This window comes from Lytechinus variegatus, chromosome 13 (assembly GCF_018143015.1).
Source record: "Lytechinus variegatus isolate NC3 chromosome 13, Lvar_3.0, whole genome shotgun sequence".
NCBI classification, from domain to species: Eukaryota; Metazoa; Echinodermata; class Echinoidea; order Temnopleuroida; family Toxopneustidae; genus Lytechinus; species Lytechinus variegatus.
Genome location: NC_054752.1, coordinates 16,261,427 through 16,405,605, shown reverse-complemented (window position 1 = coordinate 16,405,605; position 144,179 = coordinate 16,261,427). Strand labels below are relative to the sequence as shown.

General features: G+C 36.7%; 4 protein-coding genes across 8 annotated transcripts; 1 reads left to right on the top strand and 3 right to left on the bottom strand.

The window, feature by feature from the left end:
- Positions 1-5,390: 5,390 nt before the first annotated feature.
- On the bottom strand, positions 5,391-10,200 carry LOC121426744 (protein FAM98A-like). The gene is made up of 3 exons (XM_041623127.1): positions 9,982-10,200; positions 7,778-8,084; positions 5,391-7,244 (listed from the first exon to the last, which is right to left on the bottom strand). Exons 1-3 carry the CDS (start codon positions 10,101-10,103, stop codon positions 7,113-7,115), a joined length of 561 nt encoding a protein of 186 aa, XP_041479061.1. The 5' UTR covers positions 10,104-10,200; the 3' UTR covers positions 5,391-7,112.
- A 2,627-nt stretch (positions 10,201-12,827) lies between these two features.
- LOC121426673 lies at positions 12,828-15,968 on the top strand. Its single transcript, XM_041623046.1, has 5 exons — positions 12,828-12,848; positions 13,836-13,938; positions 14,320-14,496; positions 14,924-15,345; positions 15,665-15,968. Exons 1-5 carry the CDS (start codon positions 12,828-12,830, stop codon positions 15,857-15,859), a joined length of 918 nt encoding a protein of 305 aa, XP_041478980.1. The 3' UTR covers positions 15,860-15,968.
- A 3,239-nt stretch (positions 15,969-19,207) lies between these two features.
- LOC121426903 lies at positions 19,208-21,758 on the bottom strand. The gene is made up of 4 exons (XM_041623310.1): positions 21,647-21,758; positions 20,567-20,764; positions 19,780-19,842; positions 19,208-19,286 (listed from the first exon to the last, which is right to left on the bottom strand). Exons 2-4 carry the CDS (start codon positions 20,739-20,741, stop codon positions 19,261-19,263), a joined length of 264 nt encoding a protein of 87 aa, XP_041479244.1. The 5' UTR covers positions 20,742-20,764; positions 21,647-21,758; the 3' UTR covers positions 19,208-19,260.
- A 6,198-nt stretch (positions 21,759-27,956) lies between these two features.
- LOC121426454 (histone deacetylase 4-like) lies at positions 27,957-92,668 on the bottom strand. Of its 5 annotated transcripts, none has more exons than XM_041622762.1 (26): positions 91,884-92,668; positions 77,858-77,926; positions 76,528-76,730; positions 72,532-72,679; positions 64,905-65,022; positions 62,677-62,795; positions 55,511-55,648; positions 51,841-51,950; positions 50,389-50,523; positions 47,159-47,237; positions 46,324-46,453; positions 45,401-45,566; positions 44,359-44,592; positions 43,119-43,161; positions 41,658-41,777; positions 38,010-38,143; positions 37,171-37,220; positions 36,786-36,853; positions 35,838-35,941; positions 34,992-35,189; positions 34,046-34,165; positions 33,428-33,525; positions 32,760-32,878; positions 32,031-32,249; positions 30,720-30,855; positions 27,957-30,271 (listed from the first exon to the last, which is right to left on the bottom strand). In XM_041622762.1, exons 1-26 carry the CDS (start codon positions 92,035-92,037, stop codon positions 30,211-30,213), a joined length of 3,273 nt encoding a protein of 1,090 aa, XP_041478696.1. In that variant the 5' UTR covers positions 92,038-92,668; the 3' UTR covers positions 27,957-30,210. The 5 variants fall into 5 exon arrangements, with proteins under 5 accessions (XP_041478696.1, XP_041478697.1, XP_041478694.1 ...); XM_041622763.1 differs by having other exon boundaries at positions 51,841-51,953; positions 72,541-72,679; XM_041622760.1 differs by having other exon boundaries at positions 51,841-51,953; positions 91,884-92,667.
- Positions 92,669-144,179: the final 51,511 nt, after the last annotated feature.

Sequence of the window (144,179 nt, the reverse complement as noted above, 5' to 3'; positions counted from 1 at the left end):
GTGACTGTCTATGTGCAAGTCAAATCTTTTGATACCACTGAAATCTGTTTGACTTACAGGGCAAATTTGACCTTGAAGATGTAAATGAGACATGTTTTGTCAGTTTTTCCCCAGGTCAGTTTTAGATTTCTGAGGAAACAAAAGATTTTACTCAATGTATTTCTTTTCATTACTTTTTATGTGTTACCATACATTTGCACATTGAAGATTTTGAGTGTGTGGTTGGTTTTATACATGATGTGTATGACACCGGGGGGGGGGGGGGGGGTACTTACATTGACGAGTGGATACCATGCGCGACCCCAAAAACATGTAAAAAGTATGTCTTTTTCAAGATAGGGCATGTTACGTACGTAACGTGATAAGGGTGTCAAAAACACAAAAATATTGAAAAAAAGGGTATCTATTCATTCGGAAAATTATGTGTTAAGGGTCAAATATGCGGGGATGATAAAACAAAAAGTGTTTTATAAAGGATGTCCTTTTTGCCCCAACAATACGTGTTTAGAGTCCAGTTTGCACGAGGTGTGGAAGGTGTCTGAAGGTAAAACCGACAGACGCGTGACAATAAAATACCTCTGTAATTGTTTAGGGGTTCATTTCACGGAATACTTAATTGCTAAGAGTATCCTTTTTTTCCCAATACTTGTTAAGGAGTGCATTTCCAGAATATGGAAAAATACATCGCTGTACTTGTTTAGGGGCTCACTTCTGGAAATACTTGCCAATAGTATTTGTTTCCAATACTTGTTAAGGGTAGGGTTTCACACCCCAATACTTGTTAAGGGGTGCATTTTCAGAATATGGAAAATACGTGTTTAGGGTGCTTTTCAAGACCCCGTGGTCGCGCATGGTATTCACTCGTCAATGGAAGTGGCCTCCCCCCCCCCTGAGTATGACAAAGATAAGTACTTCGAGAAGAAGAGGGGGGGCAACTGAATGGCAATTTGTCATATATCTGTGTGTGAGAGTGTTATGTGTACAGATTCACTGTAAATAATGGAGTTGAACTTAAGTTGGTGAGCCTGGGATTGTTTCATGAAAGTTATCAGCACCGACAAGGGACTAGTCATCGTTACGCGACAGTTTCCCTAGTAACAGTCAGACAGCTGTGTTCCTCAGCCAATCGATATCACGAAACTTGTCAGATCTGGGACTGATGAAAGGCCTCATCACCAACGCAGTAATCCAAGTGGCAGCTTTAAACTTGACCAGTCTTACGATGCTCTCTCTGAAGAAAGGCAGTATCCGTTGTCTACTTATACATCTGCAGGCGGGGCCAAGTTTCATGAAACCATCACAAGTCTTAAGTTTGTGAACATCCCATTGCAATAGATATTAATTTTCTTATACCCCTCTCTATGAGTGTATGGGTTGTCCAAAAAGTTATGACTTATGATGGTTCCATGAATCGGACCTCATAGTGACTCGAGGAATGAATTGTGATCATCCTATGTGGCAGCTCACTCGGAAGCAGAAGAGAGGACCCCAAAAGGTTAGTGATGAAAATTTGTTTTGATGATAGTTGATTTGTATGATTGAAATATTTTCTAAACGCCTATTGACAAAGATAATGAGGCAAATGTATAGATGACTAAATATATTTGAAGAGATATGGCAAAATGGGGGAAAAAATAAAAGTGGAAATTCATCCTGATATCAAATTGGTTTTATAAAAGGAGATAAATATGACCCACAAATTCATGACAATTGAGCAAAAAAATTAAAACAAAACTAAAGTTTATATTTTGTGACATTGAAAGCCTTTTCACCATAGGACATGATATACATGTATTTCAGTAAAATGCTAATTTCTCAGAAATGTGATATGAGCCTGTGCATTCAGTGTATCGGGTAGATAATTTCATACGCACTTCTGTATTTTCAAGAAATTTGTAGAATTTGTATTACATGCTGTATGGGGCCACTGCTCGTGCATGATGTCACAACATCCAAACTCCACTTAAGTGTTTTAATAGTATAAGAAAGTAGTTGCAGCAAGCAATTATTTCATGAGAAAGTTTAAAATCAAGGTTAAATGCTACCATATTATACAGTGCGTATCAAAAAAAAGTTTACACTTTGAAAAAATCGTGTAAAATCATACATTTGTAATATTCTGAAGATTTTTCCACATTTTAACATTAGTACAGATCCATTAAAGCAAATGACGATATAACTGTCGAAAACTATTTCTGCTTGAGTGAGCACCACTTACTTTTGAAAAGTTAGTGAAAAATGATTTGCGCAGAACTTTGAAATAGTTATGCGCATAAAAGTAGAACTTAAACATGAAGAAAAAGTGGAATTTAGCTAGTAAAATTGATTTAAAGACATCTTTTAACCTTTTTGACTTGTTTCCTTGCCCACAAACACTTCAAAGTGTGCGTTGCGCCCCATCCAACTCCCCCACACACCGAGGCCATCGTGACGATATTTGCTTTACACTGAGCTGTGATTTACATGGAATGGCTTAGGCTTTATTTTCATTTTGTTAATCAGTATCGAGCTTGGAAAATGTGTGGAGAAATAAGTATTAAATAAAAAAATAAAACGTAAACCCACTTTCAATGATAAAAACTTCGTAAAAAATGCCGGAGATGTCTGATATAAACGTTTGTTCAGATTCAGTTATGTTCTCAGATCCAGCTGGCACTAAAATGGTAAAGGTTGTGCTTACTAAGTGTCGAAATTTCAATTTGTGTGGCAAAATTGTTACAGAATGCTGAATGTGTCCGTTTTATTTCACTTGACTAAAATTGCAAGGGTAATGTATGAGATATGTTTCGCAGGGCAAGTTTTATTTCGCCCTTCCCCCTTGACACAGCGTGAAAATGAGCATTTCTGCGCAAACAGATTTCTGCGAGCTTTACAAAAATGGACAGCGCTCACTCAAGTGTAACATTCTGACAAAACTTTTACTTTCACTGGATAGATGAGACCCAAACCCAAAATTATATGTGAAAAATTTACCCACATGTATATTTTTTCATTCCCAGGGCTTTTTAAAAGTGTAAACTTTTTTTTGATACGCACTGTAGAGCTATTTCTGGTACATTGAAAAAATTTCTCTTTGTGAAATCTCAGCTGAAAACCAGTAACTCTGATGATCAATAACACAAAAAAGCATTAGTGGGACAGTATTAATATTGTCCGGAAAAATAATCGACATTTTATGCCAACTCTGCTTATTTTGGTCATTTCTTGACAATTACAAATTTTCTTCCAGAACCATTTGGCACATATTTCTTAATACTAACACTTGGGTGGTCATTTCATTGGATTCTGTTCAAACTCATTTTGAGAACATTGCAACATAATTTTTAATCTATTTTCCTCCTATAACCAAGTTGACCCCTTTAACTACGGAATACTACATATTATTTTGGTTAAGAATTGAAAAGGGAAATTATGCTTTAATACAAGTCTATGAACAAAATCGGAAAGGGATACTTCTGACTTCTTTTCTTACTTTTGCTAACAAATTCATTACATTTTTATACACAAGATCTGATAAATGTATGCTTATAATGAAACCTGCTTATTTAAAACTGAAAATATGCTGGTGACAAACGATGGGAACTGTGTAATGAGAATGTTTGTGTCCTTGTGTAGTAATCCGAATAATATTGAGGAGGGGGTGTGAAATTTCAATTGATATCGTTGGTTGGATGCGACTGGCTTTTATCGAGTGCTGTAGTGAAATTGACCTACAGTACGCAAAATATTTCTATGTGAATTGCTCATTCTTTTTTCATATTTTTTTTGCTGGCTTTCCATACTGTAGTAAAAATTTTTTTGAGTGTGCACAGAATACACATCAAATAAAAATGAATAAGTAGTCGGTGAAAGTCTGTGTCCCTGTTAAATAAAAAAAATATTTATTCTAAATCAGCATTACATATCTTGACCTTTACACTTCATTGGAAATTCAAACCAATCAGCACTCTTATATGAACACTATTCAGTGCTCCTGGTGGGTGTTTCATAAATCTTTTTGCAAGGTAAGAGGGACTTAAGAACGACTGATGATCCTTTCTTGTGGTACTGTAAATGTTATACACCAAAACGTTCAGTGGCGATGGTTTAGCACCTAAGATAGGATCACCAGTCAAAGTAGTCACTCTATACTTATGGACAGCTTTATGAAATAGCCCCCAGGAATAGGGTACGAACTATGAATTTGCATTGGGTGGCAATGGTTTCATAACATGCTGCTAGGGTGAGAGAAAAAAATTATCAAGGGGGGGGGCTGTTTCTCAAAGAATTGAGCCTGACTAAAGGTCCATACTTTATGCCGTGTAGAGCATTCTCGGAGTGTCGATTGTATGATCTGACTCGATTCTTTGTAAACATCCCTACCAAGAGGGGGGGGGGGGGGGGTGGGGGAGAATCCTCTGGCATTGATCATGCTTCAAATAATTCCACTCCTGAAATTGGCATTTGATAACTACTTTGCTTTTATGTAAATTTAATATGAAGTAAAAGTTGCAATGTAGCAGCGTGCATTCCGGATCAGAAGCCATGTCACAAATTAAAACATGCCCTTGTGGGTTCAAGTATGGAGTATGGGAAAGTGAGAAATAAATAGAGTGTATAAAAGAAAGAAGAGATCTACATGTAAATCCCGGGAAGGGGGGGGTGCAGATTGGAGAAGGAACAATGTGAGAAGAGTAACAATCAAGAGGGCAAGTGCAGCCATTTAGACAGGGAAAGGGGAAATGTGGACAGTGCAGTAGTGGGTAGAGGTGTGGGAGAACAAATGAAGGGGAATGCACATGGGCCAAAAATACTTCAGAAAGCAGTTATTGTATTTGCTCTAGGTGAGGAATTTAAGAATTTATCAGCAAGATGAAAACCTCTACATGTGTCTAAATGTCAAGTAAACTCAAGTGTGATGGGGCTATTTCACAAGTCATGACAGCAATGCCCCTTACATTACCATAACTTTCAAGTCAAACAAAATGTGACCTGAATCCCAAATGAACTTTTGACTATATAATTACTCTTCATGGAATCCTCTTTATCATTTCCTCAAATGTATTAAAAATTCATGACATGTTGCAGAACAAGCTCCTTTTTTTTAAAGCGACCTTTCATTGACAAATCATGGGGAAATCAAGGCTTATCTCAGAACAGAGAAGGGATTCTACTCGGCTGCATGCCTGGGGGTGTTATGTAATAGACGCCAGCATGTCTGGGAGGTCTTGAGAGCAATAGACTAACCAACCAGATGTAAACTGCGTGTTTTCACTTTGAAACATGTAACTTCATAGGTTATTTATTTTGGTTTAGAAATCATAGGACCCGCCATGAGTCTAGGAATTGGGAATTGTTGGAAACTGGAACTACGATGATCCGAAGTATATATATGCAAGTCAATGGGCCTTTTGCAAATTTTGTATATCCCCATGATTTGTCAGTTGCTTGGCCCTTTAAACAGATCACTACCCAATTTTAGTATTTCTTGATTTAGACTTTATGTAGACTGCTATGCCTTGAATCTCAAAGCACTTCAGGCGAAACAGCTTTGCCAATCACTTAGAACAGATCATGATCTGTTTTATTTGAAATGCATTGCTGTGAGTGGTTCAAGTCCACTGGTGTTTTCCCATCTGGCATGCAGTTTTACATCAAGTTCATCTCATAAAACTGTCCAATAATAACCCAAGCTTCATGAACACTGGCAAAGCTAAATAACATGTACAAGGATTTTGTGCCTGCACATTTTCAAGTAGAAAATTGGGTGTTAATCAGGAAGAACTTTGCATTGTAATTTGGTAACTGATCTCAAAAACTTGGATGGGTGTACTATCTTCTCTCAATGCAAAATATGGCATAATTTATGGCATAATTATGCTGCATATACGGCAGAGTGCTTAGAGACTTCTGACAAAGTACCTGTTAGTATTAAGCTCTATATAAGGAAGTATAATTACTATTACTATCATATTAAAAATTATGACTATTTATTCAGAAATGAAACTTGAAAAAATAAATTGTTGCAAAACTTTCCAATAAACACAGTACACTAATGAGTAAATTTCATATCTTTTAATTGAATTAAATTAAAATTGTTGTTTTGCCATAATTGAGTCGAGTGGATGTACATGGGCTATCTTAATAATTTAATAATCACACTTTTTTTGTTTGTGTATGATTACCTAGCACTGGTCAAATTTGATGGAATCGCTTTGGTATATCTCTTGAATAGAAATCTGTAACACTTACTGACACCCCCCCCCAGAAATCAATGCCCGTCTTTGTTGATGAATCATAAACTCTCACTATAATCCACCAGACGGTCATTGACTATTATCCATTTTCCACTGGTCTTTATGAAACAGGGTTCCAAGATTTTAAAGCATGATCAAAGAGATTTAGCAGCCCTGAAATCAAAGCATTCTTCTCCCATTGTTTCAAACTTGAATGTAAAATCTAAATTATATAGGACTTTTTGTGATAATTGCACAATGCAGTTCTAGTATTCTAAGCGAAAACAGTGACAACTCTTCAAACACTTCCCTTTCAGCAAGGTTCAATTGTCAAAAATTGGTGTTGTCCACAAGTCACCCTCCCGACTTTACAGGACACTTCGCAAGTTCATGTTACCATTTTTATACCAATGCAGGGGATTTCTTCTTTCAACATGTGGATGTCTTCTCACAGACCATGCACAATACCCTAACCTGGTATATACCATCAATGACTTACAAACATGATACTTCGTAAGTATGCGATGTCGCAGAGCGTCTGGTGGGGCTATCGATGCTCGTCTTGTTGATGACATAGTGGATCATAAACTCTCGCTATAATCCGCCAGACGGTCATTGATCATTTTCCATTTTCCACTGGTCTGGTTGCCAATGGTCACTATGCAACATCACTGATTGGCTTATGGTTTTGGGCAGCCCTTCTCAATCGGTCAATGACGGCCACTAACCTCATGCACCATACTCACTGAGGATCAGGTTAATAATGGTCAACACAAAAATTATAGTGAAATCATCGACTCGCTTCAAATGGTGACGGTGGTAGCCCGACAGTCAATGGTGACCCCTGACCTCATGTATCACTGAAATTGTACGGTCTACAGTGCCCTCATAGTCCAGCTATGATGATGATACAGATGCCTTCTTGGCCACAAGGTTCTTCCACGGATCTTCTAACATGGATTGCTTGAAGTAACGCTCTATGACTGATGAGTTGCCACCATGCTGACCTCTCTGGTATGGACTTCCACCCTATAAATGGAAGAAGAAGCAAGAGATGCATTACTACATATTTTTTTTAAATGGGTAAAATTGGACTCTGGATATGTGAAATATTTCTTCACTTCTTACAAGTCTTTTGTTACAACAGTACATGATATGTAGACCTACGGTACTCATGAATGAATAATAATACATGCCTTGATAACTTGATGCATTGCAGATGCCAATCAATGCGGACAAGAAAATGATGAAACAACACATACTAAAAGTAAACATTGCATTCTGAACAGTAAACCTCCCATGAGAGTAAACTTTCTTTGTTAATTTCTCAGTATTGAAACACCAGGCTGTTTACTATAGCTATTATAGGGAGCATTTTTTTTTGTTGTCATTCTGTTTTTAATTTGTAACTTGCAATGAATCATGGCATCGGTGGACTTCCTTTAATTTAACACTGAATTGAATTTCATCGCAATTTTCAAGTGAGGCTCTGATGATGTTGAAGCTATTTCCAATGCATTTCTATACTACAGTTATGAAAGATAAGTGAATTCAAAACTTACCGAGAATCTTTTCCTGTTGTGAAACTGCTGATGACCCGATGGCGTAAACTGGACACCGCCCCCTCGTCCGCCGCCGCCTCCTCGCCCCCTTCCCCACCCCCTGGAGTCCCTCCTCTGGTAGCCCCCTCTCCCTCCTCCCCTGTTGGGCGATTCGTGGGGAGAAGATCCCGCGTTCGGCTGATAGGGCGACTGCTGGAATGATGGGGTAGAGAATGGGGAGTTGTTGTGCGAGGGGTACCGCTGACCTGGAATGATGCCTCCACCAATCATGGGAGCCTCACCTTGTTGAGGAGTGAAGTAGCCATGCCTAAGTATTGAACAGAGGTTGATAGAGAGGGGGAGACGTAGGGAGAAAGAGATATTAGGGAAATGTCAAATTTTGATAAGAAATTGTCAAGGAAAACTCTGCAAATTGTTGGGCCAGCCGACTGCCAGCCAGAAAATTGAAATCATGCAGTGTTTTACTTGTCTGCCCACTACGACGATGTTGCACAACATCTTTAAATTACAAAATCCGAGATCATCGCGGTATACCATAAACATTGGCAAAAAGTTCCTCCAGTTTTTAACAAAACTTAAGCATTACATGAAAAAAATCAAAAAAATTTTAATCGTACTAACAGAAAATGCAGAATTATCACTGCACTTGATGTTTATTCTGTACAAGGAATCTTGGCTTGCAGAGTATCCTTGCAACTCCTGGCTAAAGGAACACTCAGCCACAGTGCATTTGTATACCCCCCCCCCTCATCAAAAAATATAGGCAGCGAACAGGATGAAACTTTACTGTAAAATTAAATTTTAAACTAAGATGAATGCAAATCAGAGACCTAAACATTTTAATGAACAATAACATTTACTCTCTCATTCTTGAAGTGATTTTAAGTTTTTAACCTTCCTTGGCATTCTGTATGATTGTAATCTCTCCCCGATTTCACTTTCTTAAAGGGATGGTCCGGGCTGAAAATATTTATATCTTAATACATAGAGTAGAAATTTTTCTAGTTCTTGAATCTTGGAGGAAAAAAATTGAAAAAACCCATTTTAATATAATAAAATACAAAAGAACAAGTGGAGATGCGACATCATCAGCCCACCTTATCAGTAGAGGGGCACTGCCAATATTGGAGACTGTCTCCAATGTGGGAAATTATCTCCAATATCAGAGACTTTTGTAAAGAATTTGGGTATCCAATTTCAGAGACAGTCTCCAGTTTTGGAGACTAATTTCCTTTGTTTACATTTGCGGCAAGAGGATTACCTTGGCGGCAAATAAAAATGTGATAAGCAGATTCCTCATGAAAAATTACCCCTTTCCACCGTCTACTTTAAAAATTCACCGTCTACTTTTGTTTTGATAAGGATTTTTGTTGTCAATCACACACAAAACAAATGGGCTTCTGACCGCAGTGAGACATAATTTTGGGTGGAAAAAATCATGCTTTTGTTGGTGTTGTTTCTTTTGTCCTTTTGCAAAGGAAGTCTCCAATATGGGAGATTGTCTCCCCTATTGGAGAGAGTCCCCAATATTGGCTGTGCGCCTCTACTGCTTATGAATATTCATGACTGTTTTCACAAAATATTGCTAAACTTTAAAATTCAATAACTTTGTTTGTTATATCCCATTTTGATGAAATTTTCAGCATTTTGCTCAGTGAATTCTACTCTATTTATTAAGCTATAAATACTTTCAGCCCGGACGTTTAAGTTATTAAGAAGTTCTAGCGTAAATTGAGATGATCAGCAGGGCACACCGCAGAGGCATGACCCGGTTCAGCGGCTTTTTCACGCTCTCAACACCAAACTGTCTCGACGTTGATTGTTGACAAATTGACGCAGCCGCAAGCATATGTCGCAGCTTAATAGCCAGGAGTCACTCAGCGGTTCAGGTTTGACTTTGACTTTTTGAGTTTGAGTCTCCGCTTGCCTTGGCTTGAGGGAGTTGAGCCATGATAATGAAATTATTTATTTTTTCAATGTACTCTGAAAAAATACAAGTCCAGGATTTGTAGTGTGAATCAAAGCCTCCAATACACTACACAGAATTAGCCCATAAAAAGTTAGCCGTCAAAAAATAAGCGAGCGGCTACATGCACTGACCCTCGGCCTGACTGTGACAGATTTGTCCGCGGGAGATCAGGGCAGACAACACGCCAAGCGTCCGATATCTTTCTCGCTCAAAAAAAACCCAAATACATTCTCACCTGTGTCCTCCAGGAGGGCCCATCGAACCTCTATTTTGATCTTGGTAAGGAGAGAATCCTGAATTTCTTGACGGTGTACCTCCGGAATATGGATTCATGTGGTAGTTGGGTGTCCTTGACATGTTGAAGTGATTTTTGGCTTTATTTTTGTTACAAGAGTCAACACACGGCTTTCCGGATGAACGATCCGCGCATGTGCAGTGATGAAGTTGTCGATTAATAATAGCTGGATTTGCCGATCGCATTTTGTTTGGTGGCTTGGTTCAGGAATGTTGGGCAAAATCCCCGGGGGGGGGGGCCACTTACATTGACGAGTGGATACCATGCGCGACCCCAAAACACGTAAAAAGGATGTCTTTTTCAAGATAGGGCACGTTACGTACGTAACGTGATAAGGGTGTCAAAAACACGAAAAATATGAAGAAAAAAAAGGGTATCTATTTCGCTAGGAAGATTACGTGTTTAGGGTCGAGTTTGCGGGGATGATAAAACAAAATTAAAATGTTTTATAAAGGATGTCCTTTTTGCCCCAACACTTCGTGTTTAGAGTCCGATTTGCGCGAGGTGTAGAAGGTCATAGAGATGTATACATCTCTATGTAGAAGGTGGGGTCGTACTAAACCAAATAAGGTAAAGCCGACGACCGAAGGACCCGTAACAATAAAACATTCCTTTACTTGTTTAGAGGTTCATTTCAGGAATATTTGCTAAGAGTATCGATTTGTTTCCTATACTTGTTAAGGGTAGGGTTTCACACGCCAATACTTGTTAAGGGGTGCATTTTCAGAATATGGAAATAACGTGTTTAGGGTGCTTTTCGAGACCCCATGGTCGCGCATGGTATCCACTCGTGAATGGAAGTGCCCCCCCCCCCGGGGGCAAAATCAAATCAAATAGAAGTAAAAAACATCAATGTTTCCCTTTTCTTTGAGGAGCTAGTCAGTCACTGAGAAAGGCTTTAGGATTAGGACTGTACCTGTATTTCCAAGGCCTTAAATCCCGGGGAATAGGAGATACTCCCCGACACATACGTTTTGGAGGGGGGGGGGCGCCGCGGGCAGGATGTATCATCCCCGCCCCCACCACTTTCAAGACGGAATATAATGCTTTATTTTTTCTGATCATCAAAATGATTGATACTACTGTGAATGTGCATGTGGATTCATCTTTAAATGCAGCAAATGTAAACTGGTATAATTTTGCATTCCGAAAACGCAAAATTTAATTTATCAATTCTCACAAGAATTTGTCGCGAGTCTGTAATCCCTTTAATATCTGCAATATCGTGAAAGTATGGTTAGAAGTCAAAATTATTGTATGATAGAATTTTAAGTATGACTATGACTTTGATGACCAATTATTAAAAAAAAAACACCGTTAAATAGGCCTAAACACTGGCGTGAATGGGGGGGGTATTATTAATTTATACAAAAATATAGGCCTATATACGATGAGCCATTGATGACATTGACCAAAATGCTGTTTATGAAACACTGAGGCACGTTAATTAGGCTATGTATTAACGGTTTTTTATATGATACTTTAAATCACATTAGTTATAACACAATCGAACAAATATTTAAAATGAGAATTTTGCCTTAAAAAACTGAAATGTCGCATCATCTTCCAATATAATCTTTAATATTATTATTAAAAGAATCTTTCCTTTCTGCAATTTTTCCTTTTCATTTACATTATTGTGCTATTTTTACGTTTTTGGAAGCCTGTGGTGGCCTATACATTTCATAATGAACCCCAATTCTTGATAATCATGATCCCATTTGGTTTCATTCTCATCTCACCTTTAACCAATGGTCGAGCAAATGCGTTTCGCTTAAACAAATCTTGGATGCTCTATCCTCATTTGCTTTTTATTTTCCCCTTTCTTCATAAGGTTTGCGTTATAGATGATTAATCCTTTATTACCTCTGTTACTGTAATATGCATACAATTACCTCAAACGATCGAATAAACTTTGTTTCAAGACTCGCTCACTACGCTCACTCGCCGCAATTCTCGTATAATTACACACTCCTTTAAAGACGACTTATATCATCATTCTGTAAGTCGCTCAACTATTAACAAATTGCTCGCTCGCATTTAGAATGATTGATAGATTATTACCATAACCTTTATTGGACCTTTATTGAAAAAATGTGATAGGCCTTAAATCGTCACCATGAATTCATAGATGAAAAAACTTATGTACATTATGTATCCCGGTATTCATAGCATGTGAAGTGAAAATTATATACACAGCACCACTTGAAAGACGTTTTTGGACACCATTTTCTCTTTCAACTACTGAAAATTTGCTCGCTCGATAACTGTAATTCAGTAGTTTAATGTCAAAACAAATCCATTACAAAATAGCCATCGAAAAAAAAATCAAGATATGCCTTCAACTATAGGTCAATATATTGTTATCGCCCCCCCACTAGCGTACCTATGGGGGGCAGGGGGGCAGACTGCCCCCCCCCGGACGAGTTACAACTGATCCCTAACGAGCCACCAGTGGCCTAATTCCTTTAAAGTTTAAGACCGCTACTGCCCCCCCCCCCTTCCCCACTGCTCCGACCGGATTCACGCCATATTGGTATTTTTTATACCTGAAAATTTTCAGAACCTCTATAAATTCTAAAAGCACTCCTTCACACGCATCACGGAGCGCATCAAATTGTGACATCACAACAAATCAAACTCATGCAGTGCGCATCTTGAATCACCCTGGGAACGCCTACTTATTGTCACAATGATTATTGTAATGATTTTCTCCGAGTGAACTTGCATTCAGCAGTTTCTCTGATATTTCTTACAAATCTTCGGAATTTTGTAAATTCTTCATCATGGGATGTACAAATTCTAAAGTATGTCCTCTACCAATGGGTTTGGTGGTAGATACTTCACAGACTCGGCGCCAAAAGTGCAATGGGAGATCATTGTTGAAGGCTTTAACAAAGGTGTTCCGCAGGAAGAATAAAGTAAGAAAACTTTTCTATTGCTGTTTTCTGGAAAATAATTACAGTTGTCATGATAGGCTATTTATGTTCATTGTTTTATGTTCTAAACAAAGTCTTATTTCTGCACTTATGAACATCATTAAGCCGAACTTTTTAACACACTGGTTTTTCTAAAGTGGGAGAAGATTAGTGTCAAATGAAAATGATAAAAACCAAGCAAATATTATCATTATCATGGACTCTGTTACTTTGAAAAAAAATTACTGTGTAATGAAAAGAGAGTTGGATCGAGATTAGTAAGTTTGTGTATTTACATCTATGGTTACAGTAGGGGCTGAACATGCCCAAAAAATAGATCTAAATAAATTGATAAAAACACAAACAATTAATAGCACGAAATTTGTTGGTCATTTTCATATCTTTTTTTTGCACGTTTGTTAAAACTGAGCAAAGGTGAGTGTGTGTGTGTGTGGGGAGGGGGTCTGTGGTCAATGTAAACAGTGATAGAGCATTACCATTTGAAGCTCATGAGTGGTAATAGGAAGTCGACGTACAGATACAAAAATGGATCATTGGCGCATCGAAATGGGGGCAATCTATGAAGATATAGTTATGCCTCTGTATGATAGAAAGAGAGAGCGAAAGAGAAAAGAGAATTTAAGACAGATAGCTATAGAGAGAAAGTAAGGAGGAAGTGATGAGATAATAATAATAATAATTATTATCATTATGATTATTATTATTATTATCATGATAATGATAATAATTGCCATTTATTTACCGCTTATCAATCAATAATGGGGTGGGGGTTGCTAACTCGTGCTAAAGCTATTGGTTTGCACCAGCATTATATGCAAATTAATTTCTATACTTCAACATTTTAATTATAAATAGGTGGTACCCATCAATTTCTCTCCAAATGGTGACGTCATCGACCAGCCTTCAACATCCTATCAGAGAGACGAGACGATCAACGCACATGACTTCCTGGCCTATCGTAAGTCGGCATGTTGAAACTTATCAAATGAATTGAAGCTGTAGGCCTGTTACAGTATTGCTTCTAATAAACATAAAAGCTTTTTGGAAAAGGTAATTCGTATACAGTTTGTAGTACCTCATACATGTCATAATGGAGAATGATTATATTTTTTGTCATCTATTCATGAAAAAAAGGATAAGGCGATGTGACACAACCAATAGTTTAAAAGAGTCTCACTGATCAAATGAAGAAAATGAAATATGCGAATGTGATACAATATATTTTTACAATCAGATAACCGTGAACTAGCAGTAGACAGACTAAAATGCAGATTTATGACTATATGAATTATTGTAGCAGAAAACTTTGCCATGTTTCTCTAGACTTTCCACTGAATAGGCCTTTTCTTTGACATTTATTTTAATCCGGTTGAAAAAGAACGATTCTTGGCAAGTACTGTTCTCGAAGATGACGAGCCCGTCTTTGACGACGATGATGACACGGTAAAGCAAAATCAACCATCTATGTCATACCCACCAGGAAAAGTCAAGAAGAGCTATGACATCCTCGTCATTGGTAGGTCTTTTATTTCTCTCCCACACTGTAAAAACTGTGGTGTTAAAACTGACACCAATTGATGTTAATAGAGGACCACACCTGAGGTGTTAAAATTAGAGGTTGAACATAACACCAAAGAGTGTAAATGTAACAACCAAAGCTGTTGTAATAACACCTATAGGTGTAAAACTAATACCACCAATTTAACACCGGTGTAAGTAACTGTGTGGTTATCTATGTACACCGGTTAACACCACAGTTTTTGCTGTGCAGAAGCGACAATACAATTAGAAGGTATTATTGTTAGATGAAGGTGGCCATGATTTACGGGGCAGTAAAAAAAACTCGAAAGTTTAACAAAACAAAATAGAGTCTACATATGAAAAGGCTAGTTTGGATGTAGGCCTATTTACGAGTTGACCCTTTTTTTTCTTTTTTTTTGCAGATCATCCTTCAGATGAGAATCCTTCTGCTCACATTACTCCAATCAAGGCACGGCCTGGGGGTGTGGCTTTTGAGGTTGCAAATAACTTTGATCCAATCACAGATGTGGCAGACGTCAAAGTCAGCCGAGGGGGCGTGGCTTTTGAGATCACAACGGATAAATCTCCGGTTCCGTCTGCAGAGAGTACCGAACCATCAGAGATGTCTCTGCCTAGCCCACCAATCACAACCATGAGCTGCACACGGCACACCAAGGAAGGTGTGGCTTTTGAGATTGACTTCGGCGATAACGAAGAGCAGAAGCGACAACTGCAGTCTCTCAGCAAAGTGACATCACGAATTGCCAAGGAGGGATGGAGCGAGCGTGACGTCATCAAAGAAACTGATGACGTTTGGGTGGCCAACAAAGTTCTTGCAATGAACGTAAGTGTAAGTATAATAATTTCCTGACTGAAAATTACCAGTTAGAAGTTTTCATTTTTTTTTATTTGGGAGGGGGGGGTGTAACACATGAAATTTATCATGATCTGTAAATTTGAAGTTTGTGTATGAATATTAGACCTCAGTCAAAATCCATTTTAAGATGTGTTATTATTTCTGAGAAAAAAAAGAGATTCAAAGCCATGTTAATTCTGGATATTTTTTGAAAGTATATATGCTTTTTACCACAATATAATGTATTAAACGATGTCCTGAAAGTATAAGAATTGAAGTATCTTTTTTCCCCTTTGTTTGTTTTCAGGACAATGCAAAGAGGAACGAGAAACGGTTGGCTTCTCTAAGGAAGGCTGAGGAAGAGTTCGACCTGATGACAGCTACTATGACAGAGAGAGCCCTTGACAGCTTTCACTACATCCTGGTGAAAGAGACCTGCACAGAACACAGCCTTCTAAGGAGGGCCCAGTTCAAGGCTTGGCAGAAGAAGATGATGCAGTAGATAGAACAAAGAAGAACGAGAAACGCTTGGCTTCACCGAGGAAGGCTGATGAAGAGTTCGACCTGATGATAGCCACTATGACAGAGAACCCTTGACAGCTTCCACTACACCCTGGTGAAGGACACCTGTATATTGAGCATAGTCTTAGGAAGGCTCAATTTCAAGGTCTGGCACCTGAGCAAAGGGGAACGAGAAACGCTTGGCTTCTCTCAGAAAGGCTGATCATGAAGAGTTCGACAAGTTGAAAGGCTCTATGGCAGAGCTAGTACCCTTGGATAGCTTCCACTACACCCTGGTAAAGGAGACCTGCACTGAGCACAGTATTCTTAGGTATAGGCTCAGTTCTGTCAAGGCCTGGCAGAAGAAGATAATGCAGTATACTGAGCAAAGATGAACGAGAATCGCTTAGCTTCTCTGAGAAAGGCTGATCATGAAGACTTCGACAAGGCTCTATGACAGAGAGTACCCTTGACAGCTTCCACTACATTCTGGCATAGAAAGGAAATCGGCAAAGAACAAAGTCTTCTTATGGGAGCTCAGTTTAAGCCTGTCAGAAGAAGATGCAGGAGAGAGGAGGATCTTCTTGGATCGATGACAGGTACGACAGTGAGAACTCTTGACTCCTGGTGAAGGAGACCTGCAACTGAATAGCATTCATATTATGAGGACTTATTTCAAGGCACGGCATAGGAAGATGATGCGGTAGACCGGACGAGATCGACAGATCGTCTTTGACTGATAGTTTCTTCTGAGGAGAAGACTCTGATAACAGATACGATTCCTTTATACATTCTGGTGAAAGGGATCAAGCACCTAACTTAATCTCTATACGAAGGCCCAGTTCAGGGCTTGGTAGAAGATGCATCATACAAATAGACTGGGCAAGGAAAAAAATCTTGCAGTCCTAGGTGAGATGGAGAATACAGCAAACATGCTCAATAATTCTGGTGAAGGATAATTTTGCACAAAAAACGGTCTTATAGGCAGCTTAAGGCGTGACAGAACAATAATCTGAACAGGTTGTCTAGAAGGAACAATATAAAGCAACGATTCTTCTATTTGCCTATTTGCTAATGAAGGAGATCGGTCCAAAACACAGTACCCAAAGCCAGTTTCCGTCTCGAGCCGTGTAGAAGATGATGCAATATTAGCAGAGTACTAACTTCTCCCACTGAGGATCGAAGGCTTCAGATCAATTGGATACCAATTTGGATACAACGGCCCTTCTACAGTCGTGTAAAGACATCTTCCATCATGGCCAAGAATTCAAACTCCAAAGGAAAGCTGTGCCTCAGTGCAGACGAAGGAATTGACCATTCCTATGCTATAAACTCCAATGACCGGCAAACATCCTGGATTCTGGTAGGAGCCTTCAGGAGTGAAGGAGATGAGCTGCTTAAGTTCAGGGCCAAAGAGGACGCTGGATTTGAGTTAAAACCTTCAGTTTATTTGATTGAATTTCTTCCAAAAAAATTGACATGATAATCATGTAAAGAAATACATTTCCTTAACTACTAAAGAGTATTGTTATTGTTCAAATTCGTGTAATTAGGGATCCATAGGTCCATAATATTAAGATGCAATTCAATATTCGACTGGGTTAGTTAGACAAGGAATCATAGTCCTGGGAAGGGGGTGGGGGCTGGGTGCTGCGTGTATTATTCACCATAGGCACACCCCTGCATGGAAAGTTGGTGTAGATATGCTAAATAATATAAATTTAACCAAAATCACCTTAACAATTTATTCCTGAACCAAAATCCTGTACATTTTGTATCGAAACCCTTTTTTTAAATTCTTTCTTTTTGCTTGTCAAATTTGAACCAGCACCCCCTGCTAATAAATCGTTCCCAGGACCCTTGCAAAGAACATAACAAAGCTAGGATTATATTTATTCACCGACGAGAATTTAAATCCTTTAAATGGAATGCAGCGAGAGAGAGAGAGATGCAGACAGGTAAAAAAAGATAGTATCATTTTATATTTCATTTGCTTGTCAAAGGATTTTGAGTGTTCTGCAAAAGCGAAAGGAATTGACACCAAATGGTATGATAATACTACTACTTATAATAATATAGGTATATTTACCCAGGGAAGCCATTTCAGTTCCGAAAACTTACTGTTCTCCCAGTTTTCTGACACTTTTGTTGCTTCAACTATATAATATCAGTAACGTACACAGAGGGGTTACAGGGGTTCAACCCCCTTTAATTTCAGTGAAAGGCAACTCCCCATTTAATAAATAAATCAAAACCCCTCCTTAATAAAATAATATTGAAGACTTTTTTTTTGCTTTTCAACTTCTCAGTCAGATTGCCCGATCCCCCCCCCCCTTCAAAAATCCTGCGTACGCTACTGTGTAATATAATATTTTTGGATTCGGGAGAATCCTTATGAGTCATGTGAGATGAGTTCTGTTTATAATATTCTATCGCTTTATGAATTGGCTGTTTCATAATTATAAAATGAGTTCTCTGAACGTCACTGTTTCTGCCCTACTTGGTTTTATGTTTCCCCTCTAAATATTCTGTGACCCCTTCTCCCCTCTCTGGCTCTCTCTATCACGCTCTCACTCCACCCCCCCCCCCCTCTCTCTCTCCCTCCTCCCCCCTCTCTCCTACTCTTTCTTCATCTCTTTCAATATTTCTTCAGTAGAAGGGAGAAATAAATTATACAGTACTTGCGATTTTCACACATCATCTTCCCTCATCCCAGTGACATCTTTTATGCGCTCTATTTTTACTATGAATCATTCTGCACGATACATTCTGTTTTCCAGTTCCCTCCACCCCCTTTCATTGTTTAATCTCCCCCGTTTTTTTTTGCTTTTTCCCCCGTTTTTTCTTTTTTTCTTTCTTTCTTTCTTAATTCCTTCCTTTCTTTCTTTCTTTCTTAATTCCTTCCTACTTCCTTCCTCATTCCTTTCTTTCTTTCCTTCTTTATTTCTTTTCCTTTCTCTTTCTCGTCTGTCTTAATATTTTGTATACCCCATCTCCCCTTGTTTATTCAAACTCCAAATAAAAAACACAATCAAACACAGTAATAGTTTTCGTCTATCCAGCATTGTTAAAATTGTGTAATATTATTCTAAATACACTCTCAGTATTAGTTAAGTATACAGGCATATTTTGATTATTACATCCTGAATTACAAAGAATAATTTTTCTCTACTGGCATATAATAATAAACTGAATACAATGTCTACGGGCCTGCTGGAATTAAGTTCTGTCAAATATTTCGTAGCCTTTACGGAAACTTGGAAGGGCCTATTTATTAGGCCCAATGTATTAAGCGATATATAAATGCGGAATATTATTATTATTTGAAATATAAGTTTTATAAACGAGCCATCAGCGTTGGTCTTGTATTCATTCTGGTGTTCAAAGTGTCAAGTGTAGTGTTTAGATGGCGCCTCCGTCACCAGCACCTGCATACAAACGGAATAATGATATACATTACACAACACTGCAAAAATACAACCGGTGCTGCATAGATTACAATAATAGGCTAGCATTATTATGATTACAATATTAAGAGGCCGCCATATTTAATGTTACGAATGGGGGGGGGGGAGCTTAACACGCGTCGAAATCAACAAAGTATGTACATTAAATGTCTTGTTGTTTTCATATATAGACGTGATCGTGTACGCGTCTTGAAAATTGTCCACCTAAATAGCTGAATTAGGCCTGAATTAAAACACAATAATTATTTCCATCACATTTATCTTCCGGAGCGTTTGATAGACAAATGAAAACAACTCTATACTAGCTATATTGTTTATAATTTTTTGAAGCGTAAGTCAAATTGACCCCCAAACATATACAAAATGTATTTAAAAATCACTTTAAGCTTTAAATCGAGGGGTTCGATGCCCCATATTTTTTTATGGAAAATAGCAATGATAATAATTAATTTACCGGCACAATAGACAACCCTGTTTTTCCTCCTCGTACACCAGCAGCCAGGGGCGTTCGCACAGGCTAGAGAACAGAGAAAACATTGAAATACAGATAGATGAAACACAGATGGGTAAAAAAGGGCCAGGGGCCAGTCCAAATTGGGAGAGATGGGGAGGGGGTCGATGGATGGTGGGAGTGTGAGTGACAGTCAGACTCTGTCGAGGTTTGTGTTTTTCTTTTAAGGCTTTGCTCCATTTCACAATATTATGACCAGCCATTTCATATTATAGGTGCTAATTGAATTTGCGTGATATTATTAAAAGGCAAAGATGAGAAATTCCAAAATCGCGGACTATTTTTTCTGTAAGTTATTTGTCAGATTTTGAGAGCATGAGTATTTCATTGCTGTTTATGTCACTGGAATAATCAAATAAAGCAATATTTCAAAACACCCCCCCCCCCCCAAAAAAAAAAGAATAATAATAATGAATAAATAAATAAATCAATCAATCAATAAATAATAAATAAAAATTATAATATTAATAATAATGATATTTGCAGATATTAATTATTCTTACTGAAACGGGATTAAATTAAATTCAATTCAATTCGGTTTATTAGATATAAAACAGAATACAATGCTGTAGTCCGAAGACTAATTGTACAAAATTCACATTGAATATTATTTACATTTGAAGATTGTATATATATATATTTAAAAAAAATTCAAATGTCGGAGTGCCCAGCAGTAAACCTCGACCATTTACATTTATATTCTTGCATTTTGATCACATTCACCACGTACCTTTGTATTTCTTCATATTCCTCCCCCTTTTCTCCGCCAACAGAAGGTCCTGTGTGAATGGGTCTCTCTTCATAAACTCGACATCAGCGGCGAGATCGTCTTCGGCATCGTCGAAATCGAAGGCCATGGCAACGGCGATCAATGCAGCAAAGATAATGAGTGCCTTGGTAGACATGATGTCAGGGTCGTTGACCTTTTCTATGTTGATTGTTTTGATTCAGAGATAAAATTCAAAGGAAAAGTGTAAGCGCCCAAAATATTCATCATTTTCTTTAGAAAATGTGTCACCTTTAATAATATAAGTTATGTACTCATGTTTGATGAAGAGATGCCTTGTCAGAGGGCTACTGTATGAAATGGAAATATTTGCGTGGTAAAATTTATAACAAGCTGTCATTTTTTTTTTAATAGAAATTATAATAATTTCAAATAAAATATAGGCATTTTGAATTGATATGCCCCACATACAATGCTGTAGGTATTTCATTCGAGAGTACAACCTGTTCTGTAGGAGTGAAATACATCTAATACAAACAAAAATATTTGGTAAAAATAATTAATGACCCATGTTGGACTATTACAGGTAGGCCTGTACCAGAGTGACGTAGGCCGCCACCTATATATAATGTTAATCATAAACACTGATAAAACACTAACAAATTTATATCTGGCCAAAAGAATGTAGGCCTACATAGTTACTGTGGATGACGGTTCCATGGCACTTTCTCCGGCGACAACATTTTTTTGTTCCGTTTTAATTTCAACATACTAATGGAATGACCAACTTTAACCCTGGACAATATATACCCTCTCCTAACCCTAACCCTAAACTTAACATAAAACCTATTACAACGCTAACCCTATATCTTAAATTTTCCCGGAGTAATGTCGTGTCATCCTCGGATCAGATGAAACCAAATCATATGTATATAACAAAAAAAGCTATCAAATCCAAAAAATCTTTATGCACAGATGAAATATGTCTAAATGATGAGAAAAGTGGAACTATTCTCATCATCAAACGAACCAGTAATATCATACAACAGCACTGGCATTTGCGATCACAAATCACATTCTTACCAAAGTAACTTCTCAGAAAGCAAAGACGGAATCTTCGAAAGCCCTCCCTGGACGATGAATAAAATCTACTAGGAATCTCAAAAGATTGAGCAGTTCTGCAGAAACATCTAAGATACTCGATTTATATAGTTTTTGGGGGACGTAAATCGAATGTTAATATTTATTTATCCTTCACGGTAATTGGGCTGGAGCGAAGCGCGTTGGACAAAGAATCACAAAGTAGAATTTCGTGTTAATTAAGCGCCATTAAGTTAATTAGGATCTGTCATTGTACTTTAATGACAATGCTCACCACCGAAGAATGATTTGCGTCGGTTTTATTGCCAGACTGTCATTCTCAATGAAAATTTGACCTATTTCTAAAACATACGAAATAAGATGAATTGCAGATCAAGGTCACTCTCCAAGAAAGTATCATATTTACTCATTTACCGTGTCTCAAAGAAATTCTGTTTTTGAAGCATTTTGCCCTGTGCAGAGAGTATCTATTTTTTCTTGCCCATTTGCCCCCCCCCCCTCTCCCTCTGTCCACCTTTCTTCCTTTTCTATTCCCCTCTCTCCCTCCCTCCCTTTATCCATCTTTAATCCTTTTCTATTCCCCCTCTCCCTCCCTCCTCCCTTTATCCATCTTTAATCCTTTTCTATTCCCCTTTCTCCCTCCCACCCTCTGTCCATCTTTAATCCTTTTCTATTCCCCCTCTCTCCCTCCCTCCCTTTATCCATCTTTAATCCTTTTCTATTCCCCCTTTCTCCATCCTACCCTTTGTCCATCATTCTTCCTTTTCTATTCCCCCTCCATCCCTCCGGGATCCCTCCCTCTATCCATCTTTAATCCTTTTCTATTCCCCCCTCTCTCCCTCCCTCTATCCATCTTTAATCCTTTTCTATTCCCCCTTTCTCCCTCTCTCCCTCTTTCTTCCTTGTCACTTTCCCTCTCTCTCTACCAACCTCTGTCCATATTTCTTTCTGTTCCCTCACCCGGGTCCCTCACCCCTTCTCCCACCCTGTCAATCTTTAATCCTTTTCTATTCCCCCTCTCTCCCTCCCTCTATCCATCTTTCTTCCTTTTCTCTTCCCCCCTCTCACTCTGTCCATCTTCCTTCCTTTTCCCTCACCCCCTCTTTTCTCTTAAATTTCTCTGTCCATCTTTCATCCTTTTCTATTCCCCTCTCTCCCTCCCTCCCTTTATCCATCTTTAATCCTTTTCTATTCCCCCTTTCTCCCTCCTACCCTCTGTCCATCTATCTTCCTTTTCTATTCCCCCTCCATCCCTCCGGGATCCCTCCCTCTATCCATCTTAAATCCTTTTCTATTCCCCCCTCTCTCCCTCCCTCTATCCATCTTTAATCCTTTTCTATTCCCCCTTTCTCCCTCCCTTACTCTGTCCATCTTTAATCCTTTTCTATTCCCCCCCCCCTCCCTCCCTCTATCCATCTTTAATCCTTTTCTATTCCCCTCCCTCCCATCCTCTGTCCATCTATCTTCCTTTTCTATTCCCCCTTTCTCCTCCCTTACTCTGTCCATCTTTAATCCATTTCTCTTCCCCCCTCTCTCCCTCCCTCTATCCATCTTTAATCCTTTTCTATTCCCCCTTTCTCCCTCTTTCTTCCTTGTCACTTTCCCTCTCTCTCTACCACTCACCAACCTCTGTCCATCTTTCTCTCTGTTCCCTCACCCCTTCTCACACCCTGTCAATCTTTAATCCTTTTCTATTCCCCTCTCTCCCTCCCTCTCTATCCATCTTTCTTCCTTTTCTCCCCCCCCCCTCTCACTCTGTCCATCTTCCTTCCTTTTCCCTCACCCCTCTTTTCTCTTAAATCTCTCTGTCCATCTTTCTTCCTTTTCTATTCTCTCTCCCTCCCTCTGTCCATCTTTCTTCCTTTTCTATTCCCCTTCTCTCCCTCACTCTGTCAATCTTTAATCATTTTCTATTCCCCCTCTCTCCCTCCCTCTATCCATCTTTCTTCTTCCTTTTCTTTTCCCCCCTCCCTTACTCTGTCCATCCTTCATTCATTTCCCTCACCCCCTCTTTCTCTTAAATCTCTCTGTCCATCTTTCTTCCTTTTCTATTCTCCCTCCCTCACTCTGTCCATCTTTCATCCTTTTCTATCCCCCCCTCTCTCCCTCACTCTGTCAATCTTTCTTCCTTTTCTATTCCCCCTCTCTCCCTCCCTCTGTCAATCTTTAATCCTTTTCTATTCCCCCCTCTCTCCCTCACTCTATCCATCTTTAATCCTTTTCTCCCCCCCTCTCCCTCCCTCTATCCATCTTTAATCCTTTTCTATTCTCCCCCTCTCTCCCTTCACTCTCTTTCTTTCACTCTCCTTCCACCAACTTACTACACCAAACAGACTGAATCAAACAGGTATTATGCGTTTCAATGTTTCACTTTATTATACATTTCAGCCACATATAGTGAAGGGGCACTCAATAAGGAGAAACACAGGAACATGTGTACTCCTTCATCTCACCTCACACACCCACACACACACGCAATCACATACACCCACTTGCAAACATACCAAGGAGAATAAACAAAACAAAAACAACAACACACAAATGCCTGTAAGACCTACACATGAGGCAAAACCGACACGGAACGGGGGAGCAAGTTGTGACGAGAGATATTTTTTTTTTTGTACACAAAGCAGATCCGTACTCTGTAGCATAACAGTACTCAATAATTAATGTGAGGTGATGTCCCAAAAGCACAAAAGTCTGCAGGGTGTATAAACTGTGCAGCCCTTCACAATCCAAACAAGAGTGTAATATGCTTCACAAAAATGCTCGACAAGAAGCCGTCTAACATACAAAAAAGAAATCTACCAATAGAATCTACTTTTTATCAACAATATATCACCATAACAACATAGAAAATTGTCATTTTAATCTTCAAGGCCATCCCTTATAAATCTCTTTTTAAAAATTCAGTCTCTCACTCCCTCTCTCTATAGTCATAAAATTTCATTTCACTACATAAAATGCTGTCTTACTTCATCGTGATTCAATACAATATAGCTACACATGGTGCTGCTGAAATTAGCAGCTTATTATCACATAGATTTTTTTTGTCGAAAATCCAGTACTATCACACTGACCAAAACATTTTCATGTGTTGTCACATATAAAATTTCTTTACCATAGTGAAATAATTACTTCTTAACTTCTGTACAAATATACATATATTCTAAATACACTAACATCACACAGTAGACAACACCAACTGTAAGTGTCTTTAATGAAATAGGGCCGGAACTCACAAGATATCGCTTTATAGGACAGTTTCACGCCTACATGAAGACTTAAATTAAGGGGGAGATTTCCAACAAGATATTCTCTCCAATAAAACTCATCTCTTTTTCTTTTTAATATTATTTCTGCATCCATTTAGCAAAAGGATCATAGAATTTTAATATGTACATATAAAGAGTTGTTATTTTCTTGCTGTATTTGTGTGGCTATATTCCTATTTCCTCTTTTTATTTACTCCTCACCTTTTCATTGCATGTATCTAAAAGAATAAAGTTTGGCTCTAACCTACAAGAATAAAATCCTCGCAAAAAAAAGGCTGTGGTGTTGAAAGCACACCAATTGTGACAAGATTTGTGTCACGTTTCCTACTAAAAAAGAATCTAAAGAAAAATATTTTCAACATAAAGCATAATTCACCTGGCGATTTGGATTGTTCTTGCAATGTCAATGGAAATACTACACTGGTATCAATGTTAACTGCCTGCCCCTTCCTTCCTTGAATTTATATTTATACATGGTAGTTTACAAGACTGTTCTTTTGAAATTATGTACTCGGTTGTATTTGTTATGATTTCTTTTTTTTTTTATATTTGTTGTTTGTATATCCAAAGGAACTGTTGCTGGGCTAGTGTGATCTCTGGACGGTGTGTGCGCTCATAAGATATCACAATTGTTACTATTATTATTATTTCATGCTCTAGCAAAGAAGGTATTGCCTGCACATCAAGGCATGTTATCTTGCCTTTACAGGGCTCAAATTAAACCAAAGGCCATCCACTAAGGCCATGACCCCCCCCCCCCCCCCCCGTCGGAATGACCTTGATGCCCTTCCAAAATATATTTAGACTTACAGGTCAAGTCCATCCCAGAAAAATGTTGATTTGAATGAATAGAGGAAATCAAACTAGCATAACGCTGAAAATTTCATGAAAATCGTATGTAAAATAAGAAAGTTATGACATTTTAAAGTTTTGCTTAATGTCACAAAACAGTGATGTGCACATCTCATTGACATGCAAATGAGACAGTCGATTATGTCCCTCACTCACTATTTCTTTTGTTTTTTATTGTTTGAATCACACATATATTTTTTTTACATATCTGAAAATAAGGGCCAACTTGACTAAAACATTAAATATCAAACAATGCTAATTCCACATGTTTAAGGATGAATTAATTGTTGTTTCACTTGACAATGACAAGAATATTAGAACATTTCATATAATAAATACAAAAGAAAGAGTGAGTTGGTGACGTCATCAGTCTCCGCGTTTGCATACCGACCAGGATGTGCATATAACCGTTTTGTGAAATTAAGCGAAACTTTAAAATGTCATTAACTTTCTTATTTTACATCCAATTCTGATGAAATTTTCAGTGTTATGCTTGTTTGATTTTTCTTTTTTGTTAGGGTGGACTTGTGGACAAAGTTCAAAGTAAGTTCCCTTTTGCATGTGGCCTTGATGCCCTGAGGTAAGTAAGGGTGAAAAGTACATATTACTATTGATGCCCCTTTCAATGGCCTTGGATGGCTTCTAAAGTGAGCAATCATTCAATTGCCCTACTTAAAAATGGCCTTGCCGCTTTGAATTCTTAATTTGAGTCCTGCTTTATTTCATTATTTTGTTAGAATGATAAATTGAGAATGATAAATTGTTTTTCTTTCCCGCTGACCTGACAAATCTATTTTCATGTTGTATAATTGGCTATCTCTAAAGCTTTCCCTTTGAGGAGAACATACTGCATCAAGAGCCCCCCTTGGGCTTCAGGGGGAAGGAGGGGAGGGGGTTGACATCTTTGAGGATTGGATAACAATAACGACATATGATACCAAACAACTAGTTTGACATATAACCTTTGAGCCACATAACAATCCAATCAAATATACAATCTCATAAGAACTCTTTTGTTTTTTATAACTTTTCTAGAGCAATAAACATCATAGAGCATACATTTCAATCAATGTAAAAAGGCGCTTCATAGTTATCAATACAAATAGGAATATCTTCAATCTACATCATAATAATAATAACAATCCCGTCAACGGGATGTCTTCATTTCAACAAATCAAAATAAAAAGAATGCCAACGTGAATGATTTCAGCATCTTCACTTCAGAAAATAAAAATACACAAGTTTTTTTTTACAATTCTGATGAAAACACCAACTCTATACATCGACTGTTCATGTATGCTAGTTTCTGTCCTAAAACCAATGCATATTTCAAAAGCTTTTTGCACTATAAAGAATACTCTTATGAAATCGTACGATGAATCCACTGAATTATCATACCTTGACATTGTTGCTTACATTCTTTTTTGGAAAAAAGGAAAAGACTGGCAATACTTTATCACACAAGACAAATATAAACATTTTCAATACTGTCCACAGCTCACGAAAATATACGCCTGTACACCAGTAAAATTCATTCTTTAGACATTACTAGCACATATCTTTGCAAAAAGTAATACAAAATAATACCTATATAAGTACGGAAACAAGCCTTGTCTGAACTGTTAGTTTGAAGTGCATGATCATCAAATTTGAGGGAAAAAAATGTACATCACCGACCTTAAAAGGACTCCATTTTGTTTAAGGCATAATCATGCCTTAATGTACATCCGAAATTTAGGGTAGAACTCCTGTCCGAGTGCAATGTCGATTCTTTGCGTAACTCGAAAAATACACTTTCAAGTGAGTGTCATTGTTGTATTTTGTTCTGCAAAATGGGAGAATACTAAAGCGATGCAAATGCAAAAGATAAGCAAGAGAATCATTGTTTCAAATTTTACTAGTGTGATTTATACCATGATTTTTTCAGGAAATGATAATATTCAACGACATAGGGCAAAACGACAGCTTTTCAGCAAACCTTGATATCTCTGTTGCCTCAAACAGACTGTGCATTGAATTGCACTTGCGTAGCCCTTAAACAGGTCCTCTGACCATACCAACTCAAGTTAGGATACTCAAAGGTCCGGCTCTTTTTGTAACAAAAGTGACGTTGCAACAGCCTTATACCAATGAAACAAACCACATGTAATCTACTGATGGGGGGAAAAACAGCCCCCCTAAAATTTCCTATTCTAGTTCTGCCCCGGTTGCATCAAACTTAAACTTGTAGTGACTTTGCAAAATTCAAATCTCATGTTGATTGGCTATGCTATTATGCAATTATTATCATGATGATAGCTATGACTGATGGAGGAGTTCACGTCGATTGTGAGTATCGTGCAATGCAACCCACAGGCCCATTAACACAGAGCTTAGTAACTGATTACACAGTTCACTTGTATGACTGACTGCACAAAATGATAAATGCAATCAATCATACGAAGAGCACTGCAATCAAGCACTAGGTTCTGTGTTACAGAACCCAGGTAATGTAAGTTTGTACAATGTATACATCAAACACAGAATGGAAAAGGTTCTCATTTTCAGGATGGTTTTAGAAGTCTGAATGAATCTTGTTCAAATCAGATTAAGAATGATGATAGAGGAAGGATTTGATTGGCATTGAGAAACAGTGAAATATTTCCAAGCCTTCACAAAACACCAACACTCTCTGTTTCGCCAGCTTAATTTCAGAATATTAACCACAAAAAATCGGTCTATTTCGGTCAGGATATGCTCGTCTGAGACTTTTGTCTGGCTTCGCGGCAACCCCTCCACCATATATAGCACCAAACACCTAATGGTTCTTCATAGGAAGTTTCTAAGCGCTATAAAAGAATGCAGCATAATTGTCCAGGCTTTGGCAGAGCAGCTGTTTACGCAAACGCATCAAAGAATAAATTTCCACCAGGGTCCGTAAAACAAGGTTTAGCGATTAATCGTATGCTTGACTTTCACGATTGATTGTACACAGCAGTCGATACAATCAATCATATAAAAATGTTCTTCGATCATTGCAAACGCTTTGTGTAATGGGCCCCTGGTCCTCATTTACCTCACCTGGGTCGAGTGCAGCACAATATGAATGAATTTCTTGCTGAAAGAAATCAGTGCCCAAGGAGTGGGATTCAAACCCCAGACCCTCTGATTGAAAGACAAGAATCAGAACCATTACCAGATGCTTCCTCAAAATAATTTCATAATTCCCCAGGGCATGGAAGATGTGTTCATATCAGAGGCAGATTAAAACAGAATCCATTACTGGAGTAATATATGTAAATTCTTTAGAGATACCATAGCAATGTATTGGCACTACTAGTATACAAAAAGACCAATGTCACTATCATTATGATGTATATCAACAACAATTTTGCAAATCAGCAAGCAACTTGAGGGCCAACTCTATAGAGAAAGATAGACAAGTCATTGTTTGTTTGGTTTTATTGGGGGGGGGGTAGATGAAAAGATATTTAGAAACCTTGACTTGCAAAGCATGAGCAGAAAGTTAGTGAATGAAGGGCAGATAAGATCCTAAAGAGCAAGCGTTTAGAGTACCTGCTTTTGATCTATTCATTATCTTGTTGAAGGGATGGGGACTTTTTAATTTTTTTTTTTTTTGGGGGGGTTCCTATTTAACCGATAAATTTTTATAATTTTTGTTCTTTTTGTACAAAAAAGAGAAAATCAAACTATGTGTACAAATATGATTGAATATCACTTGGTGGAATGCCATTTCAAACTCTGTACATTGAAGCAATTACATCTAGCCTTCTATAGAGTCTCCATGTGAGGAAAGAAAACTATGCACAGGCAATATTGTACAGATAAAATACCTACAACACATGTGTACTACGACCACAACTCGTGATGAATATGTTTAAAAAGAAAACGGTTCAATATCAGTGAACATACAGATTCCATTTGCAAACTTGTCAAACATGTGTTTTTCGAGATAATAGTACAGTTTCGTTTCAATAGCGACATGCACTCCAACTGCGAACTGGATTGTGCCTCTCGAGGCCACAATAACTAACACGTGCGCGATGTGAACGGATCTGATCGGGTCAAAATGACAGAATCTGGGAAACATGAATCCACCTTTTCTAGAGGTCAAACCAAGGAGATGCGATCCGTTTCCCGAAACAGCTGTAGTTCAATCCGTACCTGCGGGTTCCAAACCAAAGGCTAGGGTAGGTTGAAAAGTGGACGGTCGTTTCCATGCAGGCCAAGTCCTCATCCCCGTGATGCGAAATAACGTTCGTTGAAGGGTATCGTCGTCAACAACACGAGACATTACAAAACCGATACCGTTCTTCAATGAATTAGCTTGGCAGGATGAATTGGACTTCCGTGTCAAGACTGCTCTGAGGTGATGGTAGAGCCCCTAACCCTAGATGCTCTGACTCTGATCTTTCGTCTTTATGATGGGGCAGCTTCTTCCGCATCCATTGCACTCTCCTCCGTAATCTCCGATGGACTTCTGCAAGACAACAGGGAACAACAGAAAGAGTCGATGATGTCAGCCGTCATGTATTCACAAGGAGTAACATGAATAAAACTTTATAGTGAGTTTTCATAAGTCCACAAATTTGATATTTACCTCAAATAATGAGCTAACAAATAAAGTACTTATAAGGGTCTATTTATTCTTAGCTCTGTTTTAGCTTTCATTATCATCTAACCATGGGGTTTAGTTATTATTGGTATAGCCAAAGATGGCAAACTTTTCAGTACAATGTGTTGTTTATAAGATGTTTAGCAACAGTCAGATGTTGAGAGCTGAACACATTTTTATGAAACCACAGCATCTTAATGGTGATTTTTCCAAGCAAGACCAACGGTAATTCTGGTTTGGAAGCCTTATAAATGTTCTCTTGCATGTTTCTTTTTTAAAACTCTTTCATTGACCTCCGTTATTTGATCAATACCTTGGCGTTTCTTGTTGTACTGATAGTGATGCCATCTCGCTGACAGGCACTTCTGAGTCTCCTTTCCTCTTCAGTGATTCTCGCAAACATAGATCTACGCCGCTAGATTGATTTCGGACCGATGTCCAGTACTCCGCTGGAAAACACAAACAAAAGGAGACAGTAAGAGATATCGCTCTGGAGGACAAGTCCACTCAAAATATACATCGAGTTGAATCAATAAAGTACAATCAAACCAGCAAAATAGTAAAAATTTCAAAAACTTTCAATGAAAACTAAGGATATATTAGGGGACTGATTTTAAAGTGATAGTCGGGGCTATACAACACTAGAGGCTTGCAATGCATTTGCTAAACAGAAATAACTAGAACTATCACTGAAGGTGATTAATACCCCAGCCATATGCGGTTACCATGGCAACACTTTCCAACACATGGAAAAAATATGTCTTGCCTCGTATTACCCCAAGACCAATGTGTGAGCCAAATTTCATGAGAAGTGGTTGAAAACTGAGGAAGTAGTACGAATCGCAAGATTTTTTTTCTAATTTGGGGCATATAATGTTGTTACCATGGCAGCTCGATTTCCGACACACACAAAATATGTGTTTCGGACATCTTTCAGGTTTCCCAGCTTTATAAGAAAACAACTCCCTAATTTTTCCCTGATGAAGTTTAAAAATTCCTGGATTATTATTTAAACCCATTCCCAGTTTTTCATGTTTTCTAACTTGTTGCAGTGAATTCCATGGATTTTCCATATAAAAACAATAATGTGAAATTAATTATTACCACCATAACCAGTTATTCAATGGATGTTGTTTGGATATGCAACAAAATATAACAGAGTCTGACTGACTACCGTGCTTTCAAATTTTGGGCTGATCAAAATTCCCTGATTTTTCCTCAATTGAGGCATATTTCCCTGAGGTTTTGAGGTATTCTTATCAAATTCCCTGATTTTCCTGACTGGAAAGTAAAATAACTTTCCATGATGAGCTGGGAACCCTCTTTTAACCTCAAATCAATGAGTGAGCAAAATTTCACGAGCATTGCTTGAAAATTGATACGTATTTCAAGCTGCAAGATTTTCACCCAATTTTCACCATATAATATGTTGTTAGCATGGCAACATGATTTCTGACACACAATTTTGATGAAATTTTCAGCATTATGCTACTTTGAAATTTCTCCGTTTATTCAAATCAACATTTTTCTGGGGTGGACTTGACCTTTAAGTGCCATTTTTACTCACCCTTATAAAATTGCGAAACAACCCCAGGTTTGGAATACACAAAGATGGTTTACTTACATTGTATTTCAATAGTTCTCCGTATGCACTCAACAGCATTGGCATTTGGTGCTGCATCGAGTGTCTCTTGTGAGAGCGGCGCTGGATCATCACCCAAGAGTGTCTGAGCGCATACTTCGGAGGCATCGCAGATTGCCGTTAGATCATAGCCGCCTTCTAGAGCTAATACTACTCGTCCGTTGGCCAGTCCCATCAGCTTACGTGTCATGTATGAGAAACCTGCAAAGGAATAGAGGGTGATGGTATGTTATATGTACGTTCTCTTACACTGGCGAGGGCAGTGCATTGTGGGATGGACCGAAAGGTCATTAAGTGCATTGGAATCCACCAGGCATCATCATACCGGTTAACATAGTCATCATTACTTGCATCACCAATGTAAACATCATCATCGTCATTATCATAACCATTAGTGTTTTGTTACTATAATCATTTACGTCATCGTGATCATCATCGACATAATTGTCCTTATCATCATCATCACCGTCGCCATCATCATCATCATTGTTGCTGTAATTGTCATCATTATCACATTATCATCACCATAATCCTCATCCTTAACCTCAGCATCATCATCCATATCATAATCATCATCATCATCCATATCATAATCATCATCATTATCACCACTTCAATGATCATCACCATCGTTGTCATCACTGGCATCATCATCACCATCATCACCACCACCACTTCCATCACCAAGTGATGTACAGGCTGAATACTTACATGCTGGTGTAACTTTATATCCTCCCAGTGGATTAGGATGTCCTTTAACAGCATCAAAGCCAGACGAAACAAGCACAACATCAGGTGAAAATTCCTCAGCAATAGGCAGGACGATAGACCTAAACCAACCAAACCAAATCATTAAAGATGATAAAGTATAGCATTCTGATAGATGTAGATCAAAAGCATGGATGGAGATCATTACGAATGGTTGAATAGTTGAAGAGTAATCACTTGGCAAGGCATTTATCTACATTTGCCACTCTCCTTCCAGGTGTAAAAAAATGGGTACCCAGTAAGAAAGATTTCCCTGAAAGCCCAAGAGCCCAATCTAGATAGCCTTGTAAAGCCAGGATTTTATATGCAGCAATTAGAAACAATGCATTAAGGGATACGTATATGTTGCATCATCATAATCATCATCATCATTTGCGAGCAAGCCCCCACCCCCCCCACGGAATGAATACATCATGTTGAAAAATATAAATTCTTGTCTTAAAATCTCGGATTTGTTCACATTGTTGACAAAGTGAGCCACAACCCCCCCTTTTATTTTTTTCTCTTTTAGCTCTGAGGCCCTGTCGTTATTGCACTCCAGCTCTATTCCAAAGTAACTTTCAAGACAATCATTTTAGAATTCTGTGAAAGACGTTCAATGGGATGCATACCTGAATGCAGCTATATATTCCGCATCACCCATAGGTGGGTTCAGACCACCGTGGAACGCAACGTTCACATTGTAGCCAAGACCAGCTCCACATCCACACTGTCAAGTAAATATCATGAATAATATTTGTTAGTTTTTCTTCGGAAAATATCTAATCTTTTACAATGATATCTAATGGGAAAAGTCAAAAGTAGAAGCGAAAAAAAATTACCCAAGAATAAGGGAGATTTAGAACATGAAATGTACAAAATACCACCCCCCCCCCTTTCTTCCATTGCAAATTATCCCCTGTAAATAACATCTACTTCTACACAAAAGGTAATATAGCACAAATAGAAACAAAAGAAAGTGTTGAAGAATATAAAAAAAGCAACCGATATCAATTAACAAATATTGAAAGTTACAGGTGAAACTGCCAAAGTAAAATCTTTTCGGCCCACCAAAATCTGTTCAATTTAGGCAAAATACAAGGAATGAAAAAACATATAGTACGAGTGAAATCAAGCTTGTAAAAGTTTAGTGTATGAGAGGAAATGAGGAAGAGACTATAAGAGGGAGAACAAGTGAATTAGTGAAAGTGTGAAGAAGTGAGAAAAAAGTAGTTGATGCTGATGTTTACCTCATCTGGTGCCCCTGTACCCGGGAAGAAGTTTCCGTTGTCATGACGATGTAATGAGATGTAGAGTACATGTGAGTCTTCATAGAATATTTTCTGGGTTGAGTTACCATGGTGAACATCCTGGAAGACAAATAGTGGTATATAATAAATACTATTGCACATCTAGAATACACACAACATAAATATAGTTTGTTATATTGCACGGACATGCAGCGTGACTCACCTTCTACATGTACGTGCCTGGGAAATCCCCAATGAGATAATACATATGTTAACAACTGTCATCATTTGAAAATGAAAGGAGATATTGACTGCTTCTCGGAGGCTAAAAACAGATGACAATCGAACCCCCATGAGGAATAATCAATAATTTGGTGGTACCTCATGCACATAATAATTTGGTATGCTTATTTAAGAATTTTGACGACTCTGAGCTTGAGTCAAAGCTGTTAGCTGGAGATCAAAGACAAAGGGAAACGATGGAATTTAACCACTCAATCAAAACTAAGGTAACTTGTTGAGCTGTTTTACCTCAACACAAATGAAGGGAAAAAACAATATATCAATCTATCTAGGCAACAATGAGAAAATTTTGAGACTGTTCAGGCACAACACTGTTTAGCTCAACATCAATAAGAAAGGACTACTAAAGAGGAAAATACCTACTCAATCAAAACTAATGGGGTGTTGCAAGAAACTTGCGATCAATCGCAAGTCTATTTTTGGTCCCTAAATCAATCATATGTCTTGCAGTTAATTGCAAATTAGTGATTGATTGCTAATCTGCTCCTTGAAACAAGAAGTTTTATCCGATTTGCTACAGCTAACGTTGATCTATCAGTTGTAAAATTGCAACAGAATATTTGCAATTGAGAATTGATACTCGAGTCTGAGGTGTTCAAGCTCAATATTGACCCCAAAAAAGGGAAAATAGAAATGTTCTTACCCAGTCAACAATGAGAATCTTGTTGAGTCTGAGCTTGAGTCGAAGCTGTTTAGCAGCGACAGCGATTGAGTTAAAGAAGCAGAATCCCATGGCTTGCGCCGTTTCAGCATGGTGGCCTGGTGGTCTTACGATGGCGAATCCATTCTTGAGCTCCCCAGTAGCTACTTTGAATGCCAACTCGATCACAGCTCCAGCAGCCTATGGATAAAATTATGAAAAAAAGTGTATCATTCAAGCATTGAGATTGGTTAAAATGCATCACATGATATTCAACCTGAGCATAACCGTGTGCAATGAAAATGGACATTGCAGGCATTAAAAGACAAGTGTGACAGAGTAGGAGAGCAACAAAAATGCATCGTAAACCTGTAAGGACTTGTATTTCTGTGTTGCTATTTTATAAAACAAATAATGCACTTGCTCTGTTGTGTATGTATATTCAGTGAAAGTTTGGTTTCTCCAGATGGTGCACACTGCAGAGCTGCCAACCTGAACAAGAACATTTCAGTATTTTTAAAGCTGAAAATCAGTATTTTGGTGAGGAAATCAGTATTTTCAAAGAAATACCATAGGACAACACATAACACTGAAACTTGAGAAATCAGTATTTTGCATGAAACCATCAGTATTCTTCTCATTTTTCAGTACTAAATACTGAAAATCCATACTACTTGGCAGCTCTGACACTGGGTTATCACCTAAAGGCTTGTGCGAAATTCCGGCACCCATCTATATAAGATACCTTGCGAGTAATGCATATCAACTCACAATCCAACTTCGTAAAATTCAACTGGTCTGGTCACCTAAGCTTGCGCCAAGAAATGGTCAACCCTTAAATATTCTTACCATTCTGACTGCTCCCGGTGAGTGGATGTCGTTCCAGACTGTATCGGTGTCTACACCCACACCTCCGCAGCCCAACCAGGTGAAATTCAACTTGGGTATGGATGCTAAAGAAAATAAAAACATACATCACATCTTAAAGTTACTTTACATAATTTCTTTGTAATTTTATATCCTTACTTGAAAATCCAATTCAAAAATTTGATTCACACCTTCAAAGTTGATTATCAAAATGAACATAATTCACAAGGATAATTTTTTTCTCATAAGACGTTTGCATACTTTCTGTGGCTGTGCAAATTGTTTATTAGTGTATTATATCTTGTTTATTACTTGCTTATTATTACTACTATTCGTTTTGTTGGGTTTTTATTTTTTGTAAACAGATCTACATGGAAGACCACCAAGTTGGTGATGTGTGCCACCCTGACTAAATGTCAGAAATAAATGAAGAAATAAATCTGCTATATATTCGAAAGAGAGGAAAAAGTAAGATTGAATGACATGTGATAGGGTAAATAGAGGCAGAAAATATGGACAACTACTAGTAATAGAAATGTTAAATGACATTAAAAAAACATGAAAGCTTGAATCAAAATACTTGATAAAAATACAATATTTACTAAGAGATAAAGTACACAGGAAACAATTTGGAGATTATTTCTTTACTTTATTTCAGAGTCAAAATAAAGCAGTAACTCCCTTTTCCCCATGGTGTTAATACTATGTCAGCGACATTTAACCCCTCCACCCCCAATATATTCTGAAAACTGCATGATATGCAAATATACATGTAATTATATGGAAAACGAAAACATAAAAGTGGTACATCTTAGGACATTAAATCATAAAAAGTAGGGGTTTTTCTTCATCTGTATATCACATCAATTTTCAATGATGCAAAAATTACAATATTTCCAAAATTTAATTATAAAAAGTAAACAAACTTACCTTTCTTACGATCGTCTAACTTAGCTCTGTGTGCATGGCTGGTACCAAAAAATAACGTGTAGCCTTCACTGTAATACAAAGAAAACAAAATAATCATACTTCCAAGGTTTGTGTGCATATAGGTATATCCAAAAATGCAGAATAATAATTCAACAAGCATTTATGAAAACCAGGTAATACATGTATTTCTTCTCTTATTATTTTTGTCATAATTTCTCTTTATTTTTTCATTTTATTACTATGAAGGCAAATGTCAACAAAATCTTTTATCAATATCACTTTACATCCTAGCACTTTGAATTTCTCTTTTTTTTTTCATTTACAGTATTTATTTAAGTCAGTGCTCTGAATTTATATCAAGTCATAACATTTTCTGATTCCTTACCTATGGCAAGACTGGAGCTCTTCTAATGATGCTTTCCGCGTCCGTATACGCTGTAATAAAAGAAAGGAGTATCAACACACAGGTTTTAAGAACAGTGAATCAAGACAAAGATTGAAGCTTTACGATATCATATTAATAGTTTCCATGGTAACATTGCTTCCAAGCCTATCAATACCCAAGGTATTTCAGTGACATCATCAGCCAATGGCAGCTTGTCAGCGAGTGTTCAATTGCACATCAAGATTACGTCCAGAAATCAAGGGTAAACGGGCGTTGCAAGAACGTAGAGCTGCAATTGGACACAAATGAACTGAAAATTTGCATTTAATCAAAGGACTTGTGTTGGGACGCTTGATATGGATTTGAATATAAGTTTCTTGAAATGCCCCATTAGGGGGTGTTCCCCCCCCTAAAAAAAAAAGCAAAATCAACTGCACAAATTGGACTGACCAATCAAGACCAATGTTACATGCGCATTTGGTTCAAAAGACTGACCAAGAACCAATCAGAAGTATCCTTTCATATCGCTTTGCATTATGGGGACCTGGGTTTCACAGTCCTTGTTGCAAAAGCAGATCAGGGGCCCGTTGCAGAAAGAGTTGCACTCGATTGCAACTCTAAAAATCATGCGCAACTTCATTTTCAACCAATCAACAGTGCGCATTTGGGACTTGCGATTGATTTTTGGGCTTGCGTTTAAACGCAACTCTTTCTGCAACGGGCCCCCCAGCAAATGAAAAGCAAGACTTGCGATCAATTCCTTTTGGGACCCAAAGTAGGTTTGCAATTGATCGCAAGTTCCTGCAGCTCCCCATGAAAGCACTGCACGGAAAGCTCACCTCGCATCTAGACACGATCCCTCTTTCAAGAAGCCGAGCCCATATGCTCTGGAGACGACCAGGATGTTCAGGGTGATTCTGATTGTTGTCACACAGACATTGGTGCTTCAACATCAACGTATCGTACGCAAGGCCTAGCAACAGAAAAATAAACAAGAAATCTTGTTTAATATTGATTATCATCAAACAGACATTGTGTCATCATCATAAAACCATATGCAAGGCCTAGTAACAAAAGTATAAAGAAGAAAGATTGTGGAATATTGATCATTATCACACAAACATTGGTGTTTTAGTAACAATTAATCATGCACAAGGCCTAGTATTAACAAAAATACAAACACAAAAGATCGTTGAATGGTGTTAATTATCACAAAGACATAGCTATATCACATGCAAGTCCTGCTATGAGAAATCAAAACATTAAAAAAGGATAACGTTAAGAATTGTGATACTTCATAATCAGCTGGAACTGAAATCATACCCAAAATTTTAGCATAAGAACAGTAACGCAAATCTAGAACATTGAGGGTATAATTCATACATGAATTTTAATATTCTGATTCTTCAATTTGAAACAAGAGTATAAACAATTGTTTGACATGAATTTAAACTTTGATCAAAATTTAATTTTTTATCGAAGATATTTCAATTATCAATGGAAATTTATGTTCCAATCATTAAATACCAATATTACACCTACAAATTTGTATTTCAACAGGAATGAAAGAAAATGTTAGCTTAGTTGATTATTTCTTCAATTCAATACACATGCACTAAATGCAAGCATTGTAATGGATTTGATGCATAAAATTTGTGGTCTATTCATATAAAAGGCAGAGTATTTGGTAAGTTAAGATGGACATGGGTATCAAAGAAGAATGAAACCCTTGAAACAATTTAGCTTGTGTGAAAACAGAAAAATTAAGATTAACATATACAAAATTTTGAGTAAACTTGGACAAACAATAGGAAAGTTACAAACATTTGAATGCCGGGAATGCCAAAGGTTTGGAGATCCTGCCATTGGCAATGCGACCACGATGTGTGATGATACACAAGTACAACTCCCCCATTGTTCACTTAAACATAGCACAAATCATCTATGTTTGCTCATTCTTATGAGTATTATTCATAAGTATCATTAGTATCTTATTAGCAAGTATGATAGTAAACATAATGTCCATAATATATTTGTTGTAACCTCTAACTACATTCTTTGATTTTTCTGCATTCACAAAGGTTAGCTTGCTTTCAGGGTTTCCTTCTCCTTTAATATACATTACAACATGATTAAAGGGGAAGTTCATCCTGATAAAAAGTTTATTGTAAAAATAGCAGAAAAAACAATGAAAAATATTGCCGAAGGTTTGAGAAAAAAAATCATCAAATAATTAAAAAGTTATTAGAATTTCAATGATTGGATTTGTGACGTCATATGCGAGCAGCAATCCTACATAGTGAATGGTAAAAAATCAATGAAATGTCATTTTCTCAGAAAATTGAGAATGGTTTTCACTGTACTTTTTGTATATCAATAGACAAATCATTTCACACCCGATCATGAATAGATTGATTGATTGATTAGGGTTTAACGACACTACCAACACAATGTGTCATAAAGTGTCAAGCTAGATATTACTTTAATGCGTATACTGAGTTAGTTGGGTGGCTACTTTCCCGGGAAAAAATTCCCTCCGATCATGAATAGAAAACAAAATTAAGTCATCAGGAACCATACAAGTTTTGAAATTCATGCATTTTATATTACATAACACATGGGGCAGCTGCTCGTTTATGACGTCACAAACCCAAAACTTTGAACTCTAATAAATTTCTTACTCTTTATAACGGATTTTCTTCAAACCTTCACCAATATGTTTTACTATTTTTTTCTGCTATTTTTAAAACAAAGTTTTCTTCAGGGTGAATTTCCCCTTTAACTAGTCTTTGAATGAGAAAATGTAATCATTAGTGTAATACATATGTGAACAAGCATCAGATTCTATGCAAAACACAAAATCTAACCCTTAAAACTTTAAACTATCCTAGAATACATTTCAATAAGCATTTGACTATAAAAACATACTGATAAGTTCCTATAAAAGGTCTTGCAATTGTTGACAAACATGTGACAGAATTTTCAAATTTTCTAGTGAAGATTTTCTTACGATAATCTTCAAAAAGTCAAGTTTATCATATCAATTTATCCCCAAATGATAAGTATTATCACTATCCCTCTAGGCATTAATATTGTTTGTCAGTTTCTTGTTCCTTTTGATGTGTGGTTTTATTTTCCATGGCATTTGAATATCCAAGAGTTTCTTTAAGTGAACAGGTAAATCCCACATTAAAGGGGGACCGTCCTCGCACATGAAGGCCCATGGGTCATATTGTAGTCTCGCTATCCAAACCCTTTTACAAAAAATGTATGTATCATGAACTTTTGTATGATATGATAATCAAAATTGCCACTTTACATAGTGGAAAAATGGATGTTAGAAAAGCATAATGTAATGTTTCCTAGATATTCATATTCAATTTATCTGTATTTAAATTCCATAAAAAGAAGCGGATGAATATGCTATCATTCTAGAGGGTACATATTCAAGACTTCATGAATCATCAATACGTTGCATTGTGGGTAGATATCTGTGATAGTTTTATTAGATTGGGACTGTAGGGGCTGCTGCTATTCAAGATGACTGCAGAGTATGGCCTTTAACACTGATCTGCTTTTCTATGAACCCCACTATATATATGGATGCAGGATTAGGTTTTCTCGTGACGGAAGAAGTTCATATGAATTAATGTCATCCACCTTCCATACAGCAAATTTGTATTTTTTTATAAAAAGAATCCATTCTCTTCCATTTTGTTTCCAATTTGTTATAAATGTACATACATATATATCTGCTCGTGGAGGGATTTTTACAGAAATCTGTACAAATATACATATTAAAAAAAATGATAGATATTCACATGGCATTTATTTTTTTTTTAGTTTATTTGGCTCCATGACATTTGCTCTAGCAACAATTGCTCCACTGTAAATTCACACATAATTAATGGAATGACCAACTTCAAGCCTGGATTTAACTATATATTCCCTTATCCTAAATCTATCATACAACCCTAACCCTATATCTCAGCCAAAAAAAAAAAAGCCTGGAGCGATTTTCGTTGGAGCAACTGTCGTGTCAGTGTTTATATAGAACAGTATCTCCAGACAAACGGTAAGTTATGTATACAGGGGCTATATCCTTTAACAAGAAGCATCCTTTCGGCAGGCAAGCATAGAAATGATGCATGCCACTAACATACATGTACAGCCACATGAATCAAGCAGTTTAAGTAAAGAGTGGGGAGATCATCATGCAATATCTTTGTGAGACAACCATGCAATCATTCTGCGTGTGATTCCATACGATTTTGGCCACGGTTTTAAATACCGGACCGTTTTTGTGTGCATGCGCCTATTAAAGGAGGTTGAATATACGGAGCAGGGTAGGTGCAATGAGGGGTTTAAATACCATGCAAGGAGGGGGGGGGTGCATATATCATACAGGGTGGGCGAAGGGGGGGGGGGTGAATACCATGCAAGGGGGTGCAACTACCATGCAGGGACGAGGAAAGGGGTGTATATACCGGTAGTAAATTTGTGTTGGGTTCGTTTGTGTTCATGGTGGTTGAGTGAGAGTGAATGGATACCAGCGGCAGCGGGGGAGCTGCGTACCCGCATCAAGGGACGATGACCACCGTACAATCCTAAATAATGATCACAAAATAACGATTACAAAGAAGAAATGCCACGATACATTCCTAAATAATGATTATGAAGAAAATTAATGCCACTATACACGACTAACCATGATTACAGAGAGGAAATGCCAACAGATTCTTTCCACACACTTGCAAATTAAGAAGGGGTCTTGCAAGAAACTCATTAGCAATCAACTGGAAAAGTTTGATTCAATATCAACTTAATGGATCAACTCTAACATAAGCAAATCAATTCATACTGCACGTAACAAACCAACAATCAATTCCAAATATTCAGCCAATTTCAATAAGTATGGGAATCTCAAATCACATTAAATTTGTTTTCAAATGATTGCAAACTTAACCGACTTGCAATGAACTGCAAATTTCTTGCAAAACCCTCTAAAGAGTAAAGGAATGGGACAGGAAATATACAGCATGAATGGAAGAACACAGGGGTCCGTTGCAGAAAGAGTTGCGTTCAAATGCAATTGATTGGTTGAAAATCAAGTTGTGCATGATATTTAGAGTTGCGATTGATTGCAACTCTTTCTGCAACGGGCCCCAGGTTTGATAAATAATGGATAGAATGGAAATACCTTGAATCTCTTTTTTGGGGGTAAAATTACCATTTCATTATAAATAAAATTAGTTACGTAAATCTTGGTTCTAAAACATTGCCCTACCCCCCATCAATTTTATATAAGTTGGATGGTATAGAAACTGTTAAGTGAAAATACACATTAACTGAATATGGCCAAAAATCATATTAATTAAAATCAATTATCACAAAGGGCATATTTTCCTCAGGAGCAGCACATTCTTTTACATCAAACTGCGTAACTAAAGTATGCTTTCATTTTGCTTTGATATCTAGCTTGTGCTTTTTTATTCATTGTATATTTTCTTATAATTTGCATAGATTTTCTGAGTTCAAATTGAGATTAATCCTGCCATATGTCAGTTAAAGCAGGTGTGATTAAAAATTCGCGGAAAAAAAAACATTTGAAAATGATAATTTTCAATAGCATTGTTCAATATTTCTGAAGAACTTCATGAAATATTCAATGATAAAAGCATCTCCATAAAAATCAAAATGTATATATCTATATAGATAAAAGGGCACTGCACAACAAGTTACCACAACCATACAATAAAGAAACAGTACATATAGATAGAAGTGATATAGAGTGCAATGGCAATTTACGTGCTCAGGAGCACAGCAGTGGTGTAAGGGGTCACACACATTATAACCATATATGCATAACTTTACATGACTTAAAATGAAAAATAGACTTTATAAAGTATAAGGAGTTGCTGATTTAGAATCATGATGATCGTTCTTACCGGTTTTGGTCATTGTTGAGGGTCTGAGCATGTCTAAATTATCCTGTTGAAAGAGAGCAACAAACAAAGTAAGATATTAAAGAATTCTTAACAATCATAGGCATGGAAACATGATAATGTTGATCGTGTAGGCTCAAAATCTTATCAGATCACTGTCACTCACATTCTAGAACCTAAACGAACTAGTCATGCTGAATTCATTAACTGAGTAAATTTGAAATGTTTAGAATAGTCATGTAGGAGACATATTCTCAGGCCCCTTGAAGATAAAGATAAAGCTTTCCACAGTTGTAAACTGCGCATAAGCAGTAAAAGGTCATTTAAGATAAACCATGAATATGGTTTTCAAACTCACTGGCATACAATGGAGGCATTTGTGATTTAATGATGATACATGTATTCCTTTTAAGATATTCTTTTCATCACGTCCAAGCTGAAGAATAACGAAGCCTTCATAACAACTGGTATTTGACAGTAGACCAAACACTAGTCAAATGCGCCAAAAGCAGACAATAAAACAAACAGATTTCCTGATGTATGGTACTATTCTAGTCATCTGGTCAATACAATGCCTTTCGTTCTTAGAATTTGAATGCTTTGCCAGGAAAGCTAATATAGCATCTTCATATGAAAAAGTTAGTTCTCATCCTCAAGACAAATCGCAAAGGTAGTTTGAGAAAAGTTGATCATGAGCTAACCGTGACCTGGCTTATTAGTCAAAACAATGTTCAATACATACATACAAAAATAATCTTTTTTTTTTGCTGCTGCTAACAGGACAACTTCCTGGGAGATCAACGCTTCTGAGAACAATTCTCACAAAGTTTCTCCTCGAGCATGTCTTTCCCAAGGAAAATTCCCAAGAGGGATGGTCTCCTAAGAGAACACCTGACAAGAGTGACGACTGAAAATCCTTCAAAGACACCAATAATGCAACCTGGAGAGCACACGTATCCACTTTCCAAAGTGCTCAAGACGCTGTTGTCACTATTACAAGGACTTCATCCTGATTGGACATCCATGACACGCAAGCATTTCCAGGAATAACATTCCTGCAAGGTACCCATTTACTTCTCTTGGGTTGAGTGCAGCACAATGTGGATGAATTTCTTGCTGAAGGATATGAACAACATGGCTGAGGTTTGAACCAATAAACCTTTGACTGAAAGGTGAGTCAGAACCGCTAGACCACAATGCTTGCCAGTCGACGTAGGACTTGTCAAAAGAGACACCAACTTACCTCTCTTGATTTCGATAACTCCGTCTCCGCATCCTCATCTTCATCCTCCTCCTCTTCTTCAGTGATGTCAATCGGCTCTTGTTTGATATGGATGGCATTTTTGAGAGCTTCTTTAGCTTTGGACGGTGATGGCATGTTGGGGGCGCCAGACGCGGTGGCTCCGGCCGCTGATTCTGATTCTTCTTCTTGTTCTCGCTCCTCTTGAACTCTTTCTTCTCTCCTTTCTTCGAGGAGCTGAAGAAGAAAGAACAAGAAAAAAAATTAAAATACGAGTATGAAAATAGGGGGCATTGTAGCATGACTGAACCAGTGATCAGAGTGGTAAATTGGGCGAGTTGCACAAGAATTGTTTCAGGAAGCAATTATTGTGAAAGATTCAGAAAAAAAAAAGCTTCTCGAAATTGGACTTTGCCATTTTTTGGACTGTAGCGGAAAACTGCACTTATACCATGGTCACATTTGTTCTACGGCGGCCGTACGACGAGTCGAAAACGGCTGTTTTCACATTTTTTTGCACCAGCTAAATATCGGTAATTTGAATAATAATGAATAAAACAACTGTTTTTCGACTCGCAGTACGACCGCCGTAGAGCAAATGTGACCAAGGTGCAGCCGTATACACCAAGACATTGCATGGTTCTGTGATGATTGCCCCACGACGATTGCTCCGCTCTAAATTCCACACACTAATTGAAAGACCAACTTCAACCCTGGGTTCAACACGATACCCTTCCCTAAACCTAACATAAAACCCTATTGCAACCCCCACCCTAACCCTACACCTTAGATGAAATTAAGGCCGGAGCAATTGTCGCAGGAGCAACTGCCATGTCACCACACTGCATAGCAGTCTAGGGCGAGGTCACATAACACAATGGAACGGCATTCCTTCAAAGCAAATTTCACATGAAATATACAACAGAAAATTTGACATCTACAAGGTATACTCCATAAACTGTGCCATTTCTTTTTTTTTGGGGGGGGATACAAGTGACTGGGTCCCTTCTGTGAATTCTACCAAGGACCCATCATTGATATTTACCTTTTGATGAGCAAGATTGTTGAGGAGTTGATGCGGTTGCTGTAGTAACTGTGAATGATGATGATGAGAGAGTAACATAGAATGCGGTCGCTGGCTGGTAGGAGCTTGCTGGTTGTTAGGCAGGGGAGCAGAATGGGTCCTCACTAAGGGTCTGTGTGTCAGCGGTCTGAAACACAAATGTATCACTTTCAAATCAATTCAATTCCATTCATTTCCAATTCCAGTTTCATACAAATCAATAATACATTTCATTCTAAGATGCACTTAGGGGGTCTTGCAAGAAAATATTTGCGATCAATTGCAAATATTCTGTTGCAATTTTACAACTGATAGATCAAGGTTAGCTGTAGCAAATCAGATTGAACTTCTTGTTTCAAGGAGCAAATTAGCAATCAATCACTAATTTGCAATTTTTTAGGGACCAAAAATTGACTTGCAATTGATCGCAAGTTTCTTGCAACACCCAAGTCATGAAAAAAAATGGGGCTTCCTTTTAAAAGAGACGACCAAAAATGAAGAAATATCACCCACATTAGTGACCCTTATTGTGACATATCCCATTGGTTTTGCTTATACAGCAATGTTTCCATAATATTCTCCATTATATGTGAACAAGCCTTTATGAATTATGCGGATCCTTCCCTACTTGACAAAAGGAAGCAAGTGACACATAAGCAGAAAGTGTTTAACAAGTTCACATTCTACAAATCGACTGCTTCTTCCATGCAAAATTTCCTGGAAAGAAACGCTGATCCTGCTACATGTGAGAGATATGACCTGTTACTCATCACATTAATACATGTACATTCACATCCACGTGAATGAGAGTGATGCTTGCTCTTTTACCAGAAATATCACTTTTGTTACTTGCTACATTTTGGCAATGCACGGTACATGTAGGATTGTATAATTTAGTATCATACCTGATTGGTTTTGGATGGATTCCGATTTGAGCAGCTGACATGGCGGCTGTCTGTGCCTGCTGGTAGTCCTGAAAGGTCATACCAGCTAAAAGGGCAGGATTCATACCGGCTAAAGATAGAGACGCACCTGCTGGAAGGGAGCGGAAAGTTTCACATTTGTAAGAATTTTCTGTCCAGTCATCGTCGTCACGATCATCGTCATGACCACGCCATGATCTCTATAACATCATGTAACATCGCATTCATCATCATCGTAGTTGTTATTATTCGCATCATCATCGTTATCCTCATCAACAACATAGTTGTCTCCATGATGAGTTCCACCACCACCATCACGATGATAATCATCACAAGTATCTGCATTGCAGCAATCACCATGATCACCATCACCACCACCATCTCCAATACCACAATGACCTTTATTATAATCGCAACTAGACAACCATCACCATCAACTCACCATCCCACCACCATCCCCCACGACCACCACCATCCCCATCATCACCACCATCCCCATCATCACCCCCATCATCATCACCATCACAATCACGACCACCCCCACTACTGCCATCATCACCACAACCACCACCATCCCACCATCATCCCCCCACCACCATCCCCATCATCATCATCATCATCACCACCACCATCACCACCATCATCATCATCACCATCACCACCACTCCATCATCATCATCCCTAACCTTCACCACCCCCATCATCACCACCACCAACACCCCCAACCTTCACCCCCACCAGATCACCATCCTTACCACCACCACCAACCTACACCATCACCACCCCCACCCCACCACCACCATCACCATGAACTTACCAGGCACTGTAGGAAGGTATGGATTGAGAGGAGCAGCACCTAACATTGCCGCTGTAGGTAGACCTGGTTTCACAGGACCCTGCAAGTAAATGACAGACAGATGCAAAATTAAGACTAAAGAGGAAAAAGGTCTTAAAATAGAAGAAAATTATTCTTAGTTACGTTTCAGGATCAAAGTGGTTCATGATAAGTTCTCCCCCCCCCTCCATCACAAAAAATTTATATTGTTAACTCTACTCATTATTGAATGTCTACTTCATCTCATCTGATGTGCTGCTTGACAGAAGTAAAGACAGATATGAGCTGCAAACACTCATTTCCCTAGCAGACTATTTTTTTTAAGGTAATCCAAATAAATGTTGACAAAAATTTGAAACTGATAGGGTCACAATATTCAGAAACCCGGTTAATAAATAGGACATACAATACATGGACAGAATGATACACAGAATTAGAGGCAAAAATATTCTTTCAATAATGCAAATTAAAACAATTTTAAAAAACATACTCAACATTCAATCTATGAATGTTCTTATCAATATAAGTGTATGTGAATAGTTTTTAGTTTTAAACAGATTCTATTTACTTCTTAAGGAAGGAAGAATTCATTCCAGCATATTAACAGGAGAGATGTAAGCTTAAAATTGAGACATGTCGTGACATGTAAAAGAAGACACAACATACTCGATCAATCATGGATCTCAACAATGCCCAAACTGGTTTATAATACGATCAACTGCAGTAATATATTGCACATGTATGATATAACACTTCGTCAACACTTCGTCTACACATTATCAATAATCAAGCAAGATTGTTCTATACTTTATCAAGCCAGATGAACTTCCCATTAAAACCTGTATCTGTTTGTTTCATAAATAGCCAGGCAACTGGTAAGATGCTCTAATTATAACCCATCACCCCATGCCAGCATCCAAACCCACTTGCCAAACGCTTTCCCTTCAAAACAAAAACGATATATAAAACCCGCTCTGCCAAGTTTGAACGCAGCCACTGGTCTTCCGTCCTATCTCCTGTGGGCATTGATGGTCTTGAATTACATTATCAATGTAGGCAACGGGCCAACATTAATATTATCATCCAAAATATCTACATTGAGTCTAAAGACAAGGGTGAACTTTGAATAGAACATCAGAGGGGTGGTACACATCTTTTGACGTGACACATCCGCAATAATTTCTTGTTTGCAATTGCCATGAAAACAATGCGAACTTTGTTGATCAGGACCTTGTTTCATGGGACTTTTCAGATGTTCTGTCTGAAAACGTCTACTCCATCCAACAGCTACCATAGTAACAGTGAGATATTTGTGCTTCTCAGCCAATCAAAATCAGGGAAAGTTGTCAGACAGGGAAAAAATTACATAGGGGCTGGTGGATATTCGCCCCCAAAATGCTCGAAAGAACCGTGGAAACTAAAAAAGTAGACCTGAATATCCCCATTCATTGTAATGTTAAAGCTTATGCCATGATGCAGATTTAAGTTGTAAGTTTTGAAAAGGAACCCCAAAAGAGGGAAAATATATCTATTTTTGCCTGGCCATTATGGTATCTGTAAACTACTATCTGACTGTGCCTTGGTTTTGATTGGCTGCTAAGCCCTGGCTGATGCCACAATAGCAGTTACATGTATGTCCAGCCAAACCTGGGGCCTGTTGCAGAAAGAGTCGCATTTCAACGCAAGTCAAAATATCAAGTGCAAGTCCCGAATACGGGTGCTTCATTGGCTGAAAATCAAGTAGCGCTAGATTTTTTTTGGTTGCGTTTGATAGCAACTTTTTTTGCAACGGGCCCCAGCTCTAATAACAACCTATATAGAATAACAACCAACCAGTCTATAAAAACCTTAAGACTAGCTTCCCTGTTTAGAAAGACCATTTTTGTTGATCCCCTTGGAAGATCTTTAGACATCCAGGATTTACTATACAAGATTCGAGTATACAGATCTATGTTTTCAGCATCAGCAATTCCATCAATCACCTTCAATACTTTATATTTCTTCATTTGGCAAAACACATCAGATTTTAATCTTCTCCATAAATTCTTCTTCAGCAGATAAACTTTCACATTCATACCTTGGTAGATCAAAATACACCTTCATTGTAAGAGGTGTGGCCTGGTCAAGTGTATCCTCACATCATTTCCTACATGTGGGACAAGGTTGACTCTCTATACCCACACCATTTCCTATAGGTGGGGCAAGGTTAAAGCACTACCTGCCATTGTGTATAATCTAAGATTGTCTGCATTGCCCGTCTAACACAATTACTTTCTTCCTTCCTCTCTTTCCTTTAGTTCCATTCAAACCCGATATATCCTCCTTATTTTGGCAAGAACTCAAAATAATTTTGCCATCCACAAGGATTTTCATCCAACTCTTTCACAAAAATTCCTCCACAGGCTGGTGACTCTAAACCACAACTCCAGGAAACTTGAAACAATTATGAATGTCTGAGGTTACCTTCAATAAAGTCCCAAGTATACAACCCTGGCCTATATAACAAGCATTCACCTTTCCCTTGCTCTGTGATGAAATTCCATTCATTCATGTGGCATTCACTGAAAGTCAGCCCGGCATGGCTTCACAAATCTTTCTTTTTTCCTCAATTTTTTTTTACTAAATATGAATAATTCATCTTTTATTTGTATGGCTGGAAAGTCCTGCCATGCCAGTCTCCATGGCGACATGCACCGGTAAACAATTATCGTATAAAGGGGACTGTGCAGTGTATTCTCAATTGTTTTCTATAGGCTTGCATGCCTCTGGGCAACAGTATCGAATTTTACTGTTGCAAGCTCTGGCTTCTGGATAACCATCTTTTCAGTGTAGTCCCATATATTAATTCTGAGTGCAGGGCAAGAGACACCAGTAGGAATGCGTAAATATTATCATGGATGGAGTCAAGACCAGTACATCCAAGTCACAAAGCCACTGGAGAAAGTCTTCTCCCATAGATTTCGTACAAATGACTCAGCCTGAGGCCGAAGCCAAGGTCGGCAAAATGTGCTCAAGACCAGCCTCCACTTCATCCCTGAATATTACCATTTTGGTAATTTAAACTTAACTGGTTATTATAGGTACAAGCTGTTTAGTGCATTACAAATAATCTCTTTCAATTACATTGAGACAATGTCTTCTGCAAATCAGACTAACTCCAAATTCATGTTTACTATGATTTTTTCTTCGGATTTAACACTTGGGTTTCTTACCAGAGGTGGTGAGTGTTGTGGATTGTTTGCAGCAGGAATCCCAATAGATATGTTAGGTAGAGACGGTGAGCTGTACAGATCGCTTGCGACACAAAACCTCTGTTTCATCATCATCTTAGGGGCACTACTTGCCTCCTGGGTAAAAAAAAATATATATATATATATTATAAAATTAATCTTCTTAGTTTAATTTATAGTGGCCAGAGCATGAGTGATATCAAGATTTGATGTGGTGACAAAACATATTTCTCTAAAAATCAAGATGATGATGATGAAACTATATTAATAATAATATAATAATACTCATGTCATATGGTGGTGGTGGTGATATTGATGATGATGATGATGTTGGTGGTGGTGGTGGTGGTGATGATGATGATGATGATGATGATGATGATGATGATGATGATGATGATGATGATGATGATGATGATGATGATGATGATGATGATGATGATGATGATGATGATGATGATGATGATGATAATACTATATTTATAATAATGAAAATAATATAATAATACTCATGTCACATGGTGGTGGTGGTGATATTGATGATGATGATGATGGTGGTGGTGGTGGTGATGATGATGATGATGATGATGATGATGATGATGGTGGTGGTGATGGTGGTGGTGGTGGTGGTGGTGGTGGTGGTGGTGGTGGTGGTGGTGGTGGTGATGATGATGATGATGATGATGATGGTGGTGGTGATGGTGGTGATGATGATGATGATGGTGGTGGTGGTGGTGGTGGTGGTGGTGGTGATGGTGATGATGATGATGATGATGATGATGATGATGATGATGATGATGATGATGATGATGATGATGGTGATGACGATGGTGATGATGATGATGATGATGATGGTGGTGGTGGTGGTGACATTGATGATGATGATGGTGGTGGTGATGATGATGATGATGATGATGATGATGATGATGATGATAATACTATATTTATAATAATGAAAATAATATAATAATACTCATGTCATATGGTGGTGGTGGTGATATTGATGATGATGATGATGATGGTGATGATGATGATGATGATGATGATGATGATGGTGATGATGATGATGATGATGATGATGATGATGATGATGATGGTGATGATGATGATGATGATGATGATGATGATGATGATGATGATGATGATGATGATGGTGATGATGATGGTGATGATGATGGTGGTGGGGGTGGTGGCAGTCGATGTGGATGTGGTGATAATGTTGAAAAAGATGAAAGCAAGAATGTTGTTGATAACGTTAATGGGAATAATTATAGTTTGAAGTGTCAATAGCAATGACCATCACCATTACAATAATAGAAAACCACAATACTAAAAATATATATATAAATATATATCAATAACAATTATAACATAATGATAATAATTATTCCAATAACTTTAGTTAGCAATCAGTTGTTGCAATAAAAAAAGCTGTACCTCAGGTAATGCTGCAACAGGAACTCCATTAGGACTATCGGCACCGCCAGCAGCTCCAGCACTAAGAGGTGAACTAGGACCAGATCCGGGAGCGCTGTTAGATGATGTATCTACTGTGAAGAAATAAAGACAACCATATCTTTATTCAACAATTTAGGGCACAATGCTGAATATCAACTAAAAAGTGTGGTATCCAATTATCTCATGGTCCGTGGACAGACATATTCATATTTATTTCAGACAAAACGATAATACAATATAGTTCAGTGACATGAACAAGAAACAGAAAAATAAAACACTCTGACTTTTGTCAACTAACAATGATATATGCTTTTTGAAGAAGATTAAGGCACACGATGATACATGTACATGTACCTATTTTAAACGACATATCTTCGAATATCCCTAATAAATCTATATACAAAAATTACCTTTATTTCAATCCACAAACCATTCTAATACTTAATCCAAATTACATAGTATCATACATGTAGCATTCACATTGAAATATTCTCAAACAATATACCAGGAGGGGCAGGGTCATCTCTCAACTAAATAAGTCAGCACACTTTGGAAATCCCCAAAAATGTGTATTACAAAATTAAATATGAAGAAATGTCTGTAAAATCAGGAATTCAAACATTTCTTTTTAAAAATAGAAGGCAGGTCTGAGATTTCACAGTAAAACCAAGCATTGGACAGTGTCAAATGGCAACCACTGACAAACATCTCAAATTAATCAATTATTTTCAAAAAATAACAACCAAAACCAGGAAGTTTCAACATGGCTTTTTAGCTAGAAGAAATCATCCTCGACCTCATCATCACCTGCCTCAAAATGCCCATAATAGGTTAATATTTATTGTGGAATTATGGATATGTCCATAATAGGTGGTTATTTGGGATGATTCAGTAGACCTTTATTCCATATGCTCGAGCACTCTATCAAGGGTTAAGCTAAGACCATGGTTATGGCATGCAGTGCTTCGAAACACTATAATTTATATAAAGCACTTTAAAGTGCTGCATATTTCTATGATCAGTTTTTGCGAATGAATGCTTCCATGGGATCTAGCCCCAGATAGTTTGACTACAAAATCAATAACTTTATATTGATCAGCCATCTCGTACTGAAGTTCAAGCAACAAGGAGGTCATTTGCTGCTAATCCCATCGATACCAAAACAGATGGTGAACAAATATGACTTTTTCTGTTTTACGTCTACATTCACTGAGAAATTAAACTTCTCTCCTTAAAAAAAATTGGAGATTCGTCAACAGATAATGAACTCAGTAGGCCTACCCAACACTATCAACTAAAATAAATAAATTTCATTTCTTATTAAATTCATATCCTATCGATTCAAACTGTACTTGTAAGGGCAAGCTCAACGGCATTCTATACACTATATTATAAAGAACTGATTATTATTAATACACCAATAATAATCTATTATTCATTTGCATGGGAGGGAATGGGTAGAGAATAATATACAAATATACCAGGCTTTGATTAAGTATAGCGGGAATTCTTCATCTGGATTGGACTGGCATGAAGCCCATCGGGAAAAATAGTAATTTTGCCAGTACAACCGAGGAAAAATTATTCCCTCTATACAAAATAAAGGCCTGGTATATATTTGTTTTATATCCTACTTTGATGTTAGAGCAATAGATATTTATAATCTAGTGTTTGTACTCGTTGATCATCCTTTTTAATCTGAACCAAGATAACCCTGCTGCACCAAATATGACCTACTTTTTCTGAAGCCACACGCTCAGAGCGGAACGCGTCGTCATGATCTGTGATGTCAATGATGGAATAGTGCACTATACCATCATTGACATCATGTAGCAATTTTTTCTTCTGTGGGCGTTTCATTTTCAACATGACCACAAAATAGTAAGAATATGTTTGGTCACATGATGCTATTTAAACCAATCAGCATGCATAAAATATATATTCCATGTTGTTGAGGGGCTTTCCTGCTGTAATTATACAGGTGGGATGATGAAGCTGAAAGTGTGTTGACCTTTGGATGGGACTTGGCATCTATCGAGCCAGGAAGTTTCAAATCAAAGCAGTTTCCTTCATCTCACAGTCATTCAACATGTAGCCTACATGAGAAGCATCTTTGATCACAAATGACATCATGAGAATCCCCCCAAGCATTGAATATGTTTTTTAAACATTACATCACATTTGTACAATAGTAAATTTCTTCTGGTTCATTATTTGTACATTACATCAGCAGCTGTTTCATAAATCTTGCTAATGGGTGATTCCACGGTCAGTCGCATTACACTTTTACATGTCTTTTCTTATACTTGGTGCTGTCAGTTTTACCGGGCCGAGTCTTTCTGTCAAGTTTATACTGTTAATTTATCTTGACAACAGAGGCTTTTAAAACAATAAATGCAGAAAGGTTGTATTCTGTATATTGTGGACGCCATGACATCCCAAATATCAGTCGGTCGCATTACACAAAAAGGACATGGAAAAGTGACTGATTAGTTTTTAATAGTTCTTGCAAAAACACTTTTAAAAGTTTCAATACCTCTAAAACATTACTTTATGCATATAGAAGTCTAAAATAAGATATTTAAATTTGGGAAGCAACTTTGAGTTTCTTTTCTGGATACAAAAACACTTCAATTCTCACCGCACATTTCATACATTTTTATCTGAAGCTGGTACATACATGTAATGCTGTCTGTTAATCTACATGTATGTATGAATTATGAAACACCAAACTATGGGACCAGAGTTGTTCTTACATGTACTGCACAGAATGTCATTCTGAAATTATCACTCACACTATTAAATCATGTTACCATTGCTGATTTCATCTGACATATTGTTTGTACATTTACATCTTAACAAGCTGTTACAAAAAATTGTTTGCTTTAAATTTATGCATCAATTATGGAGAACAAAGTTCTTTTTTCATTTCTCAGACTCAAATAATCCATCACATCACTGAAATTTCCTTGGCTTATTAAATCATCTACATGTAGTTAATTTTTACATCACAAGCTGTTTCATAAAGCTGCTTGCTATAATGCAGGAATTTTATAAAACACTGAATATAAGCAGTTTTTTTATAATTCATTAGACTAGTGTAAAACGAAATAAGAGAAATTAGTTGCTGCAAACAAATATTTTGTGACAAAGTCTTATAAATCAAGGCAAATTGTTGTGTATTATCATAGATCTAAATCTGGTACATTAATATAATCTTATCTTAGTGAAATTACAAAATCTTAGCTCAAAACCAATAATTCTGATGATCATTAACAGAAAAGTATATGTGAGACAGTGTATTGATATTGCTGGAAAAATACCTGAAATTTGATCAAATTCCGTGGTTATTTCCGTGATTCCTCAGCAATAACACATTTTCTTGCTTGGCCATTTTTTATTCATACATTCACACACTTGGGTGTTAATTTTATTGGATTCTGTTCGAATTAATTTTGAGATCGTCACCACAACTAACATTTATCTTTTAATAGATCGATACTGTAACTCCCTGGGAATTTTATCACCAAACGCTGACCAAAGGAAGGTATCTCAAAGTGCTCTGTACATGTACCTTGTCAAAAAAAATGATACAGAAATACATAACAATCATGACTATTAATAGGGGGAAAGTGAATTTATAACTTACAGTTGAGTTCCCCGCTCATTGGTTTCCTCTTCAGAGAATTGGGGCCTTCCCTTCTCCTCAGAAGCGGGCTACCATGAGTACGTCTCTCCGTCACTTTCTCTTTCAATCTCGACCTAACCTTCAGGTTCGAGTCAGATGCTGCGTGAAAGAGGGACAAATATAGTACAATTAACATTTACCTTCGTAACAAAAACGTATCTGCATAGAATAATTCTTTAAGGTACAATTTGTGAGCATCAGTCACTTTGCAAAATGTTTACAAACTCACTTCTTCCAAAATTACACGACTGCAACAAAATAACTGTTATTTAGTATTTTAAACCTGTTAATCACTGAATTCTATGATTCCTATGAGTTTTGTACTGGGATCGCCTGGTTCCAGAAGAGAAGGCAATATTAATAATTGCATCATTAGCTCATTCATGTACATGTAATTACCAGCAAATGATCTATCTCTAAAATTAATCATCTCTTTATTCTTTTTCTCCTTTTTCTTCTTTTCTCTTTCCTCCTTTTACTCCTCCATTTCCTCCCTTCACACTTCCTTCTTTTCTTTATTTCATCCCTCTCTTCCACTCCCTCTTCTTCTAAACATCCCTCATCTCTTTCTCTCCCATTCATTCTTCCATCCCCCCCCCTTTCCCCTCCTAGAAACCTTTCTATTTCTCTCCCCTTCTGCCACTCTCTGTCACTTGTACATGCAATCGGCTGTCAGTAATTTTTCAACACAGAAGATTATATAATAATATCAATAAGCATTTATATAGTGCCATCTATCTAGAAATATTCTATTCCGAGGCGTGTTATTATTATTATTACCCCGGCTTTAGCTCGAGCTGCCTCTCAGCGCTCATGCATTCAAGGAATTAATCCTGCCTGGTACCCATTCACCTCACCTGGGTCGAGTGCAGCACAACGTGGATAAATTTCTTGCTGAAGGAAATTATGCCTTGGTTGGGATTCGAACCCACGACCCTGTTTCAAAGTCAGCCCATATCGATATTTACTCATCCAAGAATTTACCGAGGCAAAGAATAGAAACACTCTTTGCACGAAGTGGACAAAGAAATGACACTTGGATTTCCCCAAATAATGCTTTCCAAGAATTGGAAACCATTCATAACACTACATGGACTTGTAGTTTTATTACAAAGAACTCATGTTATAAAGTTAGGAATATATAAGGCTTAATACTTCCTTGTTGAAAACAGGGTCATTCCCACTTCTTCTTCTCTTACAAAGGATATACAAGACTTTACAAGTCATAACATAGTTGGTTATCAAATCATGTATAAAATAATTGTCAATGTGAATAGGGTATATTTACATACATTCAATACATATTTTATGGATGCATCCTGTATTAAATAGCACAAAAATAAAACTGTGATGATGTCACTCTCTTTTGTTACAGCATTCTGATTTGTAAAAAAAAAAAAAAAAAAATCAGATTTAGAGCCAAGTTGCTCTATGAGAGATGGATCAATCATGTTACGTTTAGGCTTGTAAAAAAAAAGTTCAAACTGCTATTTGTAAATATTAGTGTACTTTGGGAACACCCTTGATAAACCCCTGGGGCTTTTATATACACATTACAGTATAAAACTGTCTTTTTTTCCATTTTCCCTGTTTTAATCATTATTCCCTGCTTTGTGTATTTTTATGTGAAATATTGTTGCTTGTAATTTGCTGATTACAAATGTTTGTTTCTATCTTTGAAATTGAATATGGAAATTAATTTTTAAAAAAGGAAAAGTGTAGATATTGCAGACTGAAGGTTGTATGGTAAATTTTGCAATTTGGTGATTACGGGTACATTCCACATGAGTGTACACTTGTTATGAAAAATGTCTACATGTGGCCATGTTAATGCTATACATGTACATATATTTACATTTAAAGTCTAGAAAAAATGTCAACAAAATATTAATTCATTAAAAACAAATTCGTCAAAAAAAGGATAACACATCTCATAATAAATAGTGTGAATAGAGTTTGTTTCATAGTGTTAGGGGAAAAAAACATTATGGCAAAGCAGTCATTTACACATTTCCTAAACTCCATTTAATATCACCTACATGTACTCATCCTCTTCATGTATCATTCTTTTCCATGCATTTGACAGCATTGTAAATATTGCATGACTAGATAATCATGTCAAATATTCGAATTGCATGAGGGTGGGTGAGCAATTACATTCAATTATTCATCTATGGGCTCTTTTCAAGGGCATTGGGGCAATAAGTATATTTTTTTTCATTCTGCATGTACTTGTTTCAGGGGTGACTTTTTAGTTGGACATCAAGTAATCAGGTAATATGCAGAAGGCCCTCCTTTCCTTCCTTTCTATTTTTAGCTGTGAATTTCCTGTGGTAGTCCCACATACACCAACAAAAACCATGACCACAATTCTCTTCATGGAATATATTCTATTCATTTCAGCTTGAATGAATGATTGATTGAATGATAGATTGATTGATTGAGTGAGTGAGTGAGTGAATGAAGCGTTGTGGCCCAGTGGATTAGTCTCCGGACTTTGAAACAAGGGGTTGTGGGTTCGAATCCCAGCCATGGCGTAATTTCCTTCAGCAAGAAATTTATCCACATTGTGCTGCACTCAACCCAGGTGAGGTGAATGGGTACCTGGCAGGAATTTATTCCTTGAAATGCATGTGCGCTGTAATCATAGTAATTACGGCAGCCAAGCTACAGCTGGGGTAATAATATCCAAGTCCTTTGGAAGCGCATAGAGACATTATTCATAATTGTGATATGCGCTATACAAGAACTGTTTATTATTATTATTATTATTATTATTATTATTATGAATGAATGAATGAATGAACAAATGAACAAATGAATGAAAGAATGAATGAATAAAAGAATGAATGAATAAATGAATGAAATCAAAAACCTAAAATAAAGACGAGACAAGAAGAAAACAGGGGTTTGTTTCCCCGTTCAACGGAAATTTGCCAGAGCTATCTCGTTGATTAGTTGGCAAGGGAGGCAGGCAGGCATGGGTAGACGATGTTCAGCTGGGCTGGTTTCATGGAAACTGGAACACACTACATAGAAAGGTCATACGGACCGATAGAGAAAAGAGCGAGGATGGGGAGCAATCAATAATGCAGAACCTTGTATGCTGGTATGCTAAAAATAAAAATCTCATCGATATGTAATAAGGCCTGACCTGGGACGGATCATGAGAGAGGGAGAGAGACTCGTCGATCATCACGTACATGTATAGATACCAACGACAGTATCGATGGTGTATGTCGTTAGAGTAAATAAGATAGGGGATGCCTAGGTGAATGCTAAAAAGCAATGATTAAATAATGTATACATTACTAGTGTACAGCATGTACAGCATCAGTCATAATTCTCTGAATGACTATTACCTCTTAAAACCATAGAACAAAAGATTCTGTCAACGGAATCTATTGTTATCTGGTTTTAACAGGTAATAGTGATTCACAGAATTGTGACTGGTCATGTCCACAATACTGGTAGATTTTCAGCTATATTCTTGGGCCCTATTTACACAAAACCTAACTTATTGATTAGATGATCGATCTTTGGAATTGATTCGATACAATGATCAATGCAATATATCATTTAAAAAATTGATGCAATGATCGATAGCAAAGCTTTGTGTTGTGTTTATGAGGTCTTATCCTCTTTGGGTGTCTGTTGATACATGTAGGAAAGTAATGTACTTAAGCATTGCAATTTATCTATATTTATCTTTAGAATCAAGAAATCGTGAACTTATATATATTTTTTTTGTTAACATCAAAATAAGAGCACACTAAAAACTGCATTTAACAGGGCCCCATTGCATTGCGTAAGAGTTTAACTTTTAAGGTATAAACTTAGCCACAAACGATGAATACCATGGTAATGAAACTTAACCGCCAAAGACGATCAAGAAAATTATGGAATTTACCACTGGATGGATGGAAAAGTTGTCATATACATGTAAACTGTTCTTCAACAGGGCTCCAGTTTGTACCTGTTTAATGTTCTTTTTAATCTCAGAGCACCATATCATATGCAATATAGCCTACATATTGATCTCAATTAACATGGTGATTGTTTTTGTGATCATGAATATCAGAGACAGATCACCTGATTCCTTCTCATGACGAATTAAAATTCTAGTGTTCTCATTAATCTCACAGAACACCATATCATATGCTCAAAGTGCAATACACATGTACACTGTAGCAATGCATGCTGTATGAGAATTAATCGCAGCTTGTCATGTAGTCAATATCCTGTTCTATTTTATATCTGGAATGGATAGCTTTTCGATGTGTTGTATGACATGTATCTTAAATAAATATTGTGAATGTGGGTGAATAGTGTAAGCCTATCCATGTACATATATGTATGAACCAATATTTTGCATTCATATATTCAAATGATTATTATCATACTGCATTTTAATCATGCACAAAGATTAATCACACTTTTTGTTTCGTTTTCACTATTAACACCCATGGCCAAATACAGAAGTGAAGATATTGGAAATTGTGAAAAGGTAGAAATTAACGAAAATTCAGCTGTCAAATATTCACCACTTTATTTCAAACACAAATCAAGATCATGAAGCACAGCAATCTCAGTGTGTTTTTTTTATTACAACAGTTCCTCATTGTCTATTTCTATAAAAGGGGGTTTACTTTTCTTTTATCCTCTATTCATTTCTTTCTGTCTTTCACAGATTTATTCTGTCGCTTGCAAATAACAATATGTTCATAATTCAGATAAAAACACAAAATGAAATTTAAGTGACTTATAAAAGCCAGGGCAGGGGTTATCTGCCTTACGTGCAGTCAAACAATGAATTCTATTTGGGGGGCTGTCTTTTTTTTTCTCTCTCTCTCTCTCTCTCTTTCTGTGTGTTTGTTCCCTCTCAGTCTGTCTTTTATAAAATGAACGTGCACTATAATCCAATAACTCATGCACTTGGTAAGAGCCAAATGAGTTTATGCATGGTGGGGGGAAGGATGACCCAATTTAGAGATCATCGCTTCAAAAGAAAAAGGAAATTTAATAGCCGAGCACGCTTCACGCTTGATGTACACTGTTGGACGTTTGCTATTACACCTTGAATATTTGCATTAGTGAGATCTATAAATAGCTGCAGTCAACAGAGGCTGTGTCCAGGAGACAAGGTTGTTTATCGAGTTCATTGTCGTATTATCAACAGCACACTGACCGAATTATAAATATAGAAATGTGAGCCCTGGTTTGACATGTTATGAAAGCTGGTTTCGCGTGTGTGTAAAAAAAGGAATAGGATTTCGAAATAAGCCTAATTTGTATTTCCTTGTGTTGGCGTTGTGAAAGCATGAATGGATTTCTCTCAAGAGCTCAAATACTACTTAAAATAAAACAAATAAAACCTGTTTATTCACTAGGCTGGGTCCTCCATTTCATGATTATATGCTACACATGTGCTCATTAAATGTATATATACAAGTGATCTTTAAAGGAGTATTCTGCATGAACATCACATCCACTTGAACAGAAGATACAACTAGTCAAATTAAAATGTAATGATCTTCATATTTCATTACAATTAACGTAGGTGAAGAAAAAAAACAGATTCACCAGTGACAAGATTGGGGAGTGATCTGAAATCACCCCCCCCCCTCCCTCTTTTATTTGTATTTCTTTTATATAAATTATGAATATTTCTATATTCTGTCTCATACACCAAAACACCATAATTTCTCTTTTCCTTTACAGTCCCATATAAGTACTACAATACACATGTATCAACATTTTAAATTTAATTTAAAAAAAAAGACAGAGAAACTGAACAGTAATGTTTATGACATCAAACTTTAACCAGAGATTGAGTTAAAGGGAAGTTCACCCTGAAGAAAACTTTGTTGTAAATGTAATGTTATACATGTAGCAGAAAAAATAGTAAAAAATATTGGTGAAGGTTTGAGGAAAATCCGTTAAAGAGTAAGAAATTTATTAGAGTTCAAAGTTTTGGATTTGTGACGTCATAAACGAGCAGCTGCCCCATGTGTTATGTAATATAAAATGCATGAATTTCAAATTTTGTATGGTTCCTGATGACTTAATTTTGTTTTCTATCCATGATCGGGTGTGAAATGATTTGTCTATTGATATACGAAAGGTACAGTGAAAACCATTTTCATTTTTCTGGGAAAATGACATTTCATTTATTTTTTACCATTCGCTATGTAGGAATGCTGCTCGCATATGACGTCACAAATCAAATAATTGAAATTCTAATAACTTTTTAATTATTTGATGAATTTTTCTCAAACCTTCGGCAATAGTTTTTATTATTTTTTCTGCTATTTTTACATAAACTCTTTGTCAGGGTGAACTTCCCCTTTGAAAAAATATCAACCATGTCTGGCTCACTGTTGATCATTCACTGTGCCATCGACGTTCCAATGCAAATTAACCTTTGTCAAGTCATCTTCTACCGCACAACATGGGCGACATCTCTACCCCCCTTTTTAATTATTTCTCTTCACTCTCTTTCTCTCCATTCCACTATATCACGCTATTTGATATCAACTCGCAGGCCCAAATTCACAAAGGTGGTTTTGAACCCATGGCTTATGTACATTTCCTGCATAAATTACGCTGATTTACCGCGCATGTTAACAAGATGTCCAATGCTGATGTACGCTATTCTATTCACGAGTCTGGAACTGTTTTGAAGAGTGGACTCATTCATTCAAAACAGTGGACACATGAATAAAATAGCATACTTAACCATGACAACAGGCGTCAATTTGGCACTCTGACAAAAACGCACATCAGCATTGAACATCTTGTTAGTATTGAGCATAATTTATGAAAGAAATCTGCATAAAACATGGGTTCACCTTTGAGAATCTGGGCTACAATGATTCGCAGTATGTAATATGCTTGGTACACACTAACACATATATGTTAATGAAATGTCCCCCCCCCCCTTTCCCCTCCCAAAAGTGAGAATCTTTCATTCAAACATGCTTCATTCAACAAATTCTTACAAACCACCTAATTATTAATATTAATATTTGAAGATAGATATCAATAACCATCTAATATCCTTCACTAATATTTTCCTTGCAGCTAGCTTTGAGATTTTAGCATAATGAGTGAATGGGCTTTCTTACCTGTTTTTCTAAGTGGAAAGTTGCTGCTATCATATTGGCCAAACCCCATTGGTTGATGGTGAAACTGGGGCGATACATTATGTGGAGGGGAGTGGTGATCCATCGAGCTTGGAGGGGTCCTGTGAATACAAAATAGAAAATGTTGCATAATGAAGGGATTCATTTATTGATATGTTGAGTTGGGTAGCCTCTTCTTAATAATGTATCATTTTTCAAGATGAAAATGGATAATTTCTAAATTGTTGTGACAGGTATTCTTTTGGCAACATTTCTGTTCATAAACTGAGAATAGTGAAGGAAAAATGAATATTATTGAGCTTGATTTGTATGATTTTGATCATAATATGAAGCGTTAGAAGGAATATCATAATTACATGTAGACCCTTCCCTTTCCTCTATTATTTCATGATTCATAAATCAAGGTCGATTTCATAAAACCTTACTATCAATAACACTCTATCATATTTCTCTCAGCCAATCCAAGGAAACCATTTCAGTAGCTCACAAGTTTTATGAAAGAGGGCCCATTATCTCCAGCTCTTAGGACAGAAGGATGCCAAGCAATTCTTAATTCATTCCAGTATCCTCATATTGAGGTTGGATAAGAAAATCCATGTGGTTAACTTCGTTAAACAAAGCATGTATTCTTGTTTACGAATTACACTCATATTTCACACATGAAACAGTTTCTTACTGGGTAAAGTTCATCTTTATATTAACAAGATGCCTCTATGTTTTTCTTTGACTTGTACAATTAGAGAAAGGGGTAAATATTAATAGGTCTACGGAGACAAATATCATGTGCACAAGTATCAAATTAATTTCATTGACATAAGATAACATTTGGGATAAAACAAGGAAATATCTTATCACAATAATTGATATCTTTCCTTCATATCCACAAGCTATAACAGCAATACTTTTCATAATTGATCAATTAAGGTTATGAATTAAAGGGCCAAGAATATCCCCCATTAAAATGCCTTTTTTTTTCATTTCATATCATTAATTTACACAACAGCTTTAAGACAAAGGCGATACACATATCTGTGGTAAGACACCAAAATGATCTGACCAACATTTTTAGGGGGATTTCACCAACCTAGTTCTTCCGTTATGGTTCAACAAACTTTTCATGGAGAACAAGTTTTCATTTGGAGTACAGAGATAAATCTATTCAACAAATGCCTATTCTCGCTAGGCCCTCTCACACCTTTCTGATCAGGAGAAATTCTGCATATTATTATTATTCTGCAATTATTTTTGCAAATGTGAAAGAAAAGTTACTTATAACAGTCCAAAAAGAAAGTATTCACAAATTGGTAGTTACTGCAATTAGTATTTTGTAAATGAAAACTTGAAATGATATCAAAAGAAGACAGGGATTCTTACGAAGTGAATGCAACCTTTTAAGAACAAGGGAAGTAAAAACAAAACAAAGGATTCTTCATCTAGGAATGCAAGAATTGTTGTGGCTCTTAACATAAACTTCATTTGGTTCAGGTTTGGTGTGAATACACAACAGATATTTTTGTGGCCTGAACAAATTTTGTCATTTACGGGTATTTTTGTGATCGGGTGGGTCAGAAAGCACCTCTTGTGACCAAAGACCGACCAAGATTGAAAGCAGTACTAAACCACAAAAACCAAAGAAGAAAATATGAAAGCTATATAAGAAACAGTATTCCCGGAACATTGATCGATAAAATGCATCGTTAAAAAAAACCTAAGGGGCAGTATGTACATCCCAAAGAGGGAACTGAACTCAAAAGAACTCTAGATAACTAGTCGGCAGGAACAGACCCTGATTGAAACGTTGATCGACAAGTGGGTCTTCAAACTAGACTAGCACAAAAAAAAAAACTTGCAAGAGGGCCTTCAGTACCCGATTCATTGCAGGCTGCACATTTAGACCATCGAGTGAAAGGGTTTGCACAGCAGACTACTACGTGTACATAACACATTTAAATGCACACTAATAATATTTGTACGTTCACAAAGTGAAGCACTTGCTATACTGCATTTCTTTTTAAGAACAATGATAATTGGTGATGCTGCTGATGCATGATCTAAATAGAAACTTTATTCAGGTATATGTACCTTTCGAATGCTAATTAATTAAATCCTGACGGTTTATAATCGTTCAATAGATAATTTACCCACAAAGAATCCTGGAAGCTGGGATTACTTTTTATTGATACACCCTATAGGCCTACATGTACACTCACCAATGCCTATATGGAGGCGAGTGATTGAGTGATCCACTGCCCCCATAGTCCGTTCTTTGCTGCCGATTTAAGAGAAACTTTTGAAGTTTATCCTTCACTTCCGTTGAAGCGTTCGCACCTGAGGAGTACAAAAAAATAGAAATAAATAAACATTTATACAGTCACAGAAAAAAAAACCCCATATCTCTCCCTATATACTTATCACGTTTGGACCACTGTTTCTTTTTTTTGGGGGGGCGGGGGTGTTTGCATAATAAAACGATAGCTGGCGGCTGAATTTTGATAATTTGTACTCGTTTGATTTGCATCATTTCGTCATGCCTTTTATTCAGTTGCCATTATTGTCTTCTTGTCATATTTCAATTTGACCGCACATGTTGCATGTTAATACTATCTTTGCACACTTATATTTGGATATTATATACATAAAAAATACATAATCAAAAGCAAACTTAGCAAATCTGTATACATTTCTGCATGCTACTCGTGACAATAAAACAAAGATCATTCTTGAATACAAATCCTAATTGCGATTAACCATATTAAAAACATACAAAACTATATAAGCGTGCTTTCCAAGAGAAAAGTATACTGCATTGTGATAAGAACTACATGTACATGTTACACTTTAATACAACACATCCATGTACAAAGCAAACCAGTGTGCCTCAATATACGCAGAAAACCATAATACAAGGAAGACAAGTGCAAAATAAAAACAGAATTTGGCTGGAGGGGAAATTTTTGTGATAATCTTGCTTTTCCATGTTTATCTCAGATGCAGATTCTCAATGAGCTATCATTGCCAAGGAAACAAATACGATTCAAATTTCAAACATATCATCTTTTATCAAAACTAGTAACGCATCTACAGTAGAGCATTATGCATCCCATAATACTTTATCACTTTCCAGAGAAATAAGAACTCCAATGCGCTCAATCTCAATCCTTATTTGCAAAGGCGGACAAATCTACTTTCAAGTCAAAAGAGATTTCTGTACACCCACTTACAAACGCAAACACTTTCATTGTATGGAATCTATTTTCAGACGCATTTTCTCGCCATCTTAGCATGATCGTATTTATATCTCGATCTATACAGTACATGATCATGGCTTTGCCGATTCATCTTTTCTTAAAATAAATCCACCAACTCAAGCAACGTCAGTCCACTGTTTGCCTCTCACAAACAAAAGGGGAATAGTATTGCATGCAAGAACTCGGAGTTCGAGGATGGGTCTATAAAAGACACTCTTGACACCGTTCTCGTTACACTTTTTTAAACCAGTTTACTGAAAACCGGTTTAGGAAACCAATTTGGAAGATCGCTTTGCCAGTATTCCCATTTGATCAACAGAGAGTGGTTTTCAAAAAAGGTAAAGTGGTCTCGTTGCTAGGGGAACGGTCTCAGTGGGGGTGACGTGTTACACAAAATTCGAAACCGCAGCGGACATTCCATTCCACACACAGTGTGTGGAGTAGCATGCTCAAAATGTGCGAAGATTGCTTCCCAAAGAACGGTTGTGTCCTCACTTACGCTAATACCAGTTGAACAAGGCAAAGCGATCTTCAAAACTACATCGCGAGGCAGTTTCTGAGCTGGTTTGGAAGATTGCTTCCAAGACTGCTTCAACCATTCTCATTACATGTTAAACTAGTTTTAGGGTGGTAATGAGAACGGGGTATCTGTATCTCACATACTGTATACGTATGACGAGGATATCATGCAGAGCATATTTTTTGTATTAAAGGTCAAGTCCACCCAAGAAAACTGTTGATTTGAAAATTTCATCAAATCAGATGTAAAATATTAAGAAAGCTATGACATTTAAGTTTTGCTTGATATGCACAATATTTCATTCAATAAAATACAAGAGGAATGGTGAGTGGATGATGTCACCAGTCTCCTCATTTGCATACCTACCAGCATACATATCATTGTTTTGTGAAATTAAGCAGAACTTTAAAATGTCAAACCTTTCTTATTTTACATTCGATTTTACTGAAATTTTCAGTGTTATATTTGTTGGATTTTTCTCTTTTTATTCAAATCAACTTTTGGTTGGGGTTAACTTGTCCTTTAACAAAGGTGTCTTGAGTGAAACCATGTCTGTGGGTTTAAGACATATTCATTTCAGGGCCCTGTGACATACAGCTTAGCGATTGATTATGGTGCTGATTTTTCCGACTGATCATACACAATAATGAATGCAGTCAATCCTAGAAATCAGCTATTAAACCAATCAATCGCCATGCTTTGTTTTTACAGGCCCCTGATCATGAAATTCATCATGGGAGTAAACTGCCTCATATCTGATTAGAGTAGGGCTGCGTTTATGCGACCTCAACCCAGAATCATGATTTGAATCACGATTTGAATCATGATTCAAAACAGCAACATGAATCACGATCCGACAGAATCAGCGTTTATACGACCATCTTTCTAACGCTGTTTCTCCCTGAATTCGGGCTGATCCGTGCGCATCACAGTGGGCAGTTTGACCCAGGAAGCATAGGTCAACATTTTCGTGCGTGTTTCTAAATTCACGTTGGCTGCTAGATTTTTGCTGCCGCCGGAGCTAACGCGCGATCGTTTGTGCAAGTGCAACGTTTACTCGGCTTCCGAAAAATAAATCTTTTACTTCCAGAATTCTGTGTATTGTACCTCGTATAGTTTTTGTTTACTTGTATTCAATTTCTGTGAATCCCGGTAAGGGATGCTTGTGCTATCAGGCTGAGCCCAAAGCACAAGCAGAGCCCTGAGTTCGTCGTTAGTCCAAATGGAACTTGAAGACATGAATGATGAAAACAATGAACTATACAAATGACGCTACAGTACATAACCCCGGGGGTACAATACACAGAATGATAATTCCTATTAAATGCACGTGACAATTGGCATATACCGGTACTAGTACACTGGCAGTACTGCTACACGAAAATTAACCTGCACGAAACACAGCGCGCGCCTTTGAGTCGAACCGGAAGAAGCACGACACAATGACGTCATAGAATCATGATTCAAATCACGATATCGTTTATACAACCTTTTTCTTTCATGATACTACAGAAACGTCTTTCAAACGCTCCTTTGTCCGTGTTTCATGTTTGTGATTTGAAAGACGTTTATTTCCACTTTCGACTAAACGCAATCGTGATTCTGCAGAATCGTGATTTGAATCATGATTCTAGGGTAAAAAAGTGTCGAATAAACGCACCCTAGGATTATCATGCATCTACATGTAAGAATTAGATGCTCCAATTTCCAGAATCAGCAAGCTAATATGAATTTTTCTTAACGTCTTCCAAGGGTAAAAAACACTCCTCTCCGTATATAAATGCATGAATGGGACTGCATACAAATGTGACAACTCTACAAGGTTTTTTTACACTGTCACATTCCTTTGATATGTTCGCTGTAGTTCAGGAAATAAGCTATAATGATCGGAGAAACTATGGTACTAATGGTTTCAAGACTTTTTCCATACACCCCTTTCCCCTTGTACACTGACAAAAAAAATATTTAAGTACAAAAGAGACAAAACTCAGATATGCAAACTAATAATCACATTTCTCAGAGTCTAGCTATATGATCATTAAAGTCTCAGGCCCCACATTAAAGGGGCATGAAACCCTTGGAACAAGTTAGCTTGTGTGGAGAGAAATATCAAAGTTAATAAGATCAAAGTAAGTTTGAGAAAAAATTGACAAAAAATGAGTTAGTTAAAAGCATTAGGTTATTACAATGGCAATGGATCCTCCCATTGGCAATGCCACAAAGATGTGTCATGTCACATGTGAACAACTTTCCCTTTGAAGGACTATAAAATACCCCCAAAATGTCTCTTTTTGCTCTTTCTTATGGTGATACAAACTGAATACATGATCTACATGTACATGGACTGATAGATGTGATAAAGGAGGCAATTTAAGTGAAATATAATGGCAAAGTTATTCACATGTGACATCACACATCTTTGTCACATTGCCAGTGGGAGGATCTACATTACAATAATGATCTTAACTTTCAATGCTCATAACTTTCTTTATATTATTCACTGATTTTTTCTCAAACTTTTGTTGATCTGTTTCTTGTTCCAAAGGTTTATTTTTCTTTAATGACAGCTTCCTGCTACATTTTCCACATTATCAAATCAACTTTCTTCTAGATCACATACATTGTATATGAAACAAGACTTTACGAGTTAAGTTTAAATCATTCCCAATAACAACCTGACAAAAACAATTTCCACCGTCTCCTCGGTCAAATCCTCAACTTCCAATTCCTACATCCATCTCTTGACCACAAATCTACCCAACCCCCTCAATCGCGAAGATGTATTTTTAGCGAGACGAAAATAGCCTGGATGACTATAAAAAAAAAGGGAGTCTCACTGTGGCATTCGATTGTCTGTTCGTTCGAGAGAGCCAGCGAGGGGAGAGTGATCGAGAGAGCGATGAATGGGAGACGGGGAAACCTCATCTTTACAACAACACAATCCTACGTCACAGCACAAGAGCAGCGCATAATTGCCTTTCCATGAATCTTGGCTAAAAGACGCCACTTTTAGACAGGAGAGGAGAGCTGGAAATAGAAAGAGGTAAACAGACTTGCTGACGTACGCGGGATAAATGCTGGAATAAGAAGGAGAGCCGGGGAGTGCACTGCGCTCCTTCGCTTCCCATAACGGGCAACAAACTATTGATTTTATTGAACCTCGAGATATTTTTAACTCGTAATTTTATCTCCATGTCTTAAAACGGGATTGAAGAAGTTGATATTTTTGCTTGTATTCAGATGTTAGACATAGCTCCTATTAAAAGCGTACATTCGTCCTATTTAGACAATAATGCTTGCTATTAATAAGAACTATCCCGCTATTTAATTGAACACTTTAATTTCCTGTACATGTATGCAGCCGACCAATCCATAATTGAGAATGATAACCTTGTTCTCTCTGTATTGTACTATTTGCAGGTACTGTACATGTACAATGTATTTACGAACCCCTTTTGACATCAAGGGTTGAAGCAACCTTTTTCAAATAAGTACTCTACATATATTGTATTATTTGCAGGTATTCAAGGGCCGCTTTATTAATTAAGGGTTGAAATAGACTTGGTTGCAACATAAATAATATTTTTTATGGGGAAATAATATGCGAAACCTGCTCAATATCAAAGCTTTAACTCAATAAATTGTTTGTAGCACCGAATAATTTATTTTCTCAGGTAATTCCTTTACTATCCAAATATTTACAGGTATCAATAACCTTTCCTTGGCTATAAAAATGTTACCAGTCATTATCTAGATATTATTTTCATTGATGGTTCATTAATCCTTCCACTTCCTACTTGAAGCACATTCTCTATGACAGTTGTGTTGGTATTTTTATTTGACTGTCTTCAACGATCTTCTCCAAGGTCTTTCCTCATCTTCCTTTTCTCCCATTTTCCTTCAATCATATCAGCTGTACACCTGCATAGCCAGCCCCCCCCCCCCCTGCCTTCCTTCCCGATCCTCCTCATATCGTGCTGGTAAATTCTAGCCCTTGCACTTGAATGCGAGCACTACAAGGACTCCCCGTGCCTTTTCCTCGTTCACTCGCTAGCTCCCACTTCCCTCCCCGCCAACTAAAAATAGTTCAGCAAGCAGATGCCTATTCATCCCTTCTCTCCTTCCCTGGCCATGGTTAATAAAGCCCCCACCACAGCGATGCGTACATCCAGCTATATTGTGTGTCGCTAGACAAGATCCTTGCTTTCCCCGGGGTAGTACCTAAGCTCAGCTTCAAGTCGAGCTGGCTACGTGGGCGAATGTTTGTGCGAGCGCTCAAGCATCGCTCATCCATGCATTTAAAAATAGCCTTCCCCCCGTCGGGAAGTCGGTTTCAGGGCTCCCAAAATAGACGCTCTAAATTTGGCGTGGTATTTGTCCAGTTGTGACGATTTTAGAAAATCTCATTTGGGAAAGGTATTTTGTTTCCACATTTAGCCAGAATACGTTTGCGGTGAAAGACGCCAGTGTATAGATGAGAATATGAAATCTCTTTTAAAGAAGAACAATTAGGCTCTAAACGATTGCGCAGAAGTGAAACGTCTAAAATTATCTTATATGCTGTCATCAAAAAAACATATGTCCGCAAGTAAATCAAGCTCACAATCAATTCTAGATTATTTCTGTTCCTACTGCGCTGAATTACGTCAAAGGTGTAAATTTAGATATCATTATAACAAACTGACTCTTACAATGAAATTATAATGTTAAACCTCTAGGAATAAATGCATTTTCATTCTGAGTTTAACTTGAGCTTTTCAAAGCCGATTACCTTCTCATTTTTGGCCAACAGCATGCATACATTAGAAATGTCATTTATGTCATACCTTTACAATTACATTCAATCTAAAAATACTATCCTGATATATGTACTTTGCCTTGACAAGTAGACTAGGACCAGTTTTTTTTCTTTGATATAATAAATTGCAGGATGTCTTGTAAAGGTTTATATTAGTACAACTTAAAGCTGGGATAGTCAGAACTAGAAAACAACTTTAGTACTGAAATTACCTCTAAATAATTTTTTTTTTTAATATTAGAATTAGAATTCATTAGAATTCGGATTTGGCAGTTTTAATTGAGCTGTTTAAATTCAAATTTGGTGCTCCCTCTCAGTAACTTTTTCATTCTTATTTAAAATAGCAATTTGAGCAATTACTTTACAAATTTAGTAATTGGACATTAAAAACTCCCATAGCTGAGACAAAGATTATATCCTGAAATTTTCAGCTCATTCAGCACTTGAGAAGGGGTTTTATAAACAATACATAAATACAGATATTTCATTTTGATGCAAAATCCGAAAAATCATCCAATAACAACAACATTTTAACCAGGGCTCCACACTAATACCTCGGTCACATTTGCTCTTCGGCGGCCGTACTGCGAGTCGAAAAACAGCCGTTTTATTCAGTTTTATTCAAACCTCCTTTATTTAGCTGAGAAAAAAATGTTCAAAACGACTGTTTTTGACTCGCCGTACGGCCGCCGAAGAACAAATGTGACCGAGGTATAACTCTACTGGTCCAACCTGATCATGTCAGACCAGTGCATACCCAGTTTTTCCATTTTTTACCGAACCGAACCTAAAATTTACTGGTCCCAAATAGTAAAGAAAAATATAAAAAAGACTTAAGTTCATTTTGCTGTCTTTTCATGGTTATTGTCCCCCCCCTAAAAAAAACAAAAACAACAAATAGTACACACACAACATAAATCATGAGAACCATTTTTTGAGAGGCCAGAGCCATTCTTGTAATTTAAAAAATCTCTAGAAGAAAATATATTTCAGTTTAGATATAATCTTACTGGTCATGTCATACCAGTAAATCTGGCTATTTCTGAATAGTTACTTGCCCGACAGCAATTTTTACCAGTCTGGGAACGTCAGACCAGTGCCAGTGTTTTAGAGCACACACATCTAGTAGCAAATGGGAAATAATTACATGTCCTTTGTGAAACACCGTTATATAATTAACTCCACTGGTACATCCAAACCCTTAGAAGATTGATTTGATTTTGAGAAGGCAAAGAGAAGGGGTAAAACAAAATGAAAATTATGACACCTACTTTGCTTACTTTGCTTCTTCGCCAACAACTGCTCCAAGTGTTGTTGCTTCTGTGCTTGTTGCTGCTGTTGCTGTTGCTGCTGCTGTTGTTGCTGCTGCTGCTGTTGCTGAACCTCAAGCTGTCTCTGTTGCTCCAACAAATGTTCTCTCTGCAGAAGATACCAGAAAATAAAAGAAATCATAATGCATTCTTCCGATATCACATTAAGTCTCTCTTTATTGCTCATCTTCAATTTCAAGAAGAGTGGAAACCTTGGTGCATTTCCTTATGTACAGGGTGTACAGTATGAAAGCAGAAAATTAAAAGAATGGGAACACAAAGGTTTGAGTAAAACTAGTTCATAAATAACAATGAGAGTTGCAGTACGTGTATGAGCATTGGCATATTCACATTTCTAAACTGCTCTGGAAATCCTATTCATGGCATTGCAAAAAAGATCTGTGATGTCACACAAGTGCACATACATTCTACTCTCCCCTTCCTTTAGAGGACTCATTCTAATGACATGATAAAAAATCCATCCATGATGATGTTTTGAAACCTCTACTTCCACATCCTCTCATTAAAAAAACACATATGGGGCCTGTTGCAGAAAGAGTTGCAATCGCAACTCTGAAAATCTTGCGCAACTTGATTTTCAACCAATCAACAGCGCGCATTTGGGACTTGTAACTGATTTTTTTACTTGTGTTTACACACAACTCTTTATGCAAACGGACCTCTGAGTTTATAATAAGTAATGTAATAAATATATTCTTCAGTAATGGAAAATTATAAGGTATATGACATCGTATATATAAAGATATTATTATTATTAATGAAATATGCCACTGCTTTTCTCATTTTGCCTTTGTCAAGGAATTTAAAGGGATGCTCCAGGCTCAAGACATTTATGTCTCAATAAATAGATTAAAATGTACACAGCAAAATTCTGAACATTTGATCAAAATTGGATGACAAATATCAAAGTTATTGAATTTCAAAGATTTGCATTTTGCATTATTCCATTGAGAAAGTTCTAGGCATGTCTTCATGAATATTCATTGGATGGGCTGATGATGTCATATCCCCACTCGTTCTTTCGTATTTTATTATATGATATTAGGTTTATTCAAAACCTTTCTAACAAGAACTAAAGCAATTGGTTTAACAACTGATGAAGTGCATTTATAGTTATTGATTGCTGCAACTTATTTCATAATAAAGGAGATACATCATTTTCACATTTATGAAAAATGAAACAATTATGATTTCATGTAATAGCATAAGGAAAGTGAGGATGTGACATCATCAGACCACCTACATGTAATGAATATTCATGAAGACATGCCTAGAACTGTTTTACCAGAATGATGCAAATCTTTAAAATTCAATAACTTTGTTATTTGTTTTCCAATTTTAATGAAATTTTCAGCATTTTGGCTCTGTGAATTTACTCTATTTATTTACACACAATGATCTTCAGCCCAGAGTATCCCTTTCATGACTACCGTTCATCAAACGAACATTACTTCACATTACATTACATAGTTAAGGTAGGAGACATTTCCTAATAAATACAAACCACTGCAATGGGTAAGTTTGAATGAGTCAATAAAACATACTCATATGAAAGATAAAATAAAGGAAGCTCTGTTCCCTATTTTAAAAATACCAGCCTCCAAACAAAGTAAAAATAATTTTTGAATAAACTTTACAGTAGTTCAACACAGTTTAAACAAGTGTTTGAAATCTAGATCATATCTTTAAAAAAATCAAGCACAGCTGTTTTTAATTTTGAACATTTGTTGACTTAAAAACTACTACACAACTTCAGTTCAAATCAACAGTGCTGTTCACAAATTTTAAGCAAACTACATAAGGTACAGTATGTGTCGGTTGTTGGATATACAACATATAAAGCACAAGCATTTCATTTCTCAACCATCAAAAGACAGACTGATCACTGTCTTTGCATGAATTCATAAGCTGAATTGACAGCGTGGGGGTAGCACCTCCTGCAAAGACTATAAAAAATAAATTAAAGTTATTGAGTAACTTTTTCCAGATTCAATTTCATTATTAAAATTTGAGTAAAATTTAGCAAACAAAACACTGAAAACTTAAATTAAAATGAAAAACAAACGCCATTGTTTTAATAAGACATTGCACTACTATATATCCACTCTGAAATGATAAAAATTATTTCAACATTTATAAACATGTATCTGAAAGTTCAGTTTCAGAATACACAATATGTATTTTCTAAATTCCATATGGTAATCCTCTAAAAGTGTCATGGCTTCAGCAATTCACTATAAAAGAATGCAATAAAATGGGAAGGGGTCCACAAAAAAAGTTTGATTATCCTATGGAATTGCCAACACGCTCTAGCCATTTTCAATTACTGAAAACTGATAGGCAAAACCTTTAAAAAATACACCAATGAAATGTCCATTATAGCCAATCAACACTTCATTACTCGAAAACTGAGGAGCTATTGATTTCAAATCCAGAAATCTGAGAACAAATTATTTAGACCAAGTTTATTTACAGGCCTATCATGAACTCAAATACAGTTAACTATTGTAGGCCTGACACCACCATATCACCCCCCCCCCCTTCCACAAAAAAGGGGAGAGGGTATTGTTGACTTCAGTATTGGCAAACCAAATATTTAGATTTTATCTTCAGGTACTGTACACCATACCTCTTCTTCTCTTTTTGCTGCTGAAAATGATATGAGGGAAGAATTAAACTATAGTATGGTCCTAATTGTAAAATTAAAGAACTATGCAACAACAGAAAGAAAGATTAAAGTTTGTTATGTTCAAGTACATATGTCTGTATTAAATAAAAAGCTCTAAAGCCAACAAGAAAAAATGAAAACAATTGCCAATTCGTACCTTAAACAGAAACAGTATTCAAATTCCAAACTAAAACCAACATTTTTCCTTGCGGTACATGTAAGATACAATAAGTTTTCTCTTTCAATAAAAAAAAATCCCCAATCCAATAGTGGCAAATTAATGATAGTGAACTGTTTGAAAACATTACCAGGGTATCAATATGATATAGTGGAAATTTCCTGTAAAAGTCTATTTTTGTATCAATCTCATAACATGCCAGAATAATAACGGGCCTGGATATTCTTAATGGAGAATAATCAATTAGTAACAAACTGAAAGTGCAGAGTGTTTCGGTTTCTATTTCAATAAAGCCATATCAAATTGCATAAATTCATATGATACATCATTTATGTCTTTCAAATCATTTCCTGTTAAATGATAAATCGATTCTGGGAAGACAAGGAATGTACATGCATTCTCAGAGCATGCTTCTTTCTAAAAAAAATGATATAACAAGAGTTTTGACTGTCTTTGATGTGTAGTAATCTCATGCAATATGCATCTTGCAATTAACTATAGTATAAATGAGCAATATTTAAAATCTTTGCCTTGCATTAAAGGTATTGTTTAACTTTGTGAGCAGCCGATTTAAACAATTCTCAAACCAAGATGAAACATGTGTACAAGTGCATGTATTAGAACTAATAAACCCTGAAAACAACCATTATTGAGAATAAAAAGCTAAAACTACAAGGCAAACCCAGATTTTGTAAATAGGCGTCTTATAGACACCTAAATAGTACTAAACAGCTTTATGAAACGGACCCCTGAATACATGCTAATTACAAACTACTAAGCAGCTCTTTTACAAAACATATTGGCTATATATAGCCCAGGTGTTTGGAAGGAAACTATAAAAAGAGTTTGAGTCATAAGACAAGAGGTCTATTAGGTTGAGAAAAACAAGTCACTTAAGTGACACTTTGTTAGTGTAGAAAACGTCTAGAAGATGTGACATTTCATAAAAAAGGATTCATAAAGCCTAAGCACTATCAGATAGGTTACACCAATACAGTGATTACCGAGGGCCGGCAAACCACCATTATATTTAAAAGAGGGAATAGCTGATGTGTCTATCGATTATCGGTAGTACGTTGGAAAGGCTCACCATTAGTAGATCTTGTTGCTGTTTCTGGTGTTGCTGGGTAAGCTGTGCCGACTGGTTCTTGAACTGCGCGTACAGCATCTGATGCTGCCACTGCTGCTGTTGCTGCAGCGAAACCCATTCCGGTGGCAGTATTCTTGGATCGGTCGCAACATGGTCGGTTGGGACCTGACTACCAATAGGCATTTGGCCAGGAGCTGTATCACCTGGGAAAAAATTAATAAATAGGCCTTAAAGTTTAATAGTTTTTGATGGCACATTCCAATATTACAGCAGAAATACAAAATTGCAAAGGGGTACAGCAAATCTCCAAGAATAGTGAGAGGGAGCTTATTTCTGAACAATCCAAATGGCATCCACTGCCAGGGCCTCCAACTGCTTTGAACTATAAATTCAGGTCCTGTTCATAGATTTGAATTCTCAACTGAGGTTATTTTTATACCAACCTAGAAGATGTGCTCTAAGATTAGATGTGTCAAGTGATGCACTTAATTATATTCACTAAAGATTTGTATGCATGTATGTGCATATGCCATTGTTCATTAGCTTGGAATTTCTGAGTGCACGTATAAGAATTTTCATTTTTTGATTCGATTATTTTCATGCAAATTTTACCAGTATTTCCAGTGCATCGGTTGGTTGGGCGGAGGGACCATTAGGTCACAGTGATTAAGTTTGCTCTCCTCTTCCCTGGCCACCAACTGATGCACTGGACAAACTGCTATCAAATATTGCACGTACCTGTATAATTTTTATGTCATTTTATGTAACGTTTGATATTGCTTTGTAAATCTTAAATATGTTTGAAGTGCCGAATAAATAATAAATAAATAAATAAATGCAACAAAGAAAAGGAGGAGAGGAAGAAGGAGGGGGAGAAGTAGTAGACGAGAAGAAGGGAAAAAAGGAGAGAAGAATGAGGAAGAATAGGAGGAGGAGGAGAAATGGAAAAGGAGAATGAAGAATGAGGGTGAAGAGAAGAAGGATAGAAGAACAGAAACGAGAAAAGGAAAGAAGGAATTGATGGTCAAATTTACATTCAGTTATCTGTAATAAATGATTATAGTTACACCCCAAGTATCGTTCATAATTTTGTATTTGCTGTAAACTGTAAAAATGATGTTTGAAAATTTAAAGTCTTAAACAAGTTTCATTTAGTAAACCAATTGGTAAAAGTGTTGAACAATCGATAAAAGTTTAAACAACTTGTTGCTAGAGTGATGGGTTTAAACAACGTGCCTAAAATTCTTAACAGAATTTTCACAGTGTAACAGTATTCACATTCATGACATTGTTCGTCATGTGAAATCTAGACAGAAGACTTCATCATTACCTTTCAGATGCATGTTGCTGATCTGACTGGTGATGTTGACTGCTTCTGAACGTGGACCAAGAGCTGCTTCTGTAAACAAAGCAAAATAATGAAAATAGTGCGTTACAAGAAATGCATACATGTGTGTTCCTTTAAAGGAATACTCACAACTTGCCTTGCATAATTCGTATGATGGTGGTCCCAAGTCTGCACACCTAACAATTTGAGTTAAGATTTAACTTGAATTTCCTTTTATTTCACAAAATCTTTCAGATAATAATGTTCCTTATATTATCATGAGTTAGTGTACCAAATATCTCATAAAAATTTGAAAGAAATATTGGATTTTCTTTTTAAAAAAAACCTTGAGCAGTCATTTTCAGATTGAAAAAAAAATTGTACCCCATGTCTGAGCACTTATTCACTTTCAATTCTGGGATTTTGATGAGAAAGGCTGCATTTTGAGTCTGTCACATGAAATGTCCCAAATTAACTATTTTTCCACCATTTGGATTTGGATTTTTTAATGAATATCTGTCAATGTATTGCATGTGTAAAGTCTGTGTTCATTGCGTATCTTCTTTTACCAGAATCGTGCAGATACACGTGTGCGCAGAAAAGCGGGACTGCGCAGACTTGGGGGAGCTTGCCATACTTGCCTCGTTCATGAGCACTAAGAAAATGAAACAGAAACTGAAAAGGAGACACTGCAGAAGTTCCAAAACATTTATAGTAAAGCCAGATTTTGCACAATAATGGTTGAAATGGCTTTTTCTTTCACAAAGAAATTGGGGCTGACGATCAAATACAGACAGTCCAGTCGGCAGGTAGCACATAATAAAAAAAAATCCCCTCATAGAACTACAGCAATTTAAGAAGGTCTAGAATCATCAAGGATTAGCAATTTTGTGAAAAGGGTTCTTTCTAGTTCTATATCATACATTAGGTCTGACATGAATTTAGGCTTTGCCCTGAATACTGGCATTCCTGTAAAAAGTTTCTTATGTACCTGTGAAAAAAAATTAACTGTTTGTTAAATTTATGATGTCATTTGTAAACATTTTGTATGCATAAAATAAAAAGTTGATGAACTTTGTCACTTCTGTATGGGAGTTGGATAAAATCCGACCTTATGAAAACTTTCCAATATCATTGGGTATCCTCCTCTTTCATTACATTCCTCTCTCACCCTGTCACTCTAACAACTATTGTTTAAAGTTTAAAAACAAGTTGTTTAAAGTTTTAAACAACTTGTTTAAAGATTTAGACAAGTTATAAGTAAAAGTTCAAACAAGTTTTAACAATGCTTTAAAAGTTTAAACAACTTAAGAGTGACAGGCTTAAAGAACATACTTAACATTTTAAACAGTATTTTTACAGTGCACCTGCTGTTCTTAATATTTTAATGTCTAAAATGATAATCTCACTTTGCTGACACTGCATACACCTTTCCCTCAACCATGTAAAAAAGAACCAAGTTTGTACATTATCTTGCCTGATGAAGTCATGAAATATTGCTACCACTTTCAGACCCAACTATAGTCTTTACTAATGCCATGGTCACATTTGTTCTACGGCGGCCGTACGGCGAGTCGAAAACAGCCGTTTTAACATTTTTTGTCCAACTACGTATAGGTGGTTTGAATCAAAATTGATAAAACGGCTGTTTTCGACTCGCCGTACGGCCGCCGTAGAACAAATGTGACCGTGGTATTACTACATCGAACCTAATCATCCAACCTTTTGCCATTCAATGGACATTCTCTTCCCCTTTTCTTCAGCCCCAACAAATAAAACATGGCACACCATCACTGGCACTTCATTTCTGGGTCAAGGGTTTATTGTAGGACTTCCTCAAGAGAAAAGGTAACTGCATGCCAAGAATTCACAACATACAAGAACCCTTACCCGCCATAGGACTTTTCCATGCTTTATAGAGAAGAATCTAAAATCCTTCTCCAAAAAGTATAAGGGTGAGAGGAACTGGTTGATATTTGAAGTCAAGCGATGATAACAACATATATATTTAAAGATAGATTTCAAATATTGTAGAAACAAAAAGTAAGAAAATATATGAAGATTGAAAGGTTAGCAAATTTCACATAATTAACTGCAAGTACTGAAATATTCATCATTTCTCATACAAAGCCTGAAGTGATCATTATCAAAATTGAAGTAAAAGACTATTTTTTTGTAAATTGCAAATCATCAAAACCATACTATGAAATGTTACAACCTTCCTAAACTTATTAACCCATCTCCATTGCAATTATTTCTATTTCAAAGCAAGTCTGTAATGTATTTTTTATGCAGGGGACAAAAAAAAATAATTCAAATCTTGACATGGCTTGGGTAGAAGCATTGTAGGCCTACTTGGTTACAAATATCTAACCATAGGAAACATGAGGTGACTGTTGAATTCTCATCTTTTCTCCAGCGCAGTTTCATTTTCTCTCATTTTTCCCTCAAAAAATGTTCTTGACCATAAGATAAAGCTAATCCTTGACAAAAAACAGCTTCAGGAGAGGAGTCATGAAGAACCTTATCAGTTATTTTCATGGTAAATCAAGGCTCGACATTAGCGGTGGCCCGGGGCCACCAAAAATTCATCTCGGGCAACCATTATTGAAAAAATGTTAAGTTTTGGTGGCCCGAATCGGGCAACCAATAATTTTCAAAGTAGCGCAATTTTTCTCCCGATTTTGCATGCATTTATCAAATTTCTACAGTTAAAATTGCAAGCCAATTCGTCATGCGCCTTTTTTGTTAATCTACACACAAATACACACACACAAAGATTGCATAGTCATGACAGTACATGTATGTAGGCCTACCGCTAGCATACAGTAACTATTATTCAGCCGGCCGTGCCGGCTGTCTGGCTGAGCTTTGCATGCATGAAACCAATGCAGCTAGCTGTGCGCGAGCAGACTATTCAGACCCAGGGAGCTGCGATACGAAATGTTACTGCTAAGAAATCTTCCCCAGAACTTTGGAAATCTACGTCAAAGTCACATTTTACACCAATGAAATGCCCTTCTACAGTCCATATTACTGAAACCTGATTAATTGCAAGCATTAAAAGGAGGAATTATGACCTCTCTTTTGACTCAAAAAGACCGATTTCCAAATGCATTAATACACATAAAACACATAGGTGAGTACATCACAGTCCCATACGTGCATTTGCATATTTGGTTTATTTCGAAGCTGTGTCTCTTCGAGCCAAAAATAAATAGGCCGCTCTTTCTTTCTTGTTTACAAATGACTTCTTAAACCACTCTTAAGGAAGTAAATACTTTGGGAAGGCATTTCATTGATATGACATGTGAATTTTTTCCATCATTTTGTCAAATATAGGGAAGGAATTTTCTCACTGTTTTTTCCAGATAACTTTTGCCATTTTATTTTTTTCTTTCATTTTTTTCAGTGATTAAACCATTTATACCCCTTCCCTTTGAAAATGTCTGATTAAAGAAAATGTTTCTACTGAATAATAACAATTTTTTTCTCCATTTTTTTACAATTTTGTTTTATTTATTTTTCTTAAATTTTCTTTTGTTTTTTCTCAATTTTTTTTTATGACCTGTTCTTTGTTTTTTCTTTCTTCATTTTTTCTTTTGTTTTATTTCACTTAACGTATTCATTTTTACAATTTTTGTTTTCTTTTTTCAATATACTATTCTAAACATTTTTTTTGTTTATTTCCCCCTTTTACACATTGTTCTAATTCTGCAGCATGTGATTTTCTCCTGCTATGATATGCTGGAAAAGAGAAAATAAACTGGATTTGGGGCCTGCATAATCTAGGTTTTACAATCAAAAAGGAAGAAAGGAAAAATCATTGTTTTGTAAATCTATCTGAGTTTGATAGATGCACTATTTATTTACTTTACCGTTATGAGTATGTGTCTATACAGAGATTAAAAATCTACAAACCTGGGAACAATACAATTCTTTGTTTCTCTTTCAATCATTTCATATTTACAATGATAGAACAATTTATATATTACCACAAAATAAGCAAAGTAAAATAACAGCAAGCACGATTTACATACAAGATGTACAAAGAATAGTGGTACGTGTTAGTGATTGCAGAATATTTCAGTTTGTTTTATTAGGTGATCTGTCAATTGACAGATCACCTCTTGTGTTTCTACGAATTTTCTTTTTTATTTATTTCTTTATTTATTTATTCTTTTTATTTATTTTTCTTTTTCCACCCTTTTCTTGTTCCACCAAAATCATCAAAACTATTCAATCAATTTTCATCAAAATATTATCAATTATGGACAGTTATCATACGATGTGTACGAAACAAGTTCAACGTCAAATGGTCATCGTGACGTCATCTACGCGCCATTTTGTAAAATCACATTATCAATAATATCTCCATTATCAATCATCAAAAATTAACAATATTAACATCAAATTAACTTCAGATCAAGGGTCAACTGTCCATGTCATCAAAGGTCATGTACAGGTCACGACGCGCATGTACGCGCGCGTCAAAATTTTAAAATGCTCAAAATCACTTTTTGATCAAAGTAGAGTACGTTTCAGGTCATTCTAAGCATTTCATGAATTTGCGCGCTCACAGGTTTTCGCGCGCGTTTACGCGCGTAACGTCCTTACGCAACGCACAACTGCACTTTATTTTACATCAATGCATTCTTTATAAAATTCCCAATAATTTGATACCTTAACCGACCTTCTACGACCAGTAATAAAGGAATGCGCCTCCGTCAAATTTTAAATTACGCGCGCAAGCGCGCGTTCACAATAGGCCAAAAATGTGCAAAAACATGCTTTTACAAAATTCTATATAACTCTTCAGATAGTCCGTTGACCCCCAAATTTTCTTTTATATTCGGATAGAATAGGACTTGTAGATGTGATTTCATGTCACATTTGACAATAAATTTTATCATAACGTCATCAAATTTGCGTCAGAACTAAAATTTTCCATTTTTGTTTTATGACGTTTTATTAATTTTGGAAATATGACTATAACTCCGTAATCATTGGTCGTTTTTAAGCCTGGTTTTCTACATATTGTAGCTGGTTTTATATTCTTCCAAATTATTTTACAATCTTATCATTTTAAGCAAGAGATCATCATAAATATTAACAATGTATAGAAGTATAATTTATGATATAACTTTCACCTTAAAAATTCAATTTGAGGTTATATTTTATCGTTGCCTTGCAAGTGTATGGCAGTTACTATGGTCTGATGGTTAGTGCATCTGCCTTGTAATGCGAGGGTCCCTGGATCGAAACCCATCAGCATCTATTATTTTTTTTTATTAAATTTTGTCTCATTTTGCGTGTAACCCCTATAAGCCAGTTTGGGGTTCATTCTGCAAATGATAAGAAAAAGTTCATTGGTACTAAAGTGACATGATTGTTTTATATTTAATGAGATATTAGTAACAACCTTGATGTCTTGATTATTCTTTTAGAATGCGATTCAATACATGCAAAAAAAACAACAATGCGTGTACTAGCAACTGGTATTTCAGAGTTGGCTATGTATTGTTATAAGAACACGGCTAACGCTGCACTCCAGAAAGAAATGCAACAAATGCCTCCGTCAGTGTTCATTGCTTTGCTATTCTATTCACCTGGTCTATGCAATTGCTCCAACCTGCTCTGTAAGGCATGCTTGTATAATATCTTGCAATGAAATCTACATATCGTCATGTAAGAAATTAAATGTCATTTAGTCATTACTGCTCATGAGGCAACTAAATACTGGTCAATGCATACTGGTTTAATTTTTTTCAAAACTGGATTCTAGAATCTTGCTTTCGTCAACACTATGCTCACTATTTCGTGTTATTACTTGCTAAATTGGAATTGACATTCTTTAGAAAAACAAGATTTATAAAACCTTTTATTTTAATGTCTTTCAACAGTATTTAACAGGTCCTTTCATTGATAAAACTACGTTTATTGTGATATTCATATTGATCTGCATTGAAATGATGATCATGATTAAAAAAATAGATCGTGATCATGAGATTCACAGACAGATCACCTAATTCGTCCGTAAGACGAATTAAAATTCTAGTTTATTTTTCTTTTTCCACCCTTTTCTTGTTCCACCAAAATCATCAAAACTAATCAATCAATTTTCATCAAAATGTTATCAATTATGGACAGTTATCATACGATGTGTACGAAACAAGTTCAACGTCAAATGGTCATCGTGACGTCATCTACGCGCCATTTTGTAAAATCACATTATCAATCATATCTTCATTATCAGTCATCAAAAGTTAACAATATTAACATGAAATCAACTTCAGATCAAGGGTCAACTGTCCATGTCATCAAAGGTCATTTTACAGGTCACGACGCGCATGTACGCGCGCGTCAAAATTTTAAAATGCTCAAAATCACTTTTTGATCAAAGTAGAGTACGAATCAGGTCATTCTAAGCATTTCAGAAATTTGCGCGCTCACAGGTTTTCGCGCGCGTTTACGCGCGTAACGTCCTTACGCAAAGTACAACTGCACTTTATTTTACATCAATGCATTCTTTATAAAATTTCCAATAATTTGATACCTTAACCGACCTTCTACGACCAGTAATGAAGGAATGCGCCTCCGTCAAAGTTTGAATTACGCGCGCAAGCGCGCGTTCACAATAGGCCAAAAATGTGCAAAAACATGCTTTTACAAAATTCTATATAACTCTTCAGATAGTCCGTTGACCCCCAAATTTTCTTTTACATTCGGATAGAGTAGGACTTCTAGATGTGATTTCATGTCACATTTGACAATACATTTTATCATAACGTCTTCAAATTGGCGTCAAAACTAAAATTTTCAATTTTTGTTTCATGTCGTTTTAATAATTTTGCAAATATGACTATAACTCCGTAATCATTGGTCGTTTTTCGCCCGGTTTTCGACATATTGTAGTTAATTATATATTCTTCCAAATTATGTTACATTTGTATCATTTTGAGCAGGAGATCATCATAAATATTAACAATGTATAGAAGTATAATTTATGATATAACTTTCACCTTAAAAATTCAATTTGAGGTTATATTTTATCGTTGCCTTGCAAGTGTATGGCAGTTACTATGGTCTGATGGTTAGTGCATCTGCCTTGTAATGCGAGGGTCCCTGGATCGAAACCCATCAGCATCTATTTTTTTTAATTAAATTTTGTCTCATTTTGCGTGTAACCCCTATAAGCCAGTTTGGGGTTCATTCTGCAAATGATAAGAAAAAGTTCATTGGTACTAAAGTGACATGATTGTTTTATATTTAATGAGATATTAGTAACAACCTTGATGTCTTGATTATTCTTTTACATTGTGCGATTCAATACATGCAAAAAAACAACAATGCGTGTACTAGCAACTGGTATTTCAGAGTTGGCTATGTATTGTTATAAGAACACGGCTAACGCTGCACTCCAGAAAGAAATGCAACAAATGCCTCCGTCAGTGTTCATTGCTTTGCTATTCTATTCACCTGGTCTATGCAATTGCTCCAACCTGCTATGTAAGGCATGCTTGTATAATATCTTGCAATGAAATCTACGTATCGTCATGTAAGAAATTAAATGTCATTTAGTCATTACTGCTCATGAGGCAACTAAATACTGGTCAATGCATACTGGTTTAATTTTTTTTTTTCAAAACTGGATTCTAGAATCTTGCTTTCGTCAACACTATGCTCACTATTTCGTGTTATTACTTGCTAAATTGGAATTGACATTCTTTACAAAAACAAGATTTATCAAACCTTTTATTTTAATGTCTTTCTACAGTATTTAACAGGTCCTTTCATTGATAAAACTACGTTTATTGTGATGATATTCATATTGATCTGCATTGAAATGATGATCATGATTAAAAAAATAGATCGTGATCGTGATCATGAGATTCACAGACAGATCACCTAATTCGTCCGTAAGACGAATTAAAATTCTAGTTCATTTTTAATTAATGTTTTTCTTTATATTTTTCGGGCCACCAAACTTTATTAGTGGGCCACCAAAAAAAATTATTTGAAGGTTTTGGTGGCCCGAACGGGCCACCACCAAAAAAAGTTAATGTGGAGCCTTGGGTAAATGATATGTTAAATGTTCATTGGTAATTATTTAGCATGCAAGAAAGGTTCACCAGTCATTCTTACAATCACCCTAAACTTAAGAACAGCTTTATGAAACGGCCCCCTGATTTTCGTAGGTGTTGATTAATTGATTAATTGATTAATTCTAAGGAATGATCGAATCGCTCATAAAGCGTGGCCATCTACATTTAGCCACGGAAATAATAGTTAGCTAGCGCGCGGAATCTCAGTTCAAGGGATTTCGAGGAGGGAAAAAATGACCTCTGACGTTATTAAAGAGAAGTTCTCCGGTTTGCTTTCATGCTGGCTGTTTCACCGGCAAAGTTCTCCACCTCTAGAGGTGGAGAAGTTCGCCGGCGAAGTTCTCTTGTATACCTTTCATACTGGAAACTTTCCCCTTCGCTAGTGTACTTTGCCGGGGAAAAGCGCAATATGAAAGGGGTATAAGTTCCTACAGGGTCACCGGTCTTTTGTTAAGTCTGTCACTCGGAACTTACAAACAGCATTATGACACACCCATTAGGCATATACATGTAACAGGTTGTGACTAACTTTAAAGATAAATACCAGTTGTGGTATAACAATCTCAAAATGAGTTCGAACAGAATACAATGAAATTACCATCAAAGTGTTTGTATACATGTATCAATAAAAAATATGTGCAACATAGCTCAGGAAGAAAATGCATCATAATTGCTGAGAAATAAGCACATTAAGCACGGAATTCCATCAAATTTTCCGAAGCAATATTAATACACTGTCCCACATATGCTTTTCTGTGGTGTTGATCATCAGACTTATCGATTATGAGCTAAGATTTCATGATTTTACAACGATAATTTTACATTTATGTACCAGATTTCGATGTATGATAATATTCTGAGTTTTTCTAACAAACATGAAATAATTGTTGAAGCAGTACCGTCCTTTCCCTTTACAGGATGATCTAGATAGGTAAATCATGATCACACAGCATCACCCAGTATCTGCGACTCCAAACATTTGTATTCTACCAGCAACTTCTTTTGAGGATGGCATTTGTTTCTTTGAGGGTATCATAAAAAGAGACCAATCATGTGTACTGAATCTGGGTCACAGGTGATTAAAACAGGATATTAAAAAAGGCAGCCATACTTTCTTACAGTCAGGCCATCCCCATCATGAAATTGACCTGAATTTAAGTACAGAAAATAAAAAACTTGCATAATAGTGACAACTTGTATAATAGTGAAAATTTTATAAAAATCGTATGCAACATATTGAAGAAGTTAATGACTATTTCAATTTCTTTTTTTTGGGGGGGGAGGGGTTATAAAAGAACAATTTATTCATAAAAAGGCAATCCTACTGTCACATCACCCCCATCATGAAATTGAGCTGAATACGTACAGAAAAATACAAAACTTGCATAATAGTGAAAATTTCATCAAAATTGTATGCAACATTTGACGAAGTTAATGACTATTTCATTTTTTTAAAGCGGGGGGGGGGGGGTTATAAAAAAAACAATTTACGCACACCATAAAGGTACAAAAAGAAGAGGGCCGATGCTGGCACACACTCCCTATATCTCTGCACCATGATATCAACAGGCAGAAACATTATGGATTTCAAGAAGTGCATGCGGTCAGGTCCTTCCTCTCCAAAAATTTACAGCTTCAGTCTACATGTAACCACCTCACACACAACAAAACTTGTAAGTTAGAAGTTGGCTTTGAAAGCCTTTCAACGAGTCATGACAAAGCAAACAGGCTTTAATACTGCCCTCCAGGGTGGCAAAATCATGTCCGGTTACACTTCGTAATTCCGAAGGTTCGTAATTCCAAAACACGTAAATTGCCTAAACCTCGATGTTCGTTAATCCGAAAACGAAAAAGGGTTCTTTATTCCGAACATTTGTGGCGTAATTCCGAAGGTTCGTTAATCCGAAAAGGAAATGAGGTTCGTAATTCCGAAGGTTCGTTGATCCGAAAACGAAATGAGGTTCGTAATTCCAAAGGTTCGTTGATCCGAAAACGAAATGAGGTTCGTAATTCTGAAGGTTCGTTTGTCATAATACGAAATGAACAACGAACCTCATTTCGTTTTCGGATAAACGAACCTTATTTCGTTTTCGGATTAACGAACCTTTGGAACAACTAACCTCATTTCGTTTTCATTTTGTCGAACCTTCGGAACAACTAACCATATTTCACTTTCGGATTAGCGAACCTTCGGAATATCCGAACCTCCAGAATAACGAAGCTTTGGAATTACGAATGTATACCATCATGTCCACGTACTTGAAAACCCAGAGAATTCACTGTTCTTAAAATCCTTCCTACAAGCTAATGTTACAGAGGGGAATAATTAAAGGTCAACATTTGGAGCTGACTAGAGTTCTCCAACAGTTTACACCCTAAACTGAGGCAAAAGAGATTCTGAAAAAGCATCTTTACTTTATAAATGATCTGTATACTTCACATATGAAACACATAGATAAGCATCGTGAACATAAGAAAGGATACCAGGTCAGCCACTTAATGTTCCATAATTTATAGGTACCTGTGGGCAATGAGCACATTCAGCCTATAAATCTGATCTCAGCTTCAGTTGTATTAATGAGTTTTTTTCTGCTTGTAACTGGTAAATGGAAGTCCTTCTTTTGAAGAAAGCATGAATGCAGGTAAGCAAGCAACCAGAGGACAGACGGCTTTAAGGTCGTCTCCGAGGGACCTGGTAATGAGGATTAATACCTATACACCAGACGAGTCCAACAAGCTGGAATCGAACCTGGGTCACCAGAATGTGAAACCCTCACTCTACCAATTGTGCTATCGTGCCTTGTAGACATCTCTGAGTAAACTATCAAGTCCCAAAACATTTCCATCATGTGAATCTCGCTGACCGTTTCACACAAACACGTTCTTGTTGGTATGGGCTAGCGGAATCATGGTGTTGGATTGTCACTCATATCAAACGTAGAATTTTTCTAGCATGATTGCCGAGTGAACGAGGTCTATAAAATATGGCCCTGGGGCAATTTCAGGAAGAATCTAAGCTTGTGATACCTTTGCCATCATGGTAACTACCATGGCATCAATGAACACTTTGCCACTCTCCACTCAGGTGTTAAATGGATACCCAAAAGGATGTGAAACCTATGTAGTTTACCTGACAATTGAGTCTTTGAACTCTTGTTGGAATGTTTTGAGGGAGTGGAGAGACTCCGGGAGAGAGCATATTGTATGCAGGCATGCCAGAATCCAATCCGGGATAATATATGTAAAGCATGTCATTCTGATGTACTTAGCGCTACATAAAAGTGTATAATCATTATTATTATTATGATTGAACAGTTGGTCATTGTACACAGGTTCATCAGTGCATGATCCTATGTTCAAGGGGGAAAATGTGGTCTTTATGGGAAAGAGGTATTTCTGTGCAGGAGGTGGCTAAAACATGTTAGCAATAATGGTAAAGTTATCAAACTCTATCGCAACTATTTAAGACGAAAAAGGGTCCAGAAGCCCTTTAAGAGCTTTTAGAGTTCAAGTGCATAAAGTGTGTGCAGAGGCTCATGAAGAGAAAACATTTGGTGTAGCACAACACAACACAGGTTCACAAGGTCATCCAATCCAGAGAGGGTGACAGAAAACACGCTGGCCCTCGTAAGTCATTCCCCGCACCGTGACGTCAAACTGGAAGAGTTTGGAAGAGGACCAAGTCAAGGATTTAAAATACCCCCAGACACCAGCAGTGAAAGAAAAGTGGGTTGACGGTATAGACTGGCCCGGCTGCTAATGGCTTACAATCATGGGATGGCAATTGAACTCACATACGTGAACTTCACCTTTGTGGCTTCGTCAAAGATATTAACCAGATCTTTCTCTTCAATTGTCTTGTGTTTTTTCATCAGTCATATTTTATCTTGATTGAAGGGAAATATTATCCATTGTTATTCTATCCCAGTACATTTCACTTAAAGCCATACTCCAGATATGAGAATACTTCAAAACAAAAATGAATGTGTGTATGATTTTGTTTTCTTTCTCATAACTTAGCAAAGTAAGGTAACTTTTAGAACAAAGCAAAACAATTTTGAGGTACTTTAGCATTCATGTAGCTGTTTGACACATGCGGAGTATCAATTCATACGATAAATACAGAAAACCATCTCCAGGTGGGCTTTCATAAAGCTGTTCCTAACTGACAAGCGACTAAGTACAAATGACTGGTGATCCTTTTTTAGCAACTAAAATCAACACGAATAAAAATCAGGTGGGTGTTTCACAAAGCTGTTCGCAAGCTAAGAGCAACTTTAAGAATGACTGGTGATCCTTTTCTTGTGGTGAATGATATATATTCACCATTAAATGTTCATTGATAACTACCGGTATTTAGAGCGTAAGAAAAGTTCACAAGTTGTTCTTAAGATCACTCTTAACTTACAAACAGCTTTATGAAATACCCACCTGTAGAGAAATAACATGGTCCAACCTCCACAAGTAAATATAAAATATCCAATCATAATCAAGCAATTAATTTAAACTAGACTTCCCTTTCTATCTCTCTACATCTCTTAATCACACTCACCCTGTCTTTCTGTCTCTCTCTCTTCTCTCATTCCACAGCTTTGCATACATGAAGGACAAGGCCATTTTCATTACTCTACCCTGCCATACTGATTTAGTTTTCTTTTAAAAGCAAAATACCTCCCAGCTCTGTAATCACACTTTCGAAGGGTAAATGAAAGCAGTCTACATGTGTAATTCCCATATATATGTTTATGTATCATTTTAATTTGACAGATGATCGGCCCAATCTGGCTGGTATAAGCTAAACAAAAAAGACATAAGACACATAATGTACTCATCGAATAAGAACTGTAAACAGATTTTTTATTTTGGCAGGGTTTGGGGTGCAGTCATTCTACAATGTTTGAGGGGGTAGGGGTTGGGCATGTTGTTCTTCATGTTGGATGATCAAAGAATTTAACATGCATGTACTGTACAAGAGTAGACTGAACAGATAATAAACCATCTTGTTTTCAGGTACAATGCCGCCACTATACACTAAATGCTTTTGTCTGATTTTTCTCAAAGACAAGCCAAAAAATACACTTAGGCCATGATTCTCAACTGGATGCAATTAGAACTTGATGATTTGTTTTTATGTGAAATTACACAGTGTCCATGACTTAAACCTACATGGGTGGAAGAACCATGTATTAAAGTCTGATGCTAAAGTTGAACCCCAAAAGGGCTTACATTAATCATGGACCTCCACCATCATCCAATGCCATGACCTTGCATGTCCTAATGATTCACCTCAATGTCCCTTTCACTGGCCACGGATATGACCATTTTCATTTTTCCTGTACGATACTCTCTAAATGCAAAGGAACTCATCTTGTCCCCAATCACACTCCTTTGGGAATGAGATGAGGGACCAGTCCTGATGGAATGAGTTTCCAAACTTTTAAGAGTGAATTTTTTGCTTTTTTGGAGTGAAAGTGTGCATCTTTTGTAATGATATTTCAGTCATACAAGAGTGATTTTTATCCCTTTTTGAGTAAAAGTGTTTCACTCCAAAAAAGACCAGTCCTGATGGAATAAGATCCTAAACTTTTAAGAGTGAATTTTTAACACTTTTACACTTTCACTCAAAAAGGGGCAAACATCACTCTTGCATGACTGAAATCTCATTACAAAAGAAGCACACTTTCACTCCAAAATAAGGGTACAAATTCACTCTTGAAAGTTTTAAATCTCATTCCATCAGGACTGGTCCTTCATCTCACTCTCAGAGGAATGTGATTAAGGACCAGATTAGCTCCTTTGAATTTTATAGAAATTGGCAAAGCCTTTAAAAAGATATCACTATTCAAGGCGTACAAAGGGTGATTATTTACCATAAAGTTATGCAAGCTATTGGCAAATTTATATAGTACTTGTGAGAGCTTTACCTGGCATGCCTGGGCCCCACGCAGCACCCCTAAACTTTGGGGACGAGTAGTGAAGAGCAGTCTTAGCTGCAGTCATTCCTGATGTTAGTGAGGACGATGGTGTTGGGTTCAACTCAGTGTCTGTGGGCATTCCTGTATTCCGATTCTGATTCATAAAATATCCACAAGATGTTGACACTCGGTTCCGACCACCTATCAGTTTAATAAAGGGTAGATGTGCAGAAGTCCTACAATCACTTTGAAGTGTTATGACTGCACGTACACAGGGATGGGTGAATCACAAGTTTAGTATGGCTCCACCAAAAACCTTCAACTTCTAGAGCTCAATGAAGGCTGGGTCTGTGTTGAATGTGTACCAGGTCATCACCGAGAAAAGCCGATCGACACATCAGACGAGGCAGTAATAATGACACAAAGTAAACATAACAGTCCATCACTCTGCTTTGAAACATGAAAAGATCACAGCAATCGCATCACCGGTATGTGAAAGATCGCAACTTCAAGTGAAAGAAGCTTGCAGTTGCATCCAGGTTTCCATCCCTGATGGAGTCAAATCACAACACAGCTAGAGAGCACTATCATGCATGTTCATGTTCCATGAAGAGATTGTATACCAAACAAATGAATTATGCATGACCCTGTTGATCCTTGGGAATGTAACACAGCCTATATAACATACATATCAACACGAAGTGCCGCACAGGAAGCCTTGCACCTCCTCCCCACACGCAGATCGCGACTATAAATGAGTTAGGTGCTGTCACTGTGATCAGCCTTATAGTTCTGCTCGCTCGGTGACCAGCACAGCACGCACTGCAGACTGTGTACACACACTGGCATGCCAGCATGCATGACCTATCATCGAGGCACACACACACACAGAGGGATGACATACAAAACTTGTACACTCTGACGTCATGGGGCTTGACATCACTCCAGGAAAAAAAAAAACACTCCAAAGTACAATCATAACAAAACAATTGCTTCAGGCATCATGAAAGAGCTTGCAATAGGAAACAAGTCAACAAAACATTTCTTAATTAAAATATGAGAATCGCACTACCTCATTATACTCGTAAATTGTGTTCAAGATCAATCTAGAATGAACGCTACAGGAAATGAAGGAATATCCTTTTCTTATGACTCCTGGTGTACAATGTACTATGACTCTTTTTTTTTACAGCCATGACTGGTTCGTGCTAAGCAGATTCCCTCCAATGCAGATCCCAGAGGATTTGGTATGTTTTGTCTTTAGTCATCATTTCTATTTATAAGTATGAACCAAGACAAATAATGCACTCTCATTAGAAAAGAAATTGGTTTAGTTGTCATCGCAACAATCTGGGTTATTTTCAAGAGAAAACTTTTTTTCAGAAGAAAACTTCATATTCGCTCATAATCCCCACCCCAAATATGTTGTACACTACCTACTCCCCTGAAACACATTACCATATTATTTCTGTGCACATCTGCTCCCCAGTCTAGCCCCGCCCCCTCCCCCAACGCATTTAGTGCCCTGCCATCCCCTGCAGTTACATGTATGCGCTTGTACTGTATTTCACATATTTCATAATTCACTGAATCAAATCATATCAGCAGAAACCGGGGATCTTTCACAAATATTTAAGGGTCAAGTCCACCCCAGAAAAATGTTGATTTGAATAAACAGGCAAAATGCTGAAAATTTCATCAAAATCGGAGGTAAAATAAGAAAGTTATGACACTTTCAAGTTTTGCTTACTTTTCACAAAACAGTGTGATATGCACAACTCAAATGAGAAAGTTGATGATGTCCCTCACTCAATATTTTTGTTTTTTGTTTGAAATATACAATATTTCAGTTCTTTATAGAATTGACAATAAGGACCAAATTACTTGACTGAATCATATAGTATTAAACAATGGTAATTCGACATGTTCAGGGAAGAATCAATTGTTGTTTCATTTGACGAAGATGAGAATCACAGAATATTCTGTTTCATACAATAAAATGCAAAAGAAATATTGGATGACGCCATCTGTCTGCATACCCGCCACGACAAAAACTTGATTTGAATAAAAAGACAAAAATCCAACATGCATAGCACTGAAAATGTCATCAAAATCAGATGTAAGATAAGAAAGTTATAACATTTTAAAGTTTTGCTTGATTTCAAAGAACAGTTATATGCACATCCTGGTCGGTGTGCAAATCGGCAGACTGATGACGTCACCCACTCACTATTTATTTTGTATTTTATAATATAAAATATTCTATTTTTCTCCTCCTTGTCAAGTGAAACAAAGTTTATTTTCGATTTGAACATATGCATTTACCATTATTTTAACAGTTTTCGGTTAAGTTAAGTTGGTCCTTATTGTCAAATCTGTAAAATTTGAGATATTATATTATTCAAACAATTAAAACGAAAGAAATAGTGAGTGATGGGCATCATCGACTCTCTCATTTGCATATCGCTGAGTTGCGCATTTAACTGTTTCGTGAAAAACAAGCAAAACAGAAAAATTTCATAAATTTCTTGTTTTACATCCGATTTCGATAAAAAATTTGCAGCGTTATGTTTGTTTGATATTTCTCTATCGATTCAAATCAACAATTTTCTGAGGTGGACTTGACCTTTAACCGTAAAATAATGTGAAAGGTGAGGATGTATTCATGTTATTAAAAAATGTATTTGGCCATGCGTTTTAAGTTGGGCCCACAAATAGGTGGTATCGTTACATTTGCACGACAAGCACAGTAATAATTAATGGTATAAAACTTGAAATACATGTGCTACATGGGTATATTTGGTATCATATTAAAGGGAATCTTTATACCAATTACTTAAAAGAAAAAGAAATACTTGAGATTACTTCGTTTACCAGTAATTAGCAATTATGTAACATCAATTGGCCATTTTTGCATGGTGGTAGACGAGGGGAGCATGACGAGGGGAGCATAAATTTTAATTTCATTAAGAAACTAAATGTGTAACATCACAGTACTTAAATATGTAATAGTTTTGGGGCTCACTAGCTTATTCTTCAATCATAAGTGGGTCAAATTTTTGACTTTTTCAGTTTAAAGGGTACCTAATTAAGCTAATTAGTATAATTAATTGATGTAAAACATGAAATTAACATGATTGATATTCTGACTGTCTGATGTATAGGAAATGAGGAGAGATAAAATACAGTTGTGGGTTACACCTTGAATAAAATTTAGAAGCTGCATAAATTTCAAATAGAAAAGCACAAACTAATTAAAGGCTTCAGAGATAAATCAATCTATTGTTTTAATAATTATGACCTCATGGTTTCAATATTGACAGCGTAGACTGATAGTGATAACTTTGTGTCAGAATCTTCAGATTACTCTGGTAACATAATAGATATAAATACACCTTTTATGCAATTTTAATTAATGAAAAATTTATAACTTGTCAGTTGTTTTTGTTTACACTAATTTTAAATAAGCTCAAGCAGTAATGAGAACTTTTCATTGTGCATTCACATTTTTCCTATATTTATATGTTAAACCTGACTCTCAGTTGTCAACCTGTGGTCCACCGGTCTTTGAGCCAAGAGGTGACGAATCCCACAATTTGAGTCAAATGAAAATCATTTTTTATTCATAATAACCACAGTAAATATATTATAATATACTGGTTAGTGTTTGCAAGTGTATTTATGCAACTAAAGGCAAGACTAATTAATATTTTAGGGGTAAATCAAGCATTGATACATATTAACCCGCAAAAATTGTGATGTGAAATTTGGTCTCAAAAGACGATTGCGCCCAGTTATTTTGGTAGAGTTATCCCCAACAAGTTATATATCACTGGAAAGGTCTCACTCTAAAGAGTTGAAATATGCATGTTATTTCCCTATAGGGTGTAAAGTTTATCTGATTCTCAGATTTATTGGGAAGTATGTTTTTTTCACAGTTTTCCACATATTTTGACCTTTAACTTTTTATGACATTACCCTATGCCTTTTCTGATTGCATTTTTGAATTCCTCAGACAATTTCCTTTCAGAATATATATACTTTTATGGGTAAAGGATGTCAAACATAAGAAAAAAATACAATTTTATAAAATGGTGCGATTTTCGAAGAAAATTTGAGTTGTAACGGAAATGGGCCCAACTCAAAACGCATGGCCATTTGTCAAAATATTTTTTGCACCTGCATAGATCCGATAAGAACGTATTCTATTGCATTGTTGGTACAGTGGCAGATACAAATTTTGACCAGTGCACGTGTTATATTGCTATTCAAATGGGTAAACGAAATTGTCACTTTTCCGTGCATACAAAGTCTATGGGGAAACAGAATTTCTGTTTGCTGACATGCTGAAACGAAAAATCACTGTCCCTACATAGGAAGTTGAATTTAACCAACAACCACACACATTAATCTGAAAAAAATGAATATCACCTGACTAGTAAAGCAGTGTTGCGAAATGCATATGAAGTTCAAGAAAGTAGGCCAGTGGCATTAAAACACATTCATTATGACATCACAATACAAATATTCCATCTGAAAAGGCCTTGCCATTAATAAAGCACAAGCATCAAAACGACAATCTAAAAACTTCCCTTTGTGTTTCTATGTAATCTCATACACCTATACTGGCAGCTTGCCAAACAATTACAGAGTTCATATTCATCTCACATGCAATGCAATAATAAAAAGGGCTGACAGGTTTCCCTTTTCCCAGAAATTTAGATTATTATTCATCATGAACACAGAGATATTCCAGAGTGGCAAAGAAAGGATTAGGTTAAAGTCCATGACAGATACAAGTAGCCATAACCTCTCGTATGCAAGATGTCTGGTACATTGTATAACGTGAACTCAGGAATTAAACATGTACACTTTAACTCATATTATTACCTACATGTATATAAGGCATTTTAGCAGATAAATAAATGTTATATCTCGCTTGCTACTTTCAATCTGAGACCAATGGGGTAAACATTTATCATGTTGCCCTCCCCGGGCTTTGCCCATTCTGACCTACAAAAAACAGAGGGCAACATTGCCATACTTTTGCAAGTGCGTTTGAGCAGTTTGGAGCAGATTTTGATTGTTATTTTCAGTATTTGCAAAATCTAGTTGGAACCAATGCATTGTATATAATGTGCCGCGCAGCAAGTGCTGATCAAACTCAAGTGCAAGCTTTTTGTGCATTTAGTGTACATGTATGTGCGCGCCATACATGATGCGTGACTGCGTGGTAAAAATTGTCACAACTGCTTCATAGCAAGGAATACTTCACCAAGTTTGTGAATGATATCAGATGTAGTGTAAAAAGCAAACAGGCATATAAATTGTTCCAATAGCTAAAATTACACATTATACATCAAATATATTACAAAAGAACAACATTGCCCTCATCTAAAGACTTGGGCCAATATGATTCTGTTACGGGCAACATACATGTATTTGACGTTCCCCTCAAGGCCAGTCCATATTATTAAACAATATCAACATTGGTGATATCACATGTTCGATAATTCAAACAATAGAAAACAAATCAAATAGTGAGTGAGGGACATCATCGACTGTCTCATTTGCATGTTACTGAGTTGTGCATATGACTGTTTTGTGAAAAAAAACCAAAGCGAAATTTGAATACTAGTATTTCATAACTTCTTTTCAATTTCACATCCGATTTTTGATGAAATTTTCAGCAATTTAAAAAAATGCTAATTTGATTTTTCTTTCTTAATTTCTTGAAACGAACAGTTTTCTGGGGTGGACTTGACCTTAAGTTCATGGAAATGTACCAAAAATCGAAAAGTACAATGGGAATGGTGACAAACACAACCTTGGTTGTAATAAAGACTTTGCCATAAAACGGTTGTTTGCCGCAACTGTATGAACCTGAAAAACTAATGAGCTCCTACAATACACTGGACATACCACATAAAACATTTCAAATCCAACAGATATACATGAAAATGACGTATGTGGGTTTCATATCACTTTAAAAACATTTTTTTAACTTCCAGCTGCATGGACACATCAAAAGGACCTACAAATTCTGCCATGGGGCATTTAAAGCCATCATGAGAACACTGATCTGGGGCCTGTTTTATACAGAGTTATAACTGTTGTAACTTTGCCATTATGACAACTACCATGGCAACATGGCTCAGTAGCCGATCAAAGTTTTAATGGTAGTTGCCATAATGGCAGTTACAACAGCTGTTATAACTCTTTATGAAACCGGGCCCCAGAACCTCATTTATTAGACCTTCACATCCAATTTCTCCATGTTAAATTTTGTGAATGGTATCACAAAAGTGGAGCAATGACCACCCTCTGCTAAAAAAAAACACACTATTGATTAATTATCTTTACCAGTATTGTGATTAGGCTCACTGAAAGGGGTTCAAGGAAGACCCCTCTGTGTGGAACTTCACAGACCCCTACCCAAGATGAAAAGACCCCCTCCCTAATGAAAGGATGTGCTCTGAATAGAACCCTCTAACGCTATTCACTGCGAAACAATCGAAAACAGAGTGGTACTTCCAGTAATCCTTCATGCTGTATGGACATGTTATTCTGTTGAAATTATAGTGGACATGGTCTCTGGCACATGTATCCATTCAATGAGGACAGGCCCAGGTCCCCTACTTGAATACATCTACATTGCACTTTTAAAGAGAAATTCCAGTAGTTGCAGTAAACACTGATTTCATGAGAAAGTCTGTAAAACAAGGCTTAATTGTCAGTTTATCATCGAGGATCTAGATCTGGTACAGTTACATAAACTGAAGATCCCCAACACAGATAAGCGCACGTGGGACAGTGTATAATTATTGCTTTGAATGTCGGGCCTGACGCTCTACCCGAATCCTGTGCTCATTTGCTGATTTCTCAGCAATTACACAATTTATTCCAGAATCCTTTGGCACATATGTCTCATTTATACAAACAGACACTTTGGTGGTCTTTTCATTGGATTCTGTACGAAGTCAATTTGATATTGTTACCAAAACTAGCATTTACCTTTAAAGGGATGGTCCGGGCTGAAAATATTTATATCTTAATACATAGAGTAGAATTCACTGAGCAAAATGCCAAAAATTTCATCAAAATTTAAATAATAAAGTTATTGAACTTTGAAGTTTAGCAATATTTTGTGAGTCATCATTAATATTCATTAGGTCGGCTGATGATGTCACATCTCCATGTTCTATTGTATTTTATTATATGAAATTAGGTTTATTCAAATTTTTTCATACTTGTGTGAATAATATGGCTCCCTTATAATGAAATAATATGCAGCAATAAATATCTAATGCACTAATTCAGTTGTCAATCCAATTTTCTAGTTCTTGGAGGGAAAAATTTGAATAAACCTAATTTTATATAATAAAATACAACAGAACAAGTGGAGATGTGACATCATCAGCCCACCTAATGAATATTCATGACGACTGTTTTCACAAAATATTGCTAAACTTTAAAATTCAATAACTTTGTTATTTGTTATCCGATCTTGGTGAAATTTTCGATATTTTGCTCAGTGAATTCTACTCTACTTATTAAGCTATAAATACTTTCAGCCTGGACCATCCCTTTAATAAAGCTCTTATATAAATCTCCCTGAATAATGCCTGTAGATTGGTTGAAAGTAACTCTGTCATTGAATTGGACATGCAACGTGTAAATAATGAAACCAGTTCCTCATATCCTATCATTGTGTATTTTGCTCTTTCCATCATTAGCATTTTGACTTCTCCTTCTCCTCCTCCTCCTTCATTTCTTTCTTTTTTTGGCAATCAGTCATGACTTTTTTTGCCACATACTATATAAGCTTTATAAATACACAAGTGGAATGCCTCTGGCCGTCTCACCTGCATCACGCGGTTCAATATAGCAGCAGTGCTGACTTTGAATACTACTCTAACTCGCACAAGATGTTCAGTGATACATGGTTACTCTTATGTCCACTTTTTATGAACTAGACCAATAAACTTACAGAGATATGATGGTTATTCAACAAAAAACCCCAACACGGCCAAAGTTCATTGACCTTACATGACCTTGATCATGTGACCTGAAACTCGAACAGGATGTTCAGTGATACTTGATTACTCTTATGTACAAGTTTCATGAATCAGATCCATAAACTTTCAAAGTTATGATGGTAATTCAACAGATACACCCAATCCGGCCAAAGTTCATTGACCTTTGACCTTGGTCATGTGACCTGAAACGTGCACAGGATGTTCAGTGATACTTGATTACTCTAATGTCCAAGTTTAATGAACTAGACCAATAAACTTTCAAAGTTATAATGGTAATTCAACAGATACCCCTGATTCGGCCAAAGTTCATTGACCCTAAATGACCTTTGACCTTAATCATGAGACCTGAAACTTGCACAAAATTTTCAGTGATGCTTGATTACTATTATGTCCAAGTTTCATGAATCAGATCCATAAACTTTCAAAGTTATGATGGGAGTTCAACAGATATCCCCAATTCGGCCAAAGTTCATTGACCCTAAATGACCTTTGACCTCGGTCATGTGACGTGAAACTCATGCAGGATGTTCAGTGATACTTGATTAACCTTATGTCCAAGTTTCATGAACTAGGTCCATATATTTTCTAAGTTATGATGACATTTCAAAAACTTAACCTCAGGTTAAGATTTGATGTTGACGCCGCCGCCGCCGTCGGAAAAGCGGCGCCTATAGTCTCACTTTGCTTCGCAGGTGAGACAAAAAGTAATAAATATAATTAATTACATTCATTCATATGAAGTTGTGCTGGTCTTGTCTCAAAGCCCACTTATAAATATATATATATATATACATACATTATTATGATGAGTTATTATTCATAAATATTCAGTCTTGCCTGATCTCAAAACCCACCTGGTGATCAAATATTTAGTCAGGGTCTGTGCCTACAGACTAGTCACTAGATTTAAAGGTAAATGCCAGTCTTGGTAACGATATCAAAATGAGTTCGTACAGAATCCAATGAAATGACCACCAAAGTGTCTGTATAAATAAAGAATATGTGCCAAAGGATTCTGGAAGAAATTGTGTAATGGCTGAGAAATTAGCAAATAAGCACAGGATTCGGGTCAAGCGTCGGGCACGACATTCAAAGCAATAATACTACACTGTCCCACGTGCGCTTTTCTGTGTTGGTGATCTTCAGTGTGAATATTTTTCAGCGTAGATTTCAAGATTTCACAAAGTTCAGTTTATGTGACTGTATCAGATCTAGATCCTCGATGATATACTGACAATTAAGCCTGGTTTTAGACTTTCTCATGAAATCAGTGTTTACTGCAACTACTGGCATTTCTCTTTAATACCATAAGCCAGAGAACGAACTTCCCTGGTGAAGTGGCAAGATACATGAATGTACCTGAAAATGATTCATCAGAACAAAGATAATTGAACAACCATCATTTCCTCCATGTACATGTATTTCAAATAAATGAATTTAGAGTTACCCTTCTGCTATTGATATAAAGTCCCTGTTCAATGGGAGATAACAATCAATGCTGATATAATAGCGCTAAAAATACATCCAATGTATCAGGGAGGATACAAACCATTGTGTTATCAGAGCTTCCTTTCTGTATTAAAGACACCATTCTCACTACCTTCCTAAAACTAGTTTACTGGAAATTAGTTTTAGTTTAACGTGTAATGAGAACGGTCGAAGCGATCGTGCAAGCGATCTTCCAAACCGGTTCAGAAAACCACCTCAAAATATAGATAGTATTGAAGATCGCTTTGCCGCGTTAAACTGGTTTTAGCGTTAAGTGAGGACACAACCGTTCTTCAGGAAGCAATCTTCACACATTCGAGCGCGCTACTCCACAGACGGTATGTGGGATGCCTACGCTGCGGTTTGAAATTTTGCGCGAAACATGTCACCCCACGGAGTGTTCCCATAGCAACATGGAAGCTTTACGTGAAGTGGTTTTGGAAACCAGTTTTGGGTGATCAAATGGGAATGCCAGCAAAGCGATCTTCCAAACTGGTTTTGTCACCCGGTTTTCAGTAAACCAGTTTTAGAAAGCATAATGAGAACGGAGTCTATAGGCGGTGCTGCACCATCCCGAGTTTGCTCAATCTCGAGATTTTAGCCCGATCAGCCCTCTTCGCGATTAATCTCGAGATTCAAGAAACCCCGTCTCCACCATCGCACGAAGAGCGATTCTTGCTCGAGCGAGGCAACAAGCCCGATATTCCGAGCATGCGCACTTTCGATCTTGGAGTTTCAACGGCCCGCGCTTTTGAATAACTTCCCGCGATATGCAATCAAGTACATGTACTCTTTCGCCGAATTCGACCGTTGTTATGCAACAATCCTCTCAGCTCAGCCGCGCTATAATTATAAGCGAGTGAAGTATTCTTCGTTTAATATGATGGCGGACTCCGAGGCAACGACAGAGGGGGAGAGAGAGAGAGAGGGGAGGAAAGAAATGCTATTTGCTCACATTTTGCGAAGGAATAAGACGACAATGCTGTCAGTATTGTTATTGACTATGACCATCGTCGATAATGAGCGCCTCCCCCATCGGTCTGGTCTCTCCCAAAATCCATTCACGGGGGGCTTGACACCATCGTTGCTGATTGGGGAATTGATGAACGCTATGATAAAGTTGACTTTCGCATGCGTTCGGTATAATCGCTGTTTATGTTTTTACCAAGGCGGAAATGGAACGCGAATTGCATTATGGACTGAAGGTCATGAATAAATTAACCCGAGTCCAAACCCGAGTGCGTCTGCACCTACGAATTAGCGCGATAATTCGTAAATAGCGCGCTATTTTGCAAATAAACCCGAGTTGACTTGGGATTGCAATCTCGAGATTAATCCTACGAACTAGCGCGATAATTGCGTCTGCATTACAAACAATCTCGAGATTTTTCAGATCGGGATAATTTGCCGGATCAGAAATAGCGCGCTAATTTGAAAACTCGGGATGGTGCAGACGGCCCTAATTAGTAGCAGACCACATAGCCTAGGGGACTTTACACAAATTTGAACATTGACATACATGTACATGTATTATGCTTTCATACCCCCTCCACCACAAGAATACCTGTTAATTATGAGAACCTACTCAGGTCTCACAATACATGTAGTTGATACAATTTTGTGTGTATTCACAAACATTTGAACTACAGTGTATATAAAAATTCCAGAAGTTATGAGCTAGCAGTAAGACTCTGGCACTTGTAAACACATGTAAAAAAATTCTTGCCTTAAATCTACATATAATGTTCTTATCATTTCTACAAAAATTGCTGCAACCTTGAAAGAAATTCCTGTGAAAGTTATCGTAACTTTTAAATATACCTACTAAATTTCAGGTATTTTCTGTTCTAGTACAAGGCTTTACATTGTAATGAGAAAAACAAAATCAGGTACTTTCTTTGATTGAGTGGGTATGAAAGCTCCCAAATTTCAAAAAATGACATCATTTTAAGACAATGCGTGTGTGCCATGTCCTCACCCGAAACAATTATCAGAGCTGAAAGATTCTGAAAAATACTTTTCCAAAGAATTCATTCCCTCAGAGATGTTGAAATCTTCTGATATTTCTGGAATCAAGGAAATGAGTTCAGTTGATTGAAATTGCTTCCTATTTTTTTTCGTGAGCAAACCACATCCCAATGAGTTATCAAACTTCTTTCAAGAAAAAAAAACTTTCTACAGATGTTTTAAAAAATCCTTACACCAGCTTGATACATCATTGACAGTAGATCCTCATCCAAATAAAGGTGATAAAGCTCCAACAATATAATTTGATTTTTTTTTAATTATCAGGAACAGGGAAATGAAAAGTTCGCTATATTAATGCTGATATTTTTTTTGCCAAAAAACCTTAATCAAAATAACCATTACAATACAAAAGAATATATCGCGAACAGTAAAAAAATAATAAAAAGCTCTATCACTCCAAGAAAAGAACCTTTCTAGTTTACACCTACATGTATTTCTGAGGCTCTCTTAAAGATAAATTCCAGTTTTGGTAACGATCTCAAAATGACTTTTTACAGAATCTAATATAATGACCACACAAGTGTCTGTTTGTATGAATAAAATATATGTGCCAAAGGATTCTGGAAGAAATTGTGTAATTGCTGAGAAATAAGCAAAATAAGCGCGGATTCGGTCACTTCCGTCGGGTCTTTATTCCAGCAATAATTATACACTGTCCCATGTGTGCCTATCTGTGTTGGTGATCTTCAGTGTTGAACGTTTTTCAGCGTAGATTTCAAGATTTCACAAAGTTCAGTTTATGTAACTGTACCAGATCTAGATCCTCGATGATATTCTGACAATTAAGCCTGGTTTTACAGACTTTCTCATGAAATCAGTGTTTACTGCAACTACTGGCATTTCTCTTTAAAGTGTATTGCTCACAGTCAATCTGTACATGGTTAATCATATTCATGATAATAAGGGAATTTCCCTCACTGAAGGACTTGGAAAGGCACTTAATACAGATGAAGAGGGCCTTTCAGGGTATGGACAATTAAACATGCTTTTATGATGGATGGATACATTTTCATTCTCTGAGTGCTTATGCGATTCGGTTTGTTTCTCTTTTTGGGGGGCTATTTATGTTGCATCGACCTGGGAGGAGCAAAAAATTGCGCTGCAATGTTTGTTTTTTTAAGAATATCATTACAGTTATGCTGCAATCAAACCAGAGAAACCTGTTTATAGATTTTTTTTCAAATGTAAAGGTAACAGATATGGTTTGAAATATTTTCATATTCAAAAGTTAATCCTTAAGAGTAAAATAAATCCGACATTCAGCTGGTCACTATTCATGGCAAATCTCGATTTATTTTTAATTGTACAGATAACAGATTTCAATTTTAATATTTCCAGATTTGAAAGTTAATCCTCATAATCAAAAATAAATCTGATATTCAGTAGGTCACTATCCACCACTGATCTAGATTTTTAAAAGCATTGAAATTTAGGGTGTGATCACATTGTGTAAAATACATGCATTTCTGCTTTTCCCAGGAAACCATATTTCAGGAGAAATGGCAATGATAACACACTTTTTGCAAGTTTACAATCAGCATTTGTAAACTATCTAAGGCCGTTGTTTATGCTTCTACTTTTCAGGCCAGAATCAGCGTTTCCAAACGTGATTAGTCCAAACACGGTTGCGTCCATGCTTACTTTCATTTAAACGCTGTTTCAAAACGCCGATCGTAAACTCACAAAAAGGTGCATTTGTAAACGTAGTTTGACCAGAATCAGGCTTTCTGGGGAAGCATAAACAGAACCACGATCGTAAACGTGTTTATTAAAAATGACGTCATTTGGTACATGCTTCCGGTGAGATGAAAATCCACTGGCAAATACAGTCGTATTGCTCCATGTTATCTTTACGTAATAACAACAATCGGGAAAAAAAAATCTTTGAAAAAAGGCGCGCCCAATTTGACCTCGCTTTACAATGCGAAGCCAGCTGGAGATCATGATTTGCTCTGAAAAGTGAAGCATAAACAGCACTCCCAGAACCACGTTTACAATCGGCGTTTTGAATCTACGTTTGAAATCGCTGATTCTGTCCTCGCAATGGAAGCATAAACACACCCTAAGTGTAATGGCATGTTAATAGCTGACCGGCATGACTTAACTGAACTTTGAATCAATAATACATATACATCATGTATCAGTTTAACTGATTATGGAATGAAGTCTTCACAATATATCATTGAGTCAACATACATTACTTCAACCTGTACAATAACTTCGAACAAAACAAGCTGAAAAAGTCACAGCTTGTGCAGGGCAGCCAATAATTAGTTATTGATTTTAAATTGTGAAACCAAGAAAAGCATGAAAACCCAATAAGATCACTATCACCTTCCTCACTCTATAGGTGGTTTCAAACCGCCTCGATCACAAGAATCCCCGTTAAATTACGAGAACTTTTTAAGGCTAAAAAATACCCGTTAATTATTCCTGCATTCACACCCCCCCCGAAACTCATCCTTCGGGATAAGTTCCCGAAGTTACGAGCATGCGCAGTGTGGTCTGATAAGCAGGCAAGGCCCGAGATTCAAAATCACTAGCCCAGCAGCCACCCACGCCGCCGCGCCCAACGACATGCTGGGCTAAAAGTTCCCATAATTTGCTTTCTCATTGCCAAAATACCTGTGACCTTGGAAAAATCCCCACGAAAGTTCTTGTAATTTCGCCAAGTACCTACTATTTAGCGGGTATTTTCTTTCGGGGAAATTACGCGTAGTTTGCTTTCCAATTACCAAAATACCTGGTATTTTCTGATCGGGGTAAATTTCCCGATCAGAGAATACCTGGAACTGGCAAACTTCGAGGCGGTCTGAAACCACCTTATGACAGAGTGAACAAACTATTAAACTGAGTTAATCTCATCAGGAACAACAAAAGGAGACAGGCATATTAAGCTGCAGGGACTTCCTTCAGTGAGCAAGTAGATCACCTAGTTACATTAGGGTCGTCTGCACCAGCCAGAGATTCCAAATAATTGCGCTATTTCTGATCCAGCAAATTATCTTGATCTGAACAATCTCAACATTATTTGTAGTGGAGACGCAATTTTCGCGATAGTTCGCGGGATTTTAATCTCAAGCTTGCAATCCTAAGTCAGCCTAGGATTATCTGCAAAATAGCGCGCTATATCCCGATAATTCGCAGGTGCAGACGCACTCGAGATTCATCTCGGGATATTTATTCAAAGCGTCAGACCATAATGCATCCATGCCTCGATCGAGCACAAATCGGGTTTAAAATAAAGTTATGACATTTTAAAAGTTTTGCTTAATTTCACAAAACAGTTATTTGCACATCCTGTCGGTATGCAAATGAGGAAACCGATGACATCATCCACTCACAATTTTTTTTGTACTTTATTGTATGAAATATGAAATATTCTAATTTTCTCCTCACTTCAAGTGAATCAATGATTAATTCCTCCCTGAACATGTGGAATCAGCCAGCATTGTTTAAGAATATACGGTTCAGTCAGCTTAGTCCTTATTTTCAAATCTGTAAAAAAATGAAATATTGTATAATTCAAACAATAAAAAACAAAAGAAATAGTGAGTGATGGACATCATTGACTGACTCATTTGCATAACACTGAGTTGTGCATATCACTGTTTTGTGAAAAATAAGAGAAAATTTAAAATGTCATAACTTTCTTATTTGACATCCAATTTTGATGAAATTTTCAGTGTTACTCTTGTTGGATTTTTCTCTTTTTATTCAGATCAACTTTTTGTTGGGGTGGACTTGTCCTTTAAATCCTACAAGTAAAAAGGTGCTAATGCTCTTTCCAGGCAATGTTCATTGCCATTATTATCATCTTAATGGGGGGGGCCTTTTCTGGGGCTTCATTTTTATTTTTAGGGCTGTTTTGAGCATTCTGGGAGCGAGATCACCCCCCCCCCCCCCGAGCACCCTGTATATTTTTTTTCCTGCGTCTTTTTCCAGTGGCTTTCCTATGTGTTTTAAAGGGGAATCCGACCCAAATAAACAATTGTTTTTATGAGGAAAAGAAAAATCAGACAAGTTGATAGGTGAAAGTTTGAACAATATTGGACAAACAAAAAGATATGAATTTTTAAAAGTTGTAAATATTGGTAATCACTATACCCATGGAGATTTCAAATTGGCCGCATATGGGATGTCAGAGTGATGTAAGGCAAGGACTACTCTTCCATGTACTCCAATACATATTATGGCTAAAATGTCATTTTTCCCAAAAGTTTTATTTCAAATTATATTTTTCTTTCATGAGGACATAAAACAATATACTACATGGGTTATATTCAGATTACTGCCCCAGGGGAATGGGTACTTAGCAGAAAACCACAATTCCCTGATAATAAAGTACATGGCCTATGGGAAAGTTGTCCTTGCCCCCTTGTCATAATTTACTTACCCAGTTGCCAATTTGAAATCTACATGGTATTAGTGATCTGAATTTTAAAGCAGCTATAACTTTCTTATTGCTGGTCCAATTTCTTTCAAACTTTCACCATTCTGTTTTATTTATTTTTCTCCTTCCCAACACAATATTTTATGGCCAAGGCTGGATTCCCCTTTAAAGACTAGAGCATCAACAAAACTGCACTTTTGAGTAGTGCCCACCTTGGACGAGGGCCAGGTATTTTAATTCTCCTCTTCCCATCTTTCTGCCTTGCAACATTGCGACCACGCCCATCTATATAGATATCATGAGCAAAATATCAATCAGGTTCGTAGGAATCGTAAGGCACAACGGACGGCAGGTTCACCCAGGTTTGAGCGATTTGGCTCTTTTTATTAGTCGCAGCCTCGGTTTCTGATTAAAGTGATTGGTTAACATTGGTTTGACTGTTAAAAAATCTGAGCTAGAAGGTCACACTTGTCACCTGTGTCTGTAATATGTTACAAAAATGAAGCCCAGAAAAAATTGCGTTCAAAAATGATTATTTAGTGCTTCAAAAATTGAAATATAACGTGACCGGAAACACCATCTTAACTTTATCCCATACGCTTATGTGTACTATTTAGGCGTCTATAAGACGCCTATATACAAAATCGGGGTTTGCCTTGTAGTTTTAGCTTTTCATTCTCAATAATGGTTGTTTTCAGGGTTTATTAGTTCTAATACATGCACTTGTACACATGTTTCATCTTGGTTTGAGAATTTTGTAAATCGGCTCTGGTCACAAAGTTAAACAATACCTTTAACACCTCATATCAGACATAGGGCCTTGTCTGAAGTCTAGGGCCCGTATTCTGAAGTCAGGTTTACCTTTGACCATGGTCTAACACTGTGCTAACTGCTAAGTTAGTTTATGGTGAGCCAAAAACTCTCCTTATATTTCAAATTTCTTTTATTTATTATTTTGTTTCCCTTTGCTTTCATAATGAAGAAAATATTTCAGTTATCATTTTGAGACAGTTATAAACTATTTGAGTGTCATAAGAGTTAATATATTGAACATGTAATTATCAAGATTTGTGCACCAATTGGCTCTCCATAGTTAAACTACTAATTTAAACCAGGGTTAATTTAAACCCAACTTCAGAATACGGGCCTAGGGCTTATCAGTGCTTCTTGTGTTTGCATCACCCACACAGTATTTTCCTGAAATCTTAAATGTTTCCATTCCCTATGGAGTTAAATTACCCTTATTAAAAGTCTTAAAACAATCCAAACTATGTAAACAAGGGCTTTAAAATGATAAAAAACAAATAAAAGGATCTATTATAAAACATCTGTGCCTAATAAAAATTAATTTCTTTTCATGGGATATCCTAAAATGATCCACAATATTAGCATCCATCCTTCTAAAGTATCAATGTCCCGAACGTACTCTGAAGAAGTCTGAAGAATTCCTGACATGAGGATTCCTACTGCTGGAGCACAGGCCAGGCAGGCCCTGATCAGCACAAGCTGTTAGCTACCAAAATAACCGCAGTGCTTGGGTTGTGCTCTTTATTTAGAAACAACGCAACCACCATGAAAGACAGTCATTGCGCCAAAAACAGGAAGCCTTCAATTTCTTCCCCCCTTATTGGGAGCAGGTTTTACCTACGTCATCCTTGGCAAGCGAGCTGCTCTGCAGGATGTACAACTTGGCTTCTCCTCGATCTCATCCCTGATTCTTTGTATCTCACAAAAAATAATGATAAAGTTGAATTAAATCAAATTAACCCTTCCAACATTAGGAAAATGCACATTGCAACACTAAAATGGTCTCAGTCCATCAGCCAATCAAAGTGCATGTATGTTTGGCAGCAACAACAGTATCAATTGCACATCTCTAATTCTGGGAGAATATTATTACTGTTTTTTATTCATATCAGGGTGTGTATTAAAATCAAAGAGAAACATGTACAAGTATTAAAATTGACAACTTGATGGTAACATACGTTACACGATTTTCAATCGACTTGCTTACTTAAACAATTACTTGTATCTACATAATACAGCGCACTTCAACTAAAAACCGATGGAAATTCAATCAGATCAAAATATGTAACTTGCGCATACTCGTCAATTTTGTTTGATCTGTTTAAAGGTGCAGAGCCAAGAAGATGAAACTGAATTCACATGGCACAAAAATAGCTTTGACTTGCCAACTTTGCAGTTTGACAGAAATATTCTGTGACGTCCCTCTATCTTCCTGTGATAATCTTCCTGGCTTTGGACTTATTTTTGGTCACAGCCAAACTACATGCTTGTATGTGGTTTATGAAAAATGTATAGATGTGCATGCACCGCAGGATGTATATGCTTCTGTACAGATTTGTGTACAGTGTAGGGTAATCAATCAGCCAACTAAAAGAAAAATACAGATGGCATTGTTTTGAAAATTAATTGAGAGCAAATTTATCATCATTATGTACAATGCTCTATATACTCTATGGAAAAGTGCTAGCTTGCAATCTAAAATGCTGTTATTTTTCACAGGATTGACCAAGTCGGTAATCTATTAGTTTCATATGAATTTAAATATCTCACCATTACATGTATGATAAATATTTTCCTTCAAAATTCAATTTCTTTATTTCCATCTTCAAAATAGGTTTTCATAGAGGACAAGAACTTTGATATGACCAACTATAAAAAGTTTATGTTGAGAAATGGCTTGTTTACTTTCTTGGCAAAAATGTCATTTTTCCACCATTTATTTGGCACCAGTCAGCCTCTAGCCTACATACAATGATGTTATTCAAGCCAAATGTTATACAATAACCTACAAATATATTGTACATTATTTTATAAATTATCTTAAATCAATTGTAAACACAATTGTTATTTTTATTCCCCTTCATTTGTTTTACTAGCTCAAAAATTTTATTACAATCATTGAATACTGGGAGTGTAAACGGATGAACTCTGTAGAGAAAGAATTTACAATGGTAATCATTTATGATTGAGTAACAATTGGCTCTTTATAGCCAGGTAACTCATAATAATAATAATAATATCAAGCATAGCCCTACTCTATAGGTGGTTTCAAACCGCCTCGATCACAAGAATCCTCGTTAAATTACGAGAACTTTCTAGGCTAAAAAATATCCATAAATAATTCCTGCATTCACACCCGCCCCAAATCATACCTTTCGGGATAAGTTCCTAAAGTTATGAGCATGCGCAGTATGGTCTGTATAAGCAGGCAAGGCACGAGATTCAAAATCACTAGCCCAGCAGCCACCCACGGGGCCCATGCCCAACGACTACACGCTGGGCTATAAGTTCCCGTAAATTGCTTTCGCATTGCCAAAATACCTGCGACCTTGGAAAAATCCCCGCGAAAGTTCTCGTAATTTCGCCAAGTACCTACTATTTAGCGGGTATTTTCTTTCGAGGAAATTACGCGTAGTTTGCTTTCACATTACCAAAATACCTGGTATTTTCTGATGGGGGTAAATTTCCCGATCAGAGAATACCTGGAACTGGCGAACTTCAAGGCGGTCTGAAACCACATTATAAAATGCAAATGATGTAACCTACATGTACATTGTATAAACCTTATTAGCATTCCTCTCAGAGTGAGGCTAGGGACAAATTCCTTTGGAGTGAACGGTAATCCTTACAGAGTATATTTTATAGCCCATTCCAGAGTGAACTGTGCATCTTTTAAGACATTCACTCCAAAGAGTAAAAGTCCACTCTCAAAAGATTAAAACCCCACTCTCAAGAAAATGAAAACCTCACTACTAAAGGAGTGAGATTGTCTCGATCACTCCGAAAGATGTGTGATCGGGAACCAGATTCACTTGTTGGTATTTAGAGAGTGTATAAATAGCTTCATAATATACCTTCCAGATTAAAAAAACAGTTCATCATTATATATCAGCAAAACAGTTCTTGCCCTAACACATCCATTAGAGTAGAACTATATCAGATAAGGAAAGATAACGATCCATTAATAACTCGGCTTGCTTTGCTGTGCTTATAGGTCAAGGCAGAATAAACTGAATGACAAAACAACAATACTAGGGCATAAATAGAAAACTGTGGTTTCTATAAATATTTTTTTTAATTCGAGGTTTTATTCAATATGAAGTATGGGAACATTAAATAAGGAAGAGTGGATGGAAAAGATACAGATCTATATCATAAAGCAATATTAGAGAAAGAAAATATTAAATGTACTACATGAATATAAAATAAAGTCATAAAGATCAGGGGAATGTTGTAATAGCTACTAGTAGCTCATACATGTACATGTACATGTTTGGGAATTTCACTATAACTTCAATGTATGTACAATGCATATACAATGTATCACTTTGTTTCTTTTCCCCAAAACAAAATAAAAGCATTGTAAAAGAATAAAATTGGGAATTAATCAATAATAGAGCCTGTACAGGAGAGACACAACTCTCTTGTTTTTCCTCTCTTTGTTTTATCTATTTTTTTTTTCTTTTTGCTGAGAGGGGGGGGGGGTTAAATGTCATGGAGTTAACAATTGCTTCTCTAAAATTGGCACAAACAAATGTATTCTTGTTGTCTACAGCTCCAACTTTGAATGAGTTTTGGCACATTCATTCTAAAAAAAAAATGGCATACATTATACTTGCCGACTATATATATAGGCTAACACATCTGTAGATCTATTTGACAATTATAAAAAAAATAGACATCGAGAAGTCCTTCAGATCAAGTACCCTTTACAATCTATTTTGAGGGATATCAAAGTTTTGATTTCCTGTTTCAACAAGGCCTCTATAAAACAAGCACTTAAAAAGCTCATGCCTAGTTTTGGTAGTAAAATAATTCTAATCTGAAACTTATGAATAATAGATATCCTCCAACTGTCCACACATTCTTGGGATTTCTGGTGAATTTCAGAGATTTTCTAAAGTGAGCAAAACTGTAACTGTCACTTCCAGCCCTCATGTATACTTGCGAAAGCCACAGACAGAGCAGTTCCGCTTTGTATTTTTTTTCCACATACATGTACGTCATGTCAACCTCCCAGTGGCTTTTTAATAACTTGAAGTATAGAGCCAAGCGAATTCCCATCCAAATTCCATTTTGGGCAAAAAAGGGACAAATATATATCATAAACCTATTTTGTCTTTCATTTCTAGCTATCTTTATACAGAAGTATATTCACAAGTTACTTGGCAGTGCCATGCTTTCTAGATTAAAATCATGAAACTCTTTTAACTTTTTTTTTCAGTTGCTATCAAAATGAGAACTGGACTTTAACTGTCCTGGAGAAGCTGTTTGGCATCTTGTCCAGTACAGGTCTTTCTTTTCATATTCTCTTGTGGATTGTTTCTATGGAAATGATAGTCATCTTATCTTATCATCATTAAAAGGACTTTGCAAAAAGTCAGATTTTCATGGCAACATTCTAAACCACCATTTTTTTTACATTCTATTTACCATTTTTGGAAACAATTGTAATATATATTTTTACAGATAACTTGTACTGAAAACACATTAACAAATGAATAAAATCTTTCAGCAAAAAATTGAACATATTACAATTACAAATTTCTTTCTTCAGAAACTAAATTGCTCAGTGCTCAATTCTTTCTTTAAAAACTCAATTGCTCTGCACAGCTCAAAGGGAATGTTTATGAGATGAGCTATAGGTTCAGTGACGTGCTTTGGCTTCATTCAAAGCAGAATGCTTGTTATTTCTCAAGCAAATAGAGAAATTACATTCAAGGGAATGGAAAAATCTGGTGTTTATTATGTATAATTTGAGTTGCATTGAAGTCTGTGCAAAATCTATGCACAGTATTAAGTTAACATGGAACTTACCCTGTCAATGTGACTTTCAGCGAGAAATCTTGTTCTTCAATCCAATTCTATTCCTCCTTCTGGAAATAGGCCTTTTTGAGTTTCTATGAATTTCTCTAAAATCAGAGTGTACAAACATGGACTTGATAAATGTATCCCAAAACCAAGCTCTCAACCTATTAAAAGGTGTAGAAGTACAGTTTAAAAATGGCTTACAATCCTGAAACGTCACAGCCGAACTCAGGAGATCTAAAATTTGCAATCCTCGATGAATTAATGACAAATCCTTTTCAGAAAAGTGACCAAACATGAAGCAACGCCTGGCCGCAGGAGAATCCTCCAGGGAGTCTTTGATCAATGACTGCAGAGATTTTAATTCCTAGGTGCAACAAGCCTCTCTCTCAAGAACATCACCCACTACACAGAGAGGGCAACAGAGAAGTGAAAAGCATCAGACAAGGAACGTGCTTCACCAAGTCAAACAAGGGTGCAGGAGGTCCTTGGCTAAAAATAAAACCTACAGGAGGAAAAGGATGTCCTCTGCTTTTTACAGAGACAAGAATATGGCCAGCCATTACCTTGATACGATCAGCCAGAGCGGTACTCTGCGCAGGAACAAGGAGCTTTACTCCTCTCGTTCAGCGGGTATTTTTAGATCTAATTCCCTTGAGCTATAAAAGCAAATGAATCAGCTGACTGACTCGCTGACAAAAGCTGAGTTTGTGGGCAAAGATATAAATAGTTTCTGATCTAAATCATTAACCAAAAGAGCCCCATACAACTGCTATAAATAGTCCCATCAAATAAAGCATTTTAACAGATTAACGAGGACATAAGCAAACAAAATTATACAATAACTTTTATTCATTGGAATAAATAACAACATTAACCTGTAAAATAGTACAGTATAAAGGACATTTGTTATACATGTAGCTGTCAAGAAGGGTATTAAAAGAAATACCCATTTTCAGTAAATCATTAAAAAGGGAGGTTACAAAATATATGGAAACAAACTAATAACGATCAAAGCAGGATCATAGAAAAGTAAAAAAAATCTGTAATATGTAGGCCCTACATGTAATAAATAAAGTACATGTAGTATGTGGGACATTTGTGTACTTTGTATCAAGTATCTTCATTTGTTTGTTCATTATAAAGAACACACCTTTTTTAAAGGTCAAGTCCACCACAGAAAAAAGTTGATTTAAATAAATAAAGAAAAATCAAACATGAATAACGCTGAAAACTTCATCAAAATCGGATGTAACATAAGAAAGTTATGACACTTTAAAGTTCTGCTTATTTTTCACAAAATATATGCTCAACTCATTGATATGCAAATGAGAGAGTCGATGATGTCACTCACTCACTATTTCTTTGGTTTCTTATTGTTTGAATTTATACAATATTTATTTTTTATGAATTGGACAATTAGGACCCCTTGCTTGAACCACAAAATGTTAAAATAATGGAATTCTATGTGTTCAGGGAGGAATTAAACTTTTTTTTCACATGACAGTGATGAGAAAATCAAAATATTTCATATTTTATTTTATAATAAAATACAAATGAAATAGTGAGTGAAAAGGCGGTGTCAACGGTTCCCTCATTTGCATACTGAACAGGGTGTGCATATAACTGTTTTGTGAAATTAGGCAAAACTTTAAAATGTCATGACTTTCTTATTTTACATCTGATTTTGATGAAATTTTCAGTGTTCTGCTTGTTTGATTTTTCTCTTTCTATTCAAATAAGCTTTTTGTTGGGGTGGACTTGTCCTTTAAAGGGATGGTCCGGGCTGAAAATATTTATATCGTAATACATAGAGTAGAATTCACTGAGCAAAATGCCAAAAATTTCATCAAAATCGGATAACAAATAATAAAGTTATTGAAGTTTAAACTTTGGCAATATCAGTTGTCATGAATATTCACTAGGTGGGCTGATGATGTCACATCTCCACTTTCTGTTTTCACATGTTATTACATAAAATCATTTTTGTTTTCATTATTTCATACTTGTGTGAATAATACGTCTCCCTTATAATGAAACAAGTTGCAGCAATAAATATCTAATGCACTAAATCAGTTGTCAATCCAATTTTCTAGTTCTTGGAGGAAAAAATTTTAATAAACCTAATTTCACATAATACAATACAAAAGAACAAGTGAAGTTGTGACATCATCAGCCCATCTATTGAATATTCATGAGAACTGTTTTCACAAAATATTGCTAAAGTTTAAAATTCAATAACTTTGTTATTTGTTATCCGACTTTGATGAAATTTTCGACATCTTGCTCAGTGAATTCTACTCTATTTATTAACCTATAAATACTTTCAGCCCGTACCATCCCTTTAAAAGACCAATTTTCAAAGTCACCTCATGGATTTTCACCCAGATGCAACGTTCAAATTTATTAATCGAATTAAAACATTTGGGGGTACTCATGCACTTGTATGCATGCAATTTGGATCAGATGTTATGTCTACATGTACATGTTATTAAAAGTAATGAATGAAATTTACAATCTACCTTGGAAATACTGTACATGGGCCCGTATTCTGTAGTCAGGTTTAAGTATAGACCATGGTCTACAAACTGTGTTAATATTATGGGAAGCAAAACGTTTCAAAATTTTGTTTTATTACAGTTATTTCTTCTCATGTTTCTTTTGCTCTTTACTGCTTCTTTAATGGTGAAGACAACCGTCATACTTATCGTTCCCAGGCAGTTATTAATGTTTTGGGAGTCAATTTTGAAATGAGCTGATACATTGAACATCTACTGTTAGAGATTTATGTAACAACTGGCTTTCTGTTGTTAAACCACAACTTAAAACCAGAGTTTAAATCAAAGCCGACTTCAGAATACGAGCCTATATGGTGTACAGTTTAATGTACATGGAGAATGGCAGGAAGTGAGATATAATTACCTTTGGTATATCATGTGAGTTATTTTGGTATATCATGTGAGATAATTTGGTAACATATTGTGTTGTGCAGAGTTTCCATTAAAGGTCAAGTCTACCCCAGAAAAATGTTGATTTTAATAAAGAACAAGTGGAATGCCTCTGGCCGTCTCACCTGCATCACGCGGTTCAATATAGCAGCAGTGCTGACTTTGAATACTACTCTAACTCGCACAAGATGTTCAGTGATACATGGTTACTCTTATGTCCACTTTTTATGAACTAGACCAATAAACTTACAGAGATATGATGGTTATTCACCAAAAAACCCCAACATGGCCAAAGTTCATTGACCTTACATGACCTTTGACCATGATCATGTGACCTGAAACTCAAACAGGATATTCAGTGATACTTGATTACTCTTATGTACAAGTTTCATGAATCAGATCCATAAACTTTCAAAGTTATGATGGTAATTCAACAGATACACCCAATTCGGCCAAAGTTCAGTGACCTTTGACCTTGGTCATGTGACCTGAAATGTGCACAGGATGTTCAGTGATACTTGATTACTCTAATGTCCAAGTTTAATGAACTAGCCCAATAAACTTCCAAAGTTATGATGGTAATTCAACAGATACCCCCGATTCGGCCAAAGTTCATTGACCCTAATGACCTTTGACCTTAATCATGAGACCTGAAACTTGCACAAAATTTTCAGTGATGCTTGATTACTATTATGTCCAAGTTTCATGAATCAGATCCATAAATTTTCAAAGTTATGATGGGAATTCAACAGATATCTCCAATTCGGCCAAAGTTCATTGACCCTAAATGACCTTTGACCTTGGTCATGTGACGTGAAACTCATGCAGGATGTTCAGTGATACTTGATTAACCTTATGTCCAAGTTTCATGAACTAGGTCCATATATTTTCTAAGTTATGATGACATTTCAAAACTTAACCACAGGTTAAGATTTCGATGTTGATTCCTCCAACATGGTCTAAGTTCATTGACCCTAAATGACCTTTGACCTTGGTCATGTGACATGAAACTCTAATAGGATGTTCAGTAATACTTGATTAACCTTATGGCCAAGTTTCATTAACTAGGTCCATATACTTTCTAAGTTATGATGTCATTTCAAAACTTAACCTCAGGTTAAGATTTGATGTTGACGCCGCCGCCGCCGCCGCCGCCGCCGTCGCCGCCGCCGTCGGAAAAGCGGCGCCTATAGTCTCACTTTGCTTCGCAGGTGAGACAAAAATCAAAATAGCAAAATGCTGAAGATTTCAGCAAATTCGGATGTAAAATAAGAAAGTTATGACATTTCAAAGTTTTCCCTATTTTTCACATAACAGCGACATGCACAACTCAAATGAGACAGTCAATGATGTCCCTCACTATTTCTTTTGTTTTCTTATTGTTTGAATTATACAATATTTCATTTTTTATTGATTTGAAAATAAGGACCAACTTGACTGAATCATATAGTATTAAACAATACTTATTCCACATGTTCAGGGAGGAATTAATCATTATTTCACTTGACAATGAGGAGAAATATAGAATATTCCCTATTTTATATTATAGATATATGGGCTGCTTTGAGAGGCATGGTTGTTTCTAGAGGCTCAAGGGGACTGCAACGCGACTATGCCGAGGGCTTTGCCCGAGGGCATGGTCTGGCCGATGCGGTACCAGCGAGCCGAAAGAAACAACCGTGTCTCGAATATAAAAGCAGTCCATACATATTTAATGAACCGAATCAAACGTTAGATCTAGGCCTAGTCTAGGTCTTAAACAAGTTAGGCCTAAGCACTAAGCGTAAGCCCCAGGCTAACGTTAGGCCCTAACTAGTCTTCTTATATCTTAGCCCTGCCCCTGACGTTAGGTCTCGAAGTCGAATATCAAAGCATCCCATACCAATGTCTTGAATTAGATCTACTGAGTACTGCCACTATAGGTCTAATATTAGCCTAGGCCTTTTTAGGAACCAAATAGGTCAACTAGGCTACCCCAAGTTACGTTAAGTCTTATATCATCAGTCTCATCTAGACTCTTTAGAGTCTAGATCTAACGTTAGATGTCAGGTCTAGTAAACAGAACATTGTCATTAGGCCTAGCTAGATCTAACTTTATAGGTCTTGAGCCTACTTTTAACTCCTGAGCTAACGTTAGATCTCACGACAAACATTACCATTTTCAGTGTTATGTTTGTTGGATTTTTCTCTTTTTATTCAAATCAACTTTCTTTGGGGTGGACTTGTCCTTTAATATTCATGATCTGCCCATCACAGTAAGACCTGTAACACAAGTCACAGTATCAAGTGCAAGTCCTGAATGCGCGCTTTTGATTGGTTAAAAATCAAGCTGCTTATGATTTTTTGAGTTGCATTTGACTGCAAGTCTATCTATCTAAATGTCGCGCGCGCTGTACTGTCCTGGTGAGCGCGCGCGATGCGTAAGTACAGTACTTTGAATGGGAGTGTTTCATAAAGCTGTTCGTCAGTTACGAACAACTTACGAACGACCGGTGACTCTTGGGTACTAATCAGATTCACATTTAATTACATGTAGCTCAAGATGATGAGGTAATTTGGATAAAGAATTAGATGAAATTAATTAACTTCTACCAGAGGTACTTCTACTTGATTTGTTAATATGTACATGTTACATGTTGGATGTCAAATTCAAGACTCAAAGCAATGCAATGATGTGTTATCCTGTCCTGAAGTGATTCTGAAGAATAATGAAACTTTCTTTTAAAACCTTAATATACAGTGAGTGTTGTCAGACTATTACATGTAAAGTTCATTTTTTCTTAAGTAAATAATGTGGTTTGGTAATGAATCTGATGTATAACATCGACTATGGAAAGCCCCCCCCCCCACGCCGCGAAACTGTAACACCTACAAATAATTTATTACATGCCCCTTAAAAAGTGGCCTTGGTGCCCCTCTGTATGGCCTTGGTGCCCTCTGCTGCCTGGCCTCAGTGAAAAAGTGCCCCTCAAAAAGTGGCCTTGCCCCCCAAAAATCCTATTTCGAGGCCTGCTACATGTACGTGTAAACAGAAAGCCAATTCTGCATTGGCAATTAGCGCGCATTTCATTTGCTTTACCGTTGTGACGTACATGTATATATTATAAGCGCACAGATCCAGCATTGTCTTTATTATGACGTATATTGTTGGTGTGCGTATCATTTCAGGTTTTTGACACGCGAGCCGATTCTGCACCGCGAGCTGTAAAAGCGTGTAAATATGGTGCAAGATAAACCAAAAGCCGATTCTGCATCGGCATTTGGTTCTGAACCAAAAGCCGATCACATGTAAACACGCATAATATGGCCTACATGTAAATGTAAAAAAAAACTCCCAACAAGTTTTGAATGATGAACATGTAGGTAGCAGGAAAATAGTATCTCTATAGAACTTTGAAGTCTTTTTGATCAAAGCAAAACATATTTTTGACCAACAAAGCAATTTATAATATGAACTTTAAAGGTGCCTTTTTTGCGTTTTGGTGGAAAATCACACCTCATGTATTATTTACTCCACCAGCGAGGCGTCATCCGGTCATTTGAAGGTATCGGCAAAAGCGGAATTTACATGTAATAAAAAAAAGGGAATATCAAGATTCAGTCCTATTGTATTCTTGCAAATGAAAAAAGACTAGGTGTATCCAACAATAAATCAATCAGCATAAATATAGAAAAAAAATCACATGAGCATAACATTGAATGTTTAGTCAAAATAAGAAAAGTTTAATGGTTTATTTAGTTTCACAAAACAGCAATATACTTTACACCCACACACATGTAACAAAAGAAAAAGTGAGTGTTTCAACTTTCAATGTGTTTTTAATTGCATATCACCTACGCCATACATACGTGTACAACTGTTTTGCAAAATGAAACAATACTTTAACATGTTATAAATATTTATATGTAATTCTCTGTGTACTTTCTAATTGTTTGTTTGATGTTTCTCTAATTACATAATTTATATTCAAATCAACTTCTTGTTGGGTTAAAACTTTTTTGACATCATATAATATGGATTCTGATTGATATTTTTTTCTTTCAAATTTGTTGAAAAGCAGGACAAATCTATTAAATGATTTTCACTGCCTCACTTTTGTAGAAATACTAGAAACGGATGACAAAGGACCAAGTCATCATTTTAAAAGGATAAAAATCAATACTCTGTTGTAACAGACACAAATACATACATGTAGGCCTATACATATTAATGCATGCTTTGAATGATATACATCCCAAATTAAATTCTTACAAAAACATTTTGGAATTTTGGGAAGTCAAGGTAAAATGAGCCTGAATGTTTTATACATTGCAGATATTAGCACTCTCAATTATCTTCCATTCCATTTCACATGACACAAAAATATAATGTATACACTGTACATGGCACATACATGTACGGTATATTGTCGAAATGCCAACAGAAATAATATTCACACATTTTTTTTGTTTCACTTCATGGAGGCTAGGTTCAATGCATGGAAGTGACTTTCTAATAACAGTGTGAATTTAACCCAACACATGTACAACGGTGCAAGCGAGACTTGGAAGAATAAGCAATCCTAATGCAAGCAGCCCCTGGGTAATCTTGCCAGTGTTACTATTCCTGTACGTCCGTGTCTCAGTTATGAGCTTAATAAACTGGCGACTATTTTTAGCTACTAATTATATCGCAGGCGCTCCTAGAAGCGGCAACCGATCGCTGAGTGCTGGGGACGCCGCCGAGCCATCCAGGGCATTGCCGTGCACGGCAGCTAAAGCTCAGGAGCAGATAACTACAGAGAGCGAGTGAGGCATCGAAAGAGAGAATGAAATAAAGACGCAAGGGCCTGAAATGATAGTCTATGCATACAGACACTTTTACTCGTCAAAAAAGACTCTGATTGCTCCCTGGCAAAATGTCAGATGTATAGTATTAAAACTGTGTGCACTGTTGCTCAACAATTTGAATACTTTTTGTCCTTCATACAGTACATACAACTTTGGAATGTATATTCCATTTCCATCGATTACAAAATTATGATTCTTTTTTTTTCATTTACTGTACATTAAAGGCCACGTCCACCCTAAAATTGTATTTCATCACATAGAAGTAAATGTTTGCATACCAGTTTTCTGTGATATGCGTAAATGGTTGTCAAAATAATTGCAAGTACGATACATTACATGCTCATTAAACATAATTAAAAACTGTTTTAATTAAATCCTACTCGCGGTTGCTTCCCAACATTTCTCACAATGGTACTGGGAATAATTTGCTGTCACTCAAATTCATTATCATCATCTGGATCATTGTGTAACATTGTATGAACCAGACAAACAGCGTGCAATCATAATATAAATAAACTGCGAAGAACCGTTGTAGAAAAATTCTGCATGGATCTAAAGGTTAGTTTTGCTATTGAAAGTTGCCTAATAGCACCTTTAGAAAGGACTTTGGTATTCAGCCCCCCCCCCCTCGTCTTTAATAAAAAGAGCTGCAATTGCTCCAATCAACAAACCATAAGTATGGAAAATCAGCAACGCCTACTTTTGAAATGCGATGTTTGGTCAAAATATTTTCTACGAATGATGTATGTATACAGTACACACTCATTGTTTTTTTGATGATTCTGTACTGGTATGCATCTCTTTGATTACAAAAGGACATCTTGCAAATTTCTGAAGAAAACTAAAAATGGATATGCATGGAGTTGAGGTTGACTGGATCAATCATAAACCTTTGTATAAAGACCGCAAGGGTGTAGGCTAGTTTGAGGCTTTGAGCATGGGAGTTGCACATCCTGGGGAGGTGGAACTAAAGTGGTATGGGAGGTGCACATCTTGGGGAGGTGGAACTAAAGTGGTATGGGAGGTGCACATCTTAGGGAGGTGGAACTAAAGTGGTATGGGAAGTGCACATCTTGGGGAGGTGGAACTAAAGTGGTATGGGAGGTGCACATCTTGGGGAGGTGGAACTAAAGTGGTATGGGAGGTGCACATCTTGGGGAGGTGGAACTAAAGTGGTATGGGAGGTGCACATCTTGGGGAGGTGAAACTAAAGTGGTATGAGAGGTGCACATCTGGGGAGGTGGAACTACAGTGGTATGGGAGGTGCACATCTTGGGGAGGTGGAACTAAAGTGGTATGGGAGGTGCACATCTTGGGAGGTGGAACTAAAGTGGTATGGGAAGTGCACATCTTGGGGAGGTGGAACTACAGTGGTATGGGAGGTGCACATCTTGGGGAGGTGGAACTACAGTGGTATGGGAGGTGCACATCTTGGGGAGGTGGAACTAAAGTGGTATGGGAGGTGCACATCTTGGGGAGGTGGAACTAAAGTGGTATGGGAGGTGCACATCTTGGGGAGGTGGAACTAAAGTGGTATGGGAGGTGCACATCTTGGGGAGGTGGAACTAAAGTGGTATGGGAGGTGCACATCTTGGGGAGGTGGAACTAAAGTGGTATGAGAGGTGCACATCTTGGGGAGGTGGAACTAAAGTGGTATGGGAGGTGCACATCTTGGGGAGGTGGAACTAAAGTGGTATGGGAGGTGCACATCTTGGGGAGGTGGAACTAAAGTGGTATGGGAGGTGCACATCTTGGGGAGGTGGAACTAAAGTGGTATGAGAGGTGCACATCTTGGGAGGTGGAACTAAAATTTGGGAAAAATCAGCTGTTGAAAGCAGAAGAAGGGTACAAATTTCATTTTGCTTGCCAGTGTGGAAACTCCTTCGCCTCAGTGGGAGGTGCACATGCACCCAATGTACCCCCCCCCCCAAGCCTATACGCCCTAGGACGGGACCCTGGATACACAATTTCGGCTGTACGGGCACACGTGTCCAAATGGAAAGGTGTGTGAGGCAAGAGACTACTCGGTTACGGGGGTCTGCTCTGACCTTTAGAGACATGAGAAGAGCCGGGATTAATACGAGATGGCGCAGACAAAAATAGCCACTCTACCTGGTAATGCAGCCTCCAGGTACCTCACCTACAAAAACAACAATTTTGCTCCAAACCACCGGAATATTCTTCAGACAAACCAATGCGAGTCAAAAATAGATACACAGTGACGTCACATAGCTATAATATTCCTCCATTTATAGACACAGGCATCAAACGAAAGGCAAAATATAGAAGTGTAAATCGACGGATAGAACATTGTTCTTCTCTCCTTTTATCCAAACCAGATGCAATATTTAGATCCGATAATCAGATCCAATAATAATCAGCTTAGAAATAATATGTAAATCAAATACATGTAAAGGCTGATGAATGCAACCCTGAAATTAACCATAGTAATGTTGACTCTAGTCCTTACATGCATTCTGTAGGTCTACATGTACATGTGTTCATGGATGCAGTAAAGTCACACTGTATATACATGTATAACACTATGTAAATCTTTATTGTCATGTAATACATAGAAAGAAGTAGGAGCAAATTTTTTCAAGCATGATTTGTTTATTTTTCTAGGGGGCAGTATTTTTAAAAAAATGCTTCTCAAGTATGGAAATGGACATAAGTTACATGATGCCATGTACATGTACCTGTCTTTTTTACAGATACATACTGTATTACTGAGCATTAGTAACAAAATTCATATTTGATACTACACTGTAATCAATAACAATGTTCATTGCATTTATGTAAAGTGAGAATGATTGTCCAATATATAATGAACCTTTGATAACCAACATTTTTAACCAGTATGCAGTCTAATACTGTATACATGTATTAAAATGAACATATTGTACATGTACCTTCTGTCAAAATCATGTTTGAAACATTATTACAATATATCATGATACATGTACATGTACATGTATGTGTACTGATTACTAATTTCAATTTGATTCTTTTTCTGATATTGTCCGCCTATCAAAATTATTAATCAATGCAACTGCCTGAGTCTGCCATATCAAATAAGCAACTCATTTTCTGATTTAATTATACATATTCCCGGGTGGCACTTACAAATGTATTTATGTTATGACAGCTACATGTACATGAATTGAATAATTCATATCTAGGTAATCTCAGATACATACAGTGTACATGTATGAAGTATGTACACAAACATGTATAGAGATTAATTGGGTACTGTACATGTATCTTTAACGCCATGCCTTAACTACATACATGTATATGTTCATTTGGTCTAATGCCAATCTATCCAATTACCAACTCATCTACATGTACTATCATTTGGTCTAAAGCACCATCAGTTCATCAACTACATGTACATGTACATGTATCCACATGGTCTAAAGTCATTTTGTCCATTCATCATGTAATAACCAGTTGGTCCAATCATTCAGTCCACATACCATTTGGTCTAATTGGACCAAGTGTTAACTGGGCCAAATGAATGAAAATAAAATGGATAATAATCCAACTGGTTTTAAAGACGAAATGGTCATAGGCGAACTGGTGATTAGACGAAGTGATAATTGGACCAAAAGGTTATTGGACCAAATGTTGTTAGAACGAAATGTTGATGGACGGAATGGCATAAGACTATAAAATGAAGACAGACCATGTGATGAGTGGACAAGTTGGAAATAGACAAATTGGCAATTTACCTTATAAGATATACATGTACTGTACTAGGCTGTATGAAGTACTCATTGGAATTTTTCTTGTCCTATTGCCATAAAATTCTTTATAGTACTATGACAGTGTATAAATTTGTGGTGCAAATCTGTTATTAAAGAGAAAATACCAGTAGTTGCAGTAAACACTGATTTTCCTGAGAAAGTCTGTAAAACCAGGCTTAATCGTCAGTATATCATCGAGGATCAGATCTGGTACAATTACTTAAACTGAACTTTGTGAAATCTTGAAATCTACAGTGTATGCTGAAAAATGATCACACTGAAGATCACCAACACAGATAGGCACACCAGGGTGACCAGATTTCACAAAATGAAATACGGGACAATTGACAAACGAAGATCAACAAAGAAGCCCACACAAAGTGTTAGACTTGTGAAAAAAATATAAAGAATTGGAAGGGAAGGTGAACGAAAAAGAATGAAGGAGAGAAAGAAGAGATTATTGAGAAGGAAAGAAAATAAAGGAAAACAGACAAAATAACAGAAAGTTAGAATAAAAGAAGGATGAAAGAAAATAAAAGAGATAAAAAAAAAGTTTCCGTCATTCTTTGAAATGAATATATAAGAAAGAAAAGAAAAGAAAGAAGAAAAGAAAAGAAGGGGAGATGAGTAAATGTCTGAAAGACAAAATAAAGGAGAAATAAAGGGAAAAGGGTAAGAAAAAGGAGGAGGAAAGAGATAATGAAGGAAATAAACATGTTTCCTTCATTCTTTGAAAGAAAGAAAAAAGAAAATGGAAGGAAGGGAAAGATAGAAACAAAAGAAAGAAAGAAAGAATAAGGGAAAAGAATAAGAAGGGAAAAAATAAAGAAAGGAAGAAAGAGTGGAAGGGAAGAATGAAGGGAGGAGAGAACGAAAAAAAAGAGAAAATAATGGAAGGAGCGAAAGAACGAAAAGAAACAGGAGACGAAGAGAGAAGGAAGCCAAGGTAATTATATGGAAAGAAAGAATGAAGGAAATAAAAAGGGATATTTGATAAAGAAGGAAAGTAAGAGAAAGAAGGAAAGAAAGAAAAATGAACAGAGAGAGAAAAGAAAATGTCTAGGAAAGAAAGATAGGAAACTAATATATAGATAAATGGTTTATTAATAAAAATCAAGACATCATCGCGGCTAAGGCCGAAGTGCGATGTATTCATAATTAATAAAGACACAAAAAATATTCAAACAATAACACAGATAATTACAAAATAAATAATACGGATAAAGTATGGTATTGGAAATAAAGATAGATGGAACAAAAAAGGGCAAGCAGAAAGGATAGGGTATATATGAAAAGAAAGAAAAAGGGAAAAGTTCAAAATTCAAGTAAACAAAAAAAATCCAGTCATCTAATAAAAATCATAATTTCATTTGGTGTTTTTTAAATGTATTTTTAAAATTTAAAAAATAAAATGTTTTAGAAATGAATAAAATTTCAAAGTGAAACATTATTGTTAAACTTAAAACTATCGCGGCATCGCGTGCACACCAAGATTCAAAACGAAAGCTGAAACAACTAGATCTATAAAAACTCAATAACTTGTTCCTCCAATTACATCTCCAAATCATTAATCTTAGAATCCATAGCATAATTATAAGAATTTCCCGCCGATTTTGTGATTATTTTGGTGGAAAAACTGTTTATCATGTGAGACTGTTTCACCATTGAGAATTTGTTTCGATCCTACATGTCTAGCTAGTAGCCTGCCACACACAGGCAGGAGACCAGTTCGTTTGCAATGCATTGGGTTAGCAAGAAATCACCGCAGAACTTGCAAAAGTTTTACAGTAAATATCGATTTAATTGTTGTCCCTGCTTCGTCAGCTGTTGGTTTTTTAATGAAAGTTCTTCACTTTTAAATGTATTAACTACATTTTGTTCAATATTCTGAAATACGGGACAAATAGGCGTCCCGGGAAGGGTTTGTCGGGACGCCGGGATACAGGAGCAAAATACGGGACATCCCGGAAAATACGGGACGTCTGGTCACCCTGAGGCACACGTGGGACAGTGTATTATATTGCTGGAATAAAGGCCCAATGGAAGTGACGGAATCTACGCTTATTTTGCTTATTTCTCAGCAATTACACTTTTTCTCCAGAATCCTTCAGCACATATTTTTATTTATACAAACAGACACTTGGGGGGTCATTATATTAGATTCTGTAAAAGTCATTTGAGATTGTTACCAAAACTCGAATTTATCTTTTAAGAGGAGGTAAGAAGAAACATCATGGTCCTGTTGCAAAAAAAGTGACCATCAATGGCATCTTGGCAATCCAATGGTAACTACAATGGTAATGATGATCAACAGCCAATCAAAGTCAAGGATTCAATGCAAGTTACCATTTAATACATCAATCTTTTATGCAACAGGCGCCCTGGTGATTGATCACTGTGGGCTTGTTGTCACATGTACTGTAGTATTCCAAGAGTAGGCCTATATAAAAGCTTTTATAAAAATTACAATAGTCATCACTCCTGATCTTCAGAGTGAAAAACAGATTTCGTGCTGAAAAGATGATAATTAACAGTACAGTTTTTGGTCACATGATACATTTCCAATACACAGGAGTGTGAGTGGTCACAAATAAAAGACCTGAAAAAAAAGCTGAAGAGCGTTGAAAAAGTCTGAAATAGAAAGAGCTCCTATACTTTTTGTACAGAGGAAAGCCCAAAAATAAGCTGAAATTAAGCTAAAAATCAACACAAAAAAATCTGAAATCAGATAAATATCAGAGGAGCGTTTCATGAAAGGACTTGTCAGACGTTTTATCCGACATGTCCTGTTTTATCCGACAGTTACTATAGTAACAATGCTTCTCCACCAATCAGAATCTAGGAAAGTTGTTAGGTCTGACAACTTGTCGGACGAAAATATTGATGAAACGCCCCCCTGAACTCTCACACCCCTGAATACACCAATGTGAGATCGGGACTAAAAATTGATACAATGATGGAAATTCTGTAAAATCCAATGGCAACCATCATCCAGAAAGAAAACTCCTATTATGATAGCTGAATTTTTATGATGCTTTATAAATACTTTCCAGAGAATGCAAAGCACAACTACAAAATACCTCACTTTAGCTTGACCTACTCTATTGCACCATGATATCAGAAGTGCATGGATCAGTGCATTCAAGGTAGTAGGTACCCAACAATACCTCTCCTGGGTCGAGTGCAGCACAACATGGATCAATAATTTTGCTGAAGGAAATTGAGACACTGCTGGATTTACATCCACAACCAAATCATTAGAGCAGGCGACGCGATATTTTTTCTCATGTGAACAGGGTCTATGAACGCATCCGATTGTTATGAAGTCTTCAATGATTCTGTCTCAATCATAGATGCGATGTCCAGATCTCCAGCCACATTGAATGGGCTTTCCAGAGTGCTACCTACAGCCACGCTGCACCACACCATCAATGAAAGCCTGTCTGAAACACCCAGCTGTGTTTTGAGTCTTGCAATAGCACACCATGATCTGTTTACATTCCTTCCCAATGGACTTTTATTGCTCAGGTATGAGATGTTATTTCTCAGGTATGACTGAGACAAGTCTCGCATACAGGACTAGGAGTGGAGACTGCAAGAGTAGAGATGTTGTTCTGTATTCCTGTTAATTACATTCTTGTATGACCATTTCATGTATTACTCAGGCTGTAGACGCCCTATGAGAAAGGTATGAGACTGGTAATAGCTATGGAATGACGGGAGCCGCCAATCAAGCTACATGTACATTGAATAAATAAACACTGTACTGTACAGTGGTGTATGGTATGATCACATGAAGAGTATGCCATGGGCGACAATCTTTATCATACAGTAAATGCTTGCTAAATTCACATCGTTATCTATTAAAGTACAGTGATGGCATGTTGATGATGTAATTTTAGATGCAACAAACTAGTCCATAACCACTTCAAATGATCTATCCCCCTCTTTGTAGTCCTGACTTTTGGCAAGGAGATGAAAATACTCTAGCCATATGGCACACAGAACATTGACAATACAGGGTACATGTACGTTCGGCAGTGTAATTGATTTTCTTTTATAAGCTTCGATCATAAAAATGAATCAAAAGTCAGAATGCAAGTTAAGACTGTCAATGGGTGCTGGTTGATTTTCCTTCAATTTAAAGCCCACCCACTGCATCTTTTAACCAATGAACCATAGGTGGACAACTCAGATTGCACCCAATATCTGACATTGTAGAAGGTGTAGATAGTGAAATTAAAAAAATGACATCTCCATGGAGTTTCCATCAAATTTTAACCCCCGCTGTTCTGCTGAATCGCTGTTTCTGCAGAATCGCTGTTCTGCTGAATCTCCTGTATGAAATTTCATGTTTGCATTTTGACAGATGTTTGTTTTTAAAACTGACGAAAAATGATACACAACCGTGATCAAGTCGTTGAATACCATGTTTCTAGGTTCATCATGTTTATATCTAAATGTTAAACTTGAGAATGAACATTTCTATAACACTGATTGTTTGTGTTATCATTTGCTTTATTCTTTCACATACCAATGTTTTTTTTTTCACATACCTACAAGTTTGCAAATTGCTACAAAAAATGTACATCTCAAGATTCAATATGTCTTTTAAAAAAGTATTATATTTGATCATTTGTTCAAAGTGTGAGGTGAGAATTTTTGATGTATTAATACATATAGAGTTAAATGAGTGACATCAGTGTTTTACGCAGCCAATATTGTCAAATAGTTTCTCATGTTTTTCATCCATGTGAAAATAAATCTTATAAAAAGTTATAGTGTTTTACCATCAACAAGTCAACATAAAAACAAACCAAACAAACAGGAATAATAACACAAGATGAACTTTACTCTAGATTCTCACAGCCGGAACAAAACAAAATAGTTACAAAAAGCAACGCAAATACGACAAAATATCTGTAAAAATATTTTTCTTAAACAAAACAGAAACTAATGTGTGGCACCACCCGGAATTCTTTTACTTGCTCTTGTACTCCAGAAACCTCAATTAGGGCAATTAATACAGATGTAAAATAAAAAAGATAATTTGAATTAAGTTTCATACTCTTTTCGATCAGACGTGACAGAAACACCTTGGAAACCAGGATTGTTTTCTTAATGAATTCTGGAAAAGAGGCATAGCCTACATGTATATCTTCAGGAACTGTCAATTATTAAAGGCAAATGGTTGGTTGGAGGCAGGGGTGTGCAAGCTCTGCCTCCCAAAACATGTTTTGGAGGTCAACCTTACAGTATTATGACCACATTTGGATCCCTAGTACCCCTTTCATATTGCGCATTTCCCCGGCAAACTTCGCCAGCGAAGGGGAAAGTGTCCAGTATGAAAGGTAACAGGAGAACTGCGCCGGCAAAGAACGCCGGCAAACTTCTCCACCTCTAGAGGTGGAGAACTTCCCCGGTGAAACTGTTTCCCCGGCGAAGTTCGCTGTTGAAACAGCCAGAATGAAAGCAAACTGGAGAACTTCTCCTCTTTACAACACAAAAGCAAACTCAACTGAACTGGAAGATTCTTCCACTTACCTCTTGGATGTGAAGAAGACATCTTGCATGAGGGTTTGTACACGTTGAGAAGAATCTTACATGGAGTACATTGTCAGTCTCATATGCCTACACTGCTTTCTCTATCCAAATCTGGAATTTGAAAAATTAAACCTCATTTAACAATAATGATAATATGCAACATTCATGTGCTGCTCAATACAATGTTTCTAAGGCGGCAAACTATTACATGTACCCCGGCTCTAGCGCGGCTACCCATCGGACGGACGGACGCTTGAGCACTCAAAGAATATCTTATACCGGGTGACCATACTACACTTGGATGGAGGGTGGCAAATGTAGATAAACGCCTTCCCAAAGGGCGCAAGAGTTGTGGTAGGGCTAAAATACACATACAGGATACCTTCAATCAACATTGTTTTATCCTACAAACATTGTTTTCTTAAGGGCCGTCTGCACCATCCCGAGTTTTAAATTAGCGCTCTATTTCTGATCTGGCAAATTATCCCGATCTGAACAATCTCGAGATTATTTGCAATGGGGACGCAATAATCACGCTAGTTCGTGGGATTAATCTCGAGATTGTAATCTCAAGTCAACTTGGGATTATTTGCAAAAAGTGCGCTATTTTACGAATTATCGCGCTAATTCGTAGGTCAGACACACTCGGGATTATTTATTCACGGCGTCAGACCATAATGCATCGATGCCTCACTCGAGCAGGAATCGCTCTTCTTGCGATGGTGGAGACGGGGTTTCTTGAATCTCAAGATTAATCACGAAGAGGGCCAATCGGGCTAAAATCTCGAGATTAAATCTCGAGATTGAGCAAACTCGGGACGGTGCAGCACGGCCTATAGACATTTTAATAGTTCAACACACAATATTCATCAGTTGTAGGAATAAACATCTTCAAGCACGAACTTGAGAGTCACAAACCAGTCAGTGGCCAATCGCAAGGAAAATCGTAAGGATTTTGTCAGATCCTCACAACTGGATCGCAAGCTCAATCCAATTTCTAGCCAATCAGAAAGCAGAGTCGCACTTAAATACCAATGTGTACATGATATGCAACACGCATACGCATTCATCTCCCCTCACTCAGTCATAGACAATTTGGGTCGAAAGGTCTGCGATGGCCATAATGCAAACTACATGTAGTACAGTCAAAGTAGTATGCTTTTTTGCTCAGTTACTATGGCAAAAAGCAAAGAGCGCATGCATGAGTTGCAAACAAGCGGGGTAGTCAGATGAAAGGTGTGTGGTGTCGCGGCTTATGACTGCCTTGCGATTCATCTCCCCTCACTCAGTCGTACTCGTAGACCAGTCGGGTCGTAAGGTCTGCGATGGCCATAATGCAAACTACATGTACTTAAGTCAAATCATCATTTGGGGGGTTTATTACAATATTAGTTTACACAGTCTATCAGTCACCTAAAAATACATATTTTTATCTATAAATTGGACTTTGGATGCTGCACTATAGTAGGTCTGCTGTCCCCAGTCCGAGTCATTCTTTAATTGATTTTATTAGCATTATATAGTGCAAGCACAGTGAGAGAGACCTATATGTACCCCAATGTCGATTTGGCATCAAACTACATATACATATGCCACAATCTACCCAGGTGTAGTGAATGGGTACCACGTACTGTAGAAAGGAGATCCTTGAAATGCTTGAACACATTAAAGGGATGGTCTGGGCTGAATGTATTTATAGCTCAATAAATAGAGTAGAATTCACTGAGCAAAATGTCAAAAATTTCATCAAAATCAGATAACAAATAAAAAAAGTTATTGAATTTTAAAGTTTAGCAATATTTTGTGATAACAGTCGTCATGAATATTCATTAGGTGGGCTGATGATGTCACATCCCCATTTGTTCTTTTGTATTTTATTATATGAAATTAGGTTTATTCAAATTTTTACCTCCAACTAGAAAAATTGGATTGACAAGAGATTTAGTGCATTAGATATTTATTGCTTCTACTTATTTCATTATATGGGAGACATATTATTCACAAAAAAAAGTATGGAATAATGAAAAAAAAATTATGATTATATGTAATAACATAAGAAAACAGAAATGGGAGATGTGACATCATCAGCCAACCTAATGAATGGACTGTTTTCACAAAATATTGCTAAACTTCATTCTAAACCAAAGTTTATGCTAAACTTTAATCAATAACCTTATTATTTGTAATCCGATTTTGATTAAATTTTCGGCATTTTGCTCAGTGAATTCTACTCTATTATTAAAGATATAAATATTTTCAGCCCGGACCATCCCTTTAAACAAGTACAAGAATGAAGTTGACATATACATGTTGCACTTTATATTACTTTCACACCGGGCAAATATAACAGAAGAGCATATGAACACTCGGCAAAGCGTCATATTTGAAAACGAAATCTAGTATTCCACAATCTATATGTGAGGTCTATCACTACTCACAAGGTTTTGAGCTGTTTTAAAAACAGAATATTAAAAATAAGACGCTTTATGATTTGGCATGTACAAAAAATGGGAATTAAAGCGGAATGAAATGTGAAAGGTCAAACAGTTCCCACCAAAAACCTGGAAACTGCGGGAAACCAATGAATAGGCAGGTAACTTTCACTGACCTCTCGTCTTTAGAAATATATTGTACATCAAAAGGAAAATGCCATCATCAAAATTTTAAACCGAGGATCGATGGTAGTACAATATTACTCACAAAATACAAGAATATAACAGTTTAATGCGCATCACTCTTATTTACGTACATGTACCGTATAAGCTTGTATTGTTTGTACTACAATACCACGCAATATATACAAATAGAGATAGCAAAATGCACGGTGGGTAATTACGTAATTACGTATTTCTGCACTCTCTCACACTGTAATATTACGCTTTCGCTCAAAACGGACCTTATTGGTTCAGTGTGAACAGAAACCAGAAGCGTTTTGGAAGCAAAGCGTCATGAAATATAACAGCATGGATATTACGTTTTAGCAGTGTGAAAACAGTATTACAAGTCAGTATTAAAAAAAGTAAAGTGGGGATAATGCTATATTTACTTGAAATTGTTTTGATTTAGCTGGAAACTATCCAGGAAATGATGAATATTCACCTCTTTGACACCAAAAGATCATTTTGTGATGTTACACTCGGCCATTACTGTAGTCCTACATGTACAAGTATACTTTCATGTTGTTGCCACATTAATTTGTTTTAGACTCGGTCAAAACCAGGAAAGTCTATATGTGGGACTACAATATTTACTACTGAGAGTAACATCATTAAACAAGTTCCAGAGTCAAGAAAGATACATGTATTCTTCACTTTTTTTTCAGTACTTTCCAACTAATCAAAACAATATCGAGAAATCTTAAAACTAGATTGCCATTTCATGAATTCATATAAAGATGCAAAATGTGAAATTTCAGCAACTTTTGGGGAATTTTTCCCCCGACTAGGCCCCATATCTGAATATGGTTAAACAGTTGGCAAAATAGGTAAATGTTTATGCTTTTAAGCACTGGCAGATCCAGGGGGGGGCACAATTAAAATTTATAATGTAAAATGCCATTAAAAACAGAAGTGTGCCCACCCCCCTTCCCTCCTTTCGAAAATGAAGACCTTTTTTTTTCTTGCTTGTCAATTTTTTTTCGTGGACGAAATCTCCTTAATTTATGGTTGAAACCCCTTTCAAATTTTTCCTTGGGAAAATGTGCCTTCCCTTCCTTTTGAAAAATCCTGGATCCACCCCTGGCTTTTAACGGTCATTTGAACTGCATTTATTATTTACCATCGACCATGTTTAAACTTCATGTACCAGTGGGGAACTATTTTGTGCCTGTAGGAACTTTATTTACATTATATATAGCTCATATATATAAACCAAAGAATATTTTAAAGTTGAACAAGAGTTCAAAATAAGGGCCATGAAGGGGTTGTCAAGAACTGAATATATATATATAAACTGTTAAATACACACAAAAAAGTTGGACTCACACACACTCGCGCATCCAAATGAAGATATTTATTGAAGTCATTAGACTATGTAAATTACAAGGGCATGTTCATGAAAAAACAAATGTCTGGCATGTATTTGCATAGTACAAAATGAATCACTGAATGTTTGTACCTTTTTGTTCATTCAAACAGTACCTGAATTTTGTACAACAAAGCGGAAGCTGATAGGGCAGTCACCTACATGTAGATGTAGGTCATATTCATGTTTATGTGTGAAATTAAAGAAATTTAAACTATTTTTTTAAACCCTTATTTTGCAAAACAAAATTTGTTGTAATTGAAATTGAAAATGGTTTAAAGTAAACGTCACCGCAGCCAAAGGATGTATGGCGAAATTCTTTACAAGGTAAAAATACAAAATACATACAATATCAATGATCATAAAAAAATGACATGTGAAAGTAATAAAAATCGATGTTATATGTTGAAATATAAAAAAGGAGTAGAGTAGAATAAAAAACCAGAATACATGCGATAACAGTTATCTATTGATAATTGTAACCACAGTATAATTGTCAGATATATATTTTAGCACCAAATATCCCGATACCCTACCAACTAAAATGTCAAGTATACAATGATATAATCATTAGATTGTGGTATTAGTTCATTATCCATGACTCCATGTATATCTCTCTGAGCCTAAAAACCCTACACAGCTCCCTGTCCCTCTTTGCAAAGCACATCAATATAGACGCAGTTGCGCGATGCAAGCTACTGTATTGAGGATATGCCCCACGTGCCACCAGGCCTCCTATTGGTTAGAAGGGATCCCACTGGAACTACATGTAACATGGATTTTGACTGGTATGCCTCCGATAAGATGGGCAAAGAACTTAGAGAGATATGACAGGAAAAAGACAATGTTCAGAATACTGACTTGTGACAATCATAGTGGTGTCACATCTCAGAGAGAAATGGCAAATATTATGACAAAAGTTACAACAGTGTTCCAGAATACCACCTCTGGTCTATTCCTACATATTAAAAAGGATGTGTTAAAGGGGAGCGAACTGTGTTGTCTCTCATTGATTATGCGTTATATACATAGTCTCAAAATATACGTTTTCAGATATCTACTATAAATACTGCAGAGAATAAATTGACCTAAAATAATTGTATTTGTACAGTATAAACTACAATGTTTTGAGAGAAAAGTTTTGCTTCTTGGTAAGACATTTGCGGTATAAAACGTATTGAGTACGGTAGTTAATTAGCATCTTATCATTTAAGTGGTCTATATTAACTAGACTACACTGGTATTATGGGTCAGGAAACTGGCCAGATATGAGTAGTTTGAGGACTCAAGATGGCGCTATTGGTTCGTATCTGCTTTAACTTAAGCTCACGATAATTGCTTTCAACTTTCCCATGACAGGAGCTTCTATTAACTTTGGTCTTACAAATAAATCATTAAGCCGTTCAATGAATGTTTCTATCAAGTGAGTACTTGTATCATGGCACACTTCTGGTTGACTTTAATAATACAAATGTCAACATGCTTTAATAGAGAGCATGGAGAATAGGCTTAACATTTACTGGTATATCTCCCTGGTACGACTGGGCCAGCTATTAATATAGTGTACATTGAGCATGCACAAGAGTTCGACATCAATCTTCACGTTACGAAAGCTATCTAATCATCAACTGAACACCCCGCAGGGAAAGTATGTGCCACTTGATTGCACTACTCCTTCCAAGAATTGCTTCATTAACATCCTCTATGGAGTGGAGTGGACTCGCTCCTTGTGTCCTCATACATGTACATCACTATCCTAACCTTCCTTTAAATGCCATGGTCACATCTTGTGTTTAGCTAAAAACATGGAAGTATGCATACATACTGTCCAGGCAGATGAATGATATCACAGGAAAACATGCTCTTTATAGACTTTAATTAGCATTGTCTCAAAGTACTCTAAAAATTCAGATTAGGTGCCCAAGTGAGACTGAAATATTTATTGTCTTTTTTAATTTTGTTTTCAACACAAAACAACATAAATTATCACAATTGAAAATCATCTGGGGCGGTATTCTGAATTTAACCGTGTTAGCACAACAACGGTGTTAATAGCTGATTGGTATTCTGAAAATCATGTTAGCATGAAATCACGTGGCTAAGTTGTAACACCATGCAGGTCAAGAAATATGTAGTGCGCAATCCCCATACACGGTGTTCGGGAGGAAGATAACACAATATTTGGTACTCTGAAAATGGTGTTAGCTAAAATTTTATTCAAAGATAACACAAACATTTAACACTGTGTTAAGGAGAGGTACAGTTAGGGATGACGATGGCTGAACTTTTTCTAGCAGACGAAAAACGTCAAAAAGAACATATACGGGCATATCGTCTGGCAGAATTTGCTGCAATTTTCTTCATTGTTCATTTTTTCAGCTTTTTTTCCCCCTACCTTTCTCTCTACTAACAATGATTAAATTTTTACAATTTCTTTGGAATTTCCTGTGAAAATACACTTCAAATGCATCTTTTATTTGGATTAATTCAACTTATTATCATACATGCTCTTGAGTTATTTATTTGGTTACTTTTTGTCTTGATATAAAAAAGACAAAAGGAGAGGAAGAAAATTAAAAACGTCTAAAAAAAAGCACAAACGGAAAATTAAAAAGAATGGAATTAGCGATCGGGGAACTCTTCTATAATATTCACAATTTTTTGTTTTACCCTTTTTAATTGTTATATAGTTCCAATGATTACAAGTTTTAAAACTCTCAATGCTTCTACGTTATCCTTAACCCTTTGAACCCTAAATTATTAGGGGCAGCGGTGACCTATACCCTGAATTATTTGCACATATCGACCACATTCACAAACTCCCATGATTCGAGACCCAACGGCACCTTCCCCGCTAGTACCCGGATCGAGCCGGCTGAAGTTGTTTACCTTCTCGTAAACCTAATCTACAAACAGAAATATCAACTTTGGTGTCTGTTTGGGCTCAAAATCACTGTTTTTTACCTAAGTCAGATAATTGCTTCCCCATAGTAAGCATGTGACTCGCCTCGTATTATGCCGCACATACGACAAGAGCAACCGCAGAAAAGTGGCATATTTTGACCATTTTTTATGCGAAATCCTTCAGAAATCATTGCCAATCTTGACTGAAATTATCGACTAAATATTCCTACACGTATACGTACAAGAAAGATGACGTCACATTTAAAAGATAACCTGACATTTTGCAGTCACATGGCTGTAGGCCGGATATCGGGTATATGAGCGTTCACTGGTAGGCCGGTATCCGGCCTGTCGGGTTCAAAGGGTTAATTCATCTATCCCGCCAGTCAATCTATATGCTTCTGATGTGGGGGGGGGGTTGGGGGGGTTCGGGCAAAAGCGAATTTTTTTTTTGGAAGGGAAGGTGGGGGCTGATCGCTACACGCATCAAATTCAATAAAGAAAAAATACTATTTTGTATACATGTACATGTATGATATTTCTATGTCAGGTTTAATTTTTCTTAAATTGATTTTCATGCTTTTCAAAATTTGCATTGCATACCTATTTTTTTCAAGTTCTCAAAATTATTGGGGCATGTATAAATTATGCTTGCCCCCATATTTAGGGGCGATCGTCCCTGCCCGCTCCACAATCGATGGAGGCCTCTGTCTCCTGTCATAATTTCATATCCATGCTGTCTGAAATAATCCATTCTTAATTGTCACTAAGCTTAATTGTCACAATCACCCCTCTCCACATCTCTTTCTAGCTCTAACTTTTATATAGCTGTATGTGCTTATGATGTCACAATGCAGGCTTCGTGTCACTGAGCGCGCACTCCCCACTTCTCTTAAAAATTTTGCGCGATTTGTTTCTTTAACAGCGCACTTGATTGGATTAAATAGATTCAGAGTGGGAGGAGCTGAAGATAACGCTGTTTTCAGAATACCAATTTTGGGGTATGTTGGGGGGGGGGGGGTTATATCATAGAGATAACATGATATTCAACACCAAAGTAAACACGATTTTCAGAATACCGCCCCTGTGGATTGTGTGACTGTGTTTCGTACAGATCCAGAGCGTGATCGGTTCATCACGGACGGACATTTGATAGATTTTGAAAGTTTTGAAGGCTTGTAACAAATTAGGAATAAGATGAACAAGTTCCTTTGTGTTTTGTAGTGAAGGGTAGGACAAAGTATGCTGAATGATGAAAAAAGTTTGTTGCCATGGTTACCTACAAACATAGGTATCCACTAAGTGTGCCATATCACGGACGGACATGATAGAAAAGTGGTTTTTTAGAATTTTTTTACATTTTTATTGTTTCTATCTAAACAGCTTAACATGGACCAATAATTGTTAATGTAACTAACACTCGGGTATGTTAGCTTCTATGTTCAGCATATTGAATTCTTAACCAATATCAAACTTCTGAGAGAATTGCAAAATTTTTCCATCACGGACGGACATCTCAGACGGACATCACGGACGGACACAATCATATACATTGGAAGTACCCTGTAAGAAGTTCTTAATACTTTCTTGGGGAAACAAATGCTATTGTATTGATGATTTGTACATATCTTAATATTATTAAACATTATTAGTTGCACAATCAAGTTGCTACAACTTTAATCAAGTTGCTGCAACTTGATTTAAGATGTATAGCAACTTGTTTTCTATGCTAGACGCACAGTATAATCTAGACATATGATTGCTCTAAACACAGTTCTTGTCAAAGAATATTGTCTTTTTAAATTGTAGAATACAAGGTTCCAAATCAACAGCTAGTTGATCAATGATCATATTGATACAAGTATTTTTATGATCATGATGATTTTTAGGCATTAATTTTCCAAGAGCAAAGAGGGTTTTTTTTTAAGGTCAAAAATCTAAATCGAAAAGATCAACAGGTCGCTGATCCTTATGCTTGTTTGTTGGATCAACACTTTTGGGGGACTCTCTTTAAATCCATCTTTTGCACATATCAAAGTGGAGACACCCCATAATATCAACAGCCCTCATGTATTTAGGAACTGACCGAATCCAAAATTGAAATTGATATATCAATCCAAAGCTTATAAAAACTTTTAAACACTGCAGTGCAAGCTTTATATGCATTTTCACAGTTTACCAGATATTAAGCGATTTGCTTAAAATTAGCTCCATAATGTACTTCAAAAAAAGGTATTCATGTAATTTTCATCAAGACTGTGATGTCATGTTCTGTTAGAAGCATTGTGAATCCATAGGTTTGTACATGGAAAAATTGATTTTTCTGCTAATATCAGATTATGCATTGCATTCTACTTCTTCTCCATCACTTTCTGCAAGCTTGAATTGATGAAATCTACAGCTTTGTACTTGTTCTTGCCTTATTTTATTTCCTGTTTTTTTGGCGTATACATGTACATGCAGCTTTCCAACCCTATCTGCATTCCAATAATGTTAAACAATTTTTCCTGACAAAAACATAGCCCCAATAACGGCCAAAGATATCACAAAAAAATGTGACGAGTTGTAGGTACATGTAGTTACTCCATTGAGTTCTGAATAATTCTCAGAGCCACTTCTCACTGCAATTAGAAGCTAAAATTAAATTCATAATCTGCTCAGCAAAGTTTCTCATTTGCATATATGAATCTTTCCACAAGTATTTCACTCGTCCGTCTGTGATGAAATGTCCGTCCGTGATCATTTTTTGATTTATTGTATGCATAAAATGTATGGATTTTAGCTATGTTCAAATAAAATGATATAGTGTCCAGTGAAATACTTCTACACAATTTTATTTCTGTTTCTATTCTGATAATAAGAATAAAAAACTGAATCCATAGACATTATCCTAATAAAAATGATCCGGACGGACATTAATTTCATCACGGACGGACAGAAATGTTAACATCTACAAGGAAAGTTTACTTCCCATATTTTTTTCCTATTAATTTATGTTTGATGATAGATTAATGTTCAGAGTGCAAGACCATTAAAAAATTGGAGTAAGCTTTGAAAACAATAAAACTAGAGTGAATTGAATTTGAGTGAATTAACTTTGTCCGTCGTGATGAAATTAATGTCCGTCCGTGATCATTTTTGATTGAGTTTATGATATGGATAAAATGTATGGATTTCAGCTATGTTCAAATAAAATGATGTACAGTGTTTAGAGAGATACCTCTACACCTTTTAATTTTTTATTTCTATTCTGATAAAGAATAAAAAAACTTTTCAACTTTTTTTCCATCACGGACGGAAATTTCAAAATGGAAATGTTAACACCTACCAAAAAAAATTACTTCCCAATAATTTTTTTCTACTATATTATGTCTGATAATAGAGTAATGTTCAGAGTGCAAGAACATCCAAACCAAATAAGAGTAACTTTAAAAACAATAAAACTAGAGTGAATTTAATTTGAGTAGAAATGTCCGTCCATGATGAGAGGTAGCAGCACCCCCATGAATAAAATGGACTATTCCGGTACTTTCGGAATCATCAATCTTCATGAAACTAAGTTTTTTGAAACCTGAGATATCAAAGATTATTTTAAAAGCAAATTTGATAGAAGTACCTAAAAAAAAATTTTCACCTCAATGCGACCCTTAACCGATCATGCTCTCCACAGGATTTACTTACAATTCGTCTAATGCATCAAACCTTTCTAGGTTGGCGCATATGCAGGAATCGCAAGCGGTCGTATACTCGTGGGCATTAAAATGGGGAATTCCCTTTCTTTTTTTTTAGCTCCTCCGAGCGTGAAGCAAAAACCACAAGCAATTGCGAATCTTAAGCATGTGCATAGGTACTTGTTTTGCCATTTATTTTTCAAGAGATCAAACGCCGATCTATTCATCTTTTCAAGGTAAACCGGCTTGTAGCATAATTCTATTTACGGACCGGAAAAGGAATATCCACAGAATCACAATGGGTCATTCATTTACATTGTTTTAAAATAATCGGAGGGGGGGGTTACAGTATATTTGTGGTACCTCTGTATCGCGATAGTCCAAGAGTGTGTAACCATCCGGGGTAAATTATAGCTAGGAACTTTGTGACATTTAAAGTCCAATCAGTGATACAACAAATTTGTGAGAAAAAAAATACATTTTTTTTTTTACCAACGCGCAACTTGTGTAATTTTCAGAAATACATGTAGCCTAGGACCCACCTTGCACAAAAGATTGCAATCAAAGAAACCCAAACGTCAAACACAACTGATGTAGACTTCCAAATTCCTATGGTCTAGGCCTACCGGTAATCACTTCTAGTTGCATTTAATCACAACTATTTCTGAAACAGGCATACAATCAGACATGATGTCATGACAGACCCCTGGTCACATGTAAAAAAAAATTCCCCTCCAGAATTTTGCAAATGTCATGGCAGTCTCTCAGTCACATTTCTCGGTCAATAAACAATATGCCCACCGCTTTTCCAAATATTGTGATCATGTACATTCTGAAGAACTTTGCATAGCTCGTTTTTGAAGAGTACAGATATAAACACAGATTACTAATGTGATTAATTTCTTCAGTGATGATTCTGATGAAATAAATCTCACTGTCTTTAGTTATCTACTCGTGAAAATAGGAACCAGCATGCACAATTCTGGAGAATTTTCAATACCTGGTTCCAATTTTCACAAGTGAGATAAGAGTTTATTAAAATTATTCATCTCCATAAATATCTTGTTAGTGATTATTTTTTTGTAATATAAAAATAAGTTGATTTTGTAACAAATTCTTTAAAACGTTGTGATGAAATGAAAGTGGCAGAGTGGTCATGAAGAGCAGGGAAATGTGGAATATATGGATTAATTCCAAAATCATAATTCTAAATTTGACTAATTAAACCCTCGCGCATAATCATCGATGTTATCTGAAAATTTTCCACCCAGGAAATCCGAGCCCGGAGAATATCACACAAGGAAAGACGGAACGAGCAATATGTGAAGAGCTTCACATCAATTCTTTTGAAATTCGCCGAAGCGAGGTTTCTTTTATCGCAGCGAAAGAAGGTACAAATTATTGGTGACCAGTTCCCAATTGCACGGAATGGCCAATGACTTGATAAAACTCTGTATTTTTTTTTTTTATGTAGGCCTAGATCTAGATCTAAAGTTATATCTACAGAGTGGGGGGGCATATAAAGTCTTGCACTTGCCATGGTTCCCCCCCCCCCCCCCCGTTCTTGGGCTGCCAACACTCATCAGGGGCAGTGGAAGCGGGGGGGTGCAGGGGGGGGCTTCAGCCCCAATTTTTTTTCCAAAACCATGTTCACAAACACAAAAATTACAATTTTTTGCATGGTCAGCCCTCCCCTTGGAACCATTCCACGGCCCGTGCTCACGAATTGAGCGCGAGACTCACGCATTTCACCCAGTTCTTAGTCTCACTAATAATGAAATTTCTCATGCACCAATCTGAAATAATTGAAGCATTCTTAATAAAAGGCGACCAACTAAAGAATCTTGGAAGCACTGAAAGACTTGTGAAAGTTTTCCGCCTTTTGTGGAAAACCTTCGGTCTCATTTCGAGCGTGTGCGTGTGTTTAATTTTCCTATATCTACCCCTACATGATTGACTTCGATGGCTATTTATACAAGCCAACCAAGTATACATGTATGTACCCCCTTCCCCGCCAAGTACTTGTACGTCGCATCGAAGTAGCAGAGACGCAGACTTTCCTGGATCGACGGACGTATGTACATGGTCGACGTACATGTATCAGTACATCAACACATTATTTCGAAATTCGAACCTAGCTCAGTTAGAGTAAAGGGTCAGAGAGCAGGCAAGAATTATCGGCAACAGCAAAGATTTCATGATTCATACCTTGTTAATACAAGTGCTATTGTTTAAATAGTAATATTACTAACTATAACTTTGCAATTAGGATGAGAGGGGTTTAAAGTGAGTTTTGAGAGTGAAAAACATTGTATTTACATGGATTTTTCTGACAATACACCCATTTACATATCAGTTTTACATTGACTTTATTTTTTCTTCTCTAACCCCCCCCCCCCCCCCAATTAAAGGCAAAATGAATAAGGGCCTCCTCCCCTTCCCCTCCTCCACATCTCATGCAACCATGCAGTTTTATTGATTTTCTATTTGGTTTACAGTGTATAGTGCAAGCAATGTTTGTTCATATCTGTCAGATTTCAATTTTCCTCATAATTTGGTTAATCATTCTCTTTGCCAATTTAATATTTAAGCTGTCAACGAAAAATAGCCTCCCGCTTCTAAACTGAAACTGTGAACAATGTGTAAATTAGAACAAAAGACAAAGTTTTAGTGGATCCATGCAACATTGATCTGAACTGTCAAATTTCGCCTTTAATCTTTACTTCTAAGCCAAAGACGAAATTGTATCAAATATATTTACATGTACTAACAGGTATGAACCAGGAATTTACTTTTAGCCCTAGCTGGCAATGCTCAAAAGAACCGAGAAAGTAGATATCCAAAAGGGGGCCT

Bases quoted from the DNA above. Each gene is read 5' to 3' on its own strand.
- LOC121426744 (XM_041623127.1), bottom strand. From the start codon at position 10,103: ATGTCAAGGACACCCAACTACCACATGAATCCATATTCCGGAGGTACA. The intron at 8,085-9,981 runs GTGAGAATGTAT...TTCAATACTTAG, and splicing joins GGCCCTCCTGGAGGACACAG to GCATGGCTACTTCACTCCTC. The intron at 7,245-7,777 runs GTAAGTTTTGAA...TTCCATTTATAG, and splicing joins ACAACAGGAAAAGATTCTCG to GGTGGAAGTCCATACCAGAG.
- LOC121426673 (XM_041623046.1), top strand. From the start codon at position 12,828: ATGGGATGTACAAATTCTAAA. The intron at 12,849-13,835 runs GTATGTCCTCTA...AATTATAAATAG, and splicing joins TGGGATGTACAAATTCTAAA to GTGGTACCCATCAATTTCTC. The intron at 14,497-14,923 runs GTAGGTCTTTTA...TTTTTTTTGCAG, and splicing joins CTATGACATCCTCGTCATTG to ATCATCCTTCAGATGAGAAT.
- LOC121426903 (XM_041623310.1), bottom strand. From the start codon at position 20,741: ATGTCTACCAAGGCACTCATTATCTTTGCTGCATTGATCGCCGTTGCC. The intron at 19,843-20,566 runs GTACGTGGTGAA...TCTGTTCTCTAG, and splicing joins GAATATGAAGAAATACAAAG to CCTGTGCGAACGCCCCTGGC. The intron at 19,287-19,779 runs GTAAATTAATTA...GTTTGTATGCAG, and splicing joins CAGGGTTGTCTATTGTGCCG to GTGCTGGTGACGGAGGCGCC.
- LOC121426454 (XM_041622760.1), bottom strand. From the start codon at position 92,037: ATGAATCAGAATCGGAATACAGGAATGCCCACAGACACTGAGTTGAAC. The intron at 46,454-47,158 runs GTAAGTTCATGG...GCTCCCTTCCAG, and splicing joins ATACCTTCCTACAGTGCCTG to CAGGTGCGTCTCTATCTTTA. The intron at 35,190-35,837 runs GTAAGAATATTT...TTTTATCCATAG, and splicing joins CACCGGGAGCAGTCAGAATG to GCTGCTGGAGCTGTGATCGA.